Consider the following 144,179-nt stretch of genomic DNA (forward strand, 5'->3'; position numbering starts at 1 on the left):
TGAAGTCACTGGTTTGGCCTGGAGCCAGACCCACTGCAGCCAGCAAGATTGCTGGTGGGAGTGACTAGCAGGTGGCCAGTAGGAGCGGCGGCAGGTGGCCAGTGGAGCATCTGGCGGGAACGACCAGCAGGCAGCCAGCAGGAGCAGTGGCACCAGCAGACCACAGGAGCAGCACAAAGGTGGCATGGCCTCAGGCTTAATGAGTGGAGTCATCAGAGTGATGTGTCAGGGTCCGTACTGACTGGACAGAGCTGTAAGTGGGGCGTTTGAAGTGGGGTACGGAGAAAGTTTGGATAAATGAATGGAACCCTTACATTGTTGAGTTCCATTCATTATCTCTTAGATATTAGCCCTCCCCCTCATCCGCCTTCTGTTCTAAGTCTGATTTTTCAGTTTTATAATGTGTTCACTTTTTTTCATTGTGTTCCTTTGGTATATATGGTCATGCCAATTCTCTTCCAGAATTTGATCTGAGGAAGTGAGTCTGGCCCATGAAAGCTCATCACCTAATAAACCCTCTTGTTAGTCTTTAAAGTGCTGTATAGTCCTCTCTTTTGTTTCAGCAAGATCAGACTAACACGGCTACATCTCTATTACTATTTTTAGACTGTTGAGCCTGAGGGGCAAAGGACATTGCTCAATCCATTTGAGCTGGGACGGTTACTCGTGGGGGGTTAGGAACTATGTTTGTGGTATTTTTCCGAGTTAATGCTATGTAACTTCTCTCTTTTTCATTAAAAGTTTATTTTTTACACTCAGACTCTGTACTTGTGAGTGGGGAAGCATTGCCTCTCAGAGGCACCCAGGGGTATGTGAATTTCCCAGGCTACTGGGTGGGGGCTCGAGTTGGTTCTGTGTAAGAAGGATGAAAAGGGACCCCCTAGATGTTGAACCCAGTACTGGCTGATGATGATACTACCTGGCAGAAGGGTTACACTAGTAATTTTTACCTAAATTAACCCTGGAAACTATTCTCTGCTAAGAACTAGTTTTCTGAAGTGTTGTTAAACATAACTCAAATGCTACTATTTTTAATTTAGCATAGGGATAACTGTGGTGCTTACCGCCATAGTATCTGGGTGCTATAAGCACATAAAAATTCACCAAAATCTCTAGCAGTTAAGGTACTGGTTTGCAGAGGTGGAAAGTAACTAAGAAGAAATACTTTGTTACACTACTCATATACAATTTTTTGGTAGTTGTACTTTACTCAAGTACTTTATTTTTATGATACTTCAACTTTTACTCAAGTAGATTTTTTAGAAAATACTGTACTTTGTAGTCTACTACCATTTCCTGAAGCACTTAGTTACTCACTACTTTCATCACCCCACTGACAGTTGCACAAGTCAGCATTCAGATTTGTTGAAGCACATCTGCGTGCCCAAAGCATCCAATCATCATGCAGTGACGATTAAAAAAACAACCCTGCCAACGAAGAAGTCTTAATAGCTTCATGAACACCTTTTCATTCAAAAACAGGATTTATGCATGGGTGGGGAGCCCGAGCTTCGCGGGCTGGATCCAGCATGTAGGGGAGAAGAAGCGCAGTGCTGTGTGCTGCCGCTCAGCCTCCTCCTGGCTGGGGTGAATGTGGTGCTGGAAACTGCTCATGAGAGGGTTTCCCACTGCTCCCATTGGCCAGATTTTGGTCAATAAGAGCAGTGGGGAGCAGAAGAGAGTGTGGAGCTAGGTCAGTGTCCCTCCCACACCTCTCATGGACAGCCCCCACATTCTCATCCCTCTCCCACACCCCCCCTCCCAAACAGCTCTCCCAGCCCCTGTCAGCTCCTGCACCCCCTCCTGCCCAGCTTTCCTGCATCCTTCCTGCAGCCTCCTTGGGGAGGGATAGCTCAGTGGTTTGAGCATTGGCCTGCTAAACCCAGAGTTGTGGAGGCCATTTGGGGCAAAAATTTGTCAGGGATGGTACTTGGTCCTGCTATAAAGGCGGGGGACTGGACTCAATGACATTTCAAGGTCCCTTCCAGTTTGAGGAGATAGACAATCTCCATTGATTTTTTTAAAAAATCTCACCCTCATCCCACTCCTGTACCGCCCTCCTGGCCAGACCTCCACTCCCAGCTCGTTCCAGCACCCTACCTCCCACCCAGACCCCCCCTCATCCTCATCTCTATCCCACTCCCTGGAAACCCCCCCCCCCCCACACACACTGAACTTTAGCCTCACCCCAGAGCCTAGAGGGGGGCTCACAAAACCTGTGCAATAAAACTGGATGCTCAGCTATTGGAGCAGAAATGGTGGAAGCAGAACGCACGCTGCAGTTCATTCGGCCAAACCAGACAAGATGGAACTCTCTGTTCATGGCTGAGGAGAGAATTCGGCTCATACTAAATGAACAAGGAAAAGGGGTATTTTTCATTATTATGAAAAATAATGGTGCCCTATGGTATATCAGGTGGTTAACCACAGATTTCCACTGGATGGCTACTTTTTCTTCTAGATACTTGAGTACAATTAAGAGTACAATTACTTTTGTACTTTTACTCAGGCTGTTTACACTACAGAGCTTTTTCAGGATATTGGAGGTATCCTGGAAAAGCTCTGATGCATTTTCGGAAAAGCAGATGCATTTTTTCGGCATCCCTGTAAATCTCGTTCTACGAGGAAGAAGGGATGTTCCGAAAGAGGGGTTTTTCCCAATATTTGACCCGTGTAGATGGGCCAAATGTCAGAAAAGCCTCTTTCAGAAGAAAAGCAGAAAAAGATACACAAATTATGGTTTGCAATTTGCGTATCTTTTTCCAACTTTTCCCTGCAGTGTAGACATAGCCTCAGTTTTCAGGAAGGGTACTTTGACTTTTACTTAATTACATTTTTTTTCAAAGTAGCAATACTTATACTCAAGTAACTTTTTTGGATACTTTTTCCACCACTGCTGGCTTGGGACTTGCCAACCCAGGCTCAGTTGAATGCTGCTCTGCAAACTTCCTGACTTTGGCCAAATCATTTTGGCCTCTGTTCTCCAACTGCAACTGAGATAACAGCACTTCCCTACCTCATGGGGATGTTGTGAGCAGAAATACATGAAAGATTGTGAAGTGTTTTGAGATCTGATGATGAAAAGTGCAGTATCTGAACTTAGTATTATTATTTTTCAATTGTAGGGTGAAATCCTGGCCCCAGTGAAGGAATACCATAGAGGTCTGTTTTTTAAAAGGACATCACTGCCCTGCTAAAGTCTGGTAAACCCTCCCATTTCTTCTCTACTCCATTGTCAAACTTCATGGATAAAGAGGCCTGGAGAAGAAACTCTCCAGAATCCATTAACACTCAGCCTGAATGCTCACTGGTGAGTGATGAAAAGGCTTCTTCCTCTGAAAATTTTCAACAGATGCCCGAGGCCTGATGAATATTACACTAGTTTCACACTGACATAACTCCACAGACCTCACAATGGTCTCTGCTGCCTTCATTCTAAAAGTATATTATTGGAACTCAGTTATAAGCTATGACAATTGGAGTAGTGTTTGACAGACTTGATCCATTGCCAGGAATATATGGGAAAGTATGAAGTTTATGATAGGTACATCTACACGGCCCATAGCAGTGAGTCTCAGCCTGTGTCGACACATGTAGACTAGCGTGACTTGCGCTAGTGCTCTCAACATTGCTTTGTAGACAGAACTTTGAAGTTGCAGTTTGGGCTGGAATTGGGCTTTGATGCCTACTCTTCCTGCTCAGGCTTCAGAGCCACCAATCTAATTGGAACCACAGCTTCAAAGTGTTGTCTACACAGCTATTTGTAGAGCACTAGCATGAGCCCCGGGAACCCCAAGTCTGGCAGCCTGCGTTTAAAGGCTCTGTACTGCAGGCTGTGAAGATGTACCCTATTTCATCTAGGAGAAGTGTGGAGAAATGTTCAGGCCTGGAAAAAACCTAAAAAGACTGTTCTTTTGCTGGAGTGTCCCTCATTGTTTGTGTCCGATCTTACAATCACATTTTACAAGAGAAAAATGTGCCCAGCCACTGACGAGTGGTTTGAAAATAGCCTGACAACACTCTCAGAACTGGTTACAGGGAAAAAATGAATATTTATCCAACAAACACAAAAGATTAAAGGCTTCCCCCAGAACACTTGCCCATGTTGAAGACCATAGACTGACCTCTCCTCTCAGCTGTTGACATGAGAGAGGAAAGAGAGGAGTAAAAGAATGGTTCCTAATAAAAGTTCTTTTTCAATGCTTCCAGGAAAGTCTATTGCATGTAAGAAAGATCTAATAATCCTATAAGTCAGTACCTGTGAAAGGCTAGCAAGTCAGGTGTGGACAAATAGAAAATATTTCTTTTCAAAATATCAAGAAATACGCATTTCCACATGTATCAAAACCCACAGAAGCACTGAGAAACAAGCTATTTGGCCAGATTCTCATTTGCACAAAGGCCCCTTTACACCACTGAAGCAGTATAAAGAGGCCTCAAAATGGGTGTATAGTTGCCTATGTGCAAATTAGAATCTTATCCACTGCATCCAAGAGTTGAATGTTTTGATTTTAAAGCTAATTATACATTGTGTATAAATTCATCTGTCATGCTATCTGTGGGCATCTCTCATAGAATCATAAACTACTAGAACTGCAAGGAACCTCGAGAGGTCATCGAGTCCAGTCCCCTGTCCTCATGGCAGGACCCAGAACCATCTAGACTATCCCTGATAGATGTCTATCTGACCTGTTTTTAAATATCTCCAGAGATGGAGATTCCACAACCTCCCTAAGCAACTTATTCCAATGTTTCACTACCCTGACAGTTAGCAAGTTTTTCCTAATGTCCAACCTAAACCTCCCTTGCTGCAGATACCTGAAAACTGCTATCATGTCCCCTCTCAGTCTTCTCCTTTCCAAACTAAACAAGCTCAGTTCTTTCAGTCTTCCTTCAAAGGTCATGTTCTCTAGACCTTTAATCATTCTTGTTGCTTTTCTCTGGACCTTCTCCAATTTCTCCACATCTTTCTTGAAATGTGGTGCCCAGAACTGGACACAATACTCCAATTGAGGCCTGATCAATGCAGAGTAGAGCGTAAGAATGACTTCTCATGTCTTGCTCACAACATGAATCACAGAATCAACAGGTGGCAGCTAGAGTAATGGAAGTCATCTTCTCTTGACCTGGCAGCATCTGCTCCAGAACTTACACTGTCTTAACTACATCTCTGAGGGGTGTCATTTTAGGGCATGTAATCTCCAAGGAAAAGCTATGGAATGTATCACAGAGTGGTTGATGAGAAGTAAGAAATGCAATCCGTTAGAGCAAAATCTGTTATAGGAAGGGGATATGAGATTTAGACATACCGACGTAGTCAATGAAGCGGGGATTTAAATATCCCCCACTTCATTAGAATAAAAATGGCCACCATGTTGTGCCAGCTCAGCTGTTTGTCTGCACAAAGCGGCAGTCAAGATGGGGATCGGTCGCCAAGGAAAGCCTTTGTCGACCAATCCTGTAAACCTCGTTTCACAAGGCATAAGGGATCGGTCAACAAAGACTTTCCTTGGTGACCAATCCCCGTCTTGACTGCCACTTTGTGCCGACAAACAGATGAGCTGGCACAACACGGCGGCCATTTTTATTCTAATGAAGCAGGGGATATTTAAATCCCTGCTTCATTGACTATGTCGGTATGTCTAATTTACATACCTCTGTTGGCAGAGGCATGTAGTCTAAACATATCCTTAGAGTCTGATGCACACTTCTTCCCGGATAGCAGATCTCCCAGACAGACATGGCTACTGGGTGCTCCCTAAGGGAGGCTGCTGCAGATCTTCCCTTCAAGGCAGGGAGACGTTCTTATGGCAGAGTGTCACCACAGTATCGTCCCTAAAGAAGTCCCTGCAGATGTGTGTGGGGAAGAACGAATGTTGCAGAGAGCAAAATGCAGTTTGTTAAGAAAACTAATGTGGTTGAACATCTAAGTAAAACTTTCAGGCTGAGATTTTCAAAGGAGCCTGCTGAATGTGTGTAAACTCTCAAGGAGAGGAACAACAGTAACTGATATGTTGCATTGAAATGTTACCTCTTTAAACGAGAACAAGAAAAATGTGTTTCAAAATGAGAGCTGAGACTCAAATTGCTGCACATAGGAAACCAGAATTGCACATTCTGCCCCGACTCGCACTCTGGGCACTTTCTCTGAAAACAACAGTTTTAAACGATGCTTCCATTTTCATGTTGGCATTCAAATAATCCTTAGTAAGGAATGTAGCAAAATCATCCATTTATAGAAGGTTGAGACACAAAGGGAGGAAGCAAGTGAGTATAGCTAAGGTTACTATTTTGGAAATTTGTAGTAAGTGTCATGGCAGAGCTGGGGGTGGGGAGATAAGACACAGAAAGTTCATCAAATAATATAGATTTTGTTACATCAATATACACAAGACTATAGTAGGGATTCTGAAAGGTCAGACCTGGAGGGAAGGGAGTTGGAAAGTAAGCCAACTCCACATGCACCTGGTGGTTGCATCTCTTCTCACATTAGACTGATGCCTCATCTCCCCTTACCAGGAGATCCACACTGCAGAGACTGATCTCCTGGAGGTTGATTTAGCAGGTCTAGTAAATCCATTATGGAGGCATCTGTCCTGTTAGTGACTCAGCTCTTTGGCTGGGTCACTTATTTGACCTCCTAAATCCACCTCTGATCATGCTCCTGTCAACTCTGGTACTCGAGGAGTAAGGGAAGTCGACGGGAGACTTTCTCCCATCCGCCCACTGTAGAAATTCTAACTAAGGTATGTTGACTCCAACTCCATTATTCATGTAGCTGGAATGGCGTACCTTAGTTCAACTTTGCCCCCTAGTCTAGAGCTTGCCTAGGCTCAGCTTCCCATTCTGGGTGTTGCAACCTAGAACACAGGGTCAAAACACCACTTGGGTTTGGATCACCTGTTCCACCAATAGACGCAGATGGAGGATTGGATGAGCCAAACCTAAACGGCACTGCAATTCTGTGCAGTAGGTAACAATGCCACTTGGGGAGCAGAAAGGGTCTCTAATCAAATGTGTTTTTACAGTAATTTCCAAGATTTCATGGACTTCATTCACGTGCACGATTTTAGTGATTTTCTCCTCCCTGGAACTCCATGACAAAATCCCAGCCTTCAGCATAGTATGCAAGGTGTGAACAATGTGGGGAGCTTATGGGGTGTAAGATCCCAATGCTGAAATTAGGGATGTATGGATGGGCCAGTGCATCTATATGGACTTCAGGATCAGGGTCTATGTCAATGAAGAGTTTTAATGCCCTTTATTTCACATTTGATTTATCAAATGTAACAAAGTATACTTCCTTGAAGGCTACATGAGGTCACCACAATTGAAGAGTTGCACTGGCTTGAAAGAGGTTGTCAGAACTGCCCATTATAAAAATATAGAATCTACCTGGCTATGAGACAGATTTTCAAACCAGAGGAAACTTTTTCAGTGTATGTACTATATGGAACAGGTATGAACTTTTTATAACCACAACTGTCAGTTATCCTGGTACCGACAACACCTTTAACAAAATGCATGAGGATACAATGGTATTCACATTCAGATAAACAGAAACTCCCTCTCCCCAAAATATAATTTTTTCTAAACTTTACAAACAAATTTTCCTTTGGGCTTAGAATAGCATTAGAAAATTCAGACCAAGGCATGTTTTTTTTTTTTCTGGAAAGTTATAGATGCCTGAAAACCAGAGATTTAAATACAAATGCCTGCTCAATAGCTGTATATGCAATCCTCCAAAATTTTCTCAGGCAAAAACTCCCTCTGACCTGAACTGAATGATGTTTGGATTAATTCTTAACTAAACAAGATAACTCAAATTTCATATAAGATTCCTTAACGAATACCTTATACTCCCACATTCACTTCCTATCCACTGCCCCACAGTGAATATTGTAAGTCCACATTGTATTTTCTTAAGTGTTGTATTTTGCGTCTAGATCTCCAACTTAACTTGCTAGATATGAGGACAGATGGCTGATTATTGCCCAAGGAGGTGCATGTATGTATGTTTCACCTGGTACATGAAAATATGTGCCTTCATGCAGGATTACTTCATAATATGTACATGCAGTGCTTAACTGAATAGGACTCTTGGCTTCTAGGCATGACTCTAAAAATAATATTTTTAGTACAGTAGCCACGTTAGGTTTTCTTGTACACATGTTGGTCTATCTCTTATTTTTTCCTAACAGGTACATAGAAAATACCTGAATTAATGTCTATCAGGCACATCTCCAGATTCTCTGAGGATAATGTATAAGATACCTTTGTCCTGCAAAACTCATTTTTACAATGGAAATAAGCCATTACGTTACTGTTCTCATTTTTTATCAGAAAGATGGAGCATCTCATCCTTTAAATCCTGGCTTCAACCACATACACTATTGACATTGCCCATTGTGGTATTTATATTACTCTTTCTCAAGTTATCAGTCTTCTCTTAGGCCAGTTTAGAATATATCTTTAGAGAACTCTGGATGCAATGAGAATTTTAATGATCTGTCAGTGACGTCATGTCTGTGTCTGTGTTGAACATACAGGTCTAAGTGTTTCTCTGTATTTAATGTACTGTAGAAATTCCATTTCAGGATAGCACTAAGACACTTGAGAGCCAATTTTGCATTTCTCATGTAGTTAAGACCTTGGCTCTTGGCCTTCTGACTTCTAGCACTTACAGAGTTGTCCTATAATCATCCAGAAATACACTGCCTGTTGTGTTTTACCGCTTATGTGAAAACTGTCAAATTCCTCATCAGCTGACGGGGAGGAGCATCGACTTGAAGGATTGCACAGCAGTGCATTTGGGATTTGCATTATTTCACAGCACCATCATCCATTCAAAGTTTGTACTATAACCTAGAATTGTGTTGGTGCTTTCGTCATACAGCAGAGAAGTAACCCTATTGTAGTCACTCTCTCTGCCAGAGAAACTAGCTTATTTGCCAAATATCTCCCCTCAACACATTTATTGAACATTAAAACAGCAGAACAGCATTGAATGAAGTCCAGTAATTTAATAGGATATATTTTAGTCACTCAACTTTGAAGATTATTCCAACATTAATTATAAAGTTCCTGTGTCTGGATAACATATTGTTAACAGTTATTTTGTAAGTGCTAATGGGAAGATGGAAGATTTCCAATAGTTTTATTGAGGAACTGGCAATTAAAATGTTGAACACTGCAACATACATACAAAATAATAATAATAATATTGCATATACGTGCTCTTTATGTAAAAAATGGGGACAAATGTATTCCTTTGAAATACATGTAGCAGTTTTATTTTTAACAGTCACTTTTGGAAAAACAACTATGGACTTGTTTGCCAAATTCAAATGTGAGTCTTGAGCAAGTCTGATTTTGTTTAAAAGAACATCGTGAAACTATTAGAAAGTCAAGACAAGTTGCTATCTCTTGTGTTTTTCCACACACAAAGATCAACAATATGCTCTCCGTCTGAAGAACATACTGAAGATTCATGAGAGTGCAGTGTGAGTATGTCTATCCTGGGGAATTTTAAAGGGGGGGGGGGGAAGTGCTACCATTAAGTTAGTTGCACTGAGGGAAACAGTTGCACTAATGCTGTGTAAAAGAGGGTATGTCTACACTACAGCGCTAATTCGAACTAACTTAGTTCGAATTAGTTAAGTCGAACTAAGCTAATTCGAACTAAGGCGTCTAGAACTAAAAACTAGTTCGAATTAGCATTTTGCTAATTTGAACTAGCATGTCCACACTGAGTGGACCCTGAACCGGGGTTAAGGATGGCCGGAAGCAGTGCTGGCAGGGCATCAGAGGAGGACTTAGAGCGTGGAGATGCTGTCTCAGGCTAGCCGAGGGCTGCGCTTAAAGGGACCCGACCCCCACCCCGGACAGACACTTCTCAGGGGTGCCCCGCTTGCAAAGCAGTCCTGGCTTGGAGTGCCCGGAGTACCCACACTGGGCACATCACAGCATTCGGCCATCAGCCCGGCTGCACTTGCCGCAGGCTGCCATCTGGGGAGAGGGGTCAATTGGGGGGCTGCAGGAGAGCTTCCACCCCCAGAAGCCCGCAGAGCCAGCCCAGTCCTCCCCATCGGGGGCTCGTACCCCATTCCTCCCTCACCTCCTTCCACTTACCCTTCCCTAGCCCCCCTTCTTATTGATGTACAAAATAAAGGACAATTGTGTTCAAAAATGGAATCTGTCTTTATTGAACAAAACTGGGGGAGACTGGGAAAAGGAGGTGGGAGAGGGGAAGAGAGAGGGTGGGAGAGGGGAGGGCAACTAAAATGATCAGGGGTTGGAACAGGTCCCATCTGAAGAGAGGCTAAAGAGACTGGGACTTTTCAGCTTAGAAAAGAGGAGACGGAGGGGGGACAGGATAGAGGTCTCTAAAAGCATGAGTGGGGTGGAGACGGTGCATACAGAAAAGTTCTTCATTAGTTCCCATAAAGAAGGACTAGAGGACACCAAAGGAAAGGAATGGGTAGCAGGCTTCAAACTAGTAACAGAAAGTTGTTCTTCACAAAGCAAAGAGTCAACCTGTGGAACTCCTTGCTGCAGGAGGCTGTGAAGGCTACAACTGGAACAGAGTTTAAAGGGAAGTGAGATCAAGTCATGGAGGTTGGGTCCATGGAGTGCTATTAGCCAGGGGGTAGGAGTGGTGTCCTTGCCCAAGGTTTGTGGAAGGCTGGAGAGGGATGGCACGAGACAAATGGCTTGGTCACTGTCTTCGGTCCATCACCTCCAAGGTCCCTAGGGGTAGCCGCTGTCGGCAGACAGGCTACTGGGCTAGATGGACCTTTGGTCTGACCCAGGATGGCCATTGTAAGCTCAGGGCTCAGGGTCGGGGGTCTCAGTGGACCCCCTTGATTTACATGCACACCTGCTCTTGGGTGGCCAGACTGGCAGCTCTCCTGCCCTAGATGGCCACTTTCCTGTGCCTAGTGCGGAGGTCGTGGACGAGGTCCACGATGTCCGCACTAGCCCAGGCGGGTGCCCACCTCTTGCGGTCCCGGGCAAGCTCCCGGGAGCCGCCAGCCTGGTCCCGGGAAGAGGGGGAGGGCTGGGGGGCATCGGGTGGCTGGTGCAGGGTCTGCTGGCTGGGTGCTGGCAGGCTTGCACCTGGCACGGGCACCGTAGCCAGCCCGTGCCCCTTTAAGGGGTCCGGGGCCGGGAGGGGGGCACTAGAGTTTCCCTGGTGTTGGCCAGAGTGGCCACCAGGGAAACCTGGGGAGGGCTATCCTCCCACTAGTTCGAATTAAGGGGCTACACACCCCTTAATTCGAACTAGCTAGTTCGAACTAGGCTTAATCGTCGTAAAATGAGGTTTTCCTAGTTCGAACTAAGCGCTCCGCTAGTTCAAATTAAGTTCGAACTAGCGAAGCGCTAGTGTAGCGCCTATGAAAGTTAGTTCGAACTAACATCCGTTAGTTCGAACTAACTCTGTAGTGTAGACATACCCAGAGTATGTATCTTTGTGCATGTGTAGATAGTTAATTTAAAGGCAACCATATACTGGTGCATTAGAATATATAGTTTTGTTCCAAATATATAGCTTTTATAAAGTTGTTGTTATGCAATGGAAATGGGGCCCTGGTGGGAGCTGTAGTGTAGACAGGAATCCTGCAGCTCCTGGTTTTGTTTTTAACCTCTATGTCAATGAAACCTAAGGAACTAAATCTGTATGGGTATGTCTACACAATCCCCCTAGTTCGAACTAGGGGGGGTAATGTAGTCATACGGAGTTGCAAATGAAGCCCAGGATTTGAATTTCCACGAGGCGTACAGCTAGTTCGGATTAGGAAGCCTAATCCGAACTAGCTAGTCCGTGCCACGTGTAGCCGCACGGCACGGGGTCCGAATTAGCCGGCATTTAAGAATGGCGCCGGGCGGCTTTATGCAAATGAAGCCCAGGAAATTCAAATCCCGGGCTTCATTTGCAACTCCGTATGACTACATTACCCCCCCTAGTTCGAACAAAGGGGGTAGTGTAGACATACCCTCCAGGACCAGCAAAATGCCATGAATGCCTCTGTTTTTTGTTGTTTTTTTGGGGTGGTGGGTTTTTTTTTCAGCATTTCTATTTTGAATCAAGCCTACTGAAATAGGTAGGTTTTAGTCCCCTCTTTATTCCCTTTCAGTTAAGCTTGTCTTGATGCAACTTTTTGAGTCTGGATTTTGTGCCTTGCTCTGGTTTTGTGTTGATGGTTTTGGGGATTTGTTGCCATTTTCTTGGCTGGGATTCATGTCGTATCCGATGCTGCATCACTTGCTATAGGGAAAAGACCAGATTTGGGTACAGCAAATACAAAAGGGATACTTTCTTTGGTGTGATGAAAACACATAGACCCAACTGAAAAAGCGACGAGGAGTCCTGTGGCACCTTATAGACTAACTGAAGTGTAGGAGCATAAGCTTTCGTGGGCAAAGACCCACTTCGTCAGATGCATCATCACATGCATCTGACGAAGTGGGTCTTTGCCCACGAAAGCTTATGCTCCTACACTTCAGTTAGTCTATAAGGTGCCACAGGACTCCTCGTCGCTTTTGCAGATTCAGACTAACACGGCTACCCCTCTGATAATAGACCCAACTGGTCACTGCTTCTAGCTCACACAGAAAAATTAATGTGCACTGCTCAGGCAAATGGTCTGTCTAAATTAGAATGGGCCAAAGCTTTCTTCATGGAAATATTTTTTCAACATAAAATGTTTTTCCACTGGAAAAAAAGTGTGGGGACTGGACCCAGAAAACCAGATCCCTCCCCCAATTTTGTTTTGCATCAGACTGAATTTTTCTGCTTTGTCCAGCAGTTCTGTAACTGTTTGCATTTGCTCAAAACATGTTACCCATTTCTTTACATTTTATTCACAGAGCAAACTGATTTTTCAACCAACTCTAGTCTACTGCATGGCAAGATAAGCAATCAATGTACTGCCCTCTATGCTATGGAGCTGATATGCAGTGGAAAGCAGAAGCACCTGGTTCACATTCAGATGTATTCCTTGCTCCCTTTGGCAGCAATAGCTGAAACTCTGTAAAAATGGCACTCAACTTCCCTGGGAACTGAAAGTTGTGATGCTCAATGGGGAGTGATGTTAACAGAGATCTGTTGACTCCTTCCTGACTTTCGGATGATGGCCTTTTGCAGAGAGGAGGTTGCACACAGGTGGGTGGTGGTGAAGAATAAAAAGATTTCTAAAGATGGCACAAGAACACTGATCTTTTCACACATTGGACAGGCTCCCAATTCATGATCTGAGTAGATCTTCCCCACCCCACCCTTTATTTAGACAGCTAATTGGGAGAGGCAGTTGGGCTATGTCTAGACTGCAAGCCTCTTTCGAAAGAGAGCATCTAGACTGCACGTTGAACTTTCGAAAAAGCGGCTTGCTTTTTCGAAAGAAAGCATCCAGTGAGTCTGGATGCTCTCTTTCAAAGAAGCCCTATTTACATTCAAGAACGCCTTCTTTCGAAAGAGGAACTTTCGAAAGAAGGCGTTCTTCCTCGTAAATTGAGGTTTACCGCCATCGAAAGAAAAGCCGCATTCTTTCGATTTAATTTCGAAAGAACGCGGCTTGAGTCTGGACGCAGGTGAAGTTTTTTCGAAAAAAGGCTACTTTTTTCGAAAAAACCCCTGAGTCTGGACACAGCCTTGGTAGGCAGCTTACAAGGAGGCCTTCTTTCTTCTATTTCCTCCGAGGCTTATTTTTCCTAAAAATGTCAACATGAGAGTATAGCATAGATCAGTTCTTCCTGCCACTGAGATCCTGCTAGGGACCAAGCACAACATTTTCAGAAACAGCCTAGGGGACTGAGTCAGTGCGATTTAGCCTCCCTTTAGTAAAACTGACGTAGGCACTAATGAGCCTAAATCACTTTTGAAATGGGACATATGGGTACTTTTGAAAATGACACTTCTAGCCCACAACAGAGTGCTCTGAATCTGTTTAAGGGCAGTTCAGTAGAATGCTTCCTGGCACCAACACTTCAGACCCATTCTTGAACTCTGAGGCTACGTCTAGACTGGCCACAAATTCCGGAAAAGGGATGCAAATCAGGTAAGTCAGCATAGGGAAATCCGCGGGGGATTTAAATATCCCCCACAGATTTAAATAAACATGTCCGCCGCTTTTTTTCCGGCTTGGGGAAAAGCCGGAAAAAAAGCGTCTAGACTGGCGCGATCCTCCGGAATAAAGCCCTTTTCCGGAGGATCTCTTATCCTACTTTCAAGTCTTATTCCTACTTCCCCAAGCCGGAAAAAAAGCGGCGGACATGTTTATTTAAATCTGTGGGGGATATTTAAATCCCCCACGGATTTCCCTATGCTGACTTACCTTTCAAGTAGGAATAAGAGATCCTTCGGAAAAGGGCTTTATTCCGGAGGATAGCACCAGTCTAGACGCTTTTTTTCCGGCTTTTCCCCAAGCCGGAAAAAAAGCGGTGGACATGTTTATTTAAATCCGCGGGGGATATTTAAATCCCCCGCGGATTTCCCTATGCTGACTTACCTGATTTGCATCCCTTTTCCGGAATTTGTGGCCAGTCTAGACGTAGCCTGAGAGAATTTGAATCCAGATCTGAAGTTTTGGCTCTGACTTCTTTAGCCAGCAAAGACTGAGTGTGTGTGCTAGCCCCAGATTTTTCTTCTTCTTTCTTGTTACGCAACACTGGGCTGGCTACTGCTGAGAGAACTTATAGTTTAATTCTGCCAGATGCTGGGTTCCTCCTGGTAGATACTAAGCAGCCTGGGAATAGTGGGTTCTCTCAGGCAGATCACAGGCTACCTAGACCTGGTAAAGTGGTACTGTTATCTAGAAAGGCTGAGAACCTCAGTGGCATAATGAGCTGGTCCATGTTGACATAGACCACTGGAGATTTACCTTGATATAGTTCTGCATTCTAAATGTTCCCTTGGCAATAAGCTAAATATAGTGGGCCACAATCATTCCTGCTCTAAGGTCAGTGAAGTTGCACAAGGGCTAAATCTGACCCACTGATTTTATGGAAAGAATGCTTTACAAGAAGTTTCGTTATCACAGATCAAATTGCTTGCAAGAGAAAACTTACTGATGTGGTCAATGAAGATTATAAACCAAGAATGTGGATATTGTAGCTACAATGGTACCATCTATTTTGACTCTTCTCTAGAAGATCCAGCAGTAACTGGAGGTTTATTTTCATTAGGCCTTCACCTAGAAATGTCAGCAGTGCTTCCTGTGTCATCGTTTGTTTGTTTATTTGCTTAGCTATATCACTAAAGGGAGAGTAGTGAAAACAGTTCACACTACGTAAATGTTTATGTGGGTGACCATTTATGTCATTATACTTTGTTTTAAAAACTTCTTCAAAGTGAAATAAAATATCACATAGGCTGATTAGAAAACAGTATGTCATTCTCAATTTGCCTTTCCTTGTGGACAAAGGATTTTTTTCCCCATTGGACTCCAGCCTAAAAGGAAACAGCACTAGAACAAAGGTCAAGAACTTGGAAGAATTCATTCAGGCGAACCAGGTACAGCTTGATTTAATATCAATATTTCATATGCTCTGAGATTGTGGTTCAAACTACAAGATAACGGAACACCATTTTTATAGCTTTCCATCTGTGAAGAGTTATTTCTCAAAGCATACAGCATGAACAATCTACCAGGTATTCATGTTTGAGATCATATGTTCTGCTAAGTGTATGTGTGTGGAGGTGGGAGGAGGGGGGCTGATGCACAATCTGTCTATGATAATTTTTAAAACTAAAGTGTCTTAAAACCAGATTTGTAAAAATAAATGTTTTCCATGCTAGGTAATTTTTCATGATACATTAACTCCTCCTTCCCCAGACCATGCAAGTGTTGTAGTATGTGACATACCTGTGAAGCTGGAGGACAATAACTGGGAGGGGGACTGTGGCTTTGTGTTTGTATAGCATAATGGGATCCTGGAACAGGGCTAGGGTCCCACAGTGCTATAGTAGTATAAATAAAATAATGAGGTGGAATGAAATGAAAAAGGGTGGTTTGGGGGGTTAATTAATAAAAATACACACATAGCATTTCTTTTTCAGTTAAAGAAGTAAGAGTACGTTAGTTTGGAGTTATAGTTTGGGGCAACCGGAAATTGTAACAACAGGATTTCACATGGACATCGAGTCTGCTTTTCAACAGAGCAGGTTACTCAAGTGGTTGCCACATTGCTGGTATGTAAAGTACCTTGGAAATGTTGCAGATGAGTTTTCACCTATCCTAACGTGTTATTGCTATGTCTTGAAGTCTCGTAGAGGCTTGTGAAGTTGAAGTGCTGGCCTTTTCACTGATATGGTCATTGACTTTCAACTACAGGACTGAAGTTCTGTCACTGTGCTATGCAGACCGGGAGGATAGAATACATGATCATAATGACTCTTCTGGCTTTATTGACTGTAAACTTATAGAACCTGTGCTCATTTTTAGGGAGGTCTCAATGTTTGCTGTAGCCTATAGCGATTCATAGTCCATATAGGCTACGGCGTTGTGGCTTTCCTGCAATCTTTCAGAAGCTGTCCATGGTGGGCTTGCAGCGGCCATGCCATGTTGTTTAGTCCTGCTAGAGGTAGGTAGCTTATCAGGGAACTTGTTTTCCTGCTGGTAGTCAGGTAGGTATTGCCAGCCTCCTTCCCTCAGGTTTGCTCTCTCTGGCTCTGGACATGTTTGGAGTAATTAAGAACACTTAGACAGAGGGGCAAGTAAATGTCAGAGGTGATGTCCTGGCCTTATTGAAGTCGATGGGAGTTTTGCCATTAGCTTCAATGGGGCCAGGATTTCACCCCAGGTATAATAGAAAACATGCATGGTGTTCCTTGTTTAGATGCAGAGCCTCGCTGAGTGATGTTTTCTGAGTGAGGAATGAATTTTCCCCTGGAGCAGATTGGCTCAGCACTAGGGTTTTTCTTATGGCATCCTGCCAGGTTTATAGACATGGGGAAGATTTGTGTTGCTGGCAAGGAAAGACAAAAACCTAGGGGTATGCATGATAACAAGCCATTATATTTTAGTTCAAAACAAAGAATTGCTGGTAAGGTTTTACCATTCTGTGTTAGCATTTTCTGCACCCAGCTCTATCACATCTAATGTGTCTCTGAGGAGTTTTCTTGCACCATGTGCTTCAGGTGGTCAGACTCCAGATTAGTATGATCAGTTCCAGTATCTTGTTTCACAATTGATACTCTCAATCAAACATACTTCCCCTGTGGCTCTCCATGCTTCATCCTGAGGAGTTCAGTGGACTTAGTGCTGGACTAAGAAAAATATGGCCCACGGGCCAGATCCGGCTCCACCAAGCAACCAGATCCAGCCTGCAGATGCTGCGGTGAGGTCCATGCAAGCTCCCCACTTGTTTCCCCCCACCCACATGCTGCTCAGAAACATGGCTGAGGGTGGTTTCACTTTAAAAACTGAACCCAGATGGGAGGGGGGAAGCTTTAGGAGCTGTTCCTGCCCCCAGCACAATGCCATTGGCCAGCTTCTGTCCAGAAACAGGTCAGTGGTAGCTGCCTATTTCAATAACAGGCAGCCATGAAGCACAAGCGGCTCGTAGCTATTCACAGAGCACGTGGCTGCAGCCTGTGCAGAGGTGGGGTGGGCAAGCAGACAGGCAGGCTGATTCGGGAATGGGCTGCTGGCTGGTAAGTCTCCTGACCAGACCCTGCCTCTGGCACCCCCATTCCTGCCCCCCTACTCCACATACCCAAATCCTCTGTCCCCCTCCTGCACCCCGAAACCCTCCCAGATCTGGCAGCCCAAGCCCCTGCTCCAGATCACAGTCCTCTCCTACCCTAGCTCACTATTCAAACCCCTTCACCCCCTCCTGTACCCCAACTCCCTGTCCCAGGTCACAATCTAACCCCTTGCACCTCAGTCCAGTGCCCCAGGTCACAACTGCCTCCTTCACCCAAATTATCTCCCTTACCCACAGCTCCCTTCTGCACCCAACCTCCATCCCAGACCCCACACCTCCATTAATATCATGGAAGAGTGCGGCCCTCAACCACTTTCCAAATTCTTGGAGAGGCCCCCCTATCAAAAATTATTGCCCACCCCTGACTTAGTGGGTCATGGATGGAGATGCAGTCACTAATGTAGCTGGGTCCTGACCCACTTCTGAATATGAAGATCCAGACCGGGGCCAGGAACAGATAACAAGGCTGACTGGCAACCTATGGAAGCACATGGTGCCATAGGAATGATGTCATTGTGATGGTGTGTAGTGTTGTGGAGGATGGCTGCCTCTGTACTGCATCAGGTCCAGATTCTAAGACTGAAAGCTCTAATTTAAATAAAAAATATGTAGGCTGTGCTTCACGTTCAGGGGAAATGGAGAGCTCAGAGAAGCTACCATGTTTTGTTCAAATGTTCTTTCTTCAGATTTCCTTAGAATACTGAGGGGGTTCTTGCAGAGGAGCATAGTGCACTGGGACAGTGTGGCCCCGTGGGTGTGCATGCATGCTCATGAAGGCTGAGGGGCTAAGCTAAGCCTCAGAATACTTTTTACACCTTGAGGTGAGAGCAATAGAGCACAGTCAAGCCACTACTGGGTCACACAAAGACAGGCTGTTTTGTTCTTCCTTAAAGATAGGAAGACCGCTGGCTGGTGAGAGCAGAGGATTCTTAGGGAGCGGGCTAGTTTCCCTGTCAAAGAGTCCCAAAAATGGAAACAGTGTTCGGTTCCCCTTCCTCTGGGGAGGAGAAACAGGGACACACCCAACCAAGCAACTGCAGGATGCAGATGAGAATAAGTTCATATAAGTGAGGCTACCAATGAAGCTTCTAAATATGCCTTCACCATGTGAATCCTATGAAGTTCCAAGCTTAGTAAGTCTGTATTAGGGCATGTTTACGCTACATGGAAGATCAATGATGCTGTGGTCAATCTTCTGGGGTTTGATTTAGCAGGTGTAGTATAGACCTGCTAGATTGAACTCAAAGGGCACCCCTGTCAACTCCGGTACTCCTGCTCCTCACAAGGAATAAGGGAAGCCCACAGAAGTGCTTGCTCCTGTCAGCTTCCTCTGTGCGTATGGTGAGGAAACGTTATGTAAGATATGTTGACATATCTAACTCCAACCTGCCCATGTAGTGTAGACCAGGCCTCAATCAGTTTTAATAAAGGGATGTGTGACTGGATGGTAAGGGAAGATTGGTAGGTTTTGTGTAAGAAATATGATGATCTACTTCATGTAACTATCCAGACTTTTTGGTGCTTCTCCAACCCTAAGATGCTCATGGGATTTAATGAAGAAGTTATGCAACTTTTTAGATTGACACTGGAATGTCAAGTGTAATGCTTGGAATAGTTACCATTTTCCGATGGTTCATATTAAAGGAAAAATTCAGAAACTTGTATGTGATGTGTAACTGGGAACATAGAGACAGTATAAATCTAACAGGAGTGCTTAATAATGCCTTGCAATGTATTTTTGAAACATATACCCCCTCATGTCCTAGTAAGCAGGGGGAATTCAAATAGCAATCAGCCAAACTGGAATAGGTACAGGACACCAAAACGGTTTTTCCTTATAGTTGCCCTCAATAAAGCATCATTGCTCATGCTGCTTGAGGCTGATTTAAGTTTTGGGACTGTGCCAATCGTTTGCTAAGCCCTCTGTCTTTATATTATGGCTTATATCAGAACTGATCAACATAGCAAAAAATCTGTTGCAGACAAAGCCAAAAGTTACTAGGAATCTACCAATATATAGATGATCACTCTGTCTCTTTATGCCATCATTACCTATATAGATGGTCTTGAATACTGAATACATGTTTTATTCATATTCATTCCATATCACAAAGAATTCATTGCTCATTTAATGGGAGATTATAATTTATGCCAGGCTAAGTGTGTAATTAAAGTTATAGCTGTTGATGTGGACCTGGGCAACTTAGTGGATATAGCACCAGTCTTGCCGTACTAATCAGAGACAGCTATAGTTCAGCCAGAGGTCCTGCATAATATGAGGTTTTAGGGATTTTAGCTGAGTCCCAACTGGAATGTTATCTACAGCACAAACAAGCATACATAATTTGGCAGCCCAGGATGCTTAGGAAACACCCCATTCTGGCGCACTGAAAGAAATGGAGTGTTCTCTTTCCAGAGTTGTTATTGCAGGCGAGGCTTGCAGTTCTTAATGAAGAAGAGAGCCTCAGCCACCCTATACCAAACCTCCACAGTTGGAGCACACTGAATTCTACACTTCCTCCTCTATCATATATACAGCATTAGATTTTACCCAAAGGCTTAGTCGTATGAAATAGAGCTTTATCTGCCAACTTCAAACCTTTAATTTAAGAGCAAAGTTTTTTGCCATTTCCTCATGTGTTGTGTTATGTTTATTTACTCGAATGGTATTTTGAGTGTCCTCGTGTAGGCACCACATACAAAAGTAGGCCATTTTTGTTTTAAAATCTATTCCTTTCCTTCCTGTTCCACACACTAAGCCTTTGGTCTTATATGAAGTCAGAAAACTGCCAGCGAGGGAGCCTTTCACAATTCTGCTTGATCCTGCCACTATCTTCTTTTCATTCAAATAGTTTATAAGCTTGACTCACTTCCCGTGGGCATCATGGAAGAAGTGACTCATTTGTTTTGAAGTTCCTTGTAACTCACCCATCAAGAAAAGTGTAACATGCATAGCTTCTCATACCGCTGTAACACTTGCCCTTTCCCACCCTGTCCCCTTCCCATTGCTCGTGATCCCCCCTCAGGATGATCTCATCAGACCATACCTACAAGTGGTAGGAACAAGGACGTGGCAGCAGATTCCCTCAGTCTGTGTGGGAAGTGGTGCAGAAAACAAGATGTAGAACTGAAGGCAGATGAATCTGATTAGAAAGCAGATTTGGCTGAGGTTTCTAAAGTGACATAATTAAGGGAAGATGAGTTTGAAAGATAAAATTTGACAACGTTCCTTAAGCTAGTGGTTTTCACACTATGGGTGGTGACCCAGTTTTGGGCTGTGGAATATCAGGCACTGGGTCTCATTGCTGCAGGGGGATCAGGTGACCAGTGGGAGTGCTAAGGCAGGCTACCTGCCTGTCCTGGTGCTGCAGCCTGCACAGCAGACCCAGCTTCTGGGGAGAGAGGAGGGTGGACACATGCACACGGCTTTGCGCACGGCTCCTGCCCCAAGCACTAGCTCTGTGCTTCCGTTGGATGGGAACCTGAAGCTGGCTGCTTCTATGGCACAGCATGGTCTGTGGTGCCAGAAGAGACAGGAACCTTATTGCACTGCTGACCAGGAGCCACTCAAAGTAAGCTTCCCCTGCCCTAGCCCTGCCCCCCCCCCCGCAAGCCAGACCCCCCTCCTACACTCCAAATCTCTCATCCTCAGCTCCACTCCAGAGCCCACACTCTAGTCAAATTACATTGAGGCATGGGCATCAACCATTTTCTTCAACTGGGTCATGAGAAAAAAAAATTTGAAAGCCACGGCCTTAATCTGTAAAAATTCAGACATCAGAATTTTCCTCCAAGATACATGCTAAAAAAGAGAGCAGCTCAGCATTACACTGTGGCAAAAACAGGCAATCTCTGGCTGTGAAAAGCCTGCCGGGGAACACTGCTTCTAGGTGTAATTCAGAGCAGCCTTGAGAGTATCCTTGAAATTTGCTGGGGGGTCAGATTTTCCTCCAGCAGCCCCGGGGGAGCTCAAGGGGTTGGGGTGACTTACAGCTACCTTTAGTACCCATCTATCCTCTCATCCTCAGCTGCCATGAGGTGAACTTTGGCACACTGAGGATGGAGGCCATAAAATACTTAAAATACCTTGGCAGACTGTTTTAATTGGATGCAATGGAACTTGAGGTTTCTGATAAAAGTTAATATTGCTGCACCTCACATTTAATAGAGCATCCTCTGCTCTCCAGTGTGGCAGCTTTGGCTCCACCATCTTTCTGGAAAACATTCCCATTCAGTTCCTCTCTTCTATATACTCGCTCTTTAAGACCTACATTTTTTCACTTTCTAAGTCTTTTTGGGTATCGCCCTACGTTTATAGCAGTTTCTGGTATACATTAAAGCCATCAGTTTAATTGTGAGTTAATTCCTTAGTGGTTTCCATTTGGATAAAAAATTCTTTCCCACAAATACTTGTATTAAGCCACGTCTCCCTCTTTTCCAGAACTGAAATCTCACTTAAATCACCACTTTCATCCAGTCCTCAGAAGTGGCTCTTTTTTTTTCTTAAGTTATTGCCAAAGAGCTGGGGCAATTTTAGCATATTGGCTTCCTGAATTGTAAAGGACATTCAGTTTTCTTCCATGGTCTGGAATGCAACTCTCCTGACTTCTCTATTTCTTCCTGAGTATATTATTTTCTTTTATTGTATACTGCTGTCCCTAAGGAATCTCATGTGCTGCTTCAAAGTCCTCTGTTGTTTCTCGCTCTGGTTTTATGTGATATTCTTCTCATGCCTTATCTTCTAGATCTAACTACCACATATCTTTTATTTCCGAGTGCTTTAAATACTGCTACAATACTGGAAAATCCAGTTTCCCCCCAATTTCCACTTCTAGGAATACAGCTATCAACTGCCAGGCTGCTAGCATAAATTTTAGGGAATAGAGTTCAGTTTCATAAACCATGTCATTTACCTGGACTTTTAAAGGCATTTTAGACAGTAGGCAAAGGGCCTTACAACACCTTTCATAATTTGAGAACTGTTTGTTAACCTTGGATTTACTGAATATCCACTAATGTGATCTATGCCATCAAATGCTAGAAATTCCCCTCTGCCGTGTATATTGGCCAAACTGGACAGTCTCTATGGGAAAGAATCAATGGACACAAATCAGACATCCAAAAAGGCAACACGCACAGAAACCTGTTGAAAAACACTTTAACCTGCCTGGGCACTCGTTAATGGATCTCAAAGTCACCATGTTGTTTCAATCTAATTCCACAAGCGAAATACACAGGGAAGCATTGGAACTGAACTTCATTTACTAGTCTGGGACCCATCACAAAGGAATGAATAAATACATTACCTGGCTAACACACTACCTTCCACATCCTAATGACCTAACCAACCAAACAATGGGAACTTAAGAACAATTTGTACTTTCTCTATCAGCTTTATGTAACATGAAGACTCTAATTCACTATTTTTCCCCTTTTTATTTTGTATGTGGACTTTTAATACTCCATTCATCTGAAGAAGTGGGTTGTGCCCATGAAAGCTCATGATACCATCTACATGTTTTGTTAGTCTTTAAGGTGCAGATAGATTATTTGTTGGTTTTAAGTTTTTCTTGGATTCACTGCCAGTTAGGTAGCTGACAAATAATTATTTTGATCCAGAGTGCTGCACCTTTAAATTTCTAGGAGTCAGAGATCTGCAGAGATATTCACCATTTTTATCAGGGCAAAGCTGGTGTAGTATGTAACAGGAACTATACACAAGTCTGTCATGGAGACTACTCTTATTCTCTTGTTTTGTCAATAACAAATTCACTCACACAGAGAGTATGTCTATACAGTTGCTGGCAGGATACTTAGGGCTCAGGAGACAGACATATGGTAGTTCTGCTCAACTTGCTGGGAAAAACGCTCTCAGCTGCTGTGTAGATCACCCTTGCAGCAAATGGTTGCTTTACTGAATGCAAGAACCCTATTCCCACCTCAACAAAGGTTTTCCAGACCCAGAGCAATTTATCAAAACTGCCAATCTGTTCCCATCCACAGTTTGGAGCTTTAAATTAAAATGAAATACATCCAAATGATCTCAGGTTTTGAGTTTGGTTTTGGATATTTTGCAAAGCCAGTGCCTGATCAATGTGGTTTCCTCAAACTACTAAAACAAAAGCCACCCTCCATTTCATTGTTCACATTGAAAAAGTCCAGCTGCCTAATCTTCATCTAAGTTTAGACAAAGAAGGCTCATAACTGGCACTTAAGGGCACTAAGGGTATTAAAGTAATGAGATACAAAGCCTTATTACATTTGGGTCTGTGATAAGTCAAAAGGAGCACATTAAAGTGGCTTCCTATTAGGGATGGCATTCAATATAATAAAACCATGATTGGTGTAATGCATTTCATCTGCCTTACAACAAAGAATCCAAACAGTTCACATTTGCACTAATTACAGCTGATAAATAGTATACCTCTCTGTACAATGTTGAGATCTAAAGAGAAGGAAACTAAGGCATGAACAAAAAAACTCAAACCATTCTAAGACAGAGAATGATGTGCATCGGTAATAATTTGTAAGCAGTAAAACAAATACTTCACCTTAGCAGAAACATCCACTTTGGCTGACTTCTAACCTCTGTATCAGACTCCTAAACTGTCAACAAAAATGATGAAAGAATAAGAATCCGCCCAAATAATGGAGGAACTGAAGAGATGTTTAGAGGCTACTGATTGGAGCTCAGTTTTCCATGATGTGGAATAATTGTAAAATATTTGTGTTTCATAGTTGTTAGGACAGGATTTCTAGATCACTAATGAAAATGTTCAATATGACTGGACCTAACCTAGATCACTGGGTCATAATATAAAGCTGAGGGAAGTTGTCTATGGCTATGTCTGTGTGTCTGTCATCCAGCAGTCATGTCCAAGCCAGTTTTATTATTCTGCAAAACACTGTCTCAAGCACCAAACTAAGATGCAAATATGACTTCTAGCACTTTCTCTTCAGCCAGCAATCAAATATGTCCGGCAAAGAGGGTTCTCAACATACAAATGGTATTGCTCATGCACATATTATTCTCAAACATTTACTATTTTGTTGCCCATGGACCAGTAATGACCAGGATCACTCTTCTCTTTTTTGAAAAGTCATACTCTATTTTTTCTCCCCCCACCTCTCCACTTTTCCAGTGAGCCCCAATGCTTCATAGCACTTCAAAAATTAATTGCCTTGCTACAATGAGCTTGTTTAATAACTCCCTTAACACCTTATCATTGCATATCCCTGTAGACATGAATATTTCTACAGATAATCACATTTCCCAAGCAGTCCTACCTGATTTTTATATAATTTATATCACACATATGTAAACACACATATTAATGTTCCCCATTTTCTTAATTGTATCCATTTCTTAATTTTTCTCCTCCCCCACCTTTCCTCCTCCTTCTTTTCTTCTTCTTTTTTCTTTCCTGAAGATATTTTTAAAGCAGAATTTATTTTGGTAGCTCAGCTATATTTCAGAAATATCCCGAAATAGCTACCCTGCGTCTTTACAAGCTGCCTGTTATTTTGAAATATTTTTCAATATAACAGGTGCGCTAGTTTGGCATCCCGGTAACTCTTCTTCCAAGAGATGTCTTCGAATAATGTGTTATTTTGAAATTTGGCACTGTGTAGATGCACCAAATTTTGAAATAGCCTATTTCAAAATTCAATCAAAATAAGAGATGCAATTTGCATTACGCAAATTGCGTATCTTATTTCAAGTTTAGGATGCTGTGTAGATGTACCCTAACTATTGTCCAAACAGACCTAGAAATCTCCCTCCAGGCCTGATTTATGCCCTTAACTCTCCAAGTGTTGAGGCTTAGTACTACAGTGATGCCTCTCTTCGGTATCTCTTATTCACTGCCTTAGGGTATGTCTATACTTAAAATGCTACAGCTACTGTATTGCTGTTGTAGTGCTTCAGTGTACACAGTATATACATTGATGAAAGTTCTCTCATCTGTAGAGATAATCCACTTCCCCAAAAGGCAATAGCCAGGCCAGAATTCCTCCATTAACTTGGCACTGTTGACACTGGGCTTAGGTCAGTTTAACTATGCTGCTCAAGGATGTGGATTTTTCACACCTCTGAGCGATTTAAAACTGACTTAATTTTCCAGTGTAGAGTAGACCTTCAGCAGCTCCCTGATCAGCTTGCTGGCTTGTGTGGATCCCATTCTTAGGCACCTTTCTCTCCATGCATTGTCTAGGGAGCCTCAGGGTTTATACGTTCCACTGAGTGGTCTAAAAGTGAGGTACTGCAATGCCTATATCCTTTTGTGGATCTGAGCCAAAGAGCCCATGAGTAAGATGGGGATAAAGCACTTTCCTTCCTCCCAGGGAGTGTTGTTAATATGAGGACATTTAAATAAGGAATGTGAGGTGATCAGATACTACAGAATGGCGGGGTCACATGATTATCTAAGATCACTGGAAAAAGTAAATTCCCCATTATTCTTTCCAAACTCTCCCCAGCGCCTAATTTTTTTAGAACTCTGATCAATTCCAGCACCTGCTTCTTATTTCCAAGGCTCAGACTCAGTTATTCTGACTCAGCCCTCCTTCTCTAGGCACATCCCTACATCTTGCCAACTTTTGCATCTACAGCAGCTCCACAATCTGTCTTTTCACACAAACAAAAGCTTTGTCCAGGATCTGGCCATCTCCTCATGCTTCATCCCCTCCAAAAATGCTGCTTCAAAATCTGCCTTACCATTTCCCCTTTGGCTAGCGTTAAATCATACGTTAGTTCCCTTTCACCCTTATTTAAGTCCTCAATGCTTTAAATGATTAAATATTTTGTGGCGATGGTAATATTGCTGCCAAGTATACAGGGAACATAAATCAAGTATTCATCATACAATCACAGTGGAGATTTATAATCTCCTCTCCCACAAATACACTTACAACAAATCTAGATTACTTCTGGATTTAATTTAAGGATGTGTTGGATTAGAATTGGGGTCTGATGGGTAGCAAATTGGTAAATTTAAGAATCTGATGCTTGAATGTCACAGTTCTCACTTTTGAGCTGCCAGTCCCTGCCTTACATCCCCATATTCCCCATTCATTCAGTTTTGGTCTTTATTGTGATGCTATTTGCTCCTCATTTATCTTCATATGTATGAATCAGTGCCAATATGATATTAATAATCATGTATTTACTAATCCTCCGCATTACCAAATGGCATCCTCTAAAAAATCACACTGCAATGATTATATTTAAAGTGAGCCTCAGTTTCTTCTGCACCTCATGCAGTGCACCCCAAATCAGAGTCACTTTCTTTAGAGCAGGCTGGAACAGACAGGAAAACAAAGAGAATGATGCCGATGGATTTGTATTATAAAGCAAAGCAGATTCACAGAACCTAAACCCAAAGCTTCTGAATCACTTACAAATATGGAAAAGAATTTTACACAGTGCTCAGAAGAAAGCAAGCCACAGAGACTTGGAATCAGTGAAAGCTAGAGTTGGGCACACTACCCAGTACAAAAGAATGGTCATGTTGGGTCAGGCCATTTAGCCCAGTATCCTGTCTTCTGATGGTGGCCAGATGGCTTAAAAGGAACGACAGAAGAGGACAATTACTAAATCTGTCATCTGGTCCCATCTTCTGGCAGTCAGAGATTTAGGGACAGCTCATTTTTCTACAACTATCATATTAATAAATTCTTGTATTGAATTTTTTACACCATGCTCATAGCCGTGTTACTATGAAACCTAGTAATCAATAGTGAGTCCTCTAATTTTAACCAAAAGGGATACAAAAGATTACTATGACAGGAATACGAACCTCCTGAGAAGACTCATAGTAGGATGTGATTAGCACCACAATGAATAACAAGCCTCAGCATTCCACTGATGTCTGCCAAAAGAAGACCCAAATCTTCCCTCTCTGTTATGCAACCCTGTCTTCTCCATGAAATAAGCACCTGACACCAGTTGTGCAAAGTCAGTTTTTGTCAGACATCTGGTGATCCATACCATGCTCCATGTGTCCTCTGTAAATGGCACAGCAGCCAGATGTATGGGATTTCTGCTGTATGCATTAGTTTTATGATCACTGCTTCTGTGTAAACATCCAGATAAAATATTTGTTTCTTCTTCTTGTGGCATCATCTGAAAGACCCCACACACACTGTGCAAGTGGTATTTGTAATGGAAATGAAGAACTCAGTGGAGAAGAGAGAATGGTTGACTCTTCACAGTGGAGTAACAGCTTTGTTATCTAGAAGCAGTATTACTAGTATTATCTAGTACAGTATCTCCACCGGCACTTGATAGGTACAGAGCTTTCCAAATGTTGGCAGGCACAGCTTAGTTGACACCAGGCTGAACAACATTAATGTGTATTCCTAAATTAGAAGGAAAAATGGATTGCCGTGGATCTGCAATTGTAAAAGGGTACTAGTTTCCAAAGGTTCATTGTAAAAGGGTACTAGTTTCCAAAGGTTCTTGCGGACATGTACTATCAAGCCATAATGTTTCTTCTGAAGAAGGATATTCTTCTGCACCAGGCCCATGTCATATACAGATTGAACCTCTCTAGTCCAGAACCCTCAGGACCTGATTAGTTCCGAACAAGAGAATTTTCTGGACAACGGGAGGTCAATATTGTCTACCAGCATTACCATTACTGTTTACTGTGCTGTTAGAGGACATTTAGGGGGAAATTAAAGCTAAATAACAGCAAAGAACACTCAGATCTAGGAGTGGTGTCTGCAAGCAAACTTTATGGGACTGTAGGAAACACGGCCACAACCATGAAAAGTGGACATCTGACTAATTAAAATCATTCTGGATGATGGATGAGAGAGTTCTGGATTAGGGAGGTTTAACCTGTAGTGGTTTCATCAGAATGCTTGAGGGTGAAGCCCTACACATCACTACTTAAACAGCGTGTGGACAAAAAGAGACATGAATGCATTTTTTCCCTTTTACAGCCCATTGAGTAAGATTTGAAGGTGAGGAGGGCATTTCTGACACTGTTTTGGGGCCTACCATAGGTATCACCACCACCAGGAAGCAAAACCAAAACTGCAGTGTTCAAAGCCAAGGGTGAGCTCCCTTCACCAGCCAAGTAAGAGAAGCATGCGTGGAATGCAACCACTTTCCCCTCACTCCCTTAGCGTCCGGGGAACAGGATGATCCCGGAGTGCATGGCTGCTGTCCCCTCCTTTCTCCCTTGGCCTCCCGAAATGGTGCCCTTGGGAGGGGCTGGGAGGGAGGGGTGAGGGAGCGGCTGTACTCCAGACATCACATTTCCAGAAATCATACCCAGGTGAGAATACTGAAAACTGGAATGTCTGGTTAGTGTTTGGATCACCTCCTAAGGTCTCTTACATGTGGCTTCTTCACCACATAGAGTAGTAGCAATATAAACCAAAGTGCTCAGGAATTCAGGTCTCACTCACATTTATTACTTCACCCCTTGTCTTAGTTTTTACATTATTTGTTGATAGTACTAGGTAGGAAAGGTACAAGAAGTTTGCAGTCATGTTACTAATAACCTCTCAGTGCCAACTGGCAAACGTTCACTGCAACTTCTATCAGACTTAAGAAAAAGTGTTACTCCCAACATACTGCTTTCACCATCTTTACCCCAAAAAGAGTTGTGCCAGGTGTCTAACTTATGACATGCTGATCCTCCGAGTCACACAAGTGACATTTAAGAAGGTGTATGTATGGATTGAAACAAATTTTTAGAATCTGTGTTCCAGGCAGGGTTTACAAGCAGGTTTTGCCAGACAAAGGGGTGTGGAATAATTTATGCATAGTCTCTGATGTAAATTAAGCATTTGCAGCCAAAACAAAGCAAGTCTTACTTACATACAAAGTTAACAGGAAAAAGGTAGATGGGGGCATGTAAACTCAGCACAGGCCAGTACACCAGAGAACATACAGCAGGATGAATTTTAAAGATTTACTGGACTACAGAAGGGGAGGCAAGGCCTGCTATCCACTTCCCTGAGGAACACCTGGACAGAGGGTGGTGGCTTGGGAGTGTTTTGGATTCTGGTTTGACTGAAAACCACAAGCTCCACAGAAAGACTCTGGGGGCGAAAAACTGCCTTAGATAAGGTTTGTAGCCTGCTAAGTTTTAGTCTCTGGAAAGCTTGTTATACTTTAGATTAATTTGTAATCTGTTCTGATTGTTCTTACTCATTATCTCTAAAAATCTTAACCTTTAATAATAATCTTATGTTTGATTTTACTATCAATAGGTTACAGTGCTGTGTTCCTACTGAGCTTATATTCAGGCTATGTCTATACTACAATTTATTTTAGCATGATTTATGTCATTTGGGAGGGTGACTAAGCCACCCCCCTGAGGGACTTAAATTATGCCGGCATAAATGCTTGTGTGCACAGTGCTATGTTGGCAGGAGAAGCTTCTGCTGCTTGCAGAGGTGGTTTTATTATGGCAATGGGAGAATTCTCTTCTGCTAGAATAGACCCTCTTCAGCAGAAATGGTAGCTGCAGTATAGATGCTGTATAGATGCCATCAGACGTGTCCTCAGTTGAATCAAACAAGCTGGAATGTAGATACGGTTCTCTTGGGAGCAGCAAACTTGGAAATTTCTGTGACTGTCTAGTGACAGGAGGACATTCTTTAAACAGACTCGAGTGCATTATGTGTTAACCTGCAAAGCAAAGAGAAGGCTGGCAGAGCTTCTGAGGAGATTGTTTGGATGGCTAACAGACTGGGATGGCCAAGAGCTGACCTTTGCATTAACACCACCAGGTCTCATTGAGGCCGGGGGATCCAGAGTGGCCAGAAAAAGCCCGCACCATTTTAATTACCCTAACAAAGTTCCAGAAACTTTTTCCAGAATCCAGAAATAAAAACTTTCCCCCTTGTATGCTCTTTCACTGTACCATGAGGTCAAACCTGAACAGTGCAAGTGCTCAATGTACATAAGAACCAGATTTTTAAAAGTAATATGCAGGATGAAGGAGACAAGAGAACCCAAACCTGCATTAATAAGTGTGCTCTCCACAGCCACCAGTTTACTTTGGCCTACCAGAAGGAGTAAGACCGAAACAGGAAGAGCACACCTAATTACCCCAATCTGCACTCTGAGGATCGTAGTTAAATCCTTATTTCCTTACATACCTATTCTTAATTAAAACCCCACCTCTTTTACATTGTACTTTTGAAAATAATGGCAAGAACAATGCAGAGGACTATGTATTTAACCCACCTTGATTCCATGAATAGTCTCCATTAATATTGGAGAATCACAAACTTGCTGTCCTTGCAATGCACTGTTCAACTACTTGAAAGATCAAGGACTTTACATACTCGCCATTAGAATTCCGCCTGTTACATATTTCAGATATGTTCTTCTGACAGTAACAATCATCCATGGTGTACAATGAAAGAAAGTGCATTGCTTTTCATACTGGCCATTGGACTCTATTGAGTTACTATTTTCAAAATAAGAAATAATATGATTGCTATCAAAATAGGGTTAAAAAGAGCAGCATGTCAAATTACCCCTTATGGAGAAAAATGGAGAGGGGAAAAATGAGGCAGGCATGTAATTATGCCACGATCATCCAGATAATGCCGTTTTTTGTACTGTGAGTTTAAGGACATGAATGTGCCAGCTCACCTTGAATGGTACCTTAGAATACTGCTAACTGCTTGTGCTAAACTCTTTTTTCAACTTTGTATTTCACTGTGACACTCTTAGTACCTTTCCCAGGTGTAAAGAAGTGTTCTGTGTTATTTGAGAACTTGTCTCTCTTATCAGCGGATGTTGGTCCAATAAAACATATTAATTTTACCCTTTGTCTTTCTAATAGTTTTCCATGACAAACTGAAAATCTACAAATTTATTAACACTGCAAGGGCACCTATTGATTATTAGTCTGATTTCCTGCATAATACAAACCATAGAATTTCACACACTAATTCCTGCATCTAGCCCACAACTTCTGGCATGATTTTTTAGAAATACATGTGGGAAGAGCATTAAATACTTTTGGATAGTTCTAGAAAGGATGGGATTTGAAGGCCCAAGTTATAAGGGACCAAGTGGAATAAAGCAAGTGGAGTAGAATCATGTAAGGTTTAAAAGGTGATATCAAGAACTTTAAACATGATTGGATGACGGAAGAGATAGCAGAGAAGTCTGGAGAAAATGACAATCAGATCAAAGGGTTGTAAAGACAATGTTAGTGGCCTCATTTTGATGAAGCTAGAGAAGGGTGATGAGATTCTTTGCTAGGCCAGAGACATGTCAGGTCTCAGAAATCCCCCATTTTGTGAAATACTTTGTGTTGCTTGAGTGCCTTAAGCAGACTTCAACTGGCCTGTAACGGTCAATGGAGAATTCCATCTCTTCTGGGGGATTTTGGGCAGAAAGCTGGCAGATACAGCTCCTGCCATAAAGGGTACGGGGGAAGCATAGGCGAACAGATGTAAGCAATGGTCCAACACTGGAATAAGGTCACTGACAGATTTTTAGCGTCAGCTCGGGCCCTTCCTCTGCTGCCAAAGATGTGTGCCCTTATCTTCTATAACAAAACACTTTGCTCCCATTGCTTTACTACTCTGTTTCATCCTATTTGTGCATAGGCAATGCACAATAGTGTGGTATAGCCTTTCCTTTTTATGAGTGTGAGTTTGGGTGCACTCAGAGACAAACATCTTTTGTGAGCCATCTCAAATGAGTGTCACTAAAACTTTTATATGACACAACTACACTGGGGAGATGCAGACTGTAACAGGAAAGGTATTTTAGAGAGGCATTAGAAATAGTTTGAGACTTCTTACATCCATTCATCTGCTGGGCAACTTACCTTTGTTATCACATATCCATCTGTCAAACCCTCGGGTGGGAAAATTAAAATTAATAAATGTAAATCTCAGCTCCAAAGGCTCTAAAATAGCTCTTCTAAACAGAAAAGTGTTGTGACTTTAGTGTATCTAATCTGAGGCTCTTCCAGGGAAAACAGCAAATGCTATTTATCATTGAAAAGATGGGAAGCTCTCTCTTTATAAAGCTTCTGTTTCTAGCCCTAATTGGTTGTCATTGAGCCAGGTCTAAATAGTGCACATGCAAAAACTCAGTACAGTGTAATTTGGGGTGAATATTCCACAGAACAAGAGGAAACTTTTTTTGTGGCAGGTGGTTTAATGAAAACCAAACATGGCTGTTTGAAGCTGCTCTAGTACTTGGATCATGAGAATAGGAGGAGCTGGCTCTTTGGATAGAATACAGCTAAAATTATCATTTCAACAGTTCTGCAATTTAGCACCTGATATCACCAAAACCTGTGGGTTAACGTTCAGTTTCTGTTCCTAGAGCTGCCATCACTGCTTGTGTGACTTAACAGCTGTAGGCCTCAGTGTCTTGAGCTGTACAATGGGGATATTGATATTTACCTACATTTGTAAAGGGATCAGAGCTTCACACTAAATTCGATATGTGATGTATGTGTTGATGTGTAACAATTTCAGACATACACACACCCCCCACACACAAATTTCTTTTCTAGGGATTTTTTTTTTTGTATCAGAAATGGGCTTTCTTCCAGAAACAAACAGGACTACTTCTCTGGGAATATTGTCCAGTTGCTAATTTCACTACCGGAACTGTGTTTCTGCACATTCTGGCCCATGTCCACAACTGCCTCTATTGAAAATAAAGGGTCTGATGATTCTAAGGATAATGGTAAACATATGTAGCCCAGGCAGTCTTATACTTTGAAAGCCAAAAATCATTAAAAGGTATTTTAGTTGTTGGCAACATAAGATCAGTGTAGGAAACATCATCTAACGGAGAAATCTCATACCATTAAGTTTCATGCTCGGACAAAATTTGGCGTCTTTCATTCTTTCTATTGACTAATTCAAAACTAGGGCCAAAGAGTGTTCTGATGTTTCAAATTAGTTTGTCATAACTGCAAAAAAGAGAAGAAAAAAATCCCTGGATCTTTGATTTTGTTTGTGTTGGAAAGTACTTTCAATTCAGACTAGGTCACTTGATTTTCTTTTGAGTGTACATGAGACCTTTGACTTTTTGGAGTACACAGGAGACGAGTTGAGTAATGTGATGTCATTGCCTTGTGGAGTTCTCATAACACTAAATATATTAGTCACTTGTTGCCAGTACCAAGAGGGTAAAGAAAAGCAGAAAGAACATAGTATTATGTACATGAACAGCAATGATTATTCCTTATGATGCAGACTACTTTCTTTCTGTTTAATTACTCCATTATTTTTTTTGGTGTGCCCCGATAAACCATATTCGGAATCAATTATATTACTCAGCTAAGTGCTCATCTTCTCATGGCAGTGTTAAATTTACTATGTTAAATCAGTGAAATTTAGCACTTGGAGTGGCCATTTGAATCCATTAACTTAAATAGATTAATCATGTGTAATTTTTTTTAAACCTAAGGCTATTCAATATCATGCAGACTAACAGAGTTTATATGCTTGGGGAAAATACTTTCTGTGTTTTTAAATGAACATTTGGTGATACACAGCAAATATCTGTTCATCTGGAGACAGGACCACCATTTCACCAGGAGCAGAAAAAACTATAATGTTTCTCTTTCCTTATAAACTGTAAGTGTCAGATCCTTGTTCTTGATGAAATGAAAGTTTGGAGTTTATACAGACTCTTGATTTTTCACAGTGAATATTTATCTGTTGGCTAATGGCAGCACAGCCTCACAAGGGATTGTGATAAATAAGATCATGTATAATTTTCTTTTCATAAATGTTCCCACCCAGGATTCAGATGAGGGGGAAGGGAAGTCTTAATGTTTCTTACCAATGCTGGGATGACTCCAAACTGCTTCTTGAACAACTTCTGCTACTGATGTGGCTCTCATTGCCTATTGTTTAGTGTTTTATTTATTTTTTCTTTTAAAAGACCCATCAGCCTTTGATCAAAGGGAGCACAGAATTAGTAAGGCAAAGAGGAGAGCATGCTGTGACACAGCTGCTAGTGCAGAAAACATTAAATAAAAACCAAGATTTATCATAGAGTAAGTAGCATGAAAGCCAAGATTTTTAATTAACTATTAGATAATTCTAAAATCAATTCAGTATGGCAGAACCTTTTCTTAAGGATGCATGGGGAGAAAAATTGGGCAAGGAAAATGTTGTCTATGGAATGAATTATATGAGATTATAACAGTAATATCTCAGTTTTTGACAAGCTTACCAGACAAATAAAAGGTTGGTTAACCCACCTCTAATCTCTATCACATAAATCGACTAGGAGCCCTCCAAATGGTGCTACAGTAATTCGAACCTTGCATCCACTGCCTCAGTCCTTAAGTGACTGTGCTTCTCTGAGAGGTGACTGGTTTATACCAGATACGCCCAAACATGAATGTCTGGTTTTAACTAGAGAACTAATTATTAGAGACTCACACCAGTGATGAATTAATTGTTTGTGGCTCCTCGTCCACTCCATCTAAAGACAGGAAATAAGATGTTGTCTGCATACCCTGCAGCTTACCTTCTGGTGAGAAATACATCTTACTTCTAGTACATGTGAAAATGCAGTGGTCACTGAGAACCATCAGTAATTCATTGTGATGAGATGTCAGTCAGTTTCAAACAAAAGTGGAAGACCCTCTCTCTCTCTTTCTCTCTCTTTCTTTTACTAGTGGATATTACTGGGGTCTTGATCTACCCAGTCCATGAATTAATAGTCATCTCCTAATCTAGAAGTCATCTGTGATTAATCTCTTACAAATCATTTACAACAAAGGGCACACTAAATTAACTCATCTCAGAAAATAAACAGAATTTACTTTGATTTCAGTGAATGGTATATATAATGGTACAAAATATTTTGTATATTTTGCAAAAATAAGTATTATCTTAAAAAAAAACCAAGCAGAGTCCTATGGTAAATTATGATTGAGATTATAGGACTGGATTTAGCTTCCAGAGAAGTCAATAGGCATCTTTCCATTGATTCCAGCTGGAGCTACATTAGATCAGTAATGAACATAATTGCTGAGAACTACCAGGAACTCTAAGGGATTCATGCCTCATCTGGAAGTGCATTCACTTTGGTTAACATGGAATTCTACATTAGGGCTGGAAAATAAAGCCTCAAGCCAACATTTTCAATCCTAGGTGTCTAAAATTAGACACTTAAGTCCACACATATAGGGGGATAATATATATGTGATGCCTTATGCTACACAGATTATGTATGTGTGGTTTGCTGATCATTTTTCATGAGTGGCTTTGTTTTAATGTATCATATTAGATCAGATCACACAGTGGTGAAAAAGTGAGGGAGTTAGGCACCTATACTTAATAAGCATGTACACCAGAGCAAACAGCAGGTGTTCTCTGTGCCCTTTTCACCACTGCTCCTCTACAAACATGCAGGAGAAACTTCTGACAACTTGCTGTTCTCTACCCAGATTTGAGCTTTAGGGGAATCTGCCTCCAGCCAAACTCACTGTTACCCCTTTATACTCTAGGCTCTTTAAGCTTTAAGTTTGCTGTTAGGCACAATGTGGATAAGTTGCTTTTCAGAGGAAATACCAGTGTGCCGGGGGAAGCACTTCAAAACAAGGTGATACCACATTACCACCCCTCATCAAAGGGGTCTGTCTTCCTAGATCTGCAGCACGGGCATCCTTTTCCACATTTCACTGATGCTGGGTATGGAAACAGCCACTGCTAGAAAAGTGACTTCACCCCATCCTGTCAACTTTGACCTGCTATGGTGCCCTACGTATTTGAAATAATTGATCTGCCATTCATAACTGCAAAGAAATTAAATTGCTGGCTGTACAAAAAGTTCCAGAATGGTTCAAAATGCAGCAGCTTATGTCCTTAGATCAGGACACCAAGGCTACGTCTAGACAGCATCCCTCTGTCAACAGATGGATGCAAATGAAGCACATCAAAATGGCTAATAAAGCCGGGATTTAAAAATGCGCTTCATTAGCATAAACATGGCTGCATTAGCATAAACATTCCTCAAAAAATGAGGTTTACAGGATCTGTCGAAAAAGGATTTATTATCGACAGATCCGTGTCTAGATTGCCATTTTTTGTAGACAAAACTCTGTGTAGAAAAGAAAGTGGCAGCCATGTTTATGCTAATGAAGCACGGGATATTTAAATCCCTGTTTCATTAGCAATTTCGATGTGCTTCATTTGCATCCCTCTGTCGGCAGAGGGATGCAGTCTAGACGTAGCCCAAGAGTTCCTCACCCTTGGCCCCACTCCTTGTATTGGCTCCCTAATGGATAATCTACTGAGGCTTCAGCTCTTATCTTCAAATCCTTTCATGGCAATAACCAAAGCTATCAAAAGGACTGTTTCATTCATATATAGCCTACTGTATTAAATTGGCTGAGGATGGAACAGATTAATCTTTCAGTCAAACACCGTATTCCTCTGCAGTTCAATATGAAAAGGGAATAACTCAACTCATCTGAAGATTATCTTTCTGGACTAATGACTAGCTCCTGAGCAATCCCACTGATTTCAATAGACTTGCACAGAAGTTATGGCAATACAGAATTTGCTCCATAATATTCAAGGCCATTTGGTACTTCTCAAAGTGACATTCTACCTTCATCTCTATGGGGTGCACCAGAAAGCTCTCGGTTCTAATGTTAATTGAAAACAACATCCATTATTAGACCTGAGATTTGTTTAATAACTGGTGAACCAAAAACTACCCTAAATGCTGAATCAAATCCAGTGGAAATTTGGAAAAAGGAGTGATTTCTGTATGCACTCTCTCATCTCATCAGTCATCCCCACCTGTACATAAGTGAACATAAAATAAGTTAATGTATTGGAAAATTCTGCAAAGGTTTCATTTTAGTTCAGAGATTTGCATATTTTTTGAGCATTGAATTCTGTGTTCCACTCTGTCTCCATGGAGACAGGAAGGTATTTTATATGTTGTAGCTTTCTCCTTCCAAATAAAACGGAAAATTGAGAAATACATTCTCTAATATTTTTAAGCAGTAGGGATAAGGGTAATAAACTGATGTTGTTGAATAAATCCGGAGCCAATTCTTCTCTCCGTTACACCAGTATAAATCCAAAGTGACAATGCTGAGATTTGTGAAATTATATCAGTATAACAGAAGAAAATGACCCCATTTCCATTCAATATGATATGATGGAAGTGTGCTTTCTCAGATGGCGATATGCAGCTCTTGAAGCAAAGATGAGGCATGGAGACAAGTTAGTATCAAATCGAGCTTTTTGAACTCTTATATGGGCCATGCTCTGCAGTGCTGTTAATGGAAGCAATTGCCAAGTGGAATGGTAGTTCCCTTTATTGTCATGTCAGCAGCATTTCGGAGCTATGTCATGCTGAAAGAGGCACATGGCACCATTAAAAACAAATCAGCCTTCCTTCCCCATAGAAGAGGAGCAATAGTGTCAGAGACCCTAACATAAACAGAGAGAAGACTCAAATATATACAAGCAACAGTCTGAATACTACACAATAGTGCAGCACATCTATGCCAGCTCTTCATTTGTCAAATTTATTATAAGAGTCAACCATAGAGTTCAAGGGGAGGAAAGATTTCTGGTTAAGAACTAGCTAGGGGTGAGGAGTCCTGGCTTTGCCACAGACCTGAGGTAAGGTATTTAAGCCCTGATTTAGTACAGCACACCAGAACCCCGACTCCTTTAAATCACTGCTGAAACCTGAGGTGCTGGCTGGCGAGGAGCACAAAGTGGTCAGAGCTGTGCTGAGGGCTAGCTACTCCCAGCCCCTCCCCTTCCACTCATGTTCTTGCCCTGCCAGAGAGTGTGGAGCCAACCCCCCACAACCCAGCAATTCTGTCAGCCCCTGTGACAGCACATAAATTTAGCTTTAAGCCTGTGAAGTCAAAGAGACCCAGGCAATGGGACTTAAGGACCCGGGAAAGTGCTATTTAATTAAAGAGACTTTCTTAAATTGAGACCTTAACCTCTTCTCAGTTTTCTTCATCTGTGAAGTGGGGTTGTAAGGAGATGGAAGAAAGACAGCCATTGACAGAACGTTGCTGTGAGGGCCCCTCTCCTTAAAATGGCCAATTGGATGCCAGCATGGAATCCCATGCAGAGGTTAAGCTGCCAAGCTGAGACATTAATACAAACAAAACTCTGGTCTCTTATTTAGAAGACTTCTCCCCCCAAACCCCACCCCAGTTTGACTTAAAAGGTGCAATTTTTGTTTCAGCCTGTATTGATCCCATAGATAGGGAATTATGGAATCATAGAACACTAGAACTGGAAGGGACCTCAAGAGGTCATCGAGTCCAGTCCCCTGCCCTCATGGCAGGACCCAGAACCATCTATCTAGACCACCTTTGATAGATGCCTATCTAACCTGCTCTTAAATATCTCCGGAGAAGGAGATTCCACAACCTCCCTAGGCAACTTATTCCAGTGTTTAACCACCCTGACAGGAAGTTTTTCCTAATGTCCAACCTAAACCTCTCTTGCTGCAGTTTAAGTCCATTGCTTCTTGTCCTAGCCTCAGAGACTAAGAACAATTTTTCTCCCTCCTCCTTGTGACACCCTTTTAGATACCTGAAAACTGTTATCATGTCCCCTCTCAGTCTTCTTCTTTCCAAACTAAACAGGCCCAATTCTTTCAGTCTTCCTTCATAGGTCATGTTACCTTGAATCATTCTTGTTGCTCTTATCTGGACCTTCTCCAATTTCTCCACATTTTTCTTGAAATGTGGTGCCCAGAACTGGACACAATACTCCAACTGAGGCCTGATCAGCACAGAGTAGCGCAGAAGAATGACTTCTCGTGTCTTGCTCACAACACTTCTGTTAATGCATCCCAGAATTATGTTTGCATTTTTTGCAGCAGTGTCACACTGTTGACTCATATTTAGCTTGTAGTTCACTATGACCTCTATATCCCTTTCTGCAGTATTCCTTCCCATTCTGTATGGGTGAGACTGATTGTTCCTTCCTAAGTGGAGTACTTTGCATTTGTCCTTATTAAACTTCATCCTATTTACCTCAGTCCATTTCTCCAGTTTGTCCAGTTCATTTTGATTTATGACCCTGTCCTCCAAGGCAATTGCAACCCCTCTCAGCTTCATATCATCTACAAACTTAATAAGCGTACTCTCTATGCCAATATCTAAATCGTTGATGAAAATATTGAACAGAACCAGTCCTAGAACAGACCCCTGCAGAACCCCACTTGTTATGCCCTTCCAGCATGATTGTGAACCGTTAATAACTACTCTCTAATGCTTATCCAGCCAGTTATGCACCCACCTTATAGTAGCCCCATTTAAGTTGCATTTGCCTAGTTTATTGATAAGAATATCAGGTGAATCTGTATCAAATGCCTTATTAAAGTCTAGGTATACGATGTCCACTGCTTCTCCCTTATCCACAAGACTCGTTATCCTACCAAAGAAAGCTGACATATAGGTTTGACATGATTTGTTTTTTACAAATCCATGGTGGCTGTTACCTATCACTTTATTATATTCCAGGTGTTTGCAGATGAATTCCTTAATTACTTGCTCCATTATCTTCCCTGGCACAGCAGTTAAACTGACTGGTCTGTAGTTTCCTGGGTTGTTCTTATTTCCCTTTTTATAGATGAGCACTATATTTGCCCTTTTCCAGTCTTCTGGAATCTCTTCTGTTATCCATGATTTTTCAAAGATGATAGCTAAAAGCTCAGATACCTCCTCTATTAGCTCCTTGAGTATTCTAGGATGCATTTCATCAGGCCCTGTGACTTGCAGACATATAACTTTTCTAAATGATTTTTAACTTGTTCTTTTTAAATTTTATCTCCTAAACCTACCCCATTCCCACTAGTATTCACTATGGGTATGTCTACACTTGCCCCCTACTTCAAAATATGGAGGCAAATGAAGCATACCGAAGTTGCAAATCAAGCCTGGGATTTAAATATCCCGTGCTTGATTTGTATGTTCCCGGCCAGTCGCCATTTTAGAAATTCACTGTCCCGGAGTAACTGCCCTTGTCTACACTCGGCAGTGAAATGGGAGTCCGATTTAAAGCCCCTAATTCGAAGTAGCTGGTAAACCTCATTGCAGGAGGAATACCAGCTACTTCAAATTAGGGCTTTAAATCGGACTCCCATTTCACTGCTGCGTGTAGATGCGGGCAGTTACTCTGGACTAGTGAATTTCTAAAATGGCGACCGGACGGGAACATGCAAATCAAGAGCGGGATATTTAAATCCCAGGCTTGATTTGCAACTTTGGTATGCTTCATTTGCCTCCCTACTTTGAAGTAGGGGGCAAGTGTAAACATACCTTATATTAGACATTCCTTCATCATCACACTTCATGACAAAGACCAAAACAAAGAAGTCAGGAAGCATCTTTGCCATTTCTAAGTTTCCTGTTGTTTCTCCCTCCTCACTGAGCAGAGCGCCTACCCTCTCCTTGGTCTTCCTCTTGGTTCTAATATATTTATTGACTGTCTTCTTGTTACCCTTTATGTCTGTAGCTAGTTTGAGCTCATTTTGTGCCTTTGCCTTTATAATCTTGCCCTTGCATACCTGTATTGTTCGCTTATATTCATCTTTTGTAATTTGTCCTAGTTTCCACTTTTTATATGACTCCTTTTTATTTTTAGATCATGCAAGATCTCCTGGTTAAGCTAAGGTAGTCTCCTGCCAGACCTATCTTTCCTATGCAGTGGAATAGCTTGCTTTTGGGCCCTTAATAATGTCCCTTTGAAAAAATACCAACTCTCTTCTGCTGTTTTCCCCCTCAGTTTTGCTTCCCATGGGATCTTACCTACCAGCTCTCTGAGCTTACTAAAATCTCACTTCCTGAAATTCATTGTCTCTATTTTGCTGATCTGCCTTCTAGCATTCCTTAGAATCATGAATTCTATGATTTCATGATCACTTTCACCCAAGCTGCCTTCCACTTTCATATTCTCAACCAGTTCCTCCCTATTTGTTAAAATCAAATCTAGCTTCCCCCAGTAGCTTTTTCAGCCTTCTGAAATAAAAAGTTGTCTTCAGTGCAGTCCAAGAATTTATTGGATAGTCTGTGCCCCACTGTGTTAGTTTCCTAACATATGTCTGGATAGTTGAAGTCCCCCATCACCACCAAATCCTGCGCTTTGGATGATTTTGTTAGTTGTTTAAAAAAAGCCTTATCCACCTCTTCTACCTGTGTAGGTGGCCTGTAGTAGACCCCTAGTATGACATCATCCTTGTTTTTTACCCCTTTTTGCCTATCCCAGAGGCTCTCAACACATCTGTTTTCTACATCCATCTCCACCTCAGTCCAAATGTATACATTTTTAATATATAAAGCAATACTGCCTTCCTTTTCCCCTGACCTGTCCCTCCTGAGTAAGCTGTACCTGTCTATACCAATATTCCAATCATGTGTATTATCCCACCAAGTCTCTGTGATATCAACGATGTCAAAGTTGTGTTTATTTATTAGCACTTCAAGTTCTTCCTGCTTATTACCCATACTTCTTGCTTTGTATATAGGCATCTAAGTTGCTGATTTAATCTTGCCACCCAGTTTGCCTTGTCCCTCCTTTTTTTGGTTATTTCAGCCCACGCTCCCTCCCATTTCCGACCCAGCTCCCAGATCTCCATGTTCTTCACTTATCTGTGGGCTTTGGTCACCTACCTCCGTCAAACCTAGTTTAAAGCCCTCCTCACTAGGTTAGCCAGTCTGCATCCAAATACAGTCTTCCCCTTCATCGAAAGGTGAACCCCATCCCTCAGTAGGAAGTAATGTTTTGGGAAAAATAAGGCTGAAGCAGCTTGGGAGTCTCTTTAAGCATCTCTTGGTGCAACAGATTTTCCCAGTCTTCCTAGCTCAGCCCTTTCTGAAAATCAGATGTCATCCTGTGTTGATGGAGTTGGTGCTTCCAGCAGTCAGTTGGATGTAATAATAATGACCCAGGGGCAGGGCTGATGTGTGAAGCTTTATTGTGATAGAATCTAGGAGCCCCGCTCAGGGCTTTATTGGGTGGAGCGCTACATAAATACTTAACAGAAAGAGTTTTGAAGTTTTAGTATTCAGGCTGCTTAATTCTATTTAAAAGGTGAAGGATCTTACTTCACAAGACAATAATTGTACTCTACAATTAGACACTCTATTAAATTAGCCCATCTATCTCCCATGGAATATAGACAAATAGTGAGGCTGTGCATATGTGGTTGATATTAATGGATAAAGCTGGCAATGTTGCAATTGTAGAACTAGAATCCAGTTATAAGGAAAAATTAAAACTGGAGCTGCCTTAAAATATTATGGATTTAAAAATTCTTCATTTTCCAAACATAGTTGGTCAAGTTCCTTAGTTTTGATTTCTTTTATGTTATTTTATGTTTAATACCGTCAACTTCCTTTGAAGTCTTGAGCCAAGGTTTTCAACAGTGATTGTGGTAGTGCTGCCAATTTTGGTTGGATATATTCCTAGAAGTTTCATTCCATGACATAATCTTTAATGATTAATCTTTAATTCCTGAAGACTCCAGGACAATCCTGGAGGGTATCTCCATTTTTGGATAACCCTCTGGATGCACCATAAAGAGATTTGATTTTCAGAAAGGGCTCAGCACTAAGAATTGAGCTCCTTTAAAATGTCAAAAGTTGGACACCTTGAACCTGAAGCCCTCAAAATCACTAGCCACTTTTGAAAATCTTGAGTTTGATTTGTACCACTTTTTGTAGTTGAGGCCTACCTGAAAAATGTAACTCAAAGAATAATTATTAGGAATTTTATTTAACCTTATTCATGATACCAAGAGCGTCTACATACCCTTTCTGAGCATCTTATGCACAACTTTATATCACAAAGATGTCCCTTTACAGTATTATGATTAAGCTAGGGCAATTCTATCTCATGTGGCTTCCAAGCAGCAAACTAAAAACCTGAAACAATCACTTCTTTCCAGCCCGTGGTCACCTCTACAATTGTTCCATCTTTTCAGATGCTCGGGAAAAGAAATAGGTTTTGCAGCACATTCTGATGGCGATGAGATGTGGGATATTTTGGAACAAGGACAGGGTAAGGGGAGAGGTGACTTCCAAAAGTAAAGATGTTCTTCACAGAGAATGCACTGCCAGCAGTTCCTTTTTCATACTTCAGCTTAAGCATCTCTGCTGCCCATAACTGCCATTGACCTAGAAAGTCATTGACCTAGAAAGCCCCAAGTTACCTGAGGCCAAGGACATTCCTGCCTAGGAGGACAACAGGGTTTCATAGCTGAAGCCCCTAAGGAAATCAACAGTGTTGCACAGGGGCAACACTTGGATCTATGGCTAGCTCAATAAGTATTATTGTGATAGGGTGTCCACTCGGCTCTTGGTTGTTCTGGATTAGCTCTGGCCAGCCCTTCCTCTAGCAGTGTCTTTGTGTCTTTCCCATCAGCCTCTTGCCCTGTAGACCTCCTCTCACTCCAGAAACCTCAGCCTCTGACCAGGTCACTGTGAGTGTTTCCCCTTCCAGGGGGATTTAACAAAGTCTTCCCAGAAAAAGCTGTCCAGCATCTGTCCTCTGCCTGGTCTGTGCCATGTGCCCAGTGGCTGGTAGGGAAGCCTGCACCTGCTCTCAACTTTGGATTCCAGGTCTGGGGCCTTCTGATCATCATGGAAGATCTGCGTTCCTTGCTGCTTTTGAGCTGAGCCTTCCCCTATCTTCCTGGTTCGCTAGCCTCCCACTTAAGAGGGATTAACTACCCTTTACAGTCCAGAACACATCTCCCTCTTCCCAGGGAATGACTGCTGGCCACTTCCATGTAGCTTCCTTCTGTTGTTAGCTATCTGGTATTATACAGGCTCCTCCTATTCCTCTCCAGCTGAGCATCATGTCTGATTAAAGTGGGTCATGAGGACAGGTGACTGAACTCAATGGCCTCCTGAGGTCCCTTCCAGTCCTAGTATTCTATATATTCTATGATTCCCTGCTTTCTGACTCCTCCTTCAGTTGCCACCTGTCGATTAATTAGGGATAATTTATGATCTGAGGGCCACTGTACTTCCCCATCAATACTATACAACTACACATGAGATGTTCATGAGTAACTGAATTACATTTGTTGCTTTTCCTTGGTGTTCCTTATAATAGTAAAGAAACGTCACTCTTGATAAATCATTTTGCTGCACATTGCAGTTTCTCCAGTTGAAGGCCTATCTCGGGATAGATTTTTGTTACATATCTGAAAAGAATTGAGAATGTGATAGTGGGAAAGGATTATTTATTTTATTTAGCCTGGATTTGGTTGATATTTTTTGGTATTTTGTAATCATATTGCATGGCTAAAATTTTCAGCCAAGCATCAGCCGAGTGTGTTGGTGCAAATCCGGTTAGTTAGCTACTAATGTTTATATCTATAATTCACTGTGGTTACAAAAAGCAACTGGAAATTTTATGGATAAAAAAAAAATGCCTGCCCACACTTACATTTCCAGATGCAGGTATCACTGTGAAAGGGCAGCTTTTATGTTTTAATGTAGGTTATACAAAAAACTGGTAAACAAATAAAAATAGGGAAATAGTTTATCTAGTTTAAAGAACATGGAGCTTAATTAAATAGCTATAGTGCATTACAAATATTCAAGTAATTATTAATATACTAGCCAATTAGCCTGTCATAAAACGGGATTTTCAGGTCTCTCCTCCATGTCGGTCTTCTCTCCTGAGCCTCTGGTCTCTCGCTCCATCTCTCTCTCTCTACTCCTCCTCCTACTGCCTCCCCCCCCCAGCTCTCCTCCATCTCCTGCCTATCTCTCTGTCTCTCTCTTTCTCTTCTCCTCCCCCTCCTGCCTCTCACTCGGGGGACCGTGGAGCCCAAATGGCCATTTGGGCGCTGCACTCCCTGTGCTGCATGAAGGGTGTGGAGCCCAAACAGTTGCTTTCTCCACTTGCTCCCACGCGGCAGCCTGGTAGAGCAGAGCAGAAATCAGCCGAGCGCCACGGCAGGAGGCGAAGGGGGGGGCGGAGTGGTGCATTCACGACCAGGGGGCAGGTCCTGGAGCCGCTGTCACACCACATGTCACCACCCCGCCCCCCTTCGCCTCCCGCTGTGGCGTTCGGCTGACTTCTGCACCGCTAAGCTGGGCCACCACGGGGGAGCGAAAGACGCAAGCGGCCGTTTGGGCCCCGCACTCCCCATGCAGCACGGGCCGCCCAAAGGGAACAGCCAGCATTTCAGGCAACAGTGCTCCCCAGAGGGAGCAACCAGCATTTCAGTGTTACAGACTCACAGACATTGGGCTACTATATATATGATGGTAGATTTCATTGGAAAATCTGTAGATTATTGTTATGAAGTGTCTTACAATGCACAGCTACAACAATCAAAGCCAGTGGTTGTAACAGTAAGCAGAGTTGTCTGTAACTATTTGGCATCTGGTATTACTTGTGAGCAGAATAAGAAGTGGGTTTTCTGCTTTAAAGCAGAAGGAGGCAGTAGCCGGTGGAAAGAGCTGGGTGGACTGTTCCATATAGTTGCTACAGAGCAGTGACGTTCCTGTGTCAAGGTTCTCAATTTCTCATTCATGGGGAGAAACTGAGAAGGCAGAATTAGCAGATTGGGGCAAGGGAATGTGATTGGGGAGTGATATGTAGTTAGGGTTATTGAAGAAAGATGGAGAAAGTCTGAAAATGGATAGAGTGTGGGTTTACACACACTTTACAAAAGTAGTCAATACTTTTCTTCTTATTCCCAGAGTCACATTCAGAATACAAGCTGTCACACTGGAGCCAACTGCTGGTGTCCCATTCAGCATGCACAGCAGTGTTGCCTGCAACTGCTTTTTATGCTGAAGCTTTAACTTTTAGGCCTGGTTTATACTACAGCGGGAGGAGGAATTAAGATACGCAACTCGTACTAAATTGAAGATCGACCTCTGGAGCATCGAACTACCATTAATTATAGTCATGGCCTTAGAGATTGGTTCACATTCAGAAGTAATGGAAAAGGTGGACTAAGCTAGAGCACCTTTAAACATCCTTATTTGTGTGTTCAGACCTATGTACCTTCTTTCTATTCAAAGTTAGAATAATTAGTACATCAAGGAAAGGGAAATAAAAGGGGGACACTTTAATAGAAAACTTCCAGTGCCACAATATAAGAATGCCAAGACCAATATTCCATCAGGCCCACATCATCTGACAGTGGCCAATGCCAGATGTTTCCAAGGGAATAAAAGAACAGAGCAATCATCAAATGATCCTTCCCCTGTGATCCACTTCCAGCAACTATCAATCAGAAGTTTAGGGATACCCAGAGCATGGAGTTGCATTTATGACCATCGTGGCTAATAGCTAGTGATGGACCTATCATCCATAATTTTACCTAATTCTTTTTAATCCAGTTTTATTTTGGCCTTCACATGTGCTGGCAATGAAGTTGACTGTGCATTGTGAGAAGTACTTCCTTTTGATTGTTTTGAACCTGCTGCCTATTAATTTTATGGAGTGAGTTCGGGGTTCTTGAGTTATGGGAAGGGGCAAATAACACTTCCTTATTTGCTATCTCCACATCATTTGTGATTTTATAGATCTCTATCATATTCCCCTTATGTCATCTCTTTTTACCTATCACTTTTTAAATTCTGTTTGCTTTTTGACTGCTGCAGCTCATTCAGTGAATGTTTTTAGAGAAATATCAACAGCCATTCCAAGACCTCTTTCTTGAGTGGTAACGTCTAATTTAGACCCCACCATTTTAGATGTATCGATAGGATTGTGTCGTTTCACATGCATCACTTTGCATTTATCAACATTGAATTTCATCTGCCATTTTGTTGCTCACTCATCCAGTTTTGCAGATCCCTTTGTAACTCTTCACAGTCTGCTTTGGACTTAACTATGTTAAGTAATTCTGTATTGCCCGCAGACTTTGCCATAACACTCTTTATACCATTTTCCAGATCTGTATGAATATGTTGAACAGCACCGCATTTCCCTGGGGGACACCACTGGTTACCTCTCTCCATTCTGACAAATAGAACATTTATTCCTGCCCTGTGTGTGCTGCCTCTTAAGCATTTACTGATGCCTGAGAGGATCCTTCCCCCTCTCCCAGGACTCTTTGCTTTGTTTAAGAGTCTTTGGTAAAGGACCTTGTCAAAAAGCTTTCTGAGTGTCCACTGTGACAGGCTGCTGGCTAACCTCTGCCACTACTGCCTGTCTGAAATGGGAAGCCCGCTGAGCAAGCCCATGCCTGAGGGACTAATGGGAAGCACCTGTGGGCCTCATTAGCCAGAGGGCTAGATAATACAGCCAGATGGGGTGGAGTGGGGACAGTGGAGGGAGAGGAGCCAGAGAGTGGCTGTGTGCACCCCAGCCTGCTAGAGAGGTTAGCTGAGTTTGTGGCAAACAAAAAGCTCTGTAAATAGAAGGTGGTGGGAAATTGGCACGGACAATAAAAGGCACAGGTGATTGCACCAGAAAGGGTGCCAGGATCACGGATTTTTTTTTTAAATGGCATATCATTAACTGTCCTCCAGTTTTGTGGTATAGAAGCTGATTTCAGCAACAGGTTACATACCAAGTTGTCACTCTGCACTGCCATCTGGAAGACGGGTTTTGATTTTCAGTTTCATGTTACCTGGGCTGGCAAAAGCTGAAATTCAGTAGACATATGCTCCTGCCTGCCCCCTCTTCATAAAGTGGAGGATGATCCAGAGGATAGTATGCTTCTAAGCTTTGCCAATTTAGATTCCCTAGATTTATCTGTCTCTTCATCACTAATGTATAAAGGAGTCAAGTCTGGAGAAAGGAAGCCTAAATCCAATAGTGTAAGTTAATGTGGGTAGGGGGTCTAATTTCCACTATTTTAGTATCTCACTTCTGAATAGGGTCCTCTCAGGCAATTCATCTAATCAGTTATCAGTAACTGGATGTTCCCGGGGCTGTGTTTTAAAACAACAAAACAAAAACTGGAATTTCCAGGCTTTGACAGTTTTGCAAACTGAACAATATATTTGAACAGAACAGTTTATATAGGCTTTTGCCACAGCCGTAAGAGGAGTTTTACCAGTGAAAATAAAAGTCAGGACAATTTGCACAAGGTTTGCAGTTTGATTTTGAAGCTCACAATCCATAAAGATAAAAGGCATTTTGTATTCTATGAATGTGTATGATTTTACAAAAATACTTTTCCCTTGTAAAGATGTAAAGCAAAACATAGAAGTCTCCCATCCTTCATATTCAGAAGTTGCATGCTTAAAAAAGAGTGAAAAGGCCAATTGCAGGACTCCGAGTGAAAGGTTGTTGAAAAGGTTAACCAGCCATGACTAATAACTGCATTGTGTTGGGTATTTGTAGAGATTCTGTTGTAAAGAACCACGTGTGTGAAACAAGATCCTTTGGTGGGAGTAACCCAACTGGCACATGGTGGAACTTACATACAGATAAAAGGTTCTGTACAAGATCAAGTGACTGGGGGTAGATGGAGACCAGATACAGCCAGGAGTGGTACTCCCTTGTAGTTATTAATGACTGCTCCATCAACTGAACATGAGTGGAGCTTTTCCTACTTCAAAGAGGCATTATGAGGATTATCGTTCATACAGCATTTGATGATGATGTACAGCACTATGTAAGTGCCAAGCCCTACATTAGAGTAGGAATTATTATGAAAGTAAAGAATTAATATCAGGTGAAGCAAATGATTTTCATCATTCAAAAATTTTCATTGGCTGATATGAACATTTCTCATAAAGTTAGTTGTTTGTATTTCCATTGGGGTGTGTGGGTGCGAAACACTCACTATCCATGTTTCAACACTCTGAACCTCCTTCTGTTCCAGCACTAAATCATATATCACTCTGTCCCTGCACTATAATCACCCTACTACTGGCTGAAGCAGACTGGCTAGGAATCCTTGAAGCCATCTTAACTGATTTTTAATAAATTGGAAGAGTTGCTGGGAAGCAGATGAGGTTCTTCCTTCTATTTCTGGTACTGACATGGTCCCCTTTACTGTAGTCTCACAATCTTTAACACCTTTGTGAGGCAAGAAAGTACTATTATCTCCACTTTGTAAATAGAAAACAGAGGTATTGTGTGGCAAAGTCACACAGACAATCTGGAACAGAGCATGGAATTGAATTGTTAAGCATCCTAACCTTTTTATGCTGTGAGTGGGATTAGAAATACCTCTACTGCACCACAGGTTTTGCTAACCAAGTTAGTAGAATGAAACTGAAAATCAAAGCCAGTCTTCCAGCATTAATTACAACTTCTATTTTCTATATAACACATTTTTCTTCCCTTCCACCATATTAACCAAGTCACCAAGTCTTTGGCCTTTCACTGACTTTCCATAACTTCAGATTTATACTTGCACTCTCCGTCAAAGCTCTGCCCCATTTCAATTTATTTTATATTCATCTCAACTGCTAACACCACCATCCAAGAAATCAGTTCATGGTTTACTTCCATCATTCTTCCCTTTGCACCTTCTTCTATGCCACTATTTGTGCACCAAACAATCAGTCTAAATATATTTTAAGCAAGACTACCAACAAGGATTCACCAAAGTGAAAATCAACTTTCTGGAAACAGATCTGTTGTACGTTAGCAATTGTCCATTTGTTGAATAGTGTCTGAACTGGTTCGACTTATAATTAATGTGTAAATTCTTTAGGGGCATGGACCATGTTTTTCTCTCTGATTTGTAGAACACCAAACATTAAAGATGTTTATATATTTTAATGGTTAGTATTTTATACACAAGTAATTTTTTCTTCATGATAATTCATAGCTTAAAGCCATGACCTGAAAAATACAGTTTCTTTTGCCAGTGTCTCTCACAATCTGAATGTGTGCTCTAGAACTAAAAAAGATAGGAATATTCCTAATTGACCATATATATTCGAACATAAGCCCATTTGTTTATAAGCCAACCCCTCAAGCTTACAGAGAAAAAAATGGTAAAAAGTCACTGACCTGTTTATAAACCAACTCCAGAGTACAGATTTACAGTACCAGCTCATCAGCGCAAGCTGAGGGACGTTCAGTCATGGAGCCTCTTGGCTCCCATTGGCTGCTCTTTGCTGTTTCCAGCCAATGGGAGCTGAGAGGCTCCCTGCCTGCAGCCTGAACATCCCTCAGCCTGCTCTGCTTCCCATGGCTTGGGAAGATCCTGTTCATAAGCTGACCCCCACTCTTCACAACGGGATTTTTTCCCCAAAAATGAGTATGAAAGAGTATATACGGTAAATTAAATCTCTTAATTTCTTGCAAGTTATAGATTTTAAAAGACAGACTAAAGTTTGTCCATTCTTGTGCATAGTTGCCATAGCTTTTCATTCAAACAGGCACAAATACAGAAAAAAATTCTGACCCTGTAAGAGGTGAGATTGTTATTTAGCAACATTTGAATATACATTAGTAATTACAGCTCGGCATCTTGCGCAGAGGATCTCCTGTTCTCTTCCACTACTCATGGGACCACATGCTGTTTAAAGCTTCTAACTATGACAACCTTCCTAGGGCACTGTTGGGCTAAATGAGATTCCTTTTACAGCACAGCATCACGTGCAGAACTGTCTTCCCACATCCAGCAAGCTGCAGAGGCTGGGAGAAAGAGAGATGCCAGTCTCAGTGAAGGGGAAGGGGAAGGAACATAAATAGTTCCTTCTGTAGTCCACTGTGACTTTAAACCCAAGAAGTCCACAGTATCTCCATAGAAATAAAAGACACAGAGATAGAGGTTTAAGTGTGTTCATGATCCCAGCCTCATGACATGTGGAATAACCTATGTAATTATATTCCCCTCTGTGCTTCAGAGAAGTCCCAGTGACTGTAATACATGCTAACTTAATCTTAGCCACAGTAAAATGTGTTTCTAATTTACAAATTCGGCAATTTTTCAATAAGAGTTGTTGCACTTTGTCTGATCTATTCTCAAAATACGGAAGTGCTTGAAGCATGGCCACCTGCAATAACAGATTACTGTTCCCTAAAATATTGCCATACACCTACAATGTGGAGGCACAAAGCTTCTCTAAAAAAGAGCTTTGTTATTTTTTCTAAAAGAAAGAAATGATCCCAAAGTAAAGCTGGTTTTCAGCAGCCTTTCTGCTCCCAAATGCAACTGGCATCAAAGTCTAATGAAAACCTGTTTGCGGACACTGGATCTGATCCAAGGTACACTATTGGCATATTCCAGATCCCTTGGGACATGACTCATAAAAAACACAAGGCTGTCATCAGATGGCTGGTGGCTCAAATAAATCAAATTTACTTTGAAAATTGAGGCATACCAAAATTTTATTAGGTGAAACTGGCATTTCTTATAGCCAACTTGCACATATATATTTTTATTACTTACAGCAGTTTAAAAGTATGCTACCAATCATATGCAAAACAAGAGGAGATTGCAAATGTACATTTTTTACTGGGTGGCAGGAGGAACGATGTTTTTTTTTTAAGTCCTGAATAATACTGCATGTTTGTAATAGGTGGCACTGAAGAAAGGACCTCAGTGTTTATTTTATTACCAGAAGTGGTTTAGTGCAAACTTCTACACATCCTCCATTCATGCTCCTTAGCACTAATCTTAAAGAATGACTTTTATTAGAGAGTAATTGGTCATTAAAACAATCAGCTGCACACAAGGATGACAGATAATAGTTGCAATGTGCATTTACAAGAAACAGACATAAATGCAACTAAAGCCCTTGATGATCTACAATGGATCTGATCTCTAAGCTTCAAAGGTCTAGTGCTGCTTGTGTGCTGCATATGTTGAGGCAGTTTCTGAGACAGTCGGTGCAAGAGTGTAATGACTATTGACAGCCCAAGTTAGTTGGGCTCTAAGGGAACTATTCATGTCGTCTAACTTTTGATTTGTTATATCCAGTTGACAATACATTATCCATCAGCTTGGAAGAGTTATATTTTTATCAGTCAAAGTCAATTTCACTGAGCACATATGAAGAGAGGACAAATATTTCCATCAATAGTGAAAGTTTACAGATAGGCCAACTAAGAAAAAAAAGCTACTAATATTAAGAACATACAGTTTAAGGATATTTACTTTGTTTATTCTGATGTGCAATGTGAAAAATTCATATCTTAAAGTTATAAAGCTTTAATTTTCTGAATCTCAACATCTACATTATAGTCATTTTCTAACTCCCCCCAATTTCCTGCGACTGTGAAAGTTAAAAAGACCTGCTAAAAATCAGGAAAAATGCTTAAAACCAAATATGTTTTAGAATTTCAATAGGTGATATCAGAGTTCTGTCAAGTGTAATACATGCAAACCTCAGGGACAAAATTTGTTTTCAATGATATTATTTAAACCCCTTCTGGGCACACAAAGGACCAGACTTCATTACACTTACTCATGTTGAGTAAGGTAGAACTCCCCAAATTATCCTGCTAAAATCCGAAGGACTGGCTGAACAGGTATCAGTGAGCTGCAGAAGAGCCTTTCCTTTAAAAAGAGTGAATGTGTAGATGTATCTGTAAGAAGCTGAGGAAGCACAAGGCCAAATCCTTAAACTCCACTGAAATCAATAGGAATTTCCTCAAATAAAGGTTGAAAACAGCTCTCTGGATTCTATCCATAAAGAATGTAGTTCTCTTTGCAAATCAAACTAAGGCAAAAAGAGAATCACTATGGATAAAGTAATTGCTTTGCTGTATTGGACAGTCTGATTTTAAGATTGAGAGATATTTGGCCACCTTTGGCAGCTTGTTATCATAAGTCAGGGGTGGACAAAAGCCTCTCAGTGGCCCGGATCCAGCCCACCTTGGGCTTTGATCCAGCCTGTGAGACACTTATAGGCCCTGCCCCACCCCTTCATTCCCCACGCTGCTGCTGCTGCTGCTGAGGCTCCTCAACAGGGACGGCTCCAGAGGCACTGCTTCCACAGCCATGCAGTCTAGGGCTAACTCCAGAGCCTGGAGGTGCCGCTGGCACAGTGGCTCTGGTCTACGTCCTCACGGTAGTGGTGCCTCTGGGACTGGCCCTGGGCTGCGTGCTCACAGTAGCAGCACCTCTGGGGCTGGTCCTGGGCCATGTGCTCGTGGTAGCGGTGCCTTTAGGGCCAGCCCAGACCCCGGGCTGCGGCGCCTCCAGAGTGGCCTAGGGCCGTGTGGCTGTGGTGCCTCTGGGACTTGCCTCAAGCTCCATGGCTGCAGCAGCGGCACCTCCGGGGGTGGCCGGTGGCTGTGGTGCCTCCAGGGGGCGGCCCTGGATCGCTTGGCCACGGTGGCGGTGTCTCCGGTCTCCAAGACCGTGTGGCCACAGCAGCGCTGTCTCCCTCTGGGGCAGCCAGGACAGCATGGCTGCAGCCCTTGCTACAAGGGAGCATGAAGCCAGATAAGGTTCCCCTGCATGTCCAGACCCTGCCATCCCTGCCCCAATCCCATCCCTTCCGTCTCCCCCCCCCCACACACACACACACAAGACCCAGCACCCCCAGCGTGCTCTGACACCATCCCTTGTTCTTGCACTCTTTCTCCTGGCCACACACTACACCCTCCCTTGTTCCTGCTCCCTCCATCTGGCCAGACACCCTACTCCCAGACTGCTTCTGCACCCCAGCTCCCTTCCAGATCCTGCACCCAATCCCTATCCTACTTGCTGGCAGCCCTGTCTCCCGCACTAAAGAGGGCCTAAAAAAGCCACTAACTCCAGAACCCCAGAAAAGTAAATCTGGTCTATGGGAAACCCTGAACCTCAGTTTTCCCCTTCCCTTCTCCTCACCCCATGAGGTTGGGACACCAGAGGAGTGAGCTGTCTCAGTTGGGGCCACATCAGTGAGAGTTAGGGGTTTTGGAGGAGTTTTTTTTCTCCCTTACTTGTGTGGTCCTCAACTAATTTTTTTGTGGGTCAGCAACACCAGACCTAAAAAGGGCTCCCCACTCCTCCCATAAATAAAGAAAACATTGAAATCTTTTGTGTTGGTCATAATATTTTACTTTATTTAAAATGAAGTTTTATAAACTAACATGAGAACGTTTAAATGCTTAATCTGTTTCATAATTTAAATTAAACTGTTCTTACCAGCTTCAGCTGGTTCAGAAAATAAGGTCACCGTACCTAGCAGTGTTGTTCTCAGCCCCACCCCTTCTGCCCGAGGCCCCGCCCCTTTCGGGTTGGCCCATGGCCACTTCAGAAATTTGCAAAGGGCCCCCTTCCAAAATTATTGCCCACTCCGTCATAGGTGCTAGAACTAGAGGTGCTAGGGGTGTGGTAACACCCACTAGTTTGAAGCAGTTTCCATCACATAAGAGGTTTACAATTTGGTTTAATGGCTCTTAGCATCCCCACTATACCAACAGTTCGAGCGTCCCTGCCTGTCACTGCAAGATAAATCAGTGCCTTTACACACACAAGCAGAATAGTTATATTCTGGTCATCTGCCTTGCTGAGCACCCCTCAGTTTTACTACTGAGCTGCCTTTTGGTCCCTATTCTACTCCTGTTCAAGTAAAAAGCAGAACACTGCTTGATTTCAGTAGGAAAGGGTCAAGGCAAGGAGACAACAGGCCTCTAAGAGGTTTTAAAACAAATCAGTGAAATGTTATTCAAAACTGGAGCATATGCAGTTCAGTCTGGATGCACATTTATACAGCTGAGGATGACAAGACTGAAACACCAGAGCAGAAAGAGCTGCCTCCTCCTACAGAATCTGCCCCCTGAAGAAAACATCTGCCTGCATGTTTAACTAAAGAATGTGAACTGCTAACACAATTTGAACTGCAGACAGAGAAATTATTCTCAGAGAATTGGTTCTTTAATGCACAAGGCCAGCGGAGTGGGGAAAAGAGAAAAGGACAGAAAGTTATTTCCATTGCTCTATTTTTCTGCACGCTCATAAAGGGACAACAAAAAGTGATAGTGAGCAGGAGTTCCAACCCACTGAGAGAAGATGCTGGGGCCAAATATAACTGTGGTATAAGCGAATGAAACTCCATTGATGTCATTACATTTGTACCTATATAATCAGGATTCAGATTTGAGAGGTTAGTGTACAGTTGAGTAAATGATTAACTGACTACAGGTATTCCCCCCCCCCCCCCGCTTGCTGCCTCTGTACCAGAGGCAGAAGGGGGGAGGCGGGAGTAGCTGGCTCCCCATGAGTACTTGATCCCATGGAGCCACCTACCCCCCCTTGCTGCCTCCCACAGAGGCAGGTGGGGGCAGGCAGGAGCCAGTGCTCGGAGGGAGCCATTTTAAAAGCCAGCTTCTCCCTCTCCCCCTGCGTATTGTTGTCTCTATATCAGAGGCAGCAGTGCAGGGGGGCAGGCGGGATGCCAGTGCAGCCCCTGTCAGCCAGGAGTTTGAGCCCCCAGCAGACAGAGGCTGCTGCGCCCCGTGCTTCTGCCTTTGTATCAAGGGCAGCAGTGCAGGGTGCCAGGAGGCTCCCCAGGAGTGAGGTCTGGAGCACATCAGCTGCTGCTCCTGCCCCTGGGACTATGAAATAATTGTGTAACCACTAAGATTTTGTGCCATTACACAGTTATTGAATGAATGGATATTTAACATCCCTAGTTAAGACTTGCTTGAAGGCCATCCACATCGAGGGCCTAATTCTGTTGGAGGTGCGGTAGCTTCTAGGAGAAATAAGATTTGCATGGAAATTCAGGTTGCTAGTTCCCTTACATCTAATTTACAGTATCTACAGCAGGAGATGGTGTATATGTGCCTATTGTACAAAGAAACAGAGAAAGGGAAATGTATATAAGATTCTCAAGTTGTGTTCCTTTAAATAGTTTGTGCCCTCTAGTGGCCCTCACAGTCTTCAATTTCCATTTGTAGATAGGCTTTGGCTAGCATGATCTTTGAGAATTACTTGTCATCAGCTCATGATGCAGATATAGCCTCTATTCTAGAGAAAGGATCCTGGGTTACTTGGTTAATGGTAACTTTGGGTCACTAGAGATGCATAGAGCCCCATTCTTTTTCCTTTACTGGCACAATAGAGATGCTTTGGATATAATATTCTGCCTGTGTCTTTGATGGCATCACAAGGGACTGGTTGTACTTTGCAAATTTTAGGAATTGTTCCATCTTCAAGCACAGTTTTGGCTTCAATTTGTTTTAAGGTTAGGAGACCATCCTAAAGGACTTCAGCTGTCTTGCCTCAACATTTCAGCTTGTTTTTGTTTTGGGCTAGAGTTCATACTAATAATAATAATAAAAAAAACCTTCACAGCTGCCTGGCATTTTATGTTTGCCAGTTCAGATGCATTATTCAGTAGAAAATTCATGACTCTCTCACTTCAGAGGTTAGCACATGCTATTTACAGCTATATTCTGTCAAAGGAGCAAGGACTTCTCCTGTACGTTTACTAGTGTTGACATTTTCTGCAGCTTCTACTCTAAACAGCATCTGACAATTCTACTATGAAATCAAAACAGTAGACCCTCTGATGCTCCACTTCAAGGGTAAGTCTACCCTGTAGCTGGGAGTGTGCTTCTCAGTGCAGGAAGCAAGACAACACAGCTCTGCTCTAGCATAGCTAGGGTGCAATGGAGAGGAACTTGTACTTGCCACCCAAACAAGTACACAAGATGTTGGGTTTGTACTATGCTGCCATCTGTGCTTCCTTCAACTACATTGATATTTTCAGCATGCTAGCATAAGCAGAGAAAGTAGAGCTTTCCATGAGGTTGTTTCACAGCCATAACTTGTCAGTTCGATGCACCTGTTCTAAGAAGAGATGTTCCAGTTGACATGTTTTTGGCATTTGGTACTTACATAAATATACAAATTCTTAACTCTAAATTTGTGGCATGATAGCTACTACAGTTAGTCTAATCTAGTTTTTCAGGACACATAGCACCTTATTCTGCTGTTCTTATTAAAAATAATTTCCCACTGAGGAAGATGAAGCTTTTTGCCTATGTCCGGGCCTCAGAATGAGGCCTATTGGAATCTTTCTTTAAAAATGCAGTCTTCCTCTTTTGCATGTGATGCTCTCAAATAGCTGATAAAAAGCAGGCTGATGTCTCTAAAACATCACATCATTACAACAGCACCCGCAGGCACAAGGGCCTCCATTTTCAAGAGTGGCCCCCAATTGCACGTGCCTCATTTTCAGAGTGCCCATCTTGGGATGAAATCCTGACTGTCTTGAAGAGAATGACAAGACTCTCACTGAGAGAAGAGAGATTTTCAAAGATCCTGAATAGTCCTAGCTCTTAAGTTACTTTAATTGGAGTTTCAAGTGCTCAGTGCCATTGGAAAAAAAAAAAATCAGGTCACAGAAGTCTGAAGTTTTATAATTAGAATTTCACCAACCCTGTAGCAAATGTGAGCTACTAAACAGTATAACAATCTTACCATGGAATCACAGACAATCCATTTGGGCATTTCAATTTATCTTGTCACACAGGCAATCTGGACTTAGTGGTAAGTAGTTGCCAGGCACCAAAGATCACAAACGATTCAGGTTGCTTCCAACGGACCAGTCACTTACCCCCAGTCAATTTGTACCTAAAATCGCACATCAAAGATAACACTTGTCGATAATCCAATAATTAACTAAGGATTTGACTACAACAAGGAAGGAGAATTATTTAAAATTAAATCAGGGAAATGTATGTATTCAAATGAATTACAGTCTATGGTTTTGAAATGGTGTCAGTTGTTGTAATCTACCAGTACTGTATGTCTTTTAGGAGTAACCCAGGATTTCTGCTTCTGTTTCCTAGCTCCAGCTCTGAGAGACTCCAAAAAGCAGAGAGATTACATTTTTACGACAGCTATTTTAATTTCCTTCTTGTAGCAATCAAGTTGCTGAGTCCTTTCACACATAGCCCATGCAGAGGCAATTAGCAAAGTATTTTATTCTGATGTTTTGATAATCTGTCCTGATAGGCTAGAAATAACAACTTTGATTAGGATTGAGCATTTAGCAGTAGGTAAGATTTTTCTTGGTTGGTGAGTTACCTAGTTCAGAACAAACAGTTCATAAATATAGAGCAAACATTGTATCAGGATAAAGACTCTATAAGTAGGATCAATACATGCAGCAACTTACAAAAAGCATTTCATAAAGTCTAAACACATTTTCATAAGTGTTATTTCCATCTTAACCATACCAACACACAGGCGAACTGGACTGGTTTCCAGCAATGAATTTGTCTGTGGTTGTCTGAGGCCAAAAGCCATGGTGAGAGCTGGTATCTGGTTTGCCTATGTCACACAGGCATCTCTTGAAATTTGACCCCAGCTGCATGTCTTTTTTAATGAGTACCTATCTATAGTTGGGAATTTTCCAACAGTGGAAAAACCAGTGCTACAGTCCCCTCATTATGAATAAGGATATGCAGCAGTGCCCCGTAATCCATTCCTGTCGATGTAATCACACCAGTGTACGTTTCTATAGCCAGGGTTTAAGACTGTAATATCTAATGGATGCTATGATAGAGTATTAATAAAAGCCATTTTTAGCAAGCTGTATTTCCTTTCTGTTCCAGTACTATATTAATTCTGAATGTGATAATGTAAGCTATAACATTTACAATTTTAGTCTTTGGAAAACTTTTACACATATTTTTCTCTCTCCTCCTTACAGGTCTTTGAGTTTTTCTTGATTGAGGATGGGATTTTGGAAGTAGGTTACTGGTGTGCTTACATCTGAACTAGGACAATACTGCTAGAACTACAAGGCAGCAAGGGAAAATCTGTTTCTCTGAAGGTGTGAAGACCACATCAGACAAGCTGGACAGATATTATTGTCAGCCACAGGTTAAACTTTAAAAAGGAGGCAAAGAAATAAGATGCTGCTTTTAAATTATTGTAACACATAAGGGGTCACAAGTTCTCCTGCATGCAATTAATATTAAACATTTATCATTAACTTTATGCACTCAATATATACATCGGGGTTTGCCTTCTTAAATAAAGGATGTTAACAACCTTCAATTGAATCAGGACAAGCAGTGTAAACAGGATGGCATATAAAGTGTGATACAGTATACAGAGGGCAAAGTATGTTTGAAGGTTAGCTTATTAATAAAACATGGTTGGCCTTGATTTAGTTTATAAGAAACTTAAGACATTTATCAACATCTGTCTGAACCCATTTCCAGTCTCTTTGGACTCTGTTGTGGATAAGCTGATTAATAAAAGATGATGCCTTAGGAAGGAAGCTTAGATCTTTGTAAGCAATGACAAAAGAAAATGCAGTGCTTAATCTACATATGAAAGGAAATTGTGAAAGTAAACTAGTTTACCACTGTATCCCTGGCTGCCAGTTTCCTATAACATTTCATCTGACCTAGTTTTGGCTGGAGTCTGGAAAAATAAGAAAGAATTCCAAAAATTAAGTGTGGAATTAATTTACAAGAAAGATCATGGTATTCTTTTTTGAGACTCTGAAACTTAATCCAGCTCCCTTGTGGTTTCCTCCCCTTAGTGTTTTTAACTTTGCAGCTTTCCATGTTTGTTTTTCATTTGTCTCCTTGATCCTTTAGTCTTTCCTTTCCCTTAGGCTAGAATAAAGCTCTAGCATTAAACAAGTGCCACAATTTGCCATTGATAGTCATTGCCCAATAAAATATTGCCCCAGAAGCCAATTAGTGAAATATGTTTCTTGTAATAGCCAGTAATTTGTTTAATTTTAATGTGTTCTTGCCTGATAATCGGTTTAAGGGATGCACGTGTGTACCGGGGACTTTGCACTCCAATACAGTTTAAGTATAAATTGTACAGAAGATTCACCCCCCCATGTACGTGGCTAAGAGAGGATGTAGTCCAAGAGGTTAATACTGTGACCATGGCAATGGTATATTCACACTTCAAAGATATACAAAGATTTAAGCCAAAGATAGGACCAGACTGCAGTGCTATGCTTGGTGCTGAATTCAAATTTCCTCCAGAGTTTGGGATAGTGAGATGAGATGTTCAGGTCTGATTTCATTTATAGTTATTGTCTTATTGCTTAACAAAGAACTCAGATGCCCACTGCATTTCTGCAATATAGAAGAATCAGTTCTAAGTTCATCATAAGCCAAAGTCTCTGGTCATCATCTGACACTTGTAAGGAGGAATTGTTTCTGGGGGTCATTTTGAGCACAGTTTAACATTAGCTTTCTCTATAGATTAACCAGATCATATGGGCCAGATCCTCTTCTGGAGTAAATTGGCATGGCTCTATAGAAGTCAGCAGAGCTATACCAATTAATACCAGCTGAGGATCTGGCCTGTTGCATTTAAAGACCAGATTTGAGGCTACCTATATTCTAAAACATCTCATAAAACTGCTTTAAAGACAGTTTAGACCTATCTGTGCTAGCAGACTACATTGTATTAAAAGCATTCTCAGCTACAATTGGGTTCTGTTACACACATATGTGGGGCTATATTTTATATGATGTCCCAAATCTCTACACTGAATTCCCCACTGAGTACAGGACTTAAGCACATAGAAACCTACCTTGCTGAATCTTAAACAGCCTTAAGATATTTTATAATGAATGTAAGAAATTTTACTCATGTGAGCAGGCCCACAGAGATAAATGAGACTGCCTATAAATACAAGTGTTTGCGGGACTGGTGCATAATTTACAACCAAGATTCCCTATTCACATCTCAGGTTGAAGTTAGGTTTTTGAAAAATACAGAGAGCCAAAACTAAAAAAATTCAGTCACTTTTGAACCACAAAAAACATATAAGACAAGACCATTCCCCTAAAGACTATGCTTGCAGATATATGGGCTTTAGCATGCAAATACTTTGTTACAGCTTTACATTAATCTTAAAGTAGATTTCTGCATGCATTGCAGAAACACTGAACTTATACTATTGGCTTGCATTCGACATTCTTTCTAGTTAAGATTATTCATTGGTTCCTGGATGACAGAATCGATGGTGGTGGCCATATGGTGTTGGAATGATCTGTTACCTCATCCAGAATGGCATTGTGGTTGAGAGTTTCCTCAACAGTGATTAATAGGCATGGACATGCGTTATGCACATGTTGATGGGTTTAAATGCACTTTGAATTGTCATGTTTGCTAGTGATTGCACCTCCAACAAGCAAAAAATGGGGCCCTTTGCATCTGTCCAGCTCTCAGGGATGTGGGATGACACTCATTAGGACTGGATCATGAGCAGTCCCTATGGAGCTGCACAGGGATAAGCAAGATGTTTTCTGTCCCACGAGAGAAGTTGCTTAAGGGCCACTCACAATAGCAATCCCTGTGTTAAAGGGAGCACAGAGATATTCCATTTCACCTCTGCAATGGGACTCCTAATAGGAGGTAGGGCAGAGATGAGCAATAAAACAGCAGCAGTTTGCCAGCGTTAGCACCTGGCGGGCCACTGCTGCTATATTTACTCTTACAGGTTCCTTTTCTTGGCCAATGGCAGCTGCAGGAAGTGGTGTGGACCGAGACACTGCTTCCCGCAGCTCCCATTGGCTGGAAACAGCAATCTGCAGTGAACGGGAGCTGCAATCGCTTGTACCTGTAGAGGCACAAGTAAATATAATGCTGGTGGCCCTCCAGAGGCTAACTCTGGGGAACTGGATCTGGCCTGTGGCTGACATTTGCACATCCCTGAAATAGGGCATGAGATTACTTCCTTTAGCCTATAGAGTAGGGGTGCACTCTATGGGCAGCATATCCCTGTTCTCATACACAAGGAGCAACCCCAGTAGCACAGCCCTGACTTAGGGGCAGAGAAGCCACAATCTAGTTGCTTAGTGTTTCTATAGCACCTGCCATGGCCAGGTGTGGGCAACCATGGCTAATGGTCAATTCAATCAGGGACCCAGAACTAGAACCAAGCCTCAGAGCCAAAAGCAAGGAATTAGAGCAGAGGGTCAGTAATGGAGCTAAAAGTGAGGCAAAGGAGCAGGGTCTGCTGTCACAGTCAACTGGAGATCCATATAGTTGCACAGACAACTTCCGGTTGTTTCCTCTAGGCATAAGTAGTTCATCTGGACCAATTATGGGCCCTAGAGGCACTGCCAGTAAGGCCCTTTTTAGGCAGCATGAGCTGTGGGGTTTGGGCTGCAGTGCAACAATGGCATGTGGCAGTCTCCCAGCAGGCCCAGCTTCCAGACCTGTGGTTCCTCACAACAGCTTAAGATTTTTAAATGGAAATTGTTATATAAGTAGCAAGTATTAATCTTCAGTTAGACTTGCAGGGTTGCTTGCTGATTGGATTTCTAAGCTATTATGTGTTTAGGACACATGATTTGCCTTTCTTTCACTAGTATTTTTGGTGGAGCAAGGTAGGAGCAGTTAGTCTTCTATGGTAGTGTTTCCTTTATAATATTCATCTGTATAAATATATATGGGATTCGGGGAACAGGAGAGTTATTAGCAAGTGACTTAAAACATGATCCCATATTGCCAATTTTATAATATCATGGTAGTGTATTGTTTCTTCTGAATATGTCATCTCCTCTGTATTTCTAAAATAAATCTAGTCTTATGTACCTAGTATATAAGACTAAGCTTATATGATGCAAGTATGTTTTCAATTAATATATTCACATAAAATAATTTAGACAAAACTCAAAGTGAATCTGAGGTCAACTCATGTTGAGATTCAAAAGAGTTGTTGACAAATATATGTAGAATTCTAACCAGGAGTGACGAGATGTGCAAATATGTCTGTGGTACAATTCTCCTCATAACCAAGATAGTTTACCAGGATAGATTAGTTTTGCTAAGTGAAATCTAGAATTTGCAGGGTGCCAGCTGAACCATAGCAGCACTTTGATTGACTGCAGAGAGAGCATGCAACTGATACAGACAATGTTGTGGTACAATCAACATGCACCTCATTTCACGTGCCCTTGCTTTAAGTGTGTGTCACTTTAGCAGTACCAGTAGAAAAAACCTACATGGACGGAAACCTGTGTAATCTGGCAACCTTGCACTTGGGCAACAGTAAACACAATGTCTCATGGGTCGTGCATTGTGCCCTGATAGGCTGGATAGAACTCTCAGGCCACAGGTTGTCCACCACTGGATTAAACACATCAGGAAACAAAGGAATCCTAGCACGAGCAAAAATCCATTATTCAAAGGAGATAGTAAAGTTGTCAGTCAATAAAAAGGAAGTCTTCAAACTGTTCATAGAAACATAGGGACCTGTTGGATCATCACATCCTGACTCCCGTTACTGTGGGCCATCCAATTATAATCCCATTCATAAATCCATGTTCTGCTAGACCAAAAAATTGAAAATATATTGAAATAATTTCTGGTCTAATAGTAATTAAGATATTAAACAACTTAAACATTTATAAGATAACAGATAACTTGCACCCTATAATTTTAAAGAGTTGGTTGAAGAACTTTGATGTGAATGTTTAATAAGACTTCAAAGATGGGAAATCCCAGAGGAGTGAAGTAACTCTTGTGAAATTATTTAAGAAAAAATAAAAGGATGATCCAAAAATATCAGCCTACTTAGCCTGACATCAATGCTGGGAAAAATACTGAAAAGAATGATAATGGAATTCTAGAAATATTTAGAAGACATATAATTAATGCTAAGCCCCATGGTTTCATGGAAAATAGATACTGTCAAATAATGGTATCATGTTAGTTTGATGAAAACTGATAAAGATAACTATTGATATAATCTTCTTAGACTTCTGATCAGAATTTGACTTAGTGTCACATGACATGCTTGTAAAAAAATAGCACCCTCTATAATCAATGTCAATGGGGGCACTCATCTCTGGAGCATCTCCTATCAGCTGGGTATGGTATCACAGTTCTTCTCTTACCTCTAGTGTCACCTGCATGTGGCCAGACAACTTTCAGTGGCCTGGCCTTCCACCTAAGACACAAAGTTCAAAGTTCTCCCACGCTATTGAAGAGTTTAACAAATAAGCAAACTATTTCCCCTCAGAATCATCTTCAGCCCCAACTCTGGGGCCTTTAAATTGAAGCCTCTGTTCAGGCTCCCAAATATAGTCTGCCCCCTTCTTAGGGTTTATGATACATTACTGTAGTCAGTAGGGGAACATGGGATCACCCAGTATTCCAAGTTCCAACCTAAGGTACCCCCCACAGCAGCCATTTTCTGGTTACTCTCTGTTATTTCCCCAGTCTTTTTCCTATTAGGAACCTTTTATCTCCAGCACTATTTCAGGGCCAGTAGCCTGAGTTCTTCTCTATTGCCTGGCCAGAGCAGAGTACCCTTCTTCACATCTCTGGTACCAGCCAGGAACTGGCCAGCTGAATTCTTGCAGCTCCTTTTATCTGAGTCTGCTGGAGTCTGATTGGCTGTTTCTGTGAGGCCTCTTCAGCCAGACCTGGAGGCCTCACCATCACTGATTCCTGAGGTGGGGTGCAGTAGGCTTAGGTCAGGCACCTTCTAGTAGTGAGTCACAACTGTCAGATATACCCCCTTACAAGCTCATATTGAATGGATTAAAGACTAACAGATTTCAAAATTCAATGTTAAAGGATATTTGCCAATGAATGAGTGTTTTTAGTGGAACCATGTAAAAATAGGAATAGGAAGATGATATTCCTTCTATGTAGAATAGTAGGGAGGCTGCTTTATATAGAAGTAACAGGTCCACTGAAATCAGTCAGAGGACTGAGGAAGGAATAGTTACAGGATCAGATCTTTTACATAAAGCACATTTATTCCATGAATGTTCTATGATGGATTACCACTGGAAAATATTTTCCAAAAATATTTCCCTAAAACAGGAAAAGACCCATGTGATTCCTCTGCCGGACCCTCCATCAATTCATGTTTTCAGGATTAGGTTGCAAGAGAAAGCAGTAGGGGGTTGCAGCATTTTGTGGCAAATTTCATGTTGAATACCTTCCTTTGGGTTGTGATGTGCTGCCTAGGCTAATAAATCCTGACCTGTGTGGTTAGATTGGTTAGATGCTCACACTGTCAGAACAACTGCCAGCAAATCAGAATGCTCCTTTCACAATGTCTGTTGGACAAATATGGGTTGTGCACACATGGTTTAGATAAAAAAAAAGTATGCTGCATCAATACTGTATGTGTGAAATGTTTCAATTATTCCTAAAATATTTTTAACATGTTCCAGATTTATCAGGCAAAATATTTAGGAAGCAATTGGAGTGTATTCTGTTTTTCATTTTAGCATAGTGTATTATAGTAAACACATGTTCAAAATACATTTGACATACCACCAAATATTTATACGTGTATATAGGTGGAAATTACAAGGTCATGTCAGTAGCATCATTTTACCAGGTTATTTATAAGGGCCCAGACCCATTAACCTATTTAGGCTCCCCATTTTCCAGTGAAATCAATGGGCAAGGGTGGGAGACCTTAAGCCCAGGGGCTGAATATGCCCCTGGCTTGACTGGATCCAGCCCCTGAGGCTCAGGGCTCCCCCTCCACCAGCACTGGGGAGTCTGTTCTGGTGCTCCAGCTCCTCTGCCAGGCTCCCCCACTCCCATAGAGCTGAAGCACACAAAATCTACTAACCTGGGTCCCTCTAGGCTGTGGTGTGCAAGGGGAATGTGGAGAGTGTCTTTCCACTTCTCAGTCAGGGGCCCTCTCAGTTGGAGGCCACGGTAGTTTGGGTGTTTTTTTGCTTCTCACTTGTGTGCACCCCCTGACTGATTTTTCTGTGGGTCAGTGACCCCCAACTCAAAAAAGTTTCCTCACCCCTGCTTTTGGGTATGTAGGCTAAGGAGATAAGTTGCTAAAACAGGCTTGGGAATTGGGGTTGTGGGCTGCACATGGTTCATCAGGGTTAGCTGCTGGTGAGCCATGAGATAGCTTGTTTACTTGAGCATCAGCCAAGAATGACCTTGAGCAGGTCACAGCAGATTATGTAGCACTGGGAAGAAGGATCAAGTAATTTGAAGCACAAGTGGTGTTCTCGTCCATCCTTCCGGCTGAAGGAAAAGGTCCAGATAGGGATCGTCGAATTGAGGAAGTAAATGTGTGGTTGCTCAGGTGGTGTCAGAGAGAAGGCTTTGGTTCTTCGACCATGGGACTTTGTTCCAGGCACAAGGATTGTTAGGAAGGGATGGGTTCCACGAGGTGTACCGGTAGTTCGGAATAGGAAGCCTAGTCCGAACCACCTAGTTCGAGCCCCGTGTAGCCGCGCTGCACGGGGTTCGAACCAGCGGGGTTTTAAAAATGGCGGCTCCCCGCTTATGCAAATGAAGTCTGGGAAATTCAAATCCCGGGCTTCATTTGCAAGTGCGGTATGCCTACATTACCCCGCTAGTTCGAACTAGCGGGGTAGTGTAGACATACCCTGAGGTAAGTGAGGAAATCGGATATGGGGAAGAATAACAAGGAGGAACGAGCAACAAAGGAGGACCCCTGACTCGAATGGAGAAGGCAGGGTGATCAACTGACTATCTAAGGTGTTTGTACACAAATGCAAGAAGCCTGGGTAACAAACAGGAAGAATTAGAAGCCCCGGCCCAGTCAAAGAACTACGATTTGATTGGAATAACGGAGACTTGGTGGGATGACTCGCATGACTGGAGCACTGTCATGGAAGGGTATAAACTGTTCAGGAAGAACCGGTGGGGAGAAAAGGAGGAGGAGTTGCATTGTATGCAAGAGAGCAGTATGATTGCTCGGAGCTCCAGTATTTAAAGGGAGAAAAGACTGTTGAGAGTCTATGGCTTAAGTTTAGAGGTGGAAGCAACAGGGCTGATGTTATGGTTGGTGTCTGCTATAGACCGGATCAGGTGGATGAGGCAGACAAGGCTTTCTTTGGACAATTGACAAAAGCTTCCAGATCGCAGGCCCTGGTTCTTATGGGGGATTTTATCACCCTGACATCTCTTGGGAGACCAATACAGCAGTACACAGATAATCCAGGAAGTTTTTGGGGAATGTTGGGGGTATTTTCTTGGTACAAGTGCTGAAGGAATTGACCAGGGGCCATGAGAAACTTGACCTCCTGCTCACAAACAGGGAGGAACTAGTAGGGGAAGTAGCGGTGGGTGACAACCTGGGAAGCAGTGATCATGATATTGTAGATTTCAGGATCCTGACCAAAGGAAGAAAAGAGAGTAGCAAAATACACACTCTGGACTTCAGAAAAGCAGACTTTGACTCCCTCAGGGTATGTCTACACTACCCCGCTAGTTCGAACTAGCAGGGTAATGTAGGCATACCGCAATTGCAAATGAAGCCCGGGATTTGAATTTCCCAGGCTTCATTTGCATAAGCGGGGCGCCGCCATTTTTAAATCCCCGCTCGTTCGAACCCCGTGCCGCGTGGCTACACGCAGCACGAACTAGGTAGTTTGAACTAGGCTTCCTAGTTCGAACTACCATTACTCCTCGTGGAATGAGGAGGATTTAAAAATGGCGGCGCCCTGCTTATGCAAATGAAGCCCGGGAAATTCAAATCCCGGGCTTCATTTGCAATTGCGGTATGCCTACATTACCCTGCTAGTTCGAACTAGCGGGGTAGTGTAGACATACCCTCAGAGAACTGATGGGCAGGATTCTCTGGGATGCTTACATGAAGGGGAAAGGAGTCCAGGAGAGCTGGCAGTATTTTAAAGAAGCCTTATTAAAGGCATAGGAACAAACCATCCCGATACACAGCAAGAAAAGCAAATATGGCAGGCGACCAGATTAAATCACCGGGGTCATCCTTGGTGCCCTTAAACACAAAAAGGAAGCTTACAAGAAGTGGAAATTTGGACAGATGACTAGGGAGGAGTATAAATATATTGCTCGAGAATGTAGGGGACTTATCAGGAAGGCAAAAGCGCAATTGGAATTGCAGCTAGCAAGAGATGTGAAGGATAACAAGAAAGGTTTCTACAGGCATGTCAGCAAGAAGAGGGTGATCAGAGAGGGTGTGGGGCCCTTATTGGATGAGGGAGGTAACCTAGGGTATGTCTACACTACCCCACTAGTTCGAACTAGCGGGGTAATGTATGCATACCGAACTTGCTAATGAAGCCCGGGATTTGAATTTCCCGGGCTTCATTAGCATAAAGCCGGCGCCGCCATTTTTAAAAGCCGGCTAGTGCGAACCCCGTGCTGCGCGGCTACACGCGGCACAGGCTAGATAGTTCGAACTATGTAGCCATTCCGAACTATCTGTACTCCTCGTGGAACGGCTACGTAGTTCGAACTATCTAGACCGTGCCGCGTGTAGCCGCGCGGCACGGGGTTCGCACTAGCCGGCTTTTAAAAATGGCGGTGCCGGCTTTATGCTAATGAAGCCCGGGAAATTCAAATCCCGGCTTCATTAGCAAGTTCGGTATGCATACATTACCCCGCTAGTTCGAACTAGCAGGGTAGTGTAGACATACCCCCAGTGACAGATGATGTGGGAAAAGCTGAAGTACTCAATGCTTTCTTTGCCTCTGTCTTCACAGACAAGGTCAACTCCCAACTAATGCACTAGCCAATGCAGTATGGAAAGGAGGTGGACAGCCCTTGGTGGGGAAAGAACAAGTTAGGAACTATTTAGAAAAGATAAACTTACACAAATCCATGGGCCCAGATTTAATGCATCCGAGGGTACTGAGGGATTTGGCAAATGTCATTGCGGAGCCTTTGGCCATTATCTTTGAAAACTCATGGAGATTGGGAGAGGTGCCGGATGATTGGAAAAAGGCAAGTGTAGTGCTCTTCTTTAAAAAAGGGAAGAAGGACAATCCATGGAACTACAGACCAGTCAACCTTACCTCAGTCCCCGGAAAAATCATGGAGGGGATCCTCAAGGAATCCATTTGAAGTACTTGGAAGAGGGGAAAGTGATCAGGAATAGTCAACATGGATTCATGAAGGGCAAGTCGTGCCTGACCAATCTGATTAGCTTCTATGATGAGGTAACTGGCTCTGTGGATATGGGAAAGTCAGTGGACGTGATATACCTTGACTTTAGCAAAGCTTTTGATATGGTCTCCCACACTATTCTTGCAAGTTAAAGGAATATGGATTGGATACATGGACTGTAAGATGAATAGAAAGCTGGCTAGACTGTCGGGCCCAAAGGGTAGTGATCAATGGCTCGAAGTCAGGTTGGTGGTCAGTTTCTAGTGGAGTACCCCAAGGATCTGTTCTAGGACCGGTTTTGTTCAACGTCTTTATTAATGACCTGGATAAGAGGATGGATTGCACCCTCAGCAAGTTCACAGATGACACTAAGCTAGAGGGAGAGGTAGATATGCTGGAGGGCAGGGATAGGGTCCAGAGTGACCTGGACAGATTAGAGGATTGGGCCACAAGAAATCTGATGAGGTTCAACAAGGACAAGTGTAGAGTCCTGCACTTGGGATGGAAGAATCCCAAGCATTGCGACAGGCTGGGGACTGAATGGTTAAGTAGCAGTTCTGCAGAAAAGGACCTGGGGGTTACAGTGGATGAGAAGCTGGATATGAGTCAACACTGTGTGCTTGTAGCCAAAAGGGCTAACGGCATATTAGGGTGCATTAGGAGGAGCATTGCAAGCAGATCCAGAGATGTCATTATTCCCCTTTATTCGGCTTTGGTGAGGCCACACCTGGAGTATTGTGTCCAGTTCTGGGCCCCCCACTATAGAAAGGATGTGAATGCATTGGAGAGGGTCCAGCGGAGGGTGACCAAAATGATTAGGGGGCTGGAGCACATGACCTATGAGGAGACACGGAGGGATTTGGGTTTGTTTAGTCTGCAGAAGAGAAGAGTGAGGGGGGATTTGATAGCAGCCTTCAACTTCCTGAAGGGAGGTTCCAAAGAGGATGGAGAGAGGCTGTTCTCAGTAGTGACGGATGGCAGAACAAGGAGCAATAGTCCTCAAGTTACAGTGGGAGAGGTCTAAGTTAGATATTAGGAAAAACTATTTCACTAGGAGGGTGGTGAAGCACTGGAATGGGTACCTAGAGAGGTGGTAGAATCTCCATCCCTAGAGTTTTTTAAGTCTTGGCTTGACAAAGCCCTGGCTCAGTTGATTTAGTTGGAATTGGTCCTGCCTTGGGCAGGAGGCTGGACTTGATGACCTCCTGAGGTCTCTTGCAGCTCTATGATTCTATGAGTCTATCTGTAGGCATAGCCACTAGCAGCTCATAGACCTGATCTATACTAGGGAGTTAATTTGAAATAATCCTGCTTATTCTGAAATAATAAGCAGAGCTGGTTATTTTGAAATCTGTACTCCTGCTTTCCTCAGGGAATAACACTAATTTCAAAATAGTTATATCAAAATAGCCTTAATGTGGACATGCCGCTGCTGCTATTTTGGAATAACTACTCCCCAGAGTAATTCAAAGTAATTACTCCCAAGTGCTTCCTAAGTTGAGGTACCATGTCCACAACAACAGATCCTTCCTCTGTCGAATTTCAGGCTTCCCCATAGTGTGGACATGCTATTTTGATTTTGTTATTTCGGGAGATATTAAATCAATTGTATTTATTTCAAAGTAGTTTCCTAGTGTAGACATGCCCCAAGTGGCCACGGTTTGCTGTTCTGTGGATCTCCATGCCCAGAGATGCTTGGCCCCGCTGAACTGTCTGGCAGCCCCCCAGCGGCTAACCCTTATGAACCATGTGCAGTCAATGGGCCAGAGGTTCTCCACCCTGTGCTAAAATCTTGCATAACATTCATGTCTACTATACAAAGTTCAGTCAATGCAAGTTATGTCAGCAAAACTGCTGCCAACTTTGGATGCACACTTGCATGCTTGTGTTATTGCTGCATTTACTCACCCATGAATGCGTGTATCAATGTAAAATGCAGAGCACCACAACCATGTACCACACAGTGTCTCATGCTGTCCTCCAGCTAAGTGACTGTGGGACATTTTTGCAGTGTTTTGTGGGGTACCATGTTACTTTCTCAATGCCATAATGCCTTTTCGGCCGCCCATAATTTTTGCACCGTGTTTTAAAACACAAGTCTCATGCACATTGTTCATACAGGATGCACAGTTCTTCCGTATTTCCAGAACATGAGTGAGTATTACTGCAGCTGGGATTGCGATGAGGAAGATACAGAGATGGTCAAGCACCGGAAACAGATGTTGATGCTCACAGAAAAAAAAAAAAAAAAAAAGCCAGGCTACTGCTGGTTTTCACAGCAGCTCCTCAAGGGGAATCATTCACCACATCTGGGCCTTAGAAACGAGCACTCATTGGTCAGGTCAGATCATATCGTAAAGTAGGTGTTTGGGATGATGAGCAGTGTCTGCAGAACTTTTGGATGTGAAAGACCACATTCTTGGATCCTTACACTGATCTTGCCCCCAAGCCTCCAGTGCAGGGACACCAAAACGGGAGCTACATGAATAGCAGAGATATAAGTGGTGATCATATTCTGAAGCTTGCAATGCTGGATTATTATCGGTCTGTGGGAAATCAGTTTGGAGCTAGCAAATCCACAGTGATGGCCATCATCCTGCAAGTGCATAAGGCCATTAGCATCTTCTGCTACACAGGAATTGTTCTCAGGATACTGTACAGGAAATAGTTGAGGGATTTGCAGCTGTCGGGTCCCCACACTGCAGTCACCTATTCTGGCACTAGCTCCCTTGCCACTGAGTACATCAACAGAAAGAGATACTTTCCCATGGTTATGCAAGCACTAGTGGATCACTGGGGGTAATTCACTGATGTCAGTTTGACTGGACGGGGAGATGCGTGATGCTCACAACTTTAAGCACAGGACTTTTAAAAAACCTACAACTAGAGACATTCTTCTCCAACCAGTGTATTACCATTAGTGATGTTGACATGGAAATATTGATTCTGAGGCCCTACCCAGCACCCTGGCCCCTTGGCTCAGAAAGCTAAACACTGGACACCAGGAGAGCATCAAAGAAAGTTTCAACTCCTAGCTATGCAGATGCAGAATAACTTTTGAATGTCCTTGTGGTAGATTGAAGAGTCACTGACATTGTTTATAGACTAGATTGGGCCTACGTCGTGCTCTTGCTTATAGCTACATGTTGCGTACAGTATAATATCTGTGAGGCAAATGGGGAAGGGGGAGAACCTACCAACTGGGTGAAATGGCCAGATGAATTGACTGTCTGCTGAAATTGAACACCTGGATAGAAGGACTATTAGAAGAACCAACCTTAGAGCTAAATGACTGAGGATGCCTTAAAAGATCATCTTAGTCTCAGTGGTGGAGTTTGATGCTTCAGGAAACAGTGTGTCTCGTGTTTGGAGATTAACTATGTGGGGTATGTCTACACTACAAAGTTAGTTCGAACTAACGGACGTTAGTTTGAACTAACTTTCGTAGGCGCTACACTAGCGCTCAGTTAGTTTGAATTTAATTCAAACTAACGGAGCGCTTAGTTCGAACTAGGTAAACCTCATTCCACGAGGATTAAGCCTAGTTCGAACTAGCTAGTTCGAATTAAGGGGTGTGTAATTCGAACTAGTGGGAGGCTAGCCCTCCCCAGGTTTCCCTGGTGGCCACTCTGGCCAACACCAGGGAAACTCTACTGCCCCCCTCCCGGCCCCGGACCCCTTAAAGGGGCACGGGTTGGCTACGGTGCCCGTGCCAGGTGCAAGCCTGCCAGCACCCAGCCAGCAGACCCTGCACCTGGCACGGATCGAGCCACCCACCCAATGCCCCCCAGCCCTCCGCCTCTTCCCGGGACCAGGCTGGCGACTCCCGGGAGCTTGCCCGGGACCGCAAGAGGCGGGCACCCGCCTGGGCTAGTGCGGACATCGTTGACATCCACTGAGACCCCCAACCCTGAGTCCTGAGCTTACAATGGCTGTCCTGGGTCAGACTAAAGGTCCGTCTAGCCCAGTAGCCTGTCTGCTGACAGCGGCCAACCCTAGGGACCCTGGAGGGGATGGACCGAAGACAGTGACCAAGCCATTTGTCTCGTGCCATCCCTCTCCAGCCTTCCACAAACCTTGGGCAGGGACACCACTCCTACCCCCTGGCTAATAGCACTCCATGGACCCAACCTCCATGACTTGATCTCACTTCCCTTTAAACTCTGTTCCAGTTCTAGCTTTCACAGCCTCCTGCAGCAAGGAGTTCCACAGGTTGACTCTTTGCTTTGTGAAGAACAACTTTCTGTTACTAGTTTGAAGCCTGCTACCCATTCCTTTCCTTTGGTGTCCTCTAGTCCTTCTTTATGGGAACTAATGAAGAACTTTTCTGTATGCACCCTCTCCACCCCACTCATGCTTTTAGAGACCTCTATCCTGTCTCCCCTCCGTCTCCTCTTTTCTAAGCTGAAAAGTCCCAGTCTCTTTAGCCTCTCTTCATATGGGACCTGTTCCCAACCCCTGATCATTTTAGTTGCCCTCCCCTCTCCCACCCTCTCTTTTCGCCTCTCCCACCTCCTTTTCCCAGTCTCCCCCAGTTTTGTTCAATAAAGACAGATTCCATTTTGGAAGACACGTTATCTTTATTTTGTACATCAAGAAGAGGGGCTAGGGAAGGGTAAGTGGAAGGAGGTGAGGGAGGAATGGGGCACGAGCCCCCGATGGGGAGGACTGGGCTGGCTCTGCGGGCTTCTGGGGGTGGAAGCTCTCCTGCAGCCCCCCAATTGCCCCCTCTCCCCAGATGGCAGCCTGCGGCAAGTGCAGCCGGGCTGATGGCCGAGTGGTGTGATGTGCTCTGTGTGGGCACTCAGGGCAATCCAAGCCAGGCCTGCTTTGCAAGCGGGGCACCCCTGAGAACTGTCTGTCTGGGGTGGGGGTCAGGACCCTTTAAGCACAGCCCTCGGCTAGCCTGAGACAGCATCTCCACGCTCTAAGTCCTCCTCTGATGCCCTGCTGGCACTGCTTCCGGCCATCCTTAACCCCGCTTCAGGGTCCATTTAATGTGGACGCGCTAGTTCGAATTAGCAAAACGCTAATTCGAACTAGTTTTTAATTCTAGATGTGTTAGTTCAAATTAGCTTAGTTCGAATTAACTAATTCGAACTAAGTTAGTTCGAATTAGCGCTGTAGTGTAGACATACCCGTGGGGAATTATTGTCGGAATACTGTGCTACTTGGTGTAAATTAGTGAAGATACTCTTGAGTTTCCAGATACAGTACTGTGTGTGCAAAGAAAGTTAAACAACATTAAAGTGTGAACAAATGCACATGGTTAAAAACCTTTCGCCAACACTGGAACAGGGTGAATTACACTTTAAAACCCCAAGTAAAAATGAAATTACAAAGTGCACCAAATCATAGTTTTTACTGGTTGATGTATTTGTTGCTATAGTTCTCCTTTATCATCCTCCAGTGTGGAATGGTAAGGATAAAGATGCACACCATGTGCTACCTGGTATGTTGGGGCATGAAGGGTGTTCTCTAGAGATTGGAAAGACTGCTGAGTCCATGGTCTTTGGGCATAAAAGTCAGTGATGTTCTGCAACATCTGAGTTTGTTGTCTGAGCAAATACATAATGTCCTGATGCACCTCTCAGTCATTTTCCTTTTTGGCAGCAACCTCTCTCTCTCCCCTTCAATTGTTCTCTGCATTCATCACCCTATGAATCAAGGACTAAATCATGGCACTACTAATGTTGAGATTCCCTCCAACACCCCTGATTATTCATGGGGAAAAAACAACTGCACTTTTAACATTTGATTAGTCGTCTGGTTTCAGTTTTAGATTATTCATTGGGGATCAATTAGCCTCCCTTGGAACTCATATTACTGATGTTAGCTGATGCTTTCAGCTGAAACCTATTGCCAACTTTATACTGCACCTAGTCAATTATAGCAAGTGGGAGCCATGTTTTCCATGGTTCTCATTCTTAGAGACAGGACAGCTTTGGTTTATTCTGAAAGTTACTTTTCACAAAGGGCCTGTAACATTTTTTATCATATTTAGATTTTTTTAATCCTCTTTTGCCTGTAAAGGAAGAAACTTGCCACTGGCTGACATGCGATGTGCTAATGGTGGAAGGCTGTTTCCATGACCTTTAAATGCCAGCATAGTGTTTTACTTCACAATCTTATATGTGATTTAGGGCAGGGAATCTAAAACTGTTGCATTGAGGGGACATGTTACTGGAGTAAGAGGTCAGAAGAGTCCTTCTGCTCAGCCTGCTGCTGCCCCCACTCACTCTTTGCTCTCAGGCAGTTTGCTCTGTGGAAGAAATGACACCTGAGATTACAGTGCACAGTCCCACCTCACATACACCGTGCAGGGCAGCTTCTTCACTCAGCAGTGTTTTACTGACCCTGCATTTATACTCTCATCTTCTAGAGCCAGTTTCCAATGTCAAATGCACATGTGAGTCCTGCTGGAATACCTTGTTGTCTGAGTACTGGGGCCCTATGTCGCCTTGCTGAATGTCACTCCTGTACAGGAGGGAGAGAGATTTCATGAGACATTTAAAGCTTATACTTATGTAGTGTTCCTCCTCATAGTAGCAGTTGCTTATTGCATCATAAGTGCATAGTATAATGTGGCTAATTATGGTGTAAATTCCTAGCAGTCTTAGAGCTAAACTGGATGAGTTTCGTACCCGGAATTTTACAAAGCTTGTGTCTTCTCAAAAGCAAAATATTAAAGTTCAGGTTAGTGCCTTCCTCCTTCCACCACGTAGGTGCTGATTTGTCATGATGCTCTGTACACAATTGTCCTGTGATTTGTGTGATGCCATTTGTACTCCTCAGCCACTTGTTTTTATCCCCTTCATATGCTTTATTATTTTTGGCAGAAAGGTGAGGGAGTGGAGAGTGAAATCAAGGTGGGGTCAGCTCACTCTTAGGACAACATCAAGATCGCTGTGCTAACAGCAAAATGTTCCAAAGCAGCTCTCCAGTTTATGTGAACATTTCCCCTTTTGGGTAGGCTTTATAGCCATCTGAGTGCATCTGGTTTCATATTACTTCTCTGGGGGTCATATCTGTTGATCTGGGAAATGCAACAACACATGTTTGTAACTATATATAATGGACATTACATCAACATACATTTGGTTAGGAAGATTCATAATATTCACCCTAGTGCAGTGCAGTCCAAGCCCAGCTTATGGTCTGGGGTTTATTAAAAGCTGCAGAGGATTTCAGGTCTCTGTAGAAGATAGAAAACTATTAACGGCATCTGTGTATAATGGAAAGAACACTGCCATTTGTAGAACACGATGGAAGGAATTGATTTTGTTCATACTTCTGGTCTTATACGTAGCATTTGACAGTGATAATGTCTGGGAAGGAAAGTAGCAGAAACAAAACAAAGTGTTTTGTGCACCCACCAAAGGAAGTTTTAGATGCACTGCCCTGTGCCACTGCAGGTTGGTAGGAAGGAGCATGCACTGGGCTGAACTTCTAATCGACATTGGCAAGAAAACATGCTGAGACACTCTTCTACCTGCACCTGATATGCCAAGTACTGAACGTGGGAATGGCTTGCTTAACATGGCAAAGGATTGCATATTTCAAACAGGCAACACAGTGACAGAAAACAATAATATAAGATCAAGTGCATTTGTTTTTTATAGAAACGTTAAATTTAGCTCGGTGATGGGATTCACTATCATCACAAACAGAATCCAGGCATTCCTGGCTCTGCCCTCCCCTTCCGTTGTCTCAACTCATACTGACATTTCAGAAACAAAGTATTTCTTCAATTATCTTTTTCATTAAAAACATACCCTATTATTACAAATTCTGCCTCTTTAGTATTCTTTTATTCTTTTCTAGAGCATTATTTTATTTTTACTCCAAACAGGAGTGTTTAATTGGTAGCCAGGCCTTTGTTTTAATTGGTTCAAAGATTTCACCATTTCTTCTCACCACAGTCCTGTTACTGCTTTTTTATGTTTTCTCTGGAGGTTCAAAATCAACTGACATCTGTGTATGGGAATTCCCGAGATAGCCAAACACTTTGGCTACATCTACATTGGCAAGATTTTGCGCAAATACTTTTAACGCAAGAGTTTTTGCGTTAAAGTATTTGCGCAAGAGAGCGTCTATAATGGCATGTGCCTTTGTGCAAGAGATGTGCTTTTGCGCAAAAGCATCCATGCCAATGTAGATAAGAACATAAGAACATAAGAACGGCTGTACTGGGTCAGACCAAAGGTCCATCTAGCCCAGTATCCTGTCTGCCAACAGTGGCCAGCACCAGGTGCCCCAGAGAGGGTGGACCAAAGACAATGATCAAGCGATTTGTCTCCTGCCATCCCTCTCCAGCCTCTGACAAACAGAGGCCAAGGACACCATTTTATCCCCTGGCTAATAGCCTTTTATGGACCTAACTTCCATGAAATTATCTAGCTTCTCTTTAAACTCTATTATAGTCCTAGCCTTCACAGCCTCCTCTGGCAAGGAGTTCCACAGGTTGACTACATGCTGTGTGAAGAAGAACTTTCTTTTATTAATTTTAAACCTGCTACCCATTAATTTCATTTGGTGTACTCTAGTACTTCCATTTAGGGAACTAATAAATAACTTTTCTTTATCGGCCCTCTCCACACCACTCATGATTTTATATACCTCTATCATATCCCCCCTCAGTCTCCTCTTTTCTAAACTGAAAAGTCCCAGTCGCTTTAACCTCTCCTCATATGGGACCTGTTCCAAACCCCTAATCATTTTAGTTGCCCTTTTCTGAACCCTTTCCAAGGCCAAATATCTTTTTTGAAGTGAGGAGACCACATCTGTACACTGTATTCAAGATGTGGGTATACCATAGTTTTATACAGGGGCAGTAAGATATTCTGGGTCTTATTTTCTATCCCTTTCTTAATAATTCCTAGCATTCTATTTGCCTTTTTGACCGCCGCTGCACACTGTGTGGAAGTTTTTCAAAGAACTGTCCACAATAACTCCAAGATCTCTTTCCTGATTTGGCTCTCTTTCCTGATTTTAGCCATCGGGCTTTCTTGCGCAAGAAATTAATGTTGCCTGTCTACACTGGCCTCTTGCGCAAGAACAGATGCGCAAGAGGGCTTATCCCTGAGCAGGAGTGTCAGGATATTTGCACAAGAAGCACTGATTTTATACATTAGAACGTCAATGTTCTTGCGCAAGTACTCGCGGCCAGTATAGACAGGTGGCAAGATTTTGTACAAAAGTGAGTGCTTTTGTGCAAAATCTTGCCAATGTAGACACAGCCTTTGTGACATGGTGAGCTGTTATCACAGGAGATTAAGAATAAGTCCTCTCTATTGTGTCCTGTTGATGGGGGAGATCTTGTTGCCTATCTGTCATTCTCTGTGGATATTATTAGAAGCTACTAAACAACATTTTAGAAAGGGAAGTAGATGTATTTACAAGTGATACAATGAAACAAGACAGGCTTTTGTTTCATGTATAAGTGCTAGCAATTCCCACCACAGGCAGTGAAATTAAGAATAGCCAAGGCCAAGTATGTATGAAGAACTTTTATATAAAGCTACAGATAAAATAATGCAGACCAGTTGTCTCTTGACAACTTGATTTTCCAGTCATTTTGTATAACTGTTTTATAAGATATAGAGAAATAGTGAAATGATAATTGAGGAAATAATCTATAGAGACAATACAGTTTATCATGATTAAAATCAAAAGACAAGACTTATGCCACATAGATGTGAATCATACTCAAGAGTTAAATAAATTTAAGTGAGCAAATTATTCTGTCACTCTTATCTACAGGGCTGGAAGTGAGGAGTAACTCCATTAGAGTCAATGGAATAGTATTAGTTTTAAATAGTGATGATAGATTGGGATCAGGCGCTACACGAATGAACCTAGCAGTTGGATTGGTATAAAGAATCATTATGGTTTGAAGTGCACAGGGCCATTCCACAATGAGAGGGAGGATGGTCCAGCACTTAGACTGCTAGCTTGGTACTTAGAAATGTTGGATTCATTAGCTAGTTCTGCTCCATTCTTCCTGTGTGACCTTGGACAAGCTGCTTTAAGGGCCACATCCTCAAAAGTTTTTAGGTGCCTAATTCCTGATTTCAGTGAGAACTGGGCTCTAAAATACCTATGAGGATCCAAAACTTATTCTCTCTGTGCCTTTGTTCCCCATCTGTAAAATGGAAGAACTAGCACATCTCTTCCTCACACGGTATAGTGAGAATAAATACATTATAGATTGTGAGCTGCTCGGATGTAGTGGTGATGGGACCATGTAAGTACCGAAGAAAGTTATTGTGCTCCCAGTGTAAACCCAGGAGATAGGTTATTCACTACCATGGGTAATCACTTACACCTGTGCAAAGTGAGTGAAAACACTGACCCTTCTGCTTTTGCTATTATTTTTATAGTCATTTTGCACAAATGGAAGTGATTTCACAAAGTGGCAGAATTGCGGGCCTACTGACATCAATGGATTACTCCAAATTTACACGACTGTAGCTAGGAATAGAATTACCAATCTTCCAGGATTGTCTGGGAGCCTCCAGGAATTAAAGATTAATCACTAATTTAAAAGTATGTCGTGATGAAACCTTCAGGAATATATCCAACCAAAACTGGCAACCCTAGTTGGGAATAGAATGCAGCTATGTCTTCCCCAAAATGAACCACCACTGGGGAGATCTGCCTGACAGTTCATACATTTAAACATTTGCCACATCACATTTGGCCAGCACACTAAAAATGAAAGATTAAACACCACCAAATTCTGCTTTATATGCACATGAAACTTCCTCTGAAGTCTTGAGGGTTGCCTCCACATTTTGTACAGGCTGCACATATCACACATTATTTAATTCAAGTGATTTTGTCAAAGCATCGGTACAGAAGAAGAACAACCTTGAAAAGTCCTTTAAGTATAATCTTTCCAGTGGGCTTCACCCACAGGAGTAAAGCTGGGCCAATGCAGATAGCAACAGGGGTAATGGTGGACACTACTCTGCACTACATTGTACCTAAGGCGTAGGCTGTTAGCCTGTTATTTGGGGGTTCCGTCCCATACTTCCTAAGGCAGTGTGTGGCAGAGGAGTGCCTACCATGACCCCTGTGACTGCCTGTGTTGGCCTGGCTCTGCTCCTGCACTATGGCTTTCTTTTTGAGACTACTACAACATTTTAAAAAACTTCATAGTGGTATGTAGGCAGTGGTGGAGGTATTAGTGGGGTTATCTCCTCTCCAATTTCTTTTAGGTGTATGTGTGGCACCTTTTCAAGCTAACAGGTGGCACAAAAATCAAGGTGGCACAAAAAATGACCCCATCACCTCTCCTGGATCCACCACTAATTGAAACCTGACGTTACAACTTCTTATAGGGGTGAGAGTGGGCATCATAATCTGGTCCATTCTGCTTGTATCAAATCATCAACATAGGAACTACTTACATATTTAAGTGTTACTGGATTGGGCCCTTAACAAAACCATTAGTATAACATCTCTGAGCATCCATCTATTTACTAAGTCTACACAGGTGGAAACCTCATTACCAGTCTACACATAGACCACTGCAGAAAACTGCATGCTGGGAATTATACCTACCAATTATTATATTTCACTAATTGTAAATTGGAACCACATATTCATAAGTGATAAAATTATCACCTATTGCAAAATGGTTAAAGATAAGAGAAATTTCATAAATGAGATTGCAGAAAAAGCAGAGGCAGCATCTAAACAAGGGGACTTGAAAACCGTGTACAATACAACTTGAGTCTTGAGTGGAAGGAAGAGAAACCCAAACAGACCAGTCAAAAACAAAGATGATCAGCTACTTACTTCAGTGGATGAGCAGGTAGCAGATGGAAGGAACATTTTGAAGAAGTGTTAAACAGACCACCACCATCAAATCCACTACAGCTAGAAGTAGGAGAACCCCTAGACATCAACACTGGGGCAATTAAAAAAGAGGAAGTCTTTAAGGCAATAAGGACCTAAAGAACGGCAAGGCAGCAGGACCTGATAATATTCCACCTGAAATGCTAAAAGAAGGAGGAGCTGCTATAGTGGACCAGCTACAGAGTTTGCTAAATCTGATATGGACAACAGAAGAGATCCCAAAGGACTGGAGAAAAAGGCTGCTAGTGAAACTGCCTAAATCCAGTGATCTGTCACTGTGTGAAAAGTGGAGGGGGATTACTTTCCTGTCCATCCCAAGCAAAGTATTAACCAGAGTCATCCTGGAACAAATGAAAGATGCCACAGACCGCAAACTAAGAGAAGAACAGGCAAGTTTTAGGAGAGGATGATCTTGCACAGACCAGATAGTAACACTTCAGATCATCGTAGAACAATGCATTGAATGGCAAGCACCACTCTATATCAACTTCATAGACTTTATGAAAGCATTTGATAGTGTGGATCATCCATCTAGATCATCATGCAACATTACGGAGTACCAGGCAAACTGATTACCATCATCAAGAAACTGTATGAAAAATACTCTTGCCAGGTCATCCATGATGGAAAATTGTTGGTAAAATTCCAGGTTACAACAGGTGTACGCCAAGGCTGCCTTCTTTCACCATTACTCTTCCTGATTGTCCTAGACTGGGTCACAAAAACAGCATATGCTGACGCAGGAAGGGGACTCCAATAGACTCAAACTAGGAAACTTGAAGATCTAGAGTTTGCAGATGACTTAGCCCTGCCTTCAGACAAATTAGAGCATATGCAAGAGACGACAGATGTCCTATAGGAAACAGCTGAGCGAGTGGGCCTCAAGATTAGTCAAGAGAAGACCAAGTTGATGCACATTAACAACAGACAGGAAGCTGAAATTACAATTGAAGGAAAAGCAGTGCAAGAGGTAGATCAGTTTGTATACTTGGGGAGTGTTATCAGCACGAATGGGGGAACTGAAGAGGACATCAGTGCAAGAATAAGAAAGGTGCAACAAGCTTTTGCCATATTACGACCAGTCTGGGGTACAAGAGCCATTTCAATAAGAACTAAACTATGTATTTTCAATTCCAATGTGAAATCAGTGCTGCTGTATGGCTCGGAGGTGTGGCGCGTTGTCTAGAGCAACACTAAAAAATTCAGACATTTGTCAATAAATGCCTCAGACACATTCTCCAGCTAAAGTGGTACGATAGAGTGCCAAATGAAACCTTGTGGACCAGAACAAATCAGAAACCAATGGAGGTCCAGATTAAGAAAAGAAAATGGCGATGGGCAGGCCACAGTTTGCGTAAGGACTGTGAGGAATGTATCACAAGACAAGTGTTAGAATGGAATCCAAAGGGAAAGAGGAAAAGGGGACATCCCAAACAAACATGCAACGAAGCTGCCTGGATGAAGTAAAAGGAGCTGGCTTAACATGGGATCAAATCAAGACTATCGCTAAGGATCACAAGAGATGGAGAATGATTGTAGAGGCCCTATGCTTCATTAGGAGCCCAAAGGACTAATAGATAGATAGATGGCTAAAGATAGTTTACAAAAAAGTAACATGTCTTTAAGCAAGACTAGGAAGATTTTGATTCACCAAAATGGTGTTCAGATAGTAAGCTCAGGCATCAAATATGGACAGGGAAAGGGAGCGCAAAGAAGCTTAAGGTGTAAGTCTGCTCTGAAAAGTAACTGTGCAGAACTGGCATTTCCTTACTTAATTTTATGTGTGATTCTCATATTTATTCCGTCAGACCTGCTTGCTTAGTGATAAACATTTTTGTTGCTTTTTTCTCCAGTCTTCTTAGCATGTTCCTCACCGCATTTGTTCTGCTGGTTGGATCATTAGCTTCCCTGACTTGGTCTGGGTATTGATGGGGAGTGTGGCATTATTGCCGATCCATTCCCCCACCCCTTTACTCAGGCTATAACTGTGTATTAGAGTCATTTCCTAAGTTCCAGTTGACACTTGTGCATCCAATAGGGTTGCACAGTTGTAACTGAGGAATAATTCATTGAGCAGCCCCTTTAGTACTGATCAAAAAAGAAAAGCCGATTTTTGCAAAAAAATGTTTCAAAAGATACGAAATATTTTCATTTTGTTCAAAAATCAAGACATTTAGCTGAATTATTTTAAATGAGATTTTTGTAAAGAAATTGTTTTGCTGGGGGAAAACAAAACAAACCACTTTTTAAAAAACCTACACACAGGAAAGGTGAGGTGAAGACTAAAAAAGAAAAATTGTCCTCCCAGCCTTTCCTCATAAGTAAACACATTTTTTGAAAATGTACCAAAAACCAGTGTGTCAGGTTTTGTTTTGCTCAAAAGGGCACATTTCAATTTCATGTAAAAATTACTATGTGACTCATTAAACATGAAACCCAACAATGCAATTTTAGAGCAGGACCACAGAATGGGGTGAGAGAGAGAGAGAAAGGAAGGAAAGGATGTTGTGTAAGGATTTTTAAAAAAGAATGAAAATCTGGAACTCTTTACTATGATACCCTACCAATTAGCAGCTAATTTTATCCCTAAAACATGGGCATTCAGATCCCTTCCAAAATCCTTAAGCTTTTTTAAACACAATTGTAATTTTTGTTTTTCAAGTTTTAGAAGGAACATAAACCTTCATGCTACAGGGCATAAGATCTCCTTTACCTGAGGGAGATAGGAAGAAATGTCCATGTTAGTAGCTTATTGCAAGGTTTCTTGCACCTGCCTCAGAAGTAGCTGGTACTGGCCACTGTAAGAAACAGGATAGCAGACAAGAGGGACAGTTGGCCTGATGGGATATCGCAATTCCTGTTTAGGTCAGACAAGTCACAGATTGAGATGTTAGAAAATTAAAGCTAGGACTATGTTATGTTAGCTCCCACAGCTTCCTTGGTCTTGTGTTATTCCATTCTCAATTTAGATCTTACCACAGTGTCACAAAACCAAGATCTTAATTGGCATCTGTGATAGGACTTTCAGTGGCCAGACAGCCTAGTGGCTAGATTGTTGCTTAGGAGCTAGAGGGGGACCTGACCCCTCCCTCTCCCTTAGGTTCTGGCCAAACCCCTAAACAGGAGAGATGGAGTTTTCTCCCAGCCATGAGATGCTTTAGGCCCTGTTGTTCTGAGCTGCTTCCTTCACAAGTCCTTTAAGTTTGGGTCATGGCCCTGCTAGTCCAGTTGCCCTACAGCTGGGGACTGTGTGCAGGAAAGGCTTACTTGCCTCCAGCAGCTGTGTTGGCAGACAGGTTGTGCCCACACCTTCAGGCAAGCACACAGACTACAAGCTCCCGCCTCTTCACCAGTCAGCCCCTGACTGAACCAGTCTCCCTTCTTTTCTCCCCTCCTCCACCTCCAGGCCTGGCATTGGCTGCAGGTATAACTGGACAGGTTTAATTGAACTCACAGATGTTCTTTAATCCATGTGGTGCCTGGCTGCAGTCTCTCTGCTCCTTCACAACATCTTTAGGAAAACACAGGAGATGGGTCAGGGGCCTTATCCAAAGCCCATTGAAATCACTGGAAGTCTTTCTATTGATGGTGGCAGACTTTGGATCAGGTCCAAGGAGTGAAGACTAAACTTCTTCTCACCACTACTCCATAGTGAAGAACACATTGCAGGTGTTCAGTCTGTTACCGGCCCCTATTTTATCTGTTTTTTTTTTTAACTTCAGCTTAAGATCTGGCAATTTTCCAAAACACAAAGTTTGTTCAGAGATAGAAAGGCAGGAGATGTATAGTTGAACATACTGGACTTGCATGTATATACATATTCTTTTGGGGTGAGATAATGGAGTGGATTCCTTTGATGTTCCAAATAGAGAAGTTGTCCAATGGAGAAATACTTGTAAGAACCGATTTATCAGTGCCTGTGGTAAGGGCAACCATGCCAAATGGTTGGAGCAGCAATCAAGCAGTTAGGACTCATAGCACACAGCCAGAGTCAAAGTCATGTACCGAGCCAAGTGCCACAGATGAAGTCTGAGCCCAGGTTCCAAATGGGATGGTGTGGATTAGGCAAAGCTGGAGGTATCATACCCATGTGTAAATGCTTTGAGCAGCCAAAGACCTGTTGCTAGACTTAAGAGCCAGTTTGCTAACCTTTCCAACCAATATGTAGCATAACCAATCAAGCAGCCTATTACAAGCCAGCTGCACTGACTGCCCAGAGACTTGCAGTCTTGCAGGCCCTAATTCCAGACATGATTCCTAACAGAATTATTAGATTGGATTGTGTGAGACCAATATATAATGCTTTTCCCACTTGGCCAAGAAGAGTAGGGGGGATTTCTATCCCAAATGCTTCATAGCTCAGACAATTCTGCAGTCTTTCATCCTTGAAGTACAGCTCAGATTTTGCCTTGCAGAAGAAATGGGTTTACATGTTACACTGAGGATTTACCTATTTTATGAGCAGCATTCAGAGTAAAAACGGTTTTCAGGATTACTCCCGTCAGGTCCTTCATGCAGTTTCCGAGGCTGTCAGTGAAGCATGTTGCCATGTAGCAGATCTCCAGAGGAAAGGGAAACTCTTCTTCTGATCATTTTGTCACCTGTTCCAATGTGTTTAGTATCCAATCAGTCCTCAGATTCATATACTTCCAATTCACCGTGCAAGGTTCTGACTATATTGCACCCCCCCCCCCCCCCCCATTTTGTGCAGTGCAGAGTGCCTGCCAGCCAGAAGGGCCCTGGGCTAGTGGCAGGAGAAAAGACAGCATCAGGCAGCAGAATTCCATAGCAATTCCTTCTACACCTCCTGAAGAATGGGAGCTATGATGGCAGCTCCACCACACTGCAATAGCCAGTAAGTGCTGCCTCTATGCATTCAGCTGTTCTACTGACCTGGCCCTTGCTGAATCATCTTTGATTGGCTAGTGTCAGCCATGGGACTAACTGGGAGCACTAGATTGGAAAATAGGACTTGGAACTGGATCTTAATGAGGGATACAATGCAGAAGGCTTCTTGTATACTTTTCCCTGCTTGTGAAGCCATATGGTGTATTGGCTGGGCACAATCTTGCCCCTTACATCTTTAGGCTGTGTCTAGACTGCATCCCTCTGCCAAGAGAGGGATGCAAATCAAGCACTTCAGAAGTGCAAATGAGTCCGGGATTTAAATATCCCGGGCTTCATTTGCAAGCTCGCGTTCTGATGCTGTGCCGATCAGGCTCAGTGTCGAAAGGGAAAGTAAAGTGTAGCTGCGGCTCTGCTGACAGCAGGGTGCTTCTTTGGCAGCTCCTGTATGCCTCAAAAAATATCGTCAGAGCCACGGCTACACCTTACTTTCACTTTCGACATTGAGCCTGATCTGCACAGCTTCGGAATGTGAGTATGCAAATGAAGTCCAGGATATTTAAAACCCCGGCTCATTTGCACTGCCGAAGTGCTTGATTTGCATCCCTCTCTCAGCAGAGGGATGCAGTCTAGATGTAGCCTTTATGTCGCCTTCATGTAGGCCAAGGTGCTGTGTACACTGACAGAAGGCACTTCCATTTTCAGTCTCTTTCCAATGTCTGTACAAGAGGAGTAAGCTGATTTGATCGTGGAGAAGAAAAACAAGCATGAAACTACAATGCACAATTTTCCGTTCACTGTGACAATCTCTGCATTTGAGTGGAACAGCGTTTTCACATCTCACATAGCACTGGAATAATTTGTATAAAGATCTGTTTATGATTTGTGTGGGATATTTATTAAAGCTGATATAAAAGGTAATGCTAGGGACTTAATCCCAGGGGTTTTGGCACATAACCACTATCACTTAATAGGAAGTGGGTGGCATGTTGGTTGTCAACTGTAATTTCTTCTTCAGGCTGAGAACCTTATCCATACTTTTCCTATTATACTGTATGCTAGCTTTTAAAGCATAGAGTATCTGTTTCTCACACAGGATAAAACCAAATATAGAACATTGAACAGACACCAAAGCTCACTCAGAACCATGTTTTAAAAGGGCATATGGTAAAGTGTCAAAGCAGAGGACAAAGTTAGAATGTTAAAAGAACTGTTGAGAACACCCATTGGGGTCTGGTGGTTAGTGTTCATCCCCAGGAGATGTGCCTTTGATATCTTGTTCTTTGTTTGCTGTGGAGATAACTCTGAGGCCTAGTGGATGGGGAGGAGTAAGAAGAGATCTATAGAAAGGATTAAAAATAAACCCACATCCCCCTCCAAGAGAACACAGGCCTGAAGTACCTAGCAATAATTGTTAAAGTCATGTGCTTGTTCAATGGGCTGTTTATTTGTCCAATTTATTATAATAACGAACAGCTTTAAACTAGAGCAGAATGCTAATTCTTACTTTATGTACAGACTAAATGGTAGGCAGATGTGAGCTACAGGGCTTTTGAGGGATTTCTGGTAACGAACTATAAAAGCAAAGAAATGTGGCTTGGAGTTTCTGATAGTGATTATAAAATACACCCACAATTATGCTTTAAACTAAGTAGGTTGTTTAAAAAGAAATAAATACCTTTTCATTGAAAACAGCTAAGTGATGTGTTTCCTACTCTCTCCTTAATACTTGAACAAGAATTTTCAAGAAATATTTCTGAAATCAATGTCAGATAGAGATTAACTTTTGTCCTGTAATAATTAGCTTGATCTGAACTCAGTCTCTGCAGACATTGGGAAGTAGGGTCTTTTGAGCATTAGGAGCAAACAGGGGAGGGGGAATGGACTAGAATTTTTACTTTCTGCTAGTCTACTGACATGGTGAACAGAATTTTAGAGGAGATCTTTACTTACAAGTTGCAAGCTAAATCCATGTCACTGTTAATATTTCTCATTTTACTGTCTAGGTAAAAACGATGATGAATGTATTAAGTGAGGATGGGACAGTAGAGGGCAGTGCAGTGAATCTTCTGTTCTTATGCCTCTGGTTGAGGGAGGAGCAGATCCAAGGGCAGTTGGGAGCAGTGGGTTCTTATGTATCACCCCCTCATTTGGGTCTCAATTTTCAATCCCCAAAGCTCACTCAGAACCACAAAGCTCCACTTGGCCATGTGCAGCAATCATTAGTTCCACACCATTAGGATGCTGAGGCACAAATGTTCACTTATAATAAGGGCGACCAGAAGTCCTTTTTAAAAGGACCAGTCCTATATTTAAGTCCTTCTGCAGGTATCTCGAATGTTTCTTTAAAATGGACAAATTAAACTGTAATTTTTCTCTCTCTCCCATATCAGTATGGATAAGTCCTGCTGCCAGCCAGATCCCTGCTCACCAGCAGCCTGTCCACCAGGGAAGAGCAGGAAGGTCCAGTGGCTGACAAGATAGGTAGGTGTGCAAGGTTGTTGGTGGGGCAAAGATGTATCACACAGAGCTGGCTGCTCCCTTGGTGGTCCTTCAATGCAACGCTAGTTGCAATGCTAGTTCTCAGCCACCCTCTGCAATGCTAGTTCTCAGCCACCAGGGCCCAGCCCCCTGTCTTGTATCCAGCAGGCACTAGAATTACAAGTTTGTACCAACATTTCTATCCAGGTGAGTTTCTCCTTGGTTTGAATTTCATTGCAAACATTTTGCACAACTTCAGTTTTTACTGATCCCTGGATGCATGGTTTATATCTTCTAATACGAAGCAGGGAAAGCTTTTTTCTTCTTTTTCCTCCTTTTTTCACTCTGTTGTGTAAATGCCGTTACAAGTATTTGCTAATTAAGAAAATATGCCACATACAATCAAAGAAACATGCCTCCATTTAATAAGCAAGTTTGAGGGTAGGTGTTTGACGGATATAGAGGTATAAAGTGGAGCCAACTCTTTTTTCCTACTCATTTCCTCTTCTTCTTTCACCCTCTGAGATTACCTTAAACCATGTACCCTGGACTGTGGTTTGATTTATACTCCCCTCTTGAAGCTTAAAGGATGCCACCAGAAGTTGAGCTTGATCCACTCCTTCTTAGAGTGCAAGGTCAAAAGTGAACAATAAATTCACCCTTTTGCCTGTATATATTCATCTCAGATTGTTATGCTCTTTTAAATTTGGCTATTTGACCTATTGACTATCAAAGAGCAAAAAATAAAACAATAAAATGCTGCTCAAATTTTTGCATTGTACAATAGTATTAGTATAATCAGTCAGAATGCTTAAGTAAACCCTTAATCTGATCTCTCAGACTCACCACATATATAATCATGGTTTCATAATATTATTTCCTTTTGTTAGTAGCACTCTTTGAAAACTATAACAGATCTTTAGTAATAATTTAAACTAGCTACCAGTCTACATCCTGGCTACTGCTTGTCTACTGCCAAGACACTGTTTAGGTAACAGTTAATAATCAGCTGTCTGGACTACCTCACCATAAACATTACAGTGTTTCATCACTCATGTTTTATTTAATTCCACTTGTCATCAAGGTCTATTATTGGAGCCTTTCAATTTTGTTAAGAGAGGTGATTTTTTTACTACTGTTGAAAACTGCTTTACATACATTTTGGACTTTATTCTCTTGAGTTAGGACCCTTTTCTCTCAGTACCCAGGATGACAAAAGAGGTAAATCCCAGTAAGTTCATTAGATAATTAGTACACCATAGTGTTTCTGGATGAATGTTTGAGATACAGAAGAAGGGAAATGCAAAGAGTTAGAAAATGCTAATTATAACAGACAATCCTTGGCCTTACTGGAGCAAAACTCCCCTGAGCATCTTCTTAAAATGTATATGGCATCCATAGAGACAAAAATGAAGATGGAGATCAGATTTTTCATCCTTTTACAACTTTATCTTGATTTCCCTCCAGTCCTGATCTCCTGTTCTCATTCTGGAAGACTTTTGTTTTTCATGATTATCCATATGACTTCCCTAATCTCTTCAACAATCTTTCAATTAACTTTCTTCTTCCTCAGACTTGATCATTTCCCTGACCTTGTCTAAACCAAGAAAGGATCAATACCCAATGTCTAGCTCTCCAAATCTCTGATCAACATTTTACTCTCTGTAGTATTTCTTACTCCCACCAGCCCAGTCCTTTTCTGCCCAGTCTTTCAGCATTGCTACATTTTTCTGCAGAATGCAACCTTTTCTTTCCAACACTAGCAAGTCTTTTCTTGGTTCCACGGTTTCCATATTCAATCTTATCCTCCTTTCTATACTTTTTTCTGCAGCAGGAATTATGGATGGCTTATGCTCTGAAATATGAGGGTTTATATCCCAGCCAAACAATGTTAATAAAAATTATTAAACATATATAAGGCCTCTCCTTGTTTGACTCTGCTAAATACTTACCTTTAATAATCTTGTGACATTGAATTCCCCAAGCTAATGGTGTATTGTGTGAAGCAAGATTTCTTACATTTTCCAACTTTCCATTTCATTGTACGATTCCTTCTTAAATTACAAAGGATGATGCTGATCTATCTTCTCTGTCCCATTTATTACTTTAATGTCTTTCATGCCCTCAGTAAACATTATTGTTCCATTTATGGTCATCATTCCCAATTTTTATAATATATTCTTATAGGAGATTTTTTCCATGCCTCTAAACATTCTCATCATTTCTCTGAAACTCCCCTGTTTATGTTAGGTCTCATGAGATGAGGTGATTAGCATTGAACACAGTATTTCATGTGAATGTGAACCATTTAGGTCTTCAGGAAGCAAACCTGCAATTGTCACCCTTATTAACTTGTTTTCCCACCCAAAATGCAATCTGCTGTCACCCTGCTCTTGGACTCTAGAGTGTCTCTGAGCATCCAACTTATTGACCAATCTCCCTTGGTTCCAGAGCCAAAGCATCTTGTGCTTTCCCTCTTTCCTCTCATCTGTGGTTTTTTTTTCAGCCTTTATATATGATCTGGCATCTTAATCCTAGATGTATGGGAGGAGCAAGAAGAGGAAAAAGCTGACAGAAACACAGATATAGGGTACATCTACACTACACTCTAAAATTGAAATAAGATACACAATTTGCGCTATGCAAATTGCATAGCTTATTTCAATTTATTTCAAAATAGGCTATTTTGAAATTTGGCACATCAAATTTCAAAATAAAGCAGTATTTCAAGACATCCCTTATTTCGTGGGATGCCAAAATAGCGCGTCTGTTATTTAGAAAATTATTTTGAAATAGCAGACACATTCCTCGGATGCAGGGTAGCTATTTCAGGATACCTCCAGTATCCCGAAATAGCTTTGCAGTCTAGCCGTACCATAGAGAGAGTGGAGCTGCTTTTCTGGCTTTACTTTGCTAACTTTGGCTCTTAGATATCACTGTTTGGCTCTTAGATAACACTCGCATGTAAGTCTTATAAGGAGACCATAGATCGGCCTATGATGTTGACAGCAACTAAGTTAAGAAATACCAGCTAAGTAGCTCTGGGTATGTCTACACTACAGCACTAATTCGAACTAACTTAATTCGAATTAGTTAATTCGAACTAAGCTAATTCGAACGAGTGCATCTAGACCTAAAAACTAGTTCGAATTAGCGTTTTGCTAATTCGAACTAGCATGTCCACATTGAGTGGACCCTGAACCAAGGTTAAGGATGGCCGGAAGCAGTGCCGGCAGGGCATCAGATTAGGACTTAGAGCGTGGAGATGCTGTCTCAGGCTAGCCGAGGGCTGTGCTTAAAGGGACCCGACCCCCATCCCGGACAGACAGTTCTCAGGGGTTCCCCGCTTGCTGGTCTACTTCGATGAGGGACAGCAAAGCATTTGTGTCTCGGAGTGCTCTGCTTGCCCTCACCCGGGGCACCATGGCACTCTGCAACATGGAACGAGACTTGCTCCCAGGGACTCTGCTGCATCTCATGGACACGTTGCCGGCAGCCTGGATGCACTGTCTGCAGGTTGCCATCCAGGAGGACCATCGAGGGGATGTCAGGATCCAGGGGGCCCTGTGGGAGAGCTTGCACCCTGAGGAGTGCTAACAGTCTCCCCAGTCTGCCCCACTGGGGGCTCATGCCCCATTCCTCCCTCTCGTCCTACCACTTCCCTTGCTCACCTTCCGGATGTCAAATAAAAGACACGTATTTTCAAAAATAGAAACTCTGTTTCTTGAACACAACTGGGGAGGGGGAATGAAACAGTGGGGAGATGGGGGAAAGGAGGTGGGAGAGGGCAGGAGAGAGGGTGGGAGAGGGGAGGGGGAAAACTGGGAGGAGGGAGCTGGAAGGGGGAAGCAAGGGGAAGGAGGAGGAGGAGAAACTTAGGGATCATGGGTGGGGGTCTCGCCGGGCCAACCACCTCCCAGCACGGCGAGGAAGGGGGCCTCGGCGTCCCCGGGGGGATGGGGTGGAGGGTGCGGAGGTTGAGATGGGGGTGTGGACATTGAGGAGGAGGAGGGTGTGGAGGTTGAGGAAGAAGAGGTGGGAGGGGGAGCAGGAGTAGAAGGAGGGACAGTGGTTAGGGGGGCAGCAGGTGCAGGACAGGCATGGGGCACCATGTCCTGCAGCAGGCCCTACAGGTTTGAATTCAGCCCTCGGACCTCAGCCAGCTGCTCCTGGCGGAGCTGCAGGTCCGCCCGCATCCAGGCCTCAACGGTGCGGTTCAGGGCTCGCAGGGCCCCCAGGTGCCGGTCCCAGTAATCCTACTCCGTGGTGGTGGTCCGGAGCAGGCCGCGGGTGTGGGAGCATGTCCTGGGTGGGGTGGTGCGCTCTGTACGAGCAGCTGGTGCAGCTGTAGAGAAAGGAGAGATGTGGTCAGTTCTCCCTGGGGACACAGTGGATGATGCCCAGCACCCCCCTGCGACGTGAGGGCAACCGTGTCCTGCACTGTCAGAGCTGTTGTGTTTGTACAGAGGCCATGGTCAGGATGTCTGGCTCTCCCCGGGCCTGCCCCAAGACTTCACCCATGTCCCTATGCCGTGTATAGTGTGGCTGGGGCAGGGGAGAGGTGTCCCCTGCCTCTGTGTAGGGGGGCATGTGAAGGGAGAGCATCCTGCTGGGTCCCACCCCGGGGTCGGGAGTGTGTCAGGTCTCTTCACACACGCATGTGTCTATTGGGCCACGGCCCCTGGGTGTCACGCAGCTGGAGCCACCTGCCCAAGGGTGGCATGGCACATGCGAGCATGTGCACAGGTGTCTGTATGATCCGTGGGAGGCATGGCCCACGCGCGCGGTCCCTGGTCTTCCTCCCCACCTCCCCCCTCCCGGGCAGAGGACACTTACCCGGTATGGTCTCCGTGGCCGACCCTGCTGATTCCGGTGCCGGAACACTTGGAGGTGGCCCCTGTGGTGTGCCCAGGTCAGGGCCCTCCGGTTCCGGCTCGCTGCCTCCCGGGCTGGTGCGGACCGCCCTGCCCCCCAGGAGTTGGTCAAGGGCGGGGAAGTAGGGGCAGGTGTCAGCCCCTGCTGCGGCACCGCCCTGGTGGCCCTGGTGTACGCCTGCCACAGCTGCTTCACTTTCAGGCGCACCTGCTCCTGGGTGCGCCTGTGCCCTTTCGGGCCATGGCAGTCGCTATGCGGCCATAGACGGCCGCATTCCTCCTCCTAGTGCAGAGATCATGGAGGTTGGGGGCCTGCCCCCAAACCTCAATGAGGTCCATGACCTCCGCACTAGTCCAGGAGACCGCGCACTGTCTATGTCCCCTGGCCTGCTCCTGGGTGCTGGGGGACTGGGTGGGGGACGGCTCGCTGGCACTGGCTGCCTGGCTCATCATGGGGCCACTTGGTCAGGGGCAGAGACTGCTGGCAGGGCTGCCTCTGGAAAGTGCCGTCTGGCCAGAGCCTACCCCTTTAAGGTCCCGGGGCTGGGGGAGAGGAGAGGAGTTTTCCTGGTTGTGCCCAGAGTGGCCACCAGGGGGAACCTGGGAAGGGCTAGCCTCCCACTAGTTCGAATTAAGGGCTAGTTAATTTGAACTAGGCGTTAGTCCTCGTAGAATGAGGTTTACCTAGTTCAAATTAAGCGCTCCGCTAGTTCGAATTAAGTTCGAACTAGCGGAGCGCTAGTGTAGCGCCTATCAAAATTAATTCGAACTAATGGCTGTTAGTTCGAATTAACTTTGTAGTGTAGACATACCCTTAGTTATTTAGACTCCAATCCAGCAAGGAGTTGCACTGGTTCATGGGGCTTTGCACAGAAGCAGGGGCCCATCCCCATTGAATGAGTTGCACAGTGAGGACTTTATGTAGCTGAATGGCTGCGACATGGTGGATGAATAAGATGGATTCAGAAATGTGATCAAAGGTATGATTTCAAACCATACTTGGCCTCTGAATGCCAAAAACAGAAATTTTATTTCTAGACAGTCCTGGAACACAGAAGGGCAAGTGAGATGAAGACTGTACTTTTCTCTGAGGCATTATCTGTGTATTTAAGAACTGTTCTAGCTAGTGTTAAGCTTTCATTTCCATATTTGGCTCTTTGCCTCTCACACAGAGATGACTGATATTTGGGGAGGATCTCCCTTCAAAACTTTTTTTTGGAAAAAGTGGTACCCTGATACCAAAAGTCCACACTTCATCTGTGAGAGGTGAAGTTCAAAGTTGAAATTCCGTTCCCCCTTGAACATTAATGTGCTGAAGGAGTGTTACAGGAACAGAGTAGCTGAGCCTGCTTCCACCAAGTCCCTCCCCTGATTTGTTCTCTGTACCTGATACCTGCCCCAGAAATAACACAACATAAAGTGGATTTGACAGATCCATGAATCTAGCCCCTACAATCCAGAGTTGATCCAGGTTATCTGCAAGACTGCCTCTCGTCCTCAGCAACTAAGATCAGACAAACTGCACAAATTAGGAATCCCTAGATTTAAATGGAAGGAGGCAAGTAGCAGGGCATAGTCAGAGGGAACCCTAAACCATAGAGTCCAAAGAACCCAAGTTCAGAAAAAAGTTCAGGGTCTCTCTTCTTTCCAGTGTTTGCCAAGTGGTGGAAGTGTTTGATTTGAGAGGTAGGCCGACCTTTGCTTTCTACAGCTGAAAAGAGGTAGATTATTTTTCTATTAGAGTATGTCCATGCTTCTGGAGACATGCAGAAGAGAACATTTCAGAGCTCCAGGGCTCTGATTTTCAAGAGTACAAAGCATAATCTCACATAGACACCAGGTGACTGTCTAGATTCTCTAGAGACCTGAGCTCTCATTTAATCTCCTAAATTAAGTGAATGGTAACATTGTTCTTACTACTGAAGCTCTCCTGAGGCATCTTCCACTTGGTTCCCCAAGAACACAGTTGGACTCCCATTTTGTCACTCAGGTTACTTAATTTGGCATATAGCAAAGCTATGCTGAGTTGATCAGGTGTAAGCAGGGGGAACAGGAAGTAACATACATCCCAGGTTTCATAGAAAACCTCTTCCTTTATATACATTTACACATTACATTGCATTGAACATAAATTGCATCACATATCCTGTGACTGGCGTGGTCTCTTTGTAGGAACCAATCACTTTACAGCAGGTACATGCACAAGTTTTTACCTCATTTCCTGGATCAGGCCTATTTCATCCCGTTATTTTGTACATTGTAAATAGTTGCCTATGTGTTTCCCTTTATATTGGCTAGTACAGACCTTCTGTTTCCAGTCTCTTGATCCATTTACCTTCTTAATCCTGTCTCAAGAAATGAGACCTCACCCACATCCAATTATTTATGTCAAGCCACTTTACATTCCATAGCTTGTGATTTTCTTTTCTTTTTTTTTTCTATTAGCATTTGCTTTATTAGTGGGAGCTAATGGAGTCTGAGCACAGTAGAAAGTCTGGGCTGTTCATGTACAATACATGAATAACTGTACAGCACTAACCAAAGGAAACCTGTGTGGTTATATTAATTTCATTTATTCTTCAGAGTCTTTTTAGATGTGAGAACAATTATTTTAAATGCGAACGGATCCTCATGAGCAAAGTGCACAGGCAGCTATCATTTCTTTTGCTAGCCAGACTTCTTCCACCCTATCAAAAGTGTTGTTTCTCTTTAAGCAAGTAGGGCCGGCATCTGAAATGGGCTTTGCAGCCACCACTCCCACAGCTCAACAACATCGAAGGATGTGTAGCCTCTCGGTGGAGAAACTCAGCAATTGGGTCCTGCCATTTGAAATGTAAACTCACTCATCTGAGTGCAATAAAGGTTTTAAGAATAAAGTTGAATCATGCTTCTTCCCCTTACCTCCCCCCATTCCAGTATTTTATTATTCAAAGTAAATTCTACATTTTTCCAAATCCCTTCACCTTTGGGATAAGGAGCAAAGAGAGTCTCAGCCCAGAAATATCTATTTTGAGAAGCTTTTGAAGAAGTGAAGATAGCAGATGGTCACTATGCTTTTTTCAGTTTGCATCTTTGACAGCTGAGATTAAATTCACATTGTCAATGACAATAGAGGGACTGCCTCTTCTCCGCTTTGTCCCTGGAGTAATCCTTTGCACCTGTGCAAAGTAGGCAGAAAAAACAACCAGATCACAATGATGGCTTTCTGCACAGGTATAAATGATAATTCTGATAATCATAAGGGCAGATCAGTCCCAGAACTTCTGAGGTTCAGATTCCAGGAGGTTTTAAATTCTTCTCTCACAATTTGTTAGCATGAAGTGTTAACACATTTAATCTGCTTTATAATTTTCCCCTTTTTACATCCTACCATTGTTGTGGTTTAAAATTGTTTGCTGTTAAACTTTTGTTAAGATATAACAATAAGTTGTAGACATATACAAACTTATTTTCCTGCATCCATTTAAAGTTCATTTTGGACCTGGAATCCTTTTTAGTCTGTACAGGATAAACTTAAAAAACAACAAATGATCTTGTAGCACTTTATAGACTAACAAAACATGAAGATGGTATCATGAGCTTTCATGGGCACAGAAGTGGGCTGTGCCCATGAAAGCTCATGATACTATCTACATGTTTTGGTAGTCTTTAAAGTGATACCAGACCATTTGTTGTTTTTTAAGTTTATCCTGGAATCCTTTGTGTGAGCTCCTCCCTCTCTATGTTGGCATGATTCTGTGTTGTTTGCTGTTATGTAGGATTATTTGTAGAGGCTCTGTTCATCTGGATGGATATGTGGGAAGCAATTTACATAAGAAAACAATTTAAGATTAGAAATCTGAAAATCCTGTTTGAGGTTAGTCACGTCTACTTAAATTATAATAGAGAAAATATAACTAAGGGATCAAATCCAGTCTTCAGTATCATTCCCAGAAACTTATGACAGAAGGCAGAATTTTTCCAGATGTATTTTGAATTAGAGAGGTTGATAAAGTCTTTAACTCAAACTGCTGGTGAAACCATATGATACTGAATTCTAGTGCCATTCATGCTTGAGGAACATTATTAACTTCCCTGGAGTGATGCTGGTGAAACAGAAATGAGAATTTGGCCCATGTTGTTGCTTTTTGTTTTGTTGTACTATATGGAATTTAGGAGTTACAAATCCTGCTCGTGTTTTAAATATTCCTTTCACTGTCTCCTCACTTACAATGTGTGTTGCTTTTTTAGCTGCTAGACAGAGCAGTCATGCAGACTATCAGGCTCATTGTTGAAGTTGCAGGACATAGCAGGGTTTCCAATTTTAAGGACGTCATTGACATCAAGCACTTATGGAACTTCTTCAAGGCCTGTTTTCATGAGACATACAATTCCCACAACAGAGCTCCAGCAGAGTCATTATGGCCCATCTGGTTTTACCCATTGGCTTGATAAAGCCACATATGCTAATAACTTATTTCAAATAAATATTCCCCTATGCCTTTTCAACAAGCTACAGATCTTCAAGGCAAGACTATTAGTCAGTGTCTACCATATCATAGGCAACAGACTTTTTTATTAATCATGAAAAAGAAAACTGTTAAAGACAAATCAAAGTCACAGTTTCTGCCCAGTTTGGTCCAACCAGGACTCTGTCTACTGCTAAGAGACGATCTGCAAAGCATCTCAGGTCAGCTCACGTTTATTGAACTGTTCAGAGTTTACATGGAACAGTCCCATTGGCAACCACTTAGTCATCTTCCAGATCCTGACTTGATAGCTGTAGCTTTATGTGCTTTATGATTAGTTTCAAATACAGACGAGACGGAGTAATACATACTTTAAAATAACCAGTCTTTGCAGGACAGATGTATTAATCTGAACACAAAATAAGCCACTTGTATGTGCCATCACTTGCCCATGAAATCCCCATGACTGGAGTGCTGGCATGGCCCAACCAGCAGTTCCTCCATTAAAGTGCCTCACATTTGCTCATATGAAGCATGGAAAATATAGCAGATTTCCCTTCTAAAATTGGTATTGCGCATGTAAGCTCCTTGGGGCAGGGCAAACATCTTTTCATTTTGCACCCTGTTCAATAGGGGCATCTGGCATTAACTGTAATACAAGTAGCCCAAGCACAGTTAAAATAAAACTTTCAGATTCTCCAAGGCATATGTACTACCGGCCAAAGCAACTCTTTATCTTATTGCTGCTGTCCTTGTCCTCTCTTCCCATTTAGCTCCTCATCAAGTGTTTTTAATAGTCACTCACCCAAGTTATCACTTAATAAATCCTGCAAGTAATTTCGCAGGTGTGTAATTATACTTGCTTATATCCAAAAGAGCAAAGTAACACACACACGTTTACAGGAAGAGGAGCTTTTGTTCTCTATACTGAACTGCTTACAACCTGACTTTCATCTCTCAATTAAGTGTTGATCACATTTATTGAATTAACTAGGTGATAACTTCCTGAAAAGTCAAATTTCTAAAGGTTGCAGAATTTGGCACCTATGCTGCCATCATGAATTATATTAGGGATGTAAGCAACTAGTTGACCAGCTGACTATCTGATAAGCAAATTCTTATCAGATAGTTGAGTAGCAACTCGAATAGTTGGCCTCCCCTCACACCTTGCTGCCTCTAACAGAGAGAGGCAGCAAGAGGTGAGGAGCAGGAGCCAGTGCAGCACTGTCTCTGCAGGGGGCAAGGGAGGCAGAGGCACAGCGGGAAACAGAGCAAGCGGGAAATGCATCAGTCCCCACTTACGCCGATCCCCACTGCGGGCGCTTCTGCTTTTGAAATGTACAAGAGCACTCTCTGCGGTGCCTCCCCTTGCTGTTTACAGGATAGTTAAGTAGCGACTTGAATAGTTGGTTCCCCCCCGACCTTGCTCCCTCTATCAGAGAGAAAGGCAGCAAAGGGTGGGGAGCAGGAGCCTGTACAGCAAGGGGGTACAGGAGCAGGTGCTGGGGGGATAGGGAATGCTGCTGCGAAGCAACCCCTGTCTGCAGGGGTCTCAGTGGGGACCTTGTCCTCCCTGTGGACAGAGGCTGTGGCCACCAAGCAACCCCTGTTCACAAGGACAGGGCTGGCCACCACGAACAGAAGCTGCTCCACCATCAGCCCCTGTTCGCAGTGGACAGAGCTGTCTGCCACAAACAGGAGCTGCTGGACTAAGCATGAGCTGGGACCGAGCAGTCCTGGACCCAATGGCTCTTACTACATTTAAAATGCAGAGCCACAGCGCAGGTGGCTCCGGAGCCAGCATGAGCCAGGACTGCTCAGTCCCAGCTTGAGTCGGCTCCTGGAGCTACCTCCACTGAGGCTCTGCAGAGCAGTGCTTATTGACTAAACGTATAGTCCAGACAAATGTTAACATTCTTAAATTATATCTGTTTTGCCCTACTGATAATATGTTGTGATTTCCCCCCTTTCTACTCCTAATATTTTGTGCTACTCAAATATTTTAGTTGTAAGTGTTCATTGTTCCACAGACTTTGCCATATCTTTATTTTGTAGAGTACTGTGATGGGACACTCATCTCCAGAGTGCCTCTTAGCAGCTGGGTGTGGAACTGCCCCCAAAAGGTTGTCAGCCTTGCTTGGCTTCAGAGGCACAGCTGCATGAATCCCACCCAGGGCAGCAAAGCACTGTTAACCCTCACCAGGGTCTTTAGCCCCAGCTCTGGGTCCTTTTAAATCCAGCCCTCCATTTGGATTTGAAAGGAAACTTGCTCCCATCTTGTGTGTTAGGTCATTTTGCCAGTGGGAGGATTCAGCCTTCTCCCTGCTCTGGGTCCCAATCCAGGGACTCTATACACAGCAGCCTCATACTGCTCCCTCTCATTTGCTGCCAGTATTCCCTGGGTCTTTTCACACATAGCCCCCTCAGGGTTACAGTTTTCAGGTTCTTCCTCTCCTATGTCCAATAAATGCAGCCTGATAAACTCCTTTGGCCAAAGCATCCCTCCTTGCTCCTCTAGTTCCAGACAGGGACTGACCTAGTCAAGCCCTGCAGCTCTTTTATCTGAGCCTGCTAAACTCTGATTGGCTGCTGCTATGCTGCCTCTCTAGGTAAGCCTGGAAGACACGCCTTCAATTCTCCTTTCATGGATGTAGCAGGGCAGTGAGGCCTTCAGTAGAAGGCCACAAAGGCCTGATATTCCCTGTCACCTACTGAAAATTATTATTTTTGGTGCAAGCTTTCATATACACGTTTTATAAAAATATTTATATAGACCATTTTCTATTATCCAAACAGAAAATAAAAGCTGTATTACAAAAAAGAAAAATGAAAAACAATACATATTACTAGCATGCTTTAGCACCACTCTTTCAATCCTCACTAGTCTGTATTTTAAACATCCCATTCTTCAAATGCATTTCTTCATATCTCATACTAAATATTTAAGCTCAGTCACCTCCTCTTTGCTGTGAAGGCCAGTTGTGTAATATTTCCTAAGATGCATATATACTGCACCACAATATTGCCTGTGTGTTAAACCTCTCAGTACAAGCACTATCTCACCAGCTTAATGAGTTCATTCACAACTGCGCTACAGGTACTAGGGTTACACTGCTGGAAGTCACTTCCACTTTCTTGAGACATTCAGCTGATGTCATTTTCACAGGGAACTTCTTAATTACATAGAACATGTATAGATATGAATATTAAGTGCAGCATGGCTGTGCAGAAGGAGAAAATACACCGAAGTCAACTATATCTGAAAATTAATAGTTTTCCTGATCTGAAATCATGTTTCTCATGCTCTTTGGATTACAGTAGGGTTATCCTTCTGGTGTTTGCACCCCAGGGATTAACATCTGTGTAAATGTGGTAATATAAAAAGGCCTCTGTGATGAATTCATGAATTGTTCTCGTTGACATTAGCTGATACTGTTCCTTGGACAAGTCTCTTCTGCAGGTGCACTGACCACACACTAATTGAAAAGGATTATTTTCATAACTTTCTGTGTAGTCTGCAAGGCTCGCTGTGAAAAGCATAATTGTTTCAACCAGCTGCTAGGGGTTGTTTTTTTTATTAATTTCTTAATTCCAACAATGCTGGATGGACATGTTTGTGTCTCCCCCCCCCCTCCCAACCTGTGAAACACTATATGAACATAAATAAAATTAGAAAATGTGGCTCTCATGTAGGGAAAGAGCTTTTCTGGGAGTATGAAATTTCAGAGAAGAGAGGGAGGGAAAAAATCTGCTTTTAACCTACTTTTTCTCCCAGCCTCTTGCTATTTTTATCCTCATCCCCACAACAAATCTTTAATGGGCAGTATGTCTGTGTGCCACCTGTTGGGATTAGCTGAGACCATAGCAGACACACCATGGCACTGCCCAATATATCTAATACTAAATTTACACTGTATGTGCCCTTCAACTATAGAAGATTCCTCACATTCCATTATTTCCTTTTCTTGGGTGAGCGCCAGGCCTGACACTATGGGACTGACCTTAATATCTGAAAATTCTCCTGCTGGAATCAAGTCCCTAGTTTATGAGGCAAGCCAGTTTTATTGAAAGCCGTGTGTGAATCATGCTGGACAATCACAGAGTCATGTAACAGAGTTGCATGATACTTTTCAGCCCTCCATGTTATTTGGTAAAATGTTTTTAAGTTTGCAAATTGCATTTATGCAACCCAACTTAAACTAAAACCATGTTTAAACTCTATTGGGCATTTACCATTGCCCATGCCATAGAGTTGCCAGATTCTGCTGCTTTCTGTCCTTGAAGTTTTTTTCGTACCAGTATTACTAAAGTAGCCCGCACATAAAGTGAGGGAATGTGAAGTGAAATGCCTGCTGATTGCACACAGCATTGACTATGAAAGTCATCTGTATCCACTCAAAGGGCTCCAATGGTTCAGTTGGCACATCCTGCAAAATCTAGCTGTGCAAGCGCAATAGCAAAACTACCCTGTTCCGGGAGACCATCTTGGTTATGACAATCTTACAGCCCACTGAGATCAAGGAGGATCATGCATGGAGCCCATCGCTGTCTTAGAGTCACCTTCTCTGGCCAGGAGCCAATTAGATGTTTATCTCCTCAGGTGAAAAACGTGGCTAATTGAATGCATTCACTAGCTGTGAGGGTGATGGGGGCTAATCCTCTGGCAAGCTCATTGAATAATGGAATTTCTGTTGCAGGGGGAATTCTGACATTTCAAAATCTGCTTATGTTCCGAACTGGAACAAAAAATCAAAATTTCCAGCAGAACAAAAATTCCAAAAAATTTCAATTCGGGACCATCAAAGAATTTTGCCAATATATAAATGTCTCATTTTGATAATGTAAAAAAATTTTTGTTGATAATGCCAACAATATATAGCATTAACTATAATATATAAAATTAGTATCATGTTAAAGTCATAACGAATCAAAATAATACTATCTAAATGAAACGATTCAACTGTACAATATTAGAAAGTAACAAGCTGAAATATTTGCATCACACTCTCTGTGGAAGAACGTCATCCAAATCGACATGTTCCTGTGAAATTTTTCAGTTTTAATGAAATTGCACACTCCAGGAGAAAGCTGTCTGTCCAGCTCTTTTTGATTAACTCTGGTTGGCAGAATTGCACAATGGCCTGGCCAGACATGAGTGCTCTGACTGAGACCTTAAGTAGCTCCTCACCATCCTCCATTAGCCCTGAAGAGCTCTCTGGCAAAAATGTCATGGTAAGAGAGTGCAGTTGGAGCCACACTTCCAGGGAACCGGGGTGCACTAAAAGTCCAGAGCTGCAGAACCACAGGCCTTTCAGGCTGACTACAGATGTCTACCCTTCCACTGGTACCCGGGAACTGCCAGGGTCAGCGCCTCTCCCCAGCCTGTTCCACAGACTGGAGAAGGAGACGACTTTCTCATACTGGAAAGAAACGTTGCCAGGAACATCTACCCCTGCATCGCCTCCTGTGGAAAAAGGCCATCAGACCCTCAGAGTGGAGGCTGTTTTGTGTGCAGCATACCTGCAGCAATTCTTGTTCACTGGGGGCCAAATTCTGCTCAGTTAAACCTTTGCAATCCACTAGACTGCAGCGCGGTGTCACAGGACCAAGGCTGCTCTGTTGCTCAGCACAGGTGAAGATCACTTTCTCTGCACAGATTTTTAACAAAACATAGCTTGTTCCTTGGTGTGGCATGAATGAGGCAGAACTTGGCTCTAAAAGTCAGCCTTATTGCGCTTAGGAGCAGGAAAGGGCAGCAAGGGTGGGTCTAGACTACAGGGTTTTTTCTAAAAAAGTGGCCTTTTTTCAAAAAAACTATACCTGCTTCTAGACTGCCACCGCATTCTGTCGACAGCAAATTGACAGAACGTGGCGGTTTTGTCGACAGCGGTAAACCTCGTTTTACGAGGAAGAATGCCTTTGTCGACAGAAATCTGTTGACAAAAGGTGTGTGTGGACGCAGGGAGCCAGTTCTGTCAAAAAAAAAAAGGCCTCCAGGAAGAAGTCCTGGTAGACAGTCTAGTCTTTACATGTAGAGCACCTCTGTGATTCCTGGCCACAGCCTCTTAAAAGGCACAGGCACCCAGACAGGCATTGCTGTCTGGCATCTACCCAGAGCACTCGTGCCAGCCATGTCCCAGGCTCAAGGCCCGCCTAGCCCTTCTCGTGACAGAGAAGAGAACCCATCCAGGGGCTCCAAAAGGTGGGCACCAGCCTGGTCAGGGCCAGAAATAAAAAACCTGCTCGAGCTGCAGTCCCAGGAAGAAGCCCTGCAGACACACTGCAGGAATGCGAACATCACGTGAGTGCTTTGAGGGGTCACTGCACACAGGCGGGTTGGCAGTGTGGGGGGCCATGTAGTCCCATTGCCAATGTGGGACCCCTGTGAGGCTTTCAGGCCACTGCCCAATTCACACGGTGTCACGTGTAAAACCACTGACCAAAGCAGAGCCCCTGACAGCCACGGCATGCCCTCGGGGACTGCAGGGGTGCACACAGACATTGATCATCTCCTCTTCTTTTATTCCACAGCCAGACCCTCTATGCAACAGGGGAGCACCACACCCATCCCACCACCATCCCGGACCCGTGGCACCGGCATGTGTACATAGACCTGCTGAGGGAGCACGTAATGGCACTGTTGGACCTCAACAGGACCCTCCAGTAGAGGACGGAGGCAGAGGCCGAGTGGAGCACCAGGCTGCTGGATGAGCCGGTCCAGCAGCACACTGACATCTGTGCAACAATGACAGGAGGTCTTCACCTTGCCTGCCCCTGTCACAGTCACTGCTCCTCCAGAATGCCAGGCCCCCGCTTCCCCAGTCCCTCCTGCTCCTCCAACTCCCCCTTTCCTCCCAGCCCCTCCTACTTCCGAGCCCGCACAGGCCCAACAGCTTCCCCCCCCGCCCAGGCCAGGACTGGCTCTTGCTCCACCCGATCCCAAGGCCGTGGCGATGCCAGGCTGCAGGAAGGGGGCAGGACCCTGCAATCAGGGAAGCAGTGGCCTACTTGAGCTCTCTCCCCCTTCCAGGTTTTCAGTCTCCTACCACCGCAGTTAAAGGACATTTCAGTTATGTTACAAAATCTTTATTTTTGACTGACAGATTTACTTTGTTTATAAACAGTTAAACAGTAAAAAGAGAAAGTTTTGTTAAACAGTTCCCACATTTTCTTTACTGCTAGTGTTTCTAATAAAACAAATTTCTGTTTACAAAGAAATCCGGGTCTTATATGTCTTCTGAATGGGAAGAGAGTCAGGGCTGTGGAGGGAAAGGTAGGGGTGGGCCAGGCCAAACCCCCCATGAGGGAGGCCCTGGGGAGAGTCAGTGGGCTCCTTCTCAGAATCTCTCCCTCAGGACCTCTCAGATTTGGACACCAGCCTGGTGAGCCTGGTGGATGGCAACCATCTGGGGCTGCTGAAATTGCCTCTCCTCCCCATCAGGACCTGTCCTCAACCCCGACAGGAAGGCCTCCCCTTTCCTCATCACCAGGTTATGGAGGGCACAACATGCGTTTGCCCATCTCCAGCCATTTGAGGAGGCAACGGAACCTCCCTTTCAGCCAGCTGAAGGCACATTCCACCTGGATGTGAGCCTGGCTAAGATGCGTGTTGAAAAGCTCCTTGCTCACATCCAGGTGGCCGGTGTAGGACTTCATGAGCCACAGCATCAGGGGATAGGCCGCATCGGCCACTATGCACACCAGCATCTGCATGTCCCCGAGCACAAGGTGCCGCCGGGGGAAAAATGTTCCTGCCTGAAACCTGCGGTACAGGTTGGAGTTCCAGAATATGCGGGCATCATGTGCCCACCCCGACCACCCGACACAATTGTCCATAAAGTGTCCCCAGTAGTCAATGAGTGCCTGCAGCACAACAGAAGAGTAGCCCTTCCCGTTTATAACTTGGGCTGCTTGATGGAGCGGTGCGCGGATTGCGATGTGTGTCCCATCGAGGGCTCCTTCGCAGTTCAGGAAGCCAAAGGAAGCAAATCCAGCAATGATGTTGTCCAGGTCCCCGAGACAGACGAGCCTCTTCAGCAGCTCTGCATTGATGGCCCTCACCACCTGCAGCATGAGACAAATACACAGACAGAAACCAGGGAGTTAGACAGGTTACGTAAGCGCTTGGGAGGAGAAGCCTCCCCACCCCTCCCCTTGTCAGGACATCCTCCTCCCCCACATTTGTGCAGGGGTGGCCGAGGAGCGACCTCCAAGTGCCACTCCATTCCCCATTCCCTCTTGCCCTTGCCTGGCAGTCCCCCTTTCACACACCCCCTACTCAGCAGGGCCTGTCCCTCAACAGTGACTTGCCTCCATCAAGACAGCCCCGATAGTAGACCTCCCCACACCAAACTAGTGTCCCATGGAGCGGTAGCTGTCGGGGGTGGCCAGCTTCCATAGGGTGATTGCGACCCGCTTCTGCACGGGAATGATGGGCCACAGGTGGGTGTCCTGGTGTTCCAGAGCAGGGGCGAGCCAGGCACACAGCTCCAGGAATGTGGCCTTCCACATCCGGAAGTTAGAGAGCCAGTGGTCATCCTCCCAGAGCTGCATGATGAGACGGTCCCACCAGCCCGAACTTGTCTCGTGCCTCCAAATCTGCCTGCCCTCAAAAAAGTTTGGGGGCAAGGGCAGAGCTCCTGCATCCCAGAGGAGGGTCTCCTCAGTGCAGTCCGGGTCCATATGGGGCAGAAGATTCATGACAGAGTCATGCAGATGCAGCAGAAGCTGCAGTATGGCAGTATGGGGCCATTGCCTGCCCAGGAGCAACACCATGGCCAAAAACAGTGAAAATCAGAAAAGAAAAAAAAAAGAAAATAAACTGCTGTGGTGTCCGAGGAAGCAGGGCAACCAGAGCAAGCACTGCAGCAGCTTTGTTTTCCCTCTAGGAGGTAGGCAAGCCGGAAGCAGGTGCAGCGCAACAGCTGTCCAGGAGGATCCCTTTAAGCACGCATCTCTGCAAAGAGCATGCAGCAGCACCTGGAAATAAAGGCTGGCCCTATGCCCTGCCAGAAGCACTTCCGAGTGCCTTCTTTTTTTGACAGAGCATCTGGCAGTCTGGATGCTCTTTTTTGAAAAAGTGGATTTACATTTTCAATCCACATAATGTAATCTCTTTTTCGACAGAGGCTTTTTTGAAAGATACTGTTGACAAAGCCTCTGTCGAAAAGGCGTGCAGTCTAGACGTAGCCCAAAAGAGCCACAGAATAATTCCTGCCCCATTTCTTGCCACACTTGCAGTAGGCACAGGAGTGACAGATGAGACCAAGTGATAACATGTCCAGTATTTATTATTATGGTCATGGAAAGCAAGTGGATAGCAAACCTTAAAGGGAGCCCCCTACTAAAGAATTGAGTGTTTTGGGCAGCTGGTCAGGTACTAGCAAAACACCAGTGTGTATGGCTCTGCTTTCGCAAATATACACTCGCTCCTCGATTTTAATATCATGTTTGCTCACCTTACTGGAAAAGTATTCTTTTCCAATCACATGTCCTTCATGAAAGCAGAATGGGGGAACTCAGGATGCATTTTTGATGCTATCAAGAAGTCAGAGATGGGGCTGTCCCTGCAGGTCATAAACTGACCACACATATCAATTTGTCTGTGACTCTGCTGATTTCATTCCTTTTATTCTGGTGTCCAACTGACATTCATCTGATTATTCTTTTTTGGGGGGGAGGCACAAACAGCACAGTATAATTAGAATTGCTTGCTTCCTTCCCAAGTTCTGCTCATTTCTAGAACATTAGCAGCAAATTACTCTCTGAGGAGCCCAGGTTGTAGGTTGTTCCAGCACAGCCGAAGATTTTGTTTGGCATGAAACAAAAACGATTGCAGTGTGGGGCCCAGTGCAGTTCGATGTGGCCAAGGATTGTATTGTTTTTCAGTGCAGCTGAAAATTGCCTTCTCTGTCTAAACAGGGTTATAAATCACATACTCTCTTATTCATGTTTACTCTCACTGTAACTTGCTCATTATTGAAAATCTGATTCTGCTCAAACCCCACAGAACTAAAAAATAACCACTGTGTGCTGTAATTTAAGAAACAATGTTTATTAATGTTTATCTTTCCAATGAATTATTGTAAGAAAAAAACAGATTAGCTAGTTAATGTATGTTAAGTACTTTGAAGGTGATAAATGACAGACTCTGTCTTCCAGGACAATAAAAGATATTTGAGTTCTTTTTCACCTGTGGCGTTCCTGACATTGAGTATGTTCCTGATCCTTTAAAGAGTACTACATGGATCAACTCCTGCACTCACATGGACCCATAAAGAAGTCGCAATGGCATTGCCTGAATCCAGGAGCGTCCATCCAAGCTGTTTCTGCAAACACATTCAGGAGTACCAATATGTAATGTTATTGAGCTGAGTAAGCACTAGCAGAATGGAGCAGCCTTACTTCATCATGACTATTACAGCCAGTATAGTGAAGTTTGTAATGGCTTTAGGATAGCATTAAAAAATAAATGTTTTAAAATGTATGATAAAATAGAGAACATTAAACTCTTTCCATGAAACAGAACTTAATTAAAATTGGTCCAATAACAGACATTACCTCTCTTACCTTATCTCTTTAACTAAAATATTGGTATTTCATTAGAGTCTTCTTTTTAACTAAAATTTTATTTTGCCCTGTTTGCCATGACCAACCATACCAGTAAATTAGAAGGTCAGATATCATGCAGACCAGAGACAGACTTGTCAAAGATTCACTAAATGGCTGTCAGTCCTGCATTACAGCTTTTTTTCTCCACTGAAAGCTGCCACAGCAAATGGCTGGTGTATAAACCTTTTAATCTGTGGGCTAAACCCTGCAGTCCTTAGTGAGACAAAACTCACTGCACTCTGTGGGAGTTTCACCCACGTAGGAACTCAGGGCTAGTTTAGCTGTATGTTTGTTAAAGCTTTAGCTTAGTAGGTGCCATTTATTCTAGGCTGAAACATGGCAGGTGGTTTCAGGTCAGAAGCACATTTTTGCAAGGATTCCAATGAAGTGTTTATAAGGTGGAGTTACATAAAAACACTGAATTTGGCTAGTTTTCTGTGTTTCTTTGTGTGCCGGCAACACAGGCTGGGTTTTAATGGTTGCTTTTAAACAAAAGAAGGATGCAAGTGGTACAGTGAGACTGGGGAAAGACTGTTGTGCATGTCTGTACAATAATTTAATATAATTTGTTATGTTTTTAGCAGAACTTATTAATACTCTTTGCCCATAGCTGTGAGATCCCTGGGATAGGGTGTTGCAGTCCATTTAAAGGGATACTGTCAGAAGAGCTGAGGCTCTACATTCAGTTGTTCAAAAACAACAGTCTACAGAACAAATAATGGGAAGGTTTCTGGGATTTTTAAAACATTTCCAATTAAAAATGCTTTGGTTTGGATTTAAACATTTTCCTGATGAATTTACAACTGTCCTATAGTAACTAGACTCCTCTAGATAGTTTCTATATGGGTGCTCAACTTAGTCCCATTTTTAAAAGTGACTTAGTCTCAGTTCCTCTAAGATGATTAGGCATCTAACTCCCATTGAGAGTTAGCCACCAGAATCACTGCGACCTTGAAGCAGAGCAATACCCCAATACCTTTAAAAATCTGTGCCTGACAGATTTCCTGTATTGTGTATGAAGTGACCTAGCTAAGGCCATGTCTACAAAAGGAAAACAAAAGTATTCTTAACACCTTTGTAGCTGCATGTTAACTAGCATGCATGAAATCTCCTAGTGTCAATGAGGCAAGTTGTAGATTAAACGCCTTAGCAGGTGGAGGAAAGCCACAGATCCTCCCCTAGCTGCCAACACATCAAGGGAAGCTTTGCTGTTGACTAAAGTGGGGAAAGGGTTAGGTCCTGTGGATGTGATTCTAATGCCACTTGCACTAGCTTTGTATCAATTTAACTCCACTGGCTTGCTTCTCAGTTGCTCTGCACTTTCCGTAGATACTTACATTGGTGCAAAGGCTGTGCAAAATAAAATGTTGTCATGCTGATTTGATGCATGTAAATGTAAGAGACAACACAAAATGCGGGAACTGGGCTCATTGCCATCAGTTACACTGAAAAAAGTGGCATCAGAATCAAGTTGAATGATCACGATTTAAACCTCAGAAAACCAGAACTCTACAGGAGTAGGGCAACATGGCCTCTTAAAGTCACCAATGCACACTAGCCCAGAGAGGTTTCAACTTCTGTGTTGTGATAAGCCAAGTGCCTTTTATTTTGTTTATTTGTTTGGAACTGAGTTTTATATGCTGCATAGAAGGAGGACTTTTTCCAGGATAAACTATGATATCCATTTCCTTTTAAAAATTTTTTGCTGTGTTCTTTTACCAAGGAACGGCGCCATACAGCCTGCATGAGAAGATCTGGCCTGCATGCCAAAACTGCAGTTACAGCTAAATGAAAAAAAAAAAAAAAAGACAGAAAGAAATATACTTTATTCATTTCAGCTGTTAGGTCTTAATGCAAAGAAATCACTTTGCACAGATCTGTAACTGACACCTATTCCTAATCTCCTACACTATTCACTTTTAAAGCTCTATTATGGAGTATGTTGGCAACACACCAGAATCTAACATTGTTTCATCGACTTAGCCCTAGGTTTGTGCTTTATATTCCTTTTTCTGAAATAATAAAAATGTAGAGTTAAACTGCTTTGGTAATTGCTAATAACTTTTCTATTAGCTGGCCTTTCTCTTTCAGATACAATAGTCACATTCCTGAAACATGACGTATTTTTGCCTTTGGGACAAAAAAAAGCAAGAACTTTTTTCAAATGATAAAATGTGTTGTTACAGAATTACAGAAAGGATTATTGTGTATCAGTAACCTGATTTGAGAGCCCTAGGAACTGAAATTAAATATTAGATGACTGCAAGAATGTCATTGACAAGAGTAATACTTACGTAAAAATGTAATAATTTTCTCCCATTTGGATCCTAACAGAGTTTTTGCTAATTCAAAGAATCACCCATACACATTAGAGAGCTTTAACAATGTTTGTTTCCAGCCTATTCCACCCTAATCACAACACTTTAAAATGAAACCAGAGATCCAGCTACCCAGAGACAAATATGAGTGAAACAACATTGATAGAAACACTTATTTTTAAAATTGCTGACAGGTTTTGATGGACATTCTTGTATTAATCTGAGGATATCTGTATAGAACTTATAACATAGCCACCTTTTGCTTAACTTATTTAGTGATGCCATAATAAACCATTGTTTATTACCACTTACCATTACAATGATACGCTTGTTGATCAGGCACAAGGAAAGAAAGCACTCATCAAATTTGTTATCATGGCATCACGGAATGCATTTGGCAGGCAGAGGAAGCCAATCTACACAAAGACACTGGCAGTATTGCAGGAAACAGAAATACAATGCTTACCACAGCGTCATGAGACCTGGATGTTTTGTTCCATTGTAGTTTTTAGTTTGTTTGTTACATTTAAATTTTTCTAATTCTATATTCCAAGGATGCAACATTTTCAGATAATCTCAGTTAAAGATATTTTTAAATATCCAAAAACCTGTTGGTCTAAAGGAGTATAAGGTGAAAAATGAATACCAAGAAGATAGTTTTCTCTTTCTACAATATATGAACTACAGGAATAGGAGCCTTTTATAATAAAAAATGTATACATTTACTCCTTCCACAGGTAAACCAATAGCTGTTTTCTATTTTTTTAAAATATTTTAGCATGAATTTAGTGCTTATGAAAGGTGCTATCCTGACATACATAGGCCCAGATTTTTAAAGGTATTGCAACACATAACTTGCTTAGGAGCCTAAGTCCCATTGAGCCTGTGGTCTTATCTATATGCTGTGGCAAAGTGTGTGATTTTTAAAGCACTCTAATATGCTGATCTCTAACTGCCCTATTATAGACCCCATTAGCATGCTGGAAAGGAGTTTAGTCCACACTAATATAGTTCAAACTCCTAAGCGTCTGCCAACAGGCAGCATGGTGCAGTAAGCCCTGAACAAAACCCAAATCAACTGCACCAGGGGTTGTAACAAGACTTTAGGGATGGTGTATGACTAGTCCCAAGCTTCTATGCCTGGGAATGCAAAGACATATGGTATATTTTCTTTTTATGGCATATTCCTGACAATGTAAATACGAATTCACGGCACCCACACAGAGTGAAATTCACCCTTGTGCAGAAGATCAGCCCAAGGCGTATCTCCCATGTAAGCTCTCAAAACAGGATTTAAGTGGCATGTCATATAATAGTAGCCAATGAAGTCAGTTGATCTGAACTGTATCATATGAAAGCAATATGGGCCTGAGGCCCCCTGTTCAAATGCCAGTTTTATTTTCTTGCCAGCATTCCAGTGCACCACACTCAAAGTGGTCTTGCAAGTGTATAAAATACTTTGCACTCTCTTTTATGGACCACAGCATGGAATGTTTTACAGTCAGGGCCAAATCCTTACACAGGGAACAAATCCTGGGACAATTTTTTTCACCAAGTGTATTGGTCTAGCCAGGTCACGGCCACTGTTCTGAGGAGCAATAGAAAGGCCTGCCATTCTACTCCATCCAGAGTTTTGGCCATGTGGCTGTGTGGTTTGCATAGGCTAACTGGCCCCACTCCTAGACCACACACAGTTGCTTCCTCCACATTGAGCCAAGGATAGCAGCCAAGGAGTCCCCTGTGCAGGCGCCTCGCTGTATCCCTATGCCACAAAATTGTGGCATTTCTTCTCAGTTTGGGCTCTTGCAGGCCTGTGTGAGGCCTCCAGCCTTTGGCACTGTTATGTTGGGTAATTCTCTGTCTTCTACACTCAGTTGGTCTGAATTCATATTAATACTAATTAGATACAGGCAAATCTCAGAAAGCGCAGCTTTAAGTAAGGATATTTATTACAGCTGAGTGATACATCCAGACTCCGGGCCTGACCCTGCTCTGCCTCCTCACAGGATGAATGGGATTTTTCCTTGAGAAATGAGTGAGACTTTTTCTTCATCTTTGGTATTTCTGATTCTGATACTGATGGTGGCAATCCTCTGGAAGGACACAGACATGCAAAACTTAACGAACAAGAAATATATGGGGCAATTCACATTCTAGGTTGACGATCGGGGCAATTTTTAGTTTTCCAATTCAATTCATTCAGCCCTAATATTTAAAAGAATGCATTCATGCACAAGCTGCAGGATACATCACAAGAAATGCAGGATACATGTTTTACAGCTAACAATCAGAACATGGCTAGAGTTTGTGGGGCACAGACCTATACCAGTTCCAGGGCTTCAATAGAAGGGTTGCCAGGTGTCCGGTATTCACCCAGACAGTCCGGTATTTTCGCCTCCTGTCCAGTAAAAAAATTCAGATAATAAAGGACACCTGAGATGTCCAGTAGTCTCTGAATTTTTCCCCAGCCAGGAGGCAAAAATGCCGATCACCTGGCAACCCTACAAACACTCAGCGCCCGGCCTCCCCCCCGAATCCCCCTCTGGCCCCCAACACCCCCAGCCCCCATGCATACCTGGTTCCCCAAGGCTGCCGCACAAAATGGCTGCTGGCCAAAAGACCTAGGGGAAGCAATGCTTCCCCTGGGTATTAGTGCTCAACTACTCCCCTGTTCCTATCCATGCACTCACTCATAAAGGGGACATGCTGGTTTGTTTGGGGTTTTTTTGGCTTAATAAGTCCTTGGAGTCCTTTTTTTTGCTCAACAACTTTGGTCTCCCCCCCTTCAACAGAATTTTTTCCCAGGTTTTTTTTTTTGGGGGGGGGGGTGTTTGGTATTTTTGTTTCAACCATCTGGCAACCCTATCAATAAGTAGGTTTTCCCCCCTTTAATAGAGTCAGGAGTACTCTATAACCTAGACATTTTCATCAAGAATGACCTGTTAGTTTATGTGAGATCTTATTCATTGTAACTCTGTAGCTTGACTTGCCATGTGATCCCATACTTTGTTTTGTTTTTGGACTATACAAAGTACAGTAAGTCTACATGACTGGTCAGAATGGTAAAGCATGTTACATAATGTGCTTTTATTACTGCAGGGCATATCTGAGATATTTACATCAAATACATGACAAATCAGATTACTATTCTGTTCCTTACTTGCAAGGATTTTTATTAGAAAAAAGTTTTATCTGATGTAAATAAATAAAATAATATTACTTATATCCAAATACCAGTTCCATCTTGTTGATTTTAATAGACAAGTATCACACTTCAAATATGGAAACACAGTGGGTAATATTTATACGAAATCTCCAAGAACCGTGGTATTTTGCTCATGTGGAATATCATGGCATTTTGCCTGGATCAAGTAACCAGCAGATTAGCACATTAACACTTTTAAGAAATGTGCATGTAATCCACTCTGAATGTGGTCTTTGACTCCTGGTAGGAATACCTAATGATTTTCAAATTGACACACTACTTTATAAAGTAATTCAAATAACAGGCAGTTGCTAGGAAGTTTCAGTATGCATGGAATGAATGTAGACATTTTGTTATTGATACAAAAGATATAAGGCTTTTTTTATGCTATGGAAGGAATTTCAGGAGCTACAAATATAAAGGAGAACCTTGACTTCTATTCTTTTAAAATGTTTCTAGCTTTATTCTCGTAAACTAATTGAACATGGATGTAAACCAATAGACTAAACAATCCCTCTAAAGTAGCTGAGAGCTGGCTAGTGAAATCTGCACAAACCATCATCTTCACTTTTTAGAACACAAAAATTTGCAGCTTTGGGATAATCCACTTAAAGCAGCAGCCAAGAGGTCAAGGGTTTCTGCAAGCTTCTTAAGCAAATATCTACATCTACGATGTCACAAGAGGCAGTTTTGATCTCAATCCTGGGTCATTAGACCAGGGACGTTTGCATTCTGATCCCAGCTCTGACACAGACTGTGTATGTGGCCTTGGTCAAGTCACAAGCCTTGACAGCCTGTGAGAGTGAGCCTCCCAACCCTGCTCGACAGACTGGGGCTAGCAGACTTCACCCTAGCACTCTAAAAACAGCTGTAGAGACAGTGCTTTGAAGTTGCAGTATGAATTGGATCCAGCTCTATCCACTTCATCACAGTGATATCTAGACAGCTATCATTAGAACACTAGTGCAAGTCCTCCTAACCCCAGTCTGTCAAACCAGCCAGAAGGCTCACTCATCCAGGCTGTGCAGATGTACCTTTATCTTTCTTCCTTTGTATCCCCATTTTACAGACAGGAAAACCAATACTTACATCCCTCTTGGGTGCTAGTCTGGGTAGCAGCCATATGTTTGTGATGATTAGGTAATGCTTGTAAAGCACTGAGTGTGCTGAATGGTACCAGAATGTACACATAACCCTCCCTCCCATGGCGCCCAGCCCAGGAGAACCCTGATTTTCTTGGACAGTGAAAACATTTGGTGAAAAAATGTTGCTACTTGTGCCTGGATCACAATACAGACAACTGAGATGAACTTCTACAACAGGAAATGGAGGGGGGCTCTTATAATTCCCCCACAATGCTCTGTCAAAAATAAATCGATAGAGACTGGGATGAACACCAAAGAATCCCATCACAAGCACTCCAAAAATCATCAAGATTACCCCATGAATAGTGGTGTGATAATGGGTCACAGGAGTTTAATATGTTTTGGGAAGGAGACAATGACACGTTGTCTTGTCGCTTTTCCAAAAATAGTAGGATTGGTATCACTTTCTGTTTAATCAGTTCATCACACTTACTTTTTCTTTCCTGAAAGAGTGCTTTTATTAACCTAATACACTTAATAAGTCTTCCTGTTTTCTTATGGCCAGATTCAAAAACCCTTACACTTGCTGACTAACACCTTACTCCACGATTAGTCCCACTGAAATCAATGTGTCTGTTAAGTCAGGATAATTGAATATGGCTCTTAATTCTTTTGGGCTTGATTTTCCTCTCAGTTACATCAGTGCAAATTGGAAATAGGTTTGATGTTTCTAGCTTTTGCCATTTGTAAGTTATGTGAACATAAAATGACACCACAATATGAAGGGGAATATTCTTGCCTTTTGAAATTTAAAATAATAAAAGCCACTACCACTTCCCTTGAGCTGAGAAAGACAAAACAGAAATGTTCAGCCTCAAAGAATTAAAAAATTATTCTGAACAACTGAAAAAAGCTAGGGGGAGGAGGAAGGATCTAGAAGGCTTAACATAAAAATGTATCTAAAATCCAGGCAAAAATAAAATAAACCTCCATCCTTTCCCCCTCACTTGCCAATTTGGAATCAGAAAGGCGTTTTTTCCTGTGGGTTGTGGATGGATGTGCAAAATCTGGATTAATATAGAAACATCATTAAAACCTTAACCATTGAGAACCTACTTTGAGTGCTATAATTAATCTATTCATGTACAAAGCTACTCAGATGTCAAATGAAAAACAACTGTTATGAAGAAAGCCCTACCAGGCACACTGTGTTAACACAGAATTGAAACATTTGAGCATAGAATATGCACATGCTACAGACAGCCTGCAATAAAACCAGGAAGCAGAAAATGGGTAAGATTAGATATTTTTCTTTAAAGTTTCCCAGTTAGAGAGCATCCTAAAACCCACACAAAATGCTGGATTTGGGGAACCTTATTGGAGTGCACAGCCAGGCCCACCGACAGGGTTGGAGGGGAACAAAGGGGGCAATTGCCTTGGGGGCCAGCAATGGCTGGAGCCCCAGGCCCTTTACAATCATTGCAAGAGAACTGTGCTGCACACCACTGAGGGCAGGCGGGGAAGAAGGGGTCTGTGCCATTTGGGTGGCACTGGGGGCTGGCTGAGGCTCCATGCCTTCTAAGAGTGGGGAGCCAGCCCCCACTCACATTGCCCAGGGGTCCAGTGATCTTTCAGCTCCCCTGTGCATCGCTGTTGTGGCTGCACATGCGAGTGACCACTTAGTCATACAACTGACCATTTTGAAATGGGCTTACTGCATTGTGACAGTCACTTTGACTGTAAGCTCTTTTGGCCAGGGACTGGTTTTGGGGCTCTTGTTTGCACAGTAGCTAGCACACTAGAATCCACATCCATGACAATAATACAAATAATGTCTTATGTGTACCTATTGCTAGAAAGTTGAACCCAAGATCAGATCAGGACTTGTCAACACATAATTTGTATATCAATATGGTAAACTTAATGCAACTCTTAATGTGGATGCAGTTATAGCAATATAAATGTGTTTCTATCAGTACAGCTTGCTTAGGTAAATTTACTGGAAGCTTTTATGCTGATATAAACATATTTTGATCAGTATGACTGCATACACACTAGCAACTTTCAATTGATTTACTGTAGTTAAAAATCAGTGCAAAAACAAGTGCAGGCCAGCCCTCAGGTAAAGGATACAATGCAGATGGGGATACAGCTACAACTCTTAGCAGCCTACAAAAGGCTAAGACCTTAACACTTTGCTTCATAAAAGCAGTGTCTATAGAGACATTCCTGGCTGGTATTGTGGGAGTAGATCTGTCTGCAGGCCAGACTAGTCAACACTTCTTTCCATAACCCAGAGTGAGGTTTGTACTTCAGTGCCAGAATGAATCCAGCTTACCTTTAAGATCTCATAAGTTGACAGGGGGAAAAAACCATGTCTTTCTAGCTTACATTTTGTGAAAATTAGTCCTGGAAATCATGGAGACCCAACAGGGCCTCTATCTTGCAAAGACATATACATGTACGAGCTGGTGCAGTTCCAGGCATGTCTCACCCAGGTAAAGCTGTGCATGAACATGTGGTTTTGCAGGGTTTGGGTGTGAGGCACTAAGCTGAAGACTAATACATGCCCTTTTCTCATAGGATCTGTAGACAGTCATTTGAAAATGTACTTCATTACCTCTACCAGAAATCTAAAAGAATCAAACAAAACAAAGATAACAAAATAAGAATGCATAAAATGAGATTACATTACCGCATAGGATGTGTTCTCCTGGGGTCTTTGGAGGTACATCTAGCTCTTTTGTGTTATTTCAACACTACTCCACAGCTTCCTCCTACTGCCAAACTATTACATTCAAACAAAGGCTCTTAAATGGCTTGAGAGCAAAACTGGGTCATGAGAGTAAAAGAAATTATTTCTAAAAGCTCTGCGCTATCTTCCTGTTTTTTCCATCTCATTTTATGGGTTGTTTGGATTTGTTGTTCTGTTTTGCTGTTATGTAATTTTTTTTCTTACAATCCTTTCATAAAATCTTTGAAGAGTATCTTTCGTTATCTAAACATAACGTGAACTATTTCTAACAAATCAGTTTTGTCATAGTAGCATTGCCATAGTTAGGTTTTTTCTCCTCTTTCACTTTAAATTGTACAAGCTATTAGGTATTAGGAAAGCTGGGCACATCAACAGTTTTGATTATTTATGCACATTTATAACCCATACTTTCCTAGCTAGCCTTCTGCCATCCATACTGAGTTCACTCATTGGGCTGAGATATCATTCCAGTTTGACTCTTGATCACAGTATCTAACTGCTTAATTGCAGCCCTCTAAGTCAGAAGTTTGATAATATTAATAATCATAACAAATTTTTCCATACCCAATTCAATTTTAGGTATATGTCAGAGGACGATAGCGTTAAGAATCCTTAAAGCAATATACAACCGTAGAGATCTATAACTGAATCCATACTTGCATTTGAATACCAAATAATCTGCTGATTATTATGCATAGTTTGGCAGTGTAACAAAAACATGATGTCGCAGTCATGCTGTGCACTCTGTAGCTAGATTTCCTTGTTTACATTAACAGCTGTAAACACAATCTAACTCAGGCTTGATTTGAAAGCAGATTTCCCATTGTTTCTCGCATTTACCATGTTGTGAAAGCTAGAATTTCAGATTTTTTCTCACATACTTATTGATTATGCCTCAGAACAGCCTGCATTGCTACAAACACTTTTATAATGCCATAGTATTGAGGCTATAGTTAACAAAGGACCAATTTTCCATTCCCATTACAAATACAGACAATTTTGCAAACATTTGCTGTATAACCCACCATTAAAAGCCTTGAATTCAATGGAATAACTTATGTGCATAAAGTTAAACACATGTGTATGTGCTTTGCTGGATTTGCATCTATTCTTTTGAATGTGCAGGTTGTCAGACCAATTTCTCCCTTCAAAGTGATTTAAATAAGACAGCTTACCAGACTGGCCAAAAAGACTTTATGGTGCAATGTCTTTTTTACCCTTTTAAAAATATTTTAATTGAAAAAGTAGCATTGGGTTTTTTTATTTAAAATAATACCGTGCCTCATAAAGTACTTAGTGCTTTCATCTACTATTGAAAAAAATATAAAAAGCCTTGTTATGTTAATATGAAAGATAGGTAAAGGGCATGTTCACTGGCTATTTTGCATAAGGTTTTTGCAGTGAAAAACAGAATAATGTATTGTTAAAAGGTAATGAGTCTGTTGATTAACTCTGCTCAGTTCCACACCAGCTATGCAAAGCAGTCCTCATGCTAGTTTAACTGAACGCTTGAGGTAGGTTAAATAATTTTCAGTCCTCTGCATTCAGGTAACCCACTCCCAGTGTTGCTATGCAGTATGGTTTGAAACCTCTTTTCTTCTCTCCCCATTTGAAAGGATGGAGACTGACCCAGTTCAAGCCATATGCAGTGTTGCTGTGGCCATGTCAATCTTAGGATATTAGAAGGAAAAGGTGGGTGAGATCATATTTTTCACTGGACTAACTTCTGTTGGTGAGTGAGACAATCTTTAAAGCAACACAGAGCTCTTCTTTGTGTCTGAGAAACTTCTCAGCGTGCATTTTTTCCTATAATTAAAAAATGAACATTGTCTTCCTTGCGCACATTTTAACAATGCTAGGTCCAATGAATGAATGGTTAAAATGTAACCTGGCTTGACAAGGGATTCACAACGAGCTTACCAGAATTGTTCCACATCATCCTGTGCAAGCTGTTTTTGCATGTCTTAGCTATAGTTCCATTTGCTTGAATTTTCAGAGAACAATTAAAAACAATGTATAACAGATGGCGACACTAAGACGAGGTCGGTTAAATGACTTGCCTGGGGGCCATTGGAGTCTAGTGGAATGGGAGACAGGAGTCCTGGGTATTAATTAGTTAATATTTTTACAGTGCTAGAAAAATATATAGCAGTACATGAGTATTATTATAACATGCCCCCTGTGGTTTGAAGAAGCAGAGGGCAACAGTGCACAGGGAAGAACAAACATCCCGCCTTGAATCTTAGAACTGCTGCCTTCCACAAAGTCCAGAGAACAGTAGAAGATTCTCAGGGAATAGTTGCTAAGAAAGAATGGGAAAGATTGAGAAATGGGGTCAGATAAGAAGGACAGCTGTTTACACCCACAGTAAGGGAGAATCAGGCCTTTGGTCCTTCTAGGCCCACACATTCAAATATAGGCAGGGTTATCTCAGCCCTTCATCTAAAAAGTAGATAAATTGCATACCATGGACTTCACCCTATTACTGGTCTACAGGCAAAACCTTAAATCTGCAGCTGAGATTTTCAAGGGAGACTAAGGGAGTTAGATGCCCAACTCACACTCAAATTAAATGGGATTTGGGCACCTGACTCCAATAGACTTCATTCAAGATCCCAGCCTGAAGTTCCAGCTGATCTCTGTGAAAGTTAACCCCTGGACTACCAATCTTTCCTCACACACCTTCTCTATTCCCTCGTTCCCTTTCACCACCATCTTCTTTAGCCCCACAGCCTGATGACCATCTTTGACTACTTCCTTTCCTTAGTTTGGAGTACTCAAAGTCTAAGGGTACATCTATCCTGCAAGTTTCTATTTGAATAAGCTTTTCCGGAAGAAATCTTTCACAAAAGCTTAATTCAAAATATAGCATCTACACAAAATTAGTCTGAGGCAGGCTCCCCTAATGTGAACATGTTATCTTGATTTAGATCCCCAGGAGGCAATGGGAGGAATAACTTTAGCATGGCCCTGATGTGGAGCTATTTCAACATAGCAGCAGTGGAGCATCTACACACAAAAAGCTTTTTTGGAAAAAGTATTATTCCTCATAGAATGAGGTTGGAAAAAAGCCTCAGTTATTTTGCCGTTGGAAAAAGCCGTCAGTTATTTTGCCTTTCTGTCGAAATAACACAATTGCATTGTGGACACTAGTATTGTTTCTCCAGAATAATAGCCATTATTCTGGGAAAATGTGCAGTGTAGACACACCCTAAAATGTGATGCTTTTTCTTAAATAACATTTCTAAAATTGAGCCCTTCCTTTCTTTCTGCATCACTAAAATACTCATCGACAAAACTCTCATATAATTTGATTATTTTAACCTCCCAGACACATAAATTCTCTCCCCACCGTGAAAAGCAGATAGCTGAGCAAAAGTTGCAGATTTTAATGGAAAATTCTGACATTTCAGCATCTGGTTTTATCTCAAAACAACATGAGAAGTTGACATTTCAAAAGTTTTCACTGAACAGAAATGCAGAAAAAAATAGATTTGGAAATATCAGAATGGAAAATTTCAATATTTTCAATCAAAATGAAACATTCCTGAAATCAAACTGTTTTGTTTCAGTTTGTTGAATTGATCTGAATGCTTCATTTTGAGTCAGATCAACAGTGAGTTGCATTTCTCTTGCGATATGGGACTTGTAGTTCAACTGCTCATAGCGCTACAGGGAGACTGGTTTCTGGGAGACAATCTCTCCCCACATAAGGCAGTGCAGACCCAGAGCCTCAAGCTGCAGAGTGCATTAGAGCAGTCACCTTGGCAGTCCCATGATGCACTCTGAGCCATTTTACTCCTCAGAGCCCCATAAACCCAGTTAGCTGGGTCTGCATTACACAATATGAGATAGTCCTTCAGGGAGCCCAGCCAGTAGGAGACAATGGGGGACCCACCCCAATTACAGCTCCCATAAAACAATGGACCTAGAAAAATGAAGTTCAAGGACTATTTTTGGAACTGATTAAACTGAAAAATCTAGTTTCTAATCAAATTAAATATTCTGCTTTAGGTTTAACCAGTCCAAAATAAAATATTTAGGTTCAATTTTTCCAAAAGAGAACTGAAAAATTTCATCAAAGATTAAAATTTTCCCACATAAAAGTTCAATTTTGCAGAAACTGCATGTTCTGTCAGAAAATCATAACCATGGAAAATGTCCAACAAGCTCCAGTGCAGCTCTGAACAACATCTTCTTTGCCTCTTGCTCTGACTGGATCACCCCTATTATTCCTTATTATTCCTGTTTTCCACTTCATTAAGTTCAAGATTCTTTCTTTACCATGAGGGCCTCTGTTTCCCCCATTTATCTACTCTTGTCTTTTACCACATCACTTTCACCTACTAGCTGCTCTATGAATGATGCCAGCCTGGAATATGTTTGTTCATCTATCTGACCACCACCATGCACATCCTACCCATGATGCTTTTTACCTCTGAAAACCTTTACCCAGAACTACCCTCCAGAAACATACCCATCAGCCATTTTTCCTCTAGAGCTGGTCAAAAAACCAATACAAATATTTGTGGGAATTTTGCCAATTTTTTACTGATTTTCAAAATTTTGAAAAGAAGATTGAAATTTCACCATTTGTTGATGACTAAAACAAATTGGATCACTATCTGAACTAGCTGAAAATCCTGGAGCAGTGTGTTGATTGTCATTTGAAAATATTCTGAGCCCCCCTTCAAAAAATTAAATTTTGAATGAAAATATAAATAAATCACATCTCAACACCCACTTCTGCTCTTAAGCCTGAAAGAAATGATCAAATTACGAGAGGTCCCAACAAAGGAAAATAGGAAATCAATATTTTGAAATTACCCAAACATATCAGGTAATGCAAGTAGCTAACCCACATAATCACATAAATGTAATAAAGGATCCCTCAGCCTTCCCTCTCACCATTTATCACACTGGTTGCATTTTGTCTTCAATGCAATTGTAAATTCTTTGAGGCAGAGATATTATCTTCCTGTGTTTGCCAGCACCATGGGATCTAATCCTGATTGGGGCCTTTGAGTAAATAAATAACAATTTATGTAAATAAGTAACAACAAGAATGAACACCAAATGCATAAGCTGGTGAGTAGTGGCTCTTAAAAATGTGCAGAGTGATTGTTTAAAATAATCACTGATCGTGAACAGGCGCATGCTAACCAGCACCAGCACCAGTTGGTCAGGTGGAGGGGGGAAGAGTAGGGTGGCAGGGCTCTAGGCTGTCCCCATTTCTTAGTACTTATCTGATCCACAATGGTCTATCCTTCCAGTGGCTCTACTCTTTTGAACACGTGTTCAAGTTTGTCCCTTTCAGAATATGTAGAAATAGTTGATCAACGGGAGAGCTTTCAGCATTATGCAGAGGCCCCAGGGTTCCTCCTCCTCCCCATCCCATTCCCCCCTCCTCTCCCATTTAGGTGACGTTCTCATAGTCTTTAATCTCCAGGGTCTTCCCCACCCCCACCCCCACCCCCACTAGCTTCCCTGTTCAGGGACACATTATTGATGTCCTTAGGGGTTAGTAGGGAAGCTCAGGCATATCCTCTCCACCATGTTCCAATCCGGGGCCAATGGTAGGCAGCTAAGCCCTGCACACTACATATTCTGCAGTTGTCTTCCTGAGTAATTTCCTACCGTCAGCTCTTCCTACAGAGTAAAGAAAGTACTAAACACAAAGAGAAAATCTCTGACCTTCACAGTCTCACAGGTCCCTTCTCTGGAGGCCTGGTCGACTGACCATGGCCAGGCGTCAGGCAGCAAAACCTCCTGTGAGGCTGTTTCTCAGTGGTTCAGAGAGCAAATCAACTCATCTCCAGTGTCTGCATCCCCACTGAGTTCCCCTTTTCCCCTGTGTGGGCTCCTTTTCTATACACATAAAGGTCTGGTGCAAGTAACTTCCCCATACAGCAAAGGATAACCATGGACTAATTGTCACACATGGTGGCCTGTTCTTGACAGAGATGTTTAATTACCTGGCTGAAACGAATACAGTACGAAGGTCAAAGTGTGAACTGATCACCTTTCCATTATTTTTAGTCCTGAATAAATATACATATTTTAGCAAAACAGCTGCTGTTCATACTGTTTTTCCTCTTCTTGGTAAATTTCATAAACTCTTTTATCATGTAGAATTACAGCAATAGTTTAGCCAAAAGTCCCACAAAAATAACAAACTATCCTAATTACCACTAATCCAAACAAAAAGCTTTCCACCACTGAGAAGAGGCACAGTGCATGACAACTAAAGTAGGGGCTAATAAGCAATGTATTTATTGCTGTATTTGCAGAAAACAAGGAGAAAGTATGCCTCATCCTAAATAGAGAAAGACGTATTCACAAATGGTGGCCCATAGCCTTACTCCCAGCAAAGACTAAAGCCCACCTCAGAAGTACTCTGAAGAATGACCTTTCATGGACACGTCAAGAACAATATCAAGAAGTTCTAGAGAGAATCAGATTTGCCCCTGCTCCCTGGTCTGTTAGACAGTTCTCACCAGAACCAGGGGGAGTAAAAGCAATAATGAGAAAGTTCTGAGAGAAGCTTTGGGAATCTAACTCAAAAGAGGCTTGTGCAGGGAAGAATCAGGCTTATATATTTTGGAGTGCTTGAAATGCAATAAACTCATGTCATTCCCAACAAGGTGAGCTGAAGGTGGAGTGCTTTCCTGTGCTTTGCTACCTGAAAGCTAGTGTTTTCATTTTGCTTAAATGCAGTCAAAGACAGAGGGAACCCTTAAACATATGTGTGACTTTGCTACTTTGTTGTACTTGCTCTTTACTAAATGTAAACATTATAAGAGAGCTTACTGAATGATTTAACAGTTAAAGACTCCATGACTAACTTGCTAAGCCCTCATGTTGTTGGAAAACACCATACTCCAAAACCAATTTTATCTCAGCCATGAAGCTTTATTAAAATTGTCCATCTAAGCAAAACTTAATAAGAGGTGCTGTAAATGCATTCACTATGCTGCCATCCAGTGGAAAAATAGTAATACATTTTCAAGAAATTGCTAGCAAAGAAATACAATGCTCAGCAGTTGAAACTAGAGTTGGAAATTTCAGTCCATCCCTTTGTGGACCTCAGCCACAGCTATTCTCCAGGCAGCTGCAGGCACATTCTTTGTAAGTCCACTATCTGAGTCTGGAAAGCCAAGAATATCCCACATGCTGAAACATACAGCCATAGAAAATTTGCAGGTGCATTCCTGACCTCACCATTTCATCCGCTTTATAGAGGCTATAATCCTGGCAGCAGAACTTTTCCTCCAGTGAATTTGAGCTTTGTTTCATAGTGACAATAGAGACCTAACTAGTCAGTGCAAATACAGTGGTTGGTGCTGAAGTGATAAACAAATTGCAATATAAAAAAATATAATGCTTTCCAGATCAGGGACCATCACCACTTGTAAACAGATAATTCAATGTTTAATAATGCAACTCACTTAACCAGTCTGATGGATTCATCATTATAGGATATTCCATCATTCTCCCCGCTGTCACAGTTATCACCAAGTGGCCAAGATTTTGAGACGTGATTATGTTATTCCTGCTTTTGGATGCCCAGCTTGAGATGCTTTAAAGGGGAGTGATTTTCAGAGGGAGGGTGCTTTTTGAAGATCAGACCTCTTTAAGGCACCCCACATTGGGCACCCCAAATCTCTAGACATTTGGAAAATCCTGGGCACATTAATAATCCAGGCCTTCTGTCCCTTCACTTGCAGAATCTGAGCGCTAGTCAATACCTTTGATGCCTGTGAAAATACAGATGTAGCCCAGTGTCTGTCAGTATGATTAATGGATTTGTCTTTTAGTTTTAAAGTGTCATTTTCCCTTTGGACTTTCACTGCACTATTACCAGGATGTTGCTATTCTAAGTAAAACCTGTTTGATTTATTCAATGTTTCAGCAGCAGTTGATCCACTATTTAAAGTCAACTAGACCTTAAACAAGAGTGTGTAATTGCTAGCAATCTTGAAGACCAGAGGTGGCAATGCATAAATTGACTTCTGTTCAGCAGGAAGGAGATCATTTTACAGTAGATCTTTCTGTCACTATCTGCTCACACCATATTTCAGCACATAATTACAAGTGGTCTCCATATTCCTCACCTCCTAGGGGGACAACCTAGGGGGACAAATTCAGAAACATTATCGGCCTAAGGAGGGTTCCATCATTTGTTACGGTATCTTGTTGGGACTGTTACAAGTCTGCCATTCTGCTTGGCCTCCTGGCAATGACAAAAAGATGTCAAGAGTGATGAAACTGATAACCAGGACTTGAATCTATGTAAAGAGTTAATAGTCACTGTGGAAAGACTTAGTTCATCATGCACACATTCATGAAGACAATGGGTGCCTTTGAAATTGATGGAGCTTTGATACAGGATACTAGAGTCTTTGAGTTTCAGAGAGTTGGTGTTATTGAAATAGGCCTCCTTTGTGTTTCGGTACACCCATGGCATGGTGATGGGGGAGGGGGACACAGTGACTTCAGGACAAGGAGCTTTCAAACCTAGAGCATAATGGGAAAATGTTTGACAGAAGCACATAGACACAGGGCATGTCTACGCTATAGCTGGTACAGTGGCATCACTACAGTGCTAGTAAGTCACTATAACACCATAATGTAGATACTTCCTACATTAATGGAAGAGGTTTTTCTGTCCTTGCCAAATGTTGCAGGTTCCTCAAAAAAAACCTACTTTAAGTGAAACGATGTTAAGTGAATCCAATTTCCCCACAAGAACTAATGTAAAATAGGGAAGATTAGGTTCCAGGGGAAAAAAATTTCTGCAGATAAAAGACAGTATATATGTATACAGTATACATTTTAAACAATTTTTAAACAAACAATTTAATATTATACACTGAAATGATGGTTGTGAAGCTTGGCTGAGGTGGCGGAGTCAGAGCGTGGGATAATTCCCAGGGAATGTCTTGCTACTAAAAGATGAACTAGCACTTGGCTGTACCCTCAAGGGTTAACACATTGTTCCCACTCTACAAGGAAGCATGGACTGAGCCAGGAGGGAGGAAGCACAATATATCTGTTTTGTAGAGATGGGGTATGGAGTGGGGGGCTTGATCAAGAGAAGGAGGGATCTCTGACATCAGATCCCCTCTCCCTCTTTTTCCTCTCTGCACAGCAAGCAGGGGACTCCCAGAACCAGCTCCAAGGCTGTGTCCAGACTCAGGATTTTTTTCGGGAAAAGTAGCCTTTTCCCAAAAAAACTTCCCCTGCGTCCAGACTCAAGCCGCGTTCTTTCGAAATTAATTCGAAAGAACGCGGCTTTTCTTTCGATGGCGGTAAACCTCAATTTACGAGGAAGAACGCCTTCTTTCGAAAGTTCCTCTTTCGAAAGAAGGGGTTCTTCAATGTAAATAGGGCTTCTTCGAAAGAGAGCATCCAGACTCAATGGATGCTTTCTTTCGAAAAAGCAAGCCGCTTTTTCGAAATTTCTCCGTGCAGATGCTTTCGAAAGAGCCTCTTTCGAAAGAGGCTTGCAGTCTAGACATAGCCCAAGAGAGAGAGCCAGGAGCAACATGGCAGTGGGGAGAGACCCAGCAGAATTATTGTTGGCAGCTTTGCATCTGCATAAAGTATTTTATAGGGAACTTAGGGGAGCTGATTGGAGAGGGATACTGCCAGTCCATACAAGTTCCAAGTCCTCAGGAGGACAGGCTGCTTTGTCAGAAAATCCTGCAAGTACTGTACAAAGCAGGAGGCCAAATGATATAAGGGAGCATTGCACGACTTAACAAGCATGGACTCTAATAGATAAGCAACATAGTGAAACAACATTAGCCGAGACAACATTAAGTGAGGAGTTACTATAGTTAACCCATCTCCAAAAAGTGATAGGTAGGTGAACAGAATGATTCTTCCATCGGCTTAGCAATGTCTACACTATGGAATTAGGTAAATCTACCTCTGACAGCCAGGTTTTGACATTTTTCACAGCTTTGAGGAATGTAGCTAGAAAGTGATGTCAGTCTTTTATAGGCCACTGTCAACTAAAGATGTGTTTTAATGAACGTGAGCTTCAAAAAGCTGCAGTCACCTCTCATAACTGCGACCAGCAGCGTGAACAGAATCCTCAAAGTGAGCCACATATTAGGAAAAGTGTCCGTCAGCTCTGCCCCATGAATGAACTGAAGAACTTGGAGTCAATATTGGTAGAGTTTAGGCTCGCCCGGCCCCAAAGCATCAATTTGTTCTGTACAATGTTTCTCACTGCTGTTTCTACCATCATGCATGGCTAATTCTGTCATTTCTTTCCTTTTCATGTAAACCAGCTTTTCCTTGGTCATTCTTCTTTTTAAGTGAGCCACGTTATTCTTTATCATCACTCTCCCTTACACCTCCAGGGAAACTAGATGATTCTCCACCCTTTTCCTCATATTTCTTTAGGTAAGTCTGTTCATTCCTTAGTAATAGAGTTGCCATCAGTTTCTTTTGCATTTGGACAATCACTACTGCCTAAAGCCTGGACTATGTTGTTCTGTCAGACATTTTCTTATCAAATTTACCCTTTGCTTTTCAGCTTGGAAATGACACAACTAAGGGGAATACGATAGAGGTCTATAAAACCATAATAAGTTTGAGAATATCAATAAGGAAGGGTTATTTACTCCTCATAACACAAGAACTAAGAACATAAGAAAGATCGTATTGCAGTGATGGGCAACCAAGGCTAGTGAGTGGGCTGCACGAGTGGCCCTTTTCATCTCAGTAGGCTGCAAGATTGTCACAACCAAGACAGTCTTCTTTCCAACAGTACTTTCTTACCTAGAATGTACGGGGTGCACCAACTGAAATGTAGCAGTGCTTTCATTGCATGCAGAGGGAGTTCACAGCTCTTACAATGTTGTTTGCAATCAGCATGCACCTCACTTCACGTGCCCTTGCTTTCCATACATGTCATTTTAGTAATACAGGTAGGAAAAAGCTATGCAGACAGACACCACTGGAATCTACTAACCTTGTGCTTGGGCCACAGTAAACAAAATGTCTCATGGGTGACACATAGAACCCTGATGAGCTGCATGATACAGCTAACCCAGTAGCCTGTCTTCCAGTAGTAACCACTGCCGCATGTCCCAGAGGGAATGAACTGAATAGGTGATCCATTCCCTGTCGCCCATTCCCAGCTTCTGGCAAACAGAGGCTAGACACAGCATTCCTGCCCTCCCTGGCTAATAGCCATTGATGGGCCTACTCTCAATTAATTTATCTAGCGGGTTTTGGGTTTTTTGAACCCTGTTATATTCTTGGCTTTTATAACATTGTCTGGTGAAGATTTCCACAGATTGACAGCACATTGTATGTGGAGAAATACTGTTTCTTTTAAACCTGCTGCCTATTAATTTTGTTTGGTTACCCCCTAGCTCTCGTGTTATGAGGAAGAATAAATAACTCTTCCTTATTTACTTTCTCCACACCAGTCATGATTTTATAGGCCTCTATCATATCCCCCCTTAATCATCTTTTTTCCAAGCTTAAAAGTCCAGTCTTACTAATCCCATTCCATACCTCTAATCAGATAAAGTGTTCTTGCCAAGTATCATATGAATCAAGTGGAAACGGCCCACATATTTTATGAATCAAACTTAGAAGAGTCTGTTTACATAATTTCTATTGTACTGCAGGCAAATATATGATGGAATGATACATATGCACCTCCCCTACGCTCCCCACCCTGCCCCGAAAAAGCTCATGTTGTTTACATAAGACTATGTTGAAATTGAACTGGACTCTTCCATAGAAGTACCATAGATAAAAGTACACTTAATTACAGAAATCTTCAAATCCTTCACTGATACTTTATTCACGGGGTCAGTGGCTTTCCTTTTATTTATACACAGCCTAGCACATTGTGGGTACTATACAAATACCAAGTAATAATTATTACATATCTCTTAGTATCAGTTAAACATTAGGCTACAAACAATAGCTTTTCAGAGTCCCATACTGTATTACTGAGAGTTTTCTTTCTATAATATACACAAGTAAGCAGTATTTTGATATTATATTCATGTTATGATTTTATTGTCCAGCTAGACTCTGTACACAAAGTGGAAATTTCACCCATAAACTTGTCTCCAACTCATGACTTTCTACCTTATTCCAAATATAAATAGGCCCATACTGGGGTCCTTCAGAATTTCAGAATAGAAATATCTGAATCAGGATGTAGATGGTTCCCAATAAATCACTTATCACAAGCAATAATGCATGCAGGGAAGTGTGTACCCAATGGGGTAATACCTGCATATTTGGGACCTGGCCTTTGAAGTAGAGTCTTCCCCTTCATCCCCAACCTGGTATGCAAACCTGCACAATTTTATTTCTTATGCTCTGCCCCCGGCACAGTGGCTGAGATTGTCCCTTTTCTGATTAAAGGCATATATTGTATAAATTGAAAATTACAGGTCATGATATTTTTTAATTAAAGCTTCATTAGACTTAAAATAATCAGCACAAATCAGCTATTAATAAACAGCATTAATGGGGCATACAACTCTGTCCCCTGACAAAGTAATGTAGTCCTTATAAGAATGCTGATACACTACAAAATGTATAATTAAGCGTAACTGATGTGATGTATTAAAAGTCATTACACAGTTATTTGAATCTGTAACACTGTTAGAATAAATCTTTGTCACATTACCATGGCACATTAGAATACAGAAAGACAGTAGGGCTAGAACTCAGATGCTCTTGTTCCAAAAGCACACACTCTTTCCATTTGACCTAAAGGAGATATTTTAGGTGGTTAATAGTTTGGTGCAGTGGGGCTCTTTAGAAAACTAACATATAACTATTTTAGGGCTTGAACCAAACAACTGACTGAAGTTAAGCTATTGATTTCAAAGGGCTTTGGATCAAGCTCTGAGTCCCTCATCTTCAAATCCGTGTGCCCAAAGTTAAGTTCCCAAATCCATAGTTAGGTGTCTAAATATGTGATTTTTCAGGAAAACTGAGCACACCCGCATTCCACAGAAGATAATAGAAAGGAGTGTGCATTCTGAAATCAGTTTCAGAACAAGCCTGCTTTTATTGAAGTACCTACATACGGGTTTCAGACTGAAAATGTAGGCCGCTCCATATGAAAAGGTTGGCCTTTGTTTATGATAAAAGATAACAACCAGAGGCTTCACATCATGGACCAAGGCAGTGGTACTCTATCAGCATTGTTATAAGGAATACATACAACTTGGATGAGTTCAATCAGGGCAATGCTGCCTTCATGACTTGGCACCTCAGTACAGAAAGATACATAACAAGTGTCAAAGATTTTTCAGAATGAGAATGACAAAAAGTCAAGGAGATTGACTTATGAGGAGTTAAAGGAAGTACATATGTATAATGATGAATAAAGGCCAGATTCTAATCTGTTATGCCGGTGTCAAATTTGGGATTGCTATACTGAAAACAATGGCATTACTCCCAGCTTACATTGATATAACTGAGATCAGGATCTGGTATTCAGTGGGTCTTAATAATGGTTTACCACTTTGAAGGGGGTAAATACCAAAGAGAGGGCGAGATTGCTTAGAGCATTACAGAAGAAGATACAAATAAGGAAAAGTGGATAAAATTATAAAAGGAATATCTACATTAATATAGGGGAAATGTTCCCAAAAGTGAAATATATTAGATTATGAAAAGAAGACTGGCCAAAACATTACAAAATGTGCATTGGGGAACAATCCTGCACTGGCAAGGAGATGGACTCGATGACCTAATTGAGTTTTCTTTGACTCTGTAATCAAAAGTCTGGATTCACATAATCCTCTAACATTTAGATGTTTATTCAGAACTTACTAAAACTTACCCAAAGCCCTAGAGTCTTCAGATCAGCCTGCAAATCTCACAGAATGAGTGTTTCCAGTACTTCCTAGTATCAGACAGCTTGAAATACTGCAGGTACAGCTTCTCCATGGTATTTCAGCACTTACCCTTCCAGTCCCTCTGAAAGTAAGAAGTGCAGAGGTGAGTGAAATTGTAAAACAAAAGCCAGCTAAAGCTTGTGTTGCTAGCAATAACCCAACAGGTAGGCTGTTAACAGATTTCCTACTTGCATAGCAGGAGAGCTAAACAAGCAAAAAATATGACAGTTCAACATACAAACCAAATGCCTCCTGCTGGCCACATACTGGAAAGTTCTCTTTGGTTGTAATTCAGAGGGGAAGCTTCTGAAAGCTGAATAAGTGAACACAGACATGTCCAAACATCAAAAAGCCTTTGTCAGAGGATACTTCCGAAGAGGAAAGACAGTTCTGTAGTTAAGACACCGGACGGAGCTCCAGGTTCCATAACCAGCTCTTCCTCACAAACTTCCTGTGTGACCTTAACCAAATCACTTAAGGCTTGATTTTCTAGAAGTGCTGAACACCTCCCAAATCCTGCTGACGTCAATCACAACTGCAGGCGTACAGTACAGCTGAAACTCTGGCTGCTAAGCTATCTATGCTTTAGTTCCTCAGGTCTGTAAAATGGGGGTACTAGCTCCCATGGGTATTAGGATGAATTTGTGTTTGTGAAGAGATGAGGGGGACATGTCAACACCTACGGAGCTATAGTTCTTTGCGTGTGTGTTAACAAAGTGCTGTGTACACCCATGGTGCTACAAATTGATACCAGGTAAACATCTGGCTCCATACTTAGTTTAAAAAAATCTGCTTCCAACAGCTGCAGTAAAAGTTGAATCTTCCTCAAACCAAGTTGTCCAAACAGAGATCCCCTAATAGCAAGAGGAAGTGATTCAGGGGAAGAGCTTGCTTGCAAACAGACAAAGAAACTCCAGTTCACTAGAGTTCCAGAGCTGACAGTACTGTTCCCTGCCAGATATCCAAGAGAATCTAGACTGCTACACTGGGATGAGCCTGATAAGCTGCATGGACCTGACAATAGTGTTAAAAATGCCTTAGAAGTGTTCCCCTCCCCCCTTCAGCTTACACTACATGCTTCTGGAATGCAATCCACACAGTAGCCACTATTTTCCTTGCCAGAATTTTTGAGTCCACCATTCCCCACAGATAACAGAGTGTGTACAGCACTCACCAAAACCTGATCAATTGCTATCCCCGGTGGCTTACCAGGACACAAAGTAGGAAGAAGTAGTGGCATGAATCAGTAACACAAAGAGCCACATTGTGATAGTTGAAAATTGCTTGGGGCATGCAACGAAAGCAACAAAGTAGGGAGGACTGCCATATCTATGGACAAGGACAGTTAGACTACAGACTTAACACACACACAAAACTATGCAGCAGCAGCAAGATGGCTGGAAACCTTGGAAAACCACCAGCTCAACAGAACCTCAGTGTTTGGAGAGTCCTGTTCAGGAAGCTGGCCACAGACAGTGTGCAGTAAACTGTTGCCAGACATGTTGCTTTTTTTTTTTTTTTTTTTTTTTATGAAGAGCTCAATTGAACTGAATGCACATTCTGAATCCCAATGAGACTCCCAGCTGGAGGAGGCAATTCTGGAGGCCCGATACACATTACACTTTAGGACTCCAGGGACTGGGATAGATTTTTACTAGCAGCTATAACGAAGAAAGAGATCATATGGGAAGGTGCTAGGCTCCTATTGTTTCCGGACATAAGTCCTATAACCTAGGGCAAAAGGGAAGAATTAACTTTGGTTTAAAAAAAAAAGGAAGCTGTGATATAAAATGTGTCTGCACCGGTCTCTTTGGCCTGTCAAACAGCACATTGTGCAGAGTGAGAAAACTGACATGTTTCAGAAAGCAGAAGCAGCTTATACCAATGCACTGTCGAAAGCGAAGAAGAGGAGAGAAAAACTGTAAGAAGTTAGTCAGAGACTAAGGCTACATCTACATTTGCAGTTGATTGCCAAAACTTTTGCCGTTCACAGGTGCTTAAAAACATCGCCACCTCAGGTTGGTGCACTATTGCACTGCAATTCTGGTGCATGCAGCGAGAAATATTTCCTACATTCTAAGTTTAATATGTAAAGACTCAATGGAAGTACTGTCCAAGGATCTGACTCTGCAGATCTTTATAAAAAGGCAGAGAGGCAGGGAGGGTTCAAGCAGGTGCTACTTTACACAGCTGACATTAGAAAAGTGTGAAGTCTGCTTCCTCTTTTCTCTCTTGGGGGCACATGGGCTTGGATCCTTAAGGCAGGCAGGCAGGCATTGAGCTTTCATTGAAATCAATGGGAATTAAATACTTCAGAGATATTTAAGATCATGCCCATCATTCCCTAAAGGGGACAGAGGCCCATTGCTTCACCCTGTCATTCTCCTACTGTTCACGCTGGATGTAACACATCACTTAGGAACAGAGCTCCAAACTCTGAGGGGAGGTGGGTTGATGAGTGGGACTCCTAAGTGCTATCTTCAAAGAAAGAAGTAGAGTTTAAGGTACATAGGTGTCCTTATCTTTAGAGCTAGCAGGCCATGTGAAAAAGGGTGGGGCTATACCTCAGCACAGGCACAAGTTCTGGATGGGTCCCAGTGCCCCGTGGGGCAGTGCTGTTCCATGCCACCCTTCATTAGGGGTTGTGCCTTACTGCACAGGCCAGCCCATAGTGTTTTTTAAAGCATTATGGCAAGCATGTAATTCACACATGGCAGGTGCTTTAACAGTTACTCTTTGGCTCTTAGTTATATCCTGGTTAAAAAGAAATATAACAGAAGTAAAACAAAAAAACAAAACGTGGGGGGAAACATGCAATTTGACAACACAAGTACCCACTCATGTACTCTATCATCAGTGTGAGAGGCATTTGGGTGGGTTAGACTTGGTAGTGCCGGGTTGCTGCAACATTCACTCCAATTTTAAATCATATAATTTCAAAAAAAAAAAAAAAGTGTCTGAAGAAGCTGTTTCTCATTTTGGGGTGTCCTCTGGTCATACAACATCAGGCAAAGGTGGATGGTGCAAAAGCCTCTGAATTCAGTTCACACTATTTCAATGAACTAGACACAGCTGCTTTTGTTTTATCTAGGGTCTGCTCTTGAGAGTGATGGTGGTGGGGCTTCCACTTCCAACAGCCCCTCTAAAAGACCCTGGGAACTTCCATCTACTTTTCCTCATTCCTGGAACCTGCCTCTCCTCACAGACAGGCCTGTTAAAGGAGTTACAGCTTTCCTCTTTGATATTAATAGTTCTTCATAATTTGATACACCAGTGTCTCCACATCATATTATGAAAGCCCAGCCTTGCATCCTTAATTTACAGCCATACTTAGCACAAAACAACAGCCAACAGCCACATGGCTATATTTTCTGTATTAAATAATCAAGAGAGCCACTTGTTAACATCTGGTGAAATATGCACAGATTTGACTGCACGAAGCTTAATCGCCTACATTTCTGTGGCAAATAGATCTGCTGTTCACTCCACTGAAGTGCAATTCTGAGTGACTGTGGAGACTCCCTAGCACAAACAGATGCTTGCTTAAAAAACAAACAAATAAATAAATAAACCACTGTGTTAAATAAAGCTGTATTGCCACCTTAGGTTACCATCTGTTTTTACTTTTATTCAACTGTTTCCTTCAGACCATGTTGTCAAGTACATACAAGTCCAGCTGGCAGCTTTTAAAGCCAAACATGGTGGGGCCCCCATATGAGTTCTGATGCCCATTTCTCATGATTCCAGACACTTGGATGATATTTAAGGGAGGCAATCTTATTATTCTGCAACATTTTAATCTTTTTCACTCTTCTTTCTATTCAGTTTGGAGGGATATTAAATATAGAAGAGAGTTCAATTTGGCAATAAATTAATGTCCAAATGAAGGGAAAACAATTACAAATTGGAAACAGATTTATTCACACTCTGTGCATTAATGAAAACTTTAAAAAAACTAAACTGGGTGTACTGTGTGGAAAAAAATAATGGCCCAGCAGGTCTACTTTTTATTAACAACTCATCAGTAAGCAGGTTGTAATTCATAACAAAGAATTTACCCTAAGGAACACCATGGGACTGTGAGCTTTTTAGTTTCCTAAGAAAATACATATGTTGTTCCACTTGGTTTCCTTTCAATAAAACCCACCAGTTAGCACTTCATTTTCAAGCTGTTCTGACAAATCAGGTGAGTTAGCTTTGTAGAAAAAACAGAAGCCAACTTTTCAGCTGAGAATTTTAGAGAATTTTTTTAATAACTTAAATAAATTTCCCACCTGGCAAAGGAAGTCAGGATAAAAGGCTGTGAAAGGAGTTTGCTTGGAATGGCTTGAAAGAATTTTCCTTTTAATTTGCTTCATTAATTTTTCATTAGGAAATATTCCTAAGCAATAGCACATCTTACTGTTAAGTTCTGTGGTTGAGACAAAAGGAATTTTTATTAATGTTTTATAATGTCTTGAAAACTGATTAAAGATACTGGGAGAAACCTGCTCAGTAGTCCATAGGGAAATGCCTGAAGGAAGAGACTTTTCAGAACTCAGCTCTCATAAGGCCAGTTTAAGATTCTAGATCTCCTGCAAAACACTTACCTGCATTTTTAACTCAGTAGCTCCTGGTGACCTAGTTACAGAAGAGCAATTCTGAAGAAAAATAATCAAGGAGAGGTTAGCGAAATAGAGCAAAGAGATGTGTCAATTCAAAGAAAAGAATGTGGAATTAAGAGAGAAAAAGTGAGAGTGGTTTCAATAGATCGCTCCAATATGAACTACAAATAATTTATTGTATCACTGTGCAGCCCCCTCCCCCATGTGTTATGCATCCCTGCCCATATCTTCAAGACACCAGCAGCTAGCTACAGGAATTGATTCTTTAGTTCAGGTTGTAGAAGTTCCTGGCTTTAACTCTGGAGGGTCTCTGAGGTCAGCCTTCTGTCTGAAGCAAGATAGTGATCAACACAGTGGTTGAGTACCATCTAGGCACTCCCAGAAGCATTCCAATTTGTTCTAGAGCTGATCAAAGCTTTTACCGTGGAACAAAGAAAAACAGGTGTACAACAAATGCTTGTTCCAATGCCCACTGAAGGCACTGGAAGTCTTTCCACTCACTCCAAGTATACTTTGGATCAGTCCAAAATACAGGTTATGAACAAACAAAAAAATCAAACAACCTCTAGTTGTTCTCGTATTTCCAGATGTGAGATTTGAGGGTAGAGCATTGTGTGGAGGGGATTGCTTTCTTTGATATCCACATATTAACAGTAAGGCTATGTCTACATGATGAGTTTTCTCGGTAAAAAAATATGCTAATGAGGGATTCATTTGCATGAGTCACGATCTCATTTGCATATTTTGTGCCAATCCATTTTTGCGCTGGGGTTTTTGCGCAAAAACAAGCAGCGCGGATGTTTTCTTTTTGTGCAAAAAACCCTTTTTCCACAAGACCAGTAAACCTCCTTTCTTGGGGCATAAGGATCTTGCACAAAAAAAGGGCTTTTTGTGCAAAAAGAAAACGTCCATACTGCTTGTTTTTGCACAAAAACCCCAGTGCAAAAATGGATCGGCACTAAATATGCAAATTAAATCACGACTCATGCAAATGAGTCCCTCATTAGCATATTTTTGCTGAGAAAACTCTTGGGCTATGTCTATACTGGCGGGTTATTGCGCAAGAACATCTTGCACAGGAACACGTCCACACTGCCATGTGCGAGATGTGCTTTTGCGCAAGCGCATCCATGGTAGTGTGGATGCTCTCTTGTGCAAGAAAGCTCTGATAGCCATTTTAACTATAGGGCTTTCTTGCACAAGAAACCCCTGCCACGCGTCCGCACTGCCCTCTTGCGCAAGAGATCTTACATCTGTTAGAAAAGAACATAGCTCTTGTGCACGAAGCCCTCTCTTACCATGCCATATTGTAAATCTTCTTGCGCAAGAGCGGGTGGGCAGTGTGGACGCTCTGCAGAAGAACGGTAGTTCTTGCGCAATAACCCGCCAGTGTAGACATAACCATAGTGTAGACGTAGCCTAAGGGTATGTCTCCACAGCAGGGCTAAAGCTGAAAATAAGCTATGCATCTTGGGCTACATCAATTGCATAGATTAAGTCAAAATGGCTTATTTTAGCTTTTAGTGCTGTCTACAAAGCAGAAAGTCTGAGAAACAGTGCTTTTCCTCCAACTTCCCTTATTCCTCGTAAAATGAGGGTTATAGGAGCCAGAGGAAGAAGTCCTCCAGGTCGACATTATTTTGACATTGTAGACATGGACAATGTTACTTTGCTGTGAAGATGTGCCCTTGGGTAGCTGTTTATCCTAATGATGGCAATTACCACTGCAAAAGTAAAGAGTGCAAAGAAAAGTATATGTACAGATTGCATTGTAATATAGTTTAAAAATCTCATAGATGTTAGATACAGGTGTTAATTAAAAATTAAGCCTAAGAACAGAAGGAATAATAGAGAGTGTCCAAGACCAGCAAACCTCAACCTTGAAACCCACTGGGGAATTAGCTACTTCAAAATAGCATGTGGTTTTGGCCTGCCTTCATCACACGGTAAATCCTGGAAAAGGGAGCATAAAAGGAGGATAGTTCTTGGGCAGGAGAACACAGACTCTGAAGAGCCCTATAATACCAAAAAGTCAAACCAAGCACTACACAAACCACCACATACTTCTGGAAAAACTTCTGCTGTTCATAAGACAGATGATTATATCAAGCATATGTGTAAAAGTGGTAGGCAGAAGTCATCAGTCACATTGTCATCTTCACTTTCTTTCTGAGCAACAGGAATCTTTCCCACAGGAGTGAGACATAGAATCATAGAATACTAGAACTGGAAGAGACCTCAAGAGGTCATCAAGTCCAGTCCCCTGCCCTCACAGCAGGACAAAGCACCATCCAGGTCATCCGAGATAAATGTTTATCATGGAGGGCTTCAATGCCTGGTTGAAGAAAAGTCCATATTGACACCAGAGTAGAGGGTAGTATGTCATTAACTGTTCACACTGCTGCTATATCCTGCCATACTGCTTGGTCTCTAATCAAAGGGGCCAGGACCAGGTGAATGAAGCAGTAAATGTCTCTCAGGCAAAGGTAGAGACTGATGTTAACATGAGTAAATCCACATGCTCTCCAGGCTCTTCTGGGGTGTGAGACTTAGAAGCCAAGATAATATTCTCGCATGTAAAAGGCGTCATGCAGCACTTCTGACTGCAGGCCCTCTATACAAGAGCAACAGGAAGAAATCTAGCGCTGGCTCTGAGAGTAGCAAAATGCTTGGAGGGTGGGGAATATGTATCTTGTGTGCAAAGGACAGTCTGTGCATCCTACCTGTGACATAGATGGGCAGTATGAAGTAGCTGTGGGGTGGGAAGAACAAGTCTATAGTGGAAGTGCAAAGGCTTCCAGGTGTTATCCCTTGCCAGAAGCTACAACCAGCCATGGAGGAATGTGGAACTGCTCCCTTTACCCATACAAGTTGTAGGGTGCATTATCTCTCTCAGCAAATCCCTTACGTTTTCCCAATTCAAAGCCCATTTAGTTAGGCTTTGTGACAGGTATGCGTGTGAATTTGATCCAGCATACATTGGTGTCTCTTACCAAAGCAACCAAGTGCAGCAGTTGCTGGGCTTGAATATGTCATATACATTGAGATCTTCAAAGCATGCCAAGTGAGATACACTGCTAGGGTAAATATCTGTTGCTTAGAGACTTCTGTAGTGACAACTGAAATGGAAACACTACAGCTAGTCCTTCTCCATTATAGTAGAACTGGGCCACACAGTATACATGGTAATTAGCAATAATTTAAGAGCTTAAGGGTGTAGCTTATATCTTGGAAAGTAAGCACAGCTGTAGTATTTAAATACATGAAATCATTGCAAGGTTAAAATATTTATTGTCTTCATCCACTTTTAGCCAATCTCCAGTCTGTAATCTATCCAGGCAAAATGGAAAAAAATCATATATCTGCTACTCTAATTATTTTGCTATCTGCCAAAGAATGCTTCTGCAAAGAGTTAGCCTTCCCAACAGAAATGTAGAAAACTACACTGGAAAACATTAATTCATATTAGAAGAAGAAAGACCTGTGAAGATCACAGCAGTTTGATCCTTAGATAAACTGTGGATAGTTTTCACTATTAAGTCCTTGTGAGTGATGTATTGTAGATTTAGGAAACATAAAATATGACCGAGAGAAAAACAGGATGGGGGGGAGGGAAGTGCGGGGAGTTGAATGAAAAATATTTATTCACATCCTTAATGTTTCATAGAAAAATATAAATGTGGCTCCAAGACCTGTTTATATATTCTGTATGTGTTCCTCTAGGGCCAGGAGACATTTTCTAACCAATTTTAGAGGCATTTTACCCTGCTGTAGTCTTGAAATTAGTAAAATGGGTCAACTTGCCTTAAAGTCTCCACTAGGACTCGAACTAGTTTTGGGGGCTGTTTATTTCTCAAACATAAACCGAGCCTCTGAGTTCTTGCATCTAGGCAGACATTTAGATACATTTCATTGTGCTACTTTTCTTACCTCCTCTGTGCCTTCTGCAGTTATGTAGGAAATGATTAACTAGGCAGCACAAGCACTTCTTTTGGCTTGATTGGAATGTTTCATTCTAGGTAATGTTTTGGCGGTATCATAGTCACTTCTAATATTAAATAAAGTATGTCACGTTCCATCAAGCTAGAGCCTAGCACTTGGGCAAGTGGGCTGAATGTTAGGATAAGGTATTTGACCTAATATCTAATCTCATTAATGAGCTACCCAACAAAAGGAATAAGGGTATATACTTCAGTGCATAATGTCAAATACTGAAGGACATCTACTGTTTCATCAAGCAATGCCAAATGGTTTTGTACTAAAATGTGCCCTTGCAAAATAATGGACAATTCAAGACTGAATAACAAACATTCCAACTTCTCTTTTCAAAGCATTTACACTTGTTGATTTTTTTTACTTCTTAGATCCTGAGGAATCCTCATGTAAGCAATCCTGGACCACCGGGGTTTAGGAAAGTTAAATGATTTACTTGAGGTCAAAAGTCAGATTGATGAATAGCCTAGTCCATTAAATTGATTAAACCACTCTTCTTCCTACCAACATGGTAGAATCATAGATCACTAGAATTGGAAGAGATAGGTCATCAGGGCCAGTCCCCTGCCCTCACAGAAGGACCAAGCACCATCTAGATCAGGGTTGGGCAAATATTGGCCCATGGGCTGGATCCAGTCCGCCAGGGGTTAGCCTCTGGCAGGCCCCCCACATCACTGTATTTACCTGCGCCTCTGCAGGTATGGGGAATCACAGTTCCTGTTGGCCACAGCTTGCTGTTCCGGACCAGGGGAAGCTGTGATCACCCATACCTGCAGGAGTGCAAGTAAATATAGTAGCAGCGACCCATCAGGGGCTAACCAGGCTGAACTGCTGTAGTTTTATTACCCACCCCTGACCTAGATCATCCCTGACAGATGTCTGTCTAACCCACTTATAACACGGTGCGAGTCACTGCCCCATTGCCTCCTGCTGGTTACACGGCAACTAACTCCGCTTAGCTCTGGAATGCCCATTCTGGATGGTGTCTCGCCTAATATTATCAGTATGCGTTAATGGTTCTGCCACCTTACATTAGGACCCTGGTCCCTCCCAGACCATAACGCCCTCCCTCTGGGTATTGCCCTACCACAGTACCCCCACACTCTGGGGTCCTCTTCCTCAGGGACCCCCCAACCCTGTATACCTATCTTACCTCAGTGACACTACTGCTAGTCATCCTCTAGCTCCTTACCTCAGGGGCAAACTGCAGTCTGAAATGGCTACTCATCATAGAAAAAGGAGTGTGGACCTGCTGCCTTCTCCTGTCCTGGCTGCCTTCCTGCAGCCTTAGTACCCTCAGACTTTGCAGTCTGGGAGTTTGCCTTGCCAGAGCTCCCTAGCTCTGCTTCCTTTCCCCAGCACTACTCTGTCTCAGGAAGCTTCTACCTTCCCTGGAAGCCAGGTCCCTCCTGCTCTATAGCTGGGCCCTAATTGGCTTTGTTCTCCCCTCAGGAGTCTTTATTTATACAGCACTCAGCTGGGCCCTAATTGGCTACTAACTGCTGCAGCTGCTTGCTCCACAGCCCCAGAGCTGGATTTAACCCTTTGTAGGCCAGTGTGGGGCAGATGCCTTGTCACACTGCTCTTAAATATCGCCAATGAGAAACATGCAACAACTTCCCTAGGAAATTTATTCCAGCGTTTAACCACCCTGACAGTTTAAGCCCATTGCTTCTTGTCCGATCATCAGAGGTTAAGGGGAAAAAAATTCTCCCTCCTCCTTGTAACACCCTTTCAGTTATTTGAAAGCTACCATCATGTCCCTTCTCAGTCTTCTCTTTTCCAAACTAAAAAAGCCCAATTCTTTCAGTCTTCTCTCATAGGTCATGTTTTCTAGACCTTTAATCATTTTTCTTGCTCCTCTGTGGACCTTCTACAATTTCAATCATACAATACTAGAACTGGAAGGGACCTCGAGAAATCATCAAGTCTAGTCCTTTGCCTTCACAGCAGCACCATACAACGCCTAGATCATGACTGCTCAACATGTGGGCTGTTTGTTTGCAGCCCTCAGTGCAGTTTGGGTTTACGTAGGGCTCAATACGTGGCCCACGGGTGGGATCCTTTGAATATGGCCTCTGCTGGGAACGTGCTCCACAACAGCGAGGCATTTCCCAGGTGGACTAAGCATTGAAAGACGCAAGCAGATAGGCTGGCTGGAACAGACAGGTGCAGAGTGTTGGCATTTCTAGCCCCCAGGGAGGAAGTGCCGGGAGCGTTGGGGAATTGTGGGAAGTGCTTTGTATTCATGCCAGTCAGTGCAAAATAAGCTATTTGCATATACACTTAAGTTGCGGCCCTCAGCATGTGCTGCAAGTTTCATTGTGGCCCCCAGGGCTTCCAAAGTTGAGTAACTTTGGTCTAGATCATCCCTTATAGATGTCTGTCTAACCTGCTCTTAAATGATGTTAGTTAGTGATATAAACTGAAACTAAGGACCAAACTGGAAGGAAATGTCAGAGCAGGATCCTAGGATTTGACTAGGAGAGAGTTCCAAGGCCCACAAAGTTTGCCTCTGTGGGCAAGGAAACCACCAGAGAATGATGGGGTCTGCTGTGGGGATAGTATTGACAAGTCAGGAAACCAGGGGTGCCACAAACAAGCTGTCAAAGAGTGTGTGAGACGGGGTTTACAGACCCCGCACTAAGATTAAGGGATTGATGGAGCAGTACTGGGCCAAGAAGGCCACCTCCCCATAGCAGCTGCAGAGCCTCTGCTCAAAAGGGGACTCTGGCAGTGGGAGAGTAAAAAAGAAACAGTCTGCAAGAAGGAAGAACAGAGGAAGGGCCTGGACAATTGGAAGGGCCCACCTAGACAGCCAGAGGCCAGAACTGACCCTTCTTTCTCTCTGCCTCTCCTTGACAAGTTGGAATCAATGGATGCTGAGAAGGGAGCTGGGAAGTCCCTAGTGAATGTGTGCATCGTGGAACCTATCTGAACAGTGCTGCGCTGGGAGGGAGGCAGCGTGCCATGACCCAAACTGAGGAGAGCACAAGGGAGGTACAAGGTGACCAAGGAGAGGCTGATGTGGTATATTAGCCAGAGAAGACTGGGACAAGCCTCACCTCTTCCCCTTGGGCCCTTGGCTAGAAATGGTGGAAAGGGAAGACCCGGCTCCTCCTATCCTGCCCCTCTACCTTTTGTCTGAAAGGGAGAACCAGGGAATCACTAGGGCATGATGGGCTCTAACTCAGCGACCAGGCCTTGAGATTGCCTAGCATGGCCACCCCAGAGACTTGGGTCTGTTGAACTGTAACTAGCCTATTAGGCCTGATGGCCCCTACGTAAAGCCTGTTAATTTGTTCTCAGGGAGAGGCATCAGGAAATATGTACCCTGTGTAGCACATTGCCCTCAGAAAAAAGAGAGACGAGACCAGCTTAATTTTCACCTACTTTACTACTGTTTTGAGCACAAGAGCTAGCCAGCTTGGTGGGATATGAAGTGGTATTCACAGTGTGGGCATGATCTCACAATCTCACTGGGTCTTGTACTTTACAGGATGGCCAATTCTCTCCTGGCGCATATTGGCTCTATCCAGGCACCTTAACCATTGATCTTGTACTCGGGCTTCCTTCTGCATTTATTTTCCCAGAGGAGAGCACAGTTTCTCAATGAGGAACCTGCCAGTGATGGTCCCCAGCTAACAGAATTCAGTTCCAGTTGCTTTAAAAAAAAACCCACAACTTCTGTTGGAAAGAATAGAGCAGGGGTCAGCAACCTTTCCAAAGTGGCGTGCCGAGATTTAACCCTCCTACTCTGGGCCGTGCTGCTCTTCCATAGTGGGAGGAGGCTCTCTCCACCG

The 144,179-nt window shown here is 42.6% G+C and overlaps 1 long non-coding RNA gene across 1 annotated transcript; it reads left to right on the forward strand.

The window, feature by feature from the left end:
• The first annotated feature begins 9,319 nt into the window (after nucleotides 1-9,319).
• LOC142827825 (uncharacterized) lies at nucleotides 9,320-104,564 on the forward strand. Its single transcript, XR_012902592.1, has 4 exons — nucleotides 9,320-9,503; nucleotides 15,423-15,511; nucleotides 88,498-88,588; nucleotides 104,439-104,564. It is a non-coding gene; the product is annotated as an uncharacterized LOC142827825 (long non-coding RNA).
• Nucleotides 104,565-144,179: the final 39,615 nt, after the last annotated feature.

The sequence above is a fragment of the Pelodiscus sinensis genome, chromosome 3 (genome assembly GCF_049634645.1).
Source record: "Pelodiscus sinensis isolate JC-2024 chromosome 3, ASM4963464v1, whole genome shotgun sequence".
Taxonomy (NCBI): Eukaryota; Metazoa; Chordata; order Testudines; family Trionychidae; genus Pelodiscus; species Pelodiscus sinensis.